General features: G+C 36.9%; 6 protein-coding genes across 15 annotated transcripts in view; 4 read left to right on the top strand and 2 right to left on the bottom strand.

Annotated features, from left to right (window-relative positions):
- The window catches only part of spata4 (spermatogenesis associated 4), a 4,414-nt gene extending 4,398 nt beyond the window's left edge, over positions 1 to 16 (top strand). For both annotated transcript variants that reach the window (XR_014608845.1, XM_084134037.1), the window contains one exon: positions 1 to 16. This exon is cut by the window's left edge and continues 223 nt beyond it. The gene's annotated coding sequence lies outside the window, so the exon portion shown is untranslated.
- Positions 17 to 6,686: 6,670 nt separating this feature from the next.
- Positions 6,687 to 26,462, top strand: gpm6aa (glycoprotein M6Aa). The gene is made up of 7 exons (XM_084132690.1): positions 6,687 to 6,872; positions 17,064 to 17,256; positions 20,461 to 20,617; positions 21,039 to 21,192; positions 21,392 to 21,468; positions 21,598 to 21,663; positions 25,879 to 26,462. The coding sequence occupies exons 1-7, from the start codon at positions 6,836 to 6,838 to the stop codon at positions 26,029 to 26,031; spliced, it is 837 nt and encodes a 278-aa protein (XP_083988816.1). The 5' UTR covers positions 6,687 to 6,835; the 3' UTR covers positions 26,032 to 26,462.
- Positions 26,463 to 31,568: 5,106 nt separating this feature from the next.
- On the top strand, positions 31,569 to 39,654 carry lrit3a (info leucine-rich repeat, immunoglobulin-like and transmembrane domains 3a). The gene is made up of 4 exons (XM_084132788.1): positions 31,569 to 31,859; positions 32,771 to 33,237; positions 36,827 to 37,132; positions 38,292 to 39,654. The coding sequence occupies exons 1-4, from the start codon at positions 31,744 to 31,746 to the stop codon at positions 39,332 to 39,334; spliced, it is 1,932 nt and encodes a 643-aa protein (XP_083988914.1). The 5' UTR covers positions 31,569 to 31,743; the 3' UTR covers positions 39,335 to 39,654.
- Positions 39,655 to 41,583: 1,929 nt separating this feature from the next.
- On the top strand, positions 41,584 to 70,344 carry egf (epidermal growth factor; the record flags this gene model as incomplete). The annotated part of the gene is made up of 24 exons (XM_084133149.1): positions 41,584 to 41,725; positions 45,685 to 45,884; positions 46,037 to 46,218; positions 47,634 to 47,867; positions 47,988 to 48,193; positions 49,239 to 49,352; positions 49,465 to 49,587; positions 53,132 to 53,254; positions 53,343 to 53,468; positions 53,652 to 53,788; positions 54,415 to 54,563; positions 54,644 to 54,748; positions 54,986 to 55,209; positions 55,382 to 55,552; positions 56,327 to 56,476; positions 56,604 to 56,696; positions 56,817 to 56,933; positions 57,160 to 57,285; positions 63,303 to 63,425; positions 63,632 to 63,806; positions 64,121 to 64,285; positions 67,438 to 67,537; positions 67,638 to 67,740; positions 68,240 to 70,344. The coding sequence occupies 24 exons, from the start codon at positions 41,584 to 41,586 to the stop codon at positions 68,401 to 68,403; spliced, it is 3,552 nt and encodes a 1,183-aa protein (XP_083989275.1). The 3' UTR covers positions 68,404 to 70,344.
- Positions 70,345 to 88,974: 18,630 nt separating this feature from the next.
- Positions 88,975 to 105,611, bottom strand: elovl6 (ELOVL fatty acid elongase 6). Of its 7 annotated transcripts, none has more exons than XM_084133634.1 (5): positions 105,302 to 105,611; positions 94,990 to 95,121; positions 94,422 to 94,498; positions 93,902 to 94,053; positions 88,975 to 90,558 (listed from the first exon to the last, which is right to left on the bottom strand). In XM_084133634.1, the coding sequence occupies exons 2-5, from the start codon at positions 95,014 to 95,016 to the stop codon at positions 90,125 to 90,127; spliced, it is 690 nt and encodes a 229-aa protein (XP_083989760.1). In that variant the 5' UTR covers positions 95,017 to 95,121; positions 105,302 to 105,611; the 3' UTR covers positions 88,975 to 90,124. The 7 variants fall into 7 exon arrangements, with proteins under 7 accessions (XP_083989760.1, XP_083989756.1, XP_083989757.1 ...); XM_084133630.1 differs by lacking the exon at positions 94,422 to 94,498 and adding an exon at positions 100,166 to 100,212 and having other exon boundaries at positions 105,302 to 105,590; XM_084133631.1 differs by having other exon boundaries at positions 94,422 to 94,501; positions 105,302 to 105,569.
- Positions 105,612 to 116,662: 11,051 nt separating this feature from the next.
- pitx2 (paired-like homeodomain 2) lies at positions 116,663 to 127,597 on the bottom strand. Of its 3 annotated transcripts, XM_084133639.1 has the most exons (5): positions 127,371 to 127,597; positions 125,348 to 125,545; positions 123,178 to 123,244; positions 118,785 to 118,984; positions 116,663 to 117,899 (listed from the first exon to the last, which is right to left on the bottom strand). In XM_084133639.1, exons 3-5 carry the CDS (start codon positions 123,221 to 123,223, stop codon positions 117,336 to 117,338), a joined length of 810 nt encoding a protein of 269 aa, XP_083989765.1. In that variant the 5' UTR covers positions 123,224 to 123,244; positions 125,348 to 125,545; positions 127,371 to 127,597; the 3' UTR covers positions 116,663 to 117,335. The 3 variants fall into 3 exon arrangements, with proteins under 3 accessions (XP_083989765.1, XP_083989764.1, XP_083989763.1); XM_084133638.1 differs by lacking the exon at positions 127,371 to 127,597 and having other exon boundaries at positions 125,348 to 125,729; XM_084133637.1 differs by lacking the exons at positions 123,178 to 123,244; positions 125,348 to 125,545; positions 127,371 to 127,597 and adding an exon at positions 119,695 to 120,243.
- Positions 127,598 to 144,179: the final 16,582 nt, after the last annotated feature.

Below are 144,179 nucleotides of genomic sequence, written 5' to 3' on the forward strand. Positions count from 1 at the left end.
TTGTTTATCAGGTTCTAAAGGCTTGTTCAGTTTGGCATTGGATTAGAATTTTCTACATTGGAATAGCTTCACCATACGGGTCAACAAATCCATTGTGATTTACTTAAATATTCAGTGCTTCCAATTTTTCAGAAGAACTGATGTTCATTAATTTGTTAAAGGAATAGTTCAACCAAAACTTTTTTATTTTATTTAATTGATTCATAAGTATATATATTTTTTCTTCTGTAGAAGGCAAGAGTATGTAAAAAAAAAAAAAAAAATTATATATATATATATATATATATATATATATATATATATATATATAGTGTATGTGTATGTATATATGTATGTATATATATATGTATGTATGTGTATATATATTACATAATATATAATATTAGTATATAAGATTATCTGAGATTGGTAACCCCATCTGCTCCAGAAAGGGCCATCAAAGTCTGCACACATTTTTCATATGGTCTTATAAAGAGTGGAATTGAAATTATTCACTCAGTCTGTTTTCATCCATAGATCTTATTCATGCTTTTGCTAATTCAGACCCAATATATCATGATGTTTGAACCAACAAAGTTTATGAACAATTATTTTCCTCTTTCTCCTTATGTGATGTTTCTATGTTTATTCTCCATGAGTAATAACAGTGAGCAACAGGAAACAATAATACAGCACATAAGTGGTATGAAGTTTTTGTTCTTCCTTTTTGTCCATTTATGGTTTTTGTCTTTGGAGCTTTGAAGAGTTGGGTATTCTCTTGCTCTATGAAAAAGAGCACTCTTCTTTGGTGTTCCATAGAAGAAAAATAAATCGTATAGGTTTATAACATATTTTGAGCACACTGTCTGGAGCTAGTATCATAAAATGGCAATTAAACAAGCATGAGGTTTGATTGTCTCTTTGGAAAAACATAAATTCAGCATTTATTGTTTAACCCCAGCAGCTCTCAGGCCTGTTGTTGCATCTCTGTTAACTCTGTATTGAGAAGGCTCTGCTTTCTTTGAAAGCCGCAGCATGTTCTCTTCCCCGCTTCACCCAAGGCCCACTGCAAATTAGACCTTCATTTAGCAAACCCACCGTGAGACAGGCAGGTTTTAGGCAAGTTGCCCGGGTGCCTGTTTACCCCCTCTGCTTCTCTCCCCCTTGTACACACACAAACACATAGTGTCACACAGTCTCTTTCACTCTCACACGGTCGCTACCGCTGTCAAACATAAAGAGTGTATCTGTCGTGTTACCATGCATCTTTCAGACTCAATTCATAGCATAAGGTTGCCATGGATATCTGAGGCGAGCATACTGCTTTTCATGAATGTGCCCAGAAATTAACTTTTTAGACCGCCTCGTCTCTCTCACGCTCGCTCTGTTTTTCTCACCCTCCTCCCCAAGTTGTTTTATGTCTGGTATGGGCATTTAAAAACCAAATAATAGGCGTTGTGCGGAATAAAATGTCATGAGATGTGAATGGTATGACCCTGAATGCAGTCATTTAATGTTATTAAAATCAGTCTCCGCTCTCATTGATGGTCAACAATAACAGGAAATGAAAGTAGGAAAAAAAACCATTCATCTATTAAATTATGATTTGTTTTAGTGACCTAACATTTCTGTTGTAATTTCCGCACTCTGATGTCATTCTAAACCTGTATGACTTTCTTTCTTCTATGAAACATGTTTCACTGTGTTTTAATCCAATGTTACAATATCTTTTATGTTCCACAGAAGAAATAAAGTCAGTGCTGGAACAACATGAGGGTGAATAAATGACGACAAAATGTTTAAATCTGGTTGAATTATTCCTTTAGGAAAATAACCCAGCGCCATTTGCATATATGCATTACGTCTATACTATGTTAAACAGCTCTTTTGAATGCTTCATTCTAATTAGTATGTTGCAGAATTCAATCTTTTTGTTTAACAAACTGACTGTTTTCCAAGGCTACTTTCATTGTGCCGGTGCTACTTTTATATCTCACATATCACTGCTGTCTCTCTTGTCATTTGTGCCATCATGCGACTCAACAGAGTGGAGAACTACACCTCATTCGCATGATTTCAACGTCACCATCACTAAGCTTCCGACAGCTCTTTCAGTCTTTGTTAAAAAACAATTTTCCTTAAAGTTTGAGTTATAATAGTTTGCAAGAGCGCAATTATAAGCACAACGAGGCTGTGAAAGCGGACTTGTGTGTAGATGAGTTTGCCTGGTCGGCTGAAGACGTTTAATGTTCCCGACAACCTCTGTAGTCCCATTTAGACACTGAAAAAACAAGACATTTACAAGACATTGAAAAAAACATGGAAATATCTTGTTCTTGGATAAATATCTTGGAAAGAGCTTGTTCACCATAGACCTTATTTCAAGCATTTAACTAAAAACCCATTCAAAAACACATTGACTTCAGGTCAGTGGAACCGGAAGTGCTAAAATACGAATTCATTTCTGGGTTTTGGCCAACAAATACATTGTCCCCGCACCACTCTATGTGGCTACGTATTGTTTTAAAAATGACCTCTGAGAACATAGCTAAAGGATGGCTAGAAGCCTAGGATTCTCCAGTTAAACTTAAAATAGATGTTTTAGAAAGAAGTCTCTTATGCTCACCAAAGCTGCATTTCATGGAAAAGACAGTAATATCGTAAAATACGATTAACATATAAAATAACTGTTTTTTATCATAGAAATATTTAAAAAATGTAATTCATTCCTGTGAATTTTCAGCACTTCAGTGTCACATGATCCTTCAGAAATCATTCTATTATGCTGATTTGCTGCTCAAGAAACATTTCTTATTATTAATTATTCTTAATATTCTTATTATTAATTACTAACAGTTGTGTTGCTTAATATTTTTGTGGAAACCTTGATTCATTTTTTCAGGAGTTCAAAAGAACAGCATTTATTTGGATTTTTTTTTTTGTAACAATGTAAGTCTTTACTGTCACTTTTGATCAATTTAATGCATCCTTGCCAAATAAAAGTATTATTTCTTTAAATTTTATTTAATTAAAAATAAAATCTTAATGACCCCAAACTTTTGAATGGTACTATATCTTGGATTGGATTATTAATACTGTTGCAGTTTTTGGAGCTAAATCCTTATGATAATCTGCAAGTAAGATCATGTAATAATTTGAACTATATGTCTTTATTTATTTATTTAGCTGTGTATATTAATTCAGGCGTCATCATACAATAAACCCCTTCAGGGTGATACTAGACCCTGACGGGAAGCAAAGGAGAGCCCTGTCAAGGTTTATTTTGCATTAACTTACACATTAAGCATGATGTTCTGTGCTCTCTGCTCATTGTGTGCTCTGTGCGTACATGTATGTGTGTATGCGCTGCCTCTTGAACAGGCATATCTAAAGTAGGTTTCTATGGTAACAAGTCAGCTAGAGCTACAATCGTGCGGGAGATGGTGGCGCTCACTGCAAGCATTTCAGAATAAACGCACACTGGAACACATTTTGTGTGATGCTTTCCAGTGCCAACTAACTGCATGTAGACGGCTAGATGCCCTTGTAGAGGCCATCTTAGCCATCTGTTGTGTGTTTTTTTCATCTGGGCCTGCAGTGCAAAATAAGGAGGATGCATGTATTTGAGAGTTAGAAGAGGGGGGTTCGGATTCATTTGTTTAATCCAGGCATGAACATGATTAGCCAGAAGGGGATTGGGTGTTAAAGTATCGCTCATTAACTTTTGGTTTTCCCCTCTAAAACACACACCATTCTCATTGCCTGTGCATCACACATTAACACATGCACATACGAACAACACACACACTTGGCGGCGAGAGCCAACGTCTCTCTCCCACCACCTTCCCAGAAAAGCAGCATCATCAGGGACCAGGGTGGGGCTGTATTTGTGTCGGCATAGACTCCATGACATGTGGCAATCACATTGGAGGTCTTCTGTTAATTCCTGATAAAGTTATATCAATACATTTAATTTGGTATAATTAAATTCTAGAATTTATTAAATAACATAAATGATGTATACAATTTATATATAATTTAATAATATTCAATATTTTAATACGAGCAGTTTTTTTACACAACTGTTTACATTGATAATAATAATAATAAATGTATCAGTATCAGAATGATTTCTGAAGGATCATGTGATACTGAAGACTGGAGTAATGATGCTGAAAATTCAGCGTTGACATCACAGGAATAAATTACATTTACAAATATAAAACATTTTACATTGTAAAAATATTTCACAATATTACTATTTTTGCTGTATCAAATAAATGCAGCATAGGTGAGCATAAGAGATTTATTTAAAAAATATTTTAAAAAGTCTTACCGATTTAAAACGTTTGAACGGTAGCCTATATGAAGAGTTCAGATGCAAAAGCCTCTAAGTGCCATCTGAAATTTTCTTCTAGAATGATCATTTTTATCAAGCTTTATTTTATTTAAGTTCAATAATTTCACTTAAATGACAATGCAAATTACCTATTAATTGTCATTTAAGTGAAATTACTTAACTTAAATATATAAGCTTTATAAAAATGATCATTCTAGAAGAAAATTTCAGATGGCACTTTTGCATCTGAACTCTTCATATATAATAGATATAAAATGTCTAATATATAGTGTCACTGTATATTAGATATTTTATTTGCTACCATTAAATTAGATATTATTATTAAATATATCATCATCATATATCACCATCAAATATTTTATATGCAGTGTATATATATATATATATATATATGTATGTATATATATATATATATATATATATATATATATATATGTATATGTGTGTGTGTGTGTGTGTGTGTGTGTATAATATTTGATTATATCATTACATATTAATTAAATCGTCTGAAAATATACTATTATTCATTTACAAGTAGATTTTGTAATTGACAAAAGAAGATTTTTAACATCTTTTTTTAACAATTAATGCCTAAAGGCAACATTTTGGATGTCTCCCTTATCTGATCCATCCATGTGATGTATTGGAGTCTCCGCCATTGAGCTGATGAGTTGAATCAGATGTGTTTGATTAGAAAGAGTTTGAAAACGTGTACTGTTAATGTGCCTCCTGAAAAAACAGTCTTAAATGCCTTGTGTGATTATAGAGCACAGAAAGCCTTGTATCCTATTATATTTAGCGTCAAATATTATAGTCTACATTTGGTGTTTTGTGCCTGTGCAGTGATGCTATTCTTGAAATAGATCACTATATATGTGGGCACTCAAGGCAAGAATGTTAAACATGGCGTAGCATTATCAACACATCAGACAAATTGTTATTGTCAGAAGACATGCATGATGGGGGGTAGGGTTAGGGGCTGTTCACACAGAATGTGTCCTGTGTGAGCGGCCCCTAAGACACTTTCAGTAGCAACTGCACCCCAGTGGCATACTAAATGCTATTCTTGGATTCTAACTAAGAAAGTTGACCTTCACAATTTTAGAACTTAAAACTGCCTGTAGAAAGTAAATCTGTCAGCATTTTGGCCAGGACATGTTGATGTATCTTTCAAAGTGTCAGCAGATCATAAGCCAGTATTTAAAGTAATGGGGCCAGTAAAAACTCAAGTACTCATTGCAACGCAAATAGAGTCATTTCTAGACTGCAGATAAACATCCATAACGATTGCCTGGCATTTTTGTGTTAGAAATGATTTAAAAGAGCTGTTTAAATACATTTTCTAGATTAATATTTTATAAATTAGTGATTACATGAGATGAGCATTATAACCATGCACTGGTTGTCTTATATCACTTTTTGTCACATAAACAGCTGATTAATTGCAAATTAATCCACAATTTGCTGGTTGTACAGAGAAGGAAATATATTTTAATTTAATTTTAATGACACGTCTATGCTAAATTGCATGTTATAACAAATATTGCTGATTAAGTGCGTAAAATTTTACAAAACACAAATTCTTGCCTTTTTATGCCTTGTGTTTTTGTCACCGAATGACACACTGTGAATATGTTTCATCACACACACACACACACATATAAAGAATCATGTGAGCGTGCATGCCATATGATGTTATATTCATCACAAGCAGTTATATTTCATCCATGTTGCGCACAGAAGCAGCGAAGCAGGAAAAAAAAACACTCAAGATGTCATCATTATCAGATTTACTATATATATGTGTGTATGTGTGTGCGCACGCGTGTGTATGTATCTATTGTACATTTATATAGTCAGACAGAATATGAATGGAATATTTATTGTTTTTATCTTGAGTTTAATGCAGCAGAGATATAACCAGCATTGACCATTCTTTTAGAGGAGGGGTGTAAACTGGAGGCTTTTACTGGCTTGCAGCTTGACTCCCCCAAAAACCCACCTTTCTCTGTCCGCCTATAGTGTGCTGATCCATTTTTTTGGGTGGCTGTCGATTTGTTGTTTTTTGTATCCCACACTTGAGCTTGTGTTACCTCGTATATAAACACATAAATAGAATATATAGAGGTCTGAATGTCTTAACACTCACTGGTTTGCACAAGCCTCCGCTGAGATGCCACACTGAACCTCCTCACACAAGAGAAGTCAACTGAAAAAAATCGGTGTTGACAGCAGCTCTCCTCGGTGAGGAACAGGGTAGTAGCAGGAGCGAGAGAGTGAGGAGAGGGAGGGAGGGAGAGAGAGAGAGAGAGGGGGAGAGAGAGAGAGAGAGAGAGAGAGAGAGAGAGAGAGAGAGAGAGAGACTTGTGCACTGAGAGCCTCAGCCTCTATTGTGGTAAGCAGGCAAGGGAAGGCGTTTAAGGAGCGGACTTTAAACCCACAGGCGCAACACTGGTCACTGCTGTAGAAACCCCCGAAATCAAAGGACAAGGCAACATGGAGGAGGACCTGGATGAGGGACAGACCCAGAAGGGTAAAGGAATGCCTTTTATCTCCTTTGTTTCCCCGTCCATCTTTCCGATTTTGTTGTTTACCTTTGTGCCTAATCCGTCACTGATTTTCATTGTCTTTGATCTTTGTGGATTATAAAATGAGGTTATGAAAATGATCTGAATAGGTTATTTTGTGTGTGCTGGGAGAAGTGTTTTCTGCCATATTTTTAATGAGAATTTTTTTTTTTATTAATTCACCGATGATGTATTTCATGCACTGTGATGCATTGCATGAATTTTTATTCTTTGAAATTATGAAAATAACGTGGCGGAGCAAATATGATTCTTTAAAAAAAAAAAAATCTATCTGTATTGATAGATTTTAGATAGGACAGTGATTGTGTCGAGGGGTGTGTGCAGGGGCTGGATCCTGTTTGTGTTTGTGTGTGTGTGGACCATCTGATGGGTCTGTCTTTGTTTGCCGTGCATTTCCGTCAGTCTGTCTGAAGGAGGCAGGAGACAGATCCGTCTTCTGGATGCAGTGGACATTTATATAATTGTCTAAATTCTGCCATTGTTTCCCCGTCTTTCATTTCATATTCATTTGCTTGCTCCTTCTTTTGTGTGCAGGAGCATTTGTTTGCTTTGTGAGAGAGGGAGCTTGCTATTTATAATACCACCATTTGCAGGGGCTGAATTTCAAGCTCGGGAGGAAATCATTGTCTTTTTTTCTTCTTTTGTGGTCTATAGAGAAAATATTTGGCGAGAAGCTAAAGGAATGGGAATAAAAATAATCAAAATACCAGCCTTCTGAACTATTTCCACCTCCTCTCGCTCCATCTATGACGGCTCTTTATATTGCAAGGTTTTTTTCTTCCCCTCCTCCCTTCTAAAGCAGTGTGATGATAGCAGCCATGTCAGGTCTGCTGTGCTTAGACTGTCAGTGAGCTTGTGTATGAAATATTGGAGGAACACTGATTTATGCTCAACCTGCCGGGGTGATTTGGTGTTTTATTTTCGTATTTATTGTTTGTTTGATTTCTTGAACCAATAGATGCCATGATTGGCTGGATCTAGTCATTTAACCTGAGAATCACAAATACATAAAGCCTGTTAACACTGATCTATTTCGTTTCTCTTTTCTGTATTTTTAATATGTTTTGCATTTAATAGCTAGATGTTTGTTTGTTTTGTTCATATAGAAAATGCGTATTGTCCATAAAGTGCACCAGATGAACTTCATGATAAAAATGCAAGTCTAGGATATGACGTATGTCTCATTTGACCTGGTTTTCTTTTAATATGTTTTCATGTGAGAATTCCAAATCGATCTGTTGGAATCTGGGAATCCCAAAAAGCGAGACTACATGAGAACTTCACAAGAGCTTTGACTGATGCACAATTTAGTTCCATAAATATTCTTACTGGTATTATTATTATTATTATTAAAACATTTGAGGTGTTCAACATTGTGTCATTTACGTTTATAGATTTTGTGACTAACTTTGCATGTAATGTATACTTTTTTTCCTTTTCTTTTTTAAATCAATTCATGTATTCCATTAGAATCAAACCCATTTGAGCTACAGTAATGCCTTAATATTTAGTAATAAAAGGAAACGTATGCATATTTAACGCACATTTCCCTAATTCAGCGACATTTTACCTAATACATAAAACTTACTAATGCTACAGTAACTGCAAAATACTAGTTTCTTAACTCCATAAAAGAAAAGCTGAAGTCCGATAATCAGCTGTAGTTTATTCACAGACGTGCATTGACCGGTGCGCTGACCCTATCGCTGCACAATAGATGAAGTGGGGAACTAAGCGGCCTCATGGGAGAATAGACATTTCATTACCTCTCATGATTATTGGATTAGAGGACATTAGGCCGTTAACACACACAGATACCATCCCACTCCTCGTCTTTTATTTATAGCTTTTACCTCCAAATTTCTGTCATCGCCACTTGACCGAGTACAGTTTGTTAGATGGGCTCTTAGCAGTCCCTACTGACAGTTTGACATGATAAAATTCTGATAGGTGTTCATAAAAGTGAGTGTTATAGAATCTCACAAAATGATACAGTGTGAGGTCATTTACACACACATGTAGCCATGTAAATGCTTCTTATTCTATCAAAAAAAGATAAATGGTTTAACACACAGATTTTTGCTCATAACCTCACAGGTGTTTTGTCTGCCAAGTCAGTACCCCATGTCTTCTGCGCGTGTGTTTACGTTCTGACGGCAGAAACTGACAAAAACTGGGCAATTTCAAAATCTCATGGTAACGTTTGCTTGCATAGTCAGATGTAATGAGCTGATTTTTAATAGTCACCTGTATTTTGTTAACTTACACTCACTTATATAAGATATTTTTGAGCACATCATTGCATGTTGTGATGCCTCTTGTGCTATCTTTAGTAGCTCAGCATGAAACAAACTCCTGATTCATTATTAATGCCCAAATCGAGTTATGATTGTCAGATGCATTGCGCATCTTTGAGTGCATTTATATTTCATCCATGCATCGAATCTTTGAATTATGCCATCAATATTAATCCTGTGGTGTGAACATACTTGCATACATAGTTGTGATGGATCTGCAAAGCACCACATTGTTTTAAACTGCGATGTTGAAATGGAATGGATATTGTGATTGAATTCTATACCTCTGCGGGATGCACGTTATCTGGCGATCTCGTTTCCTTCCTGTTTTTTTTTTGTTTTGTTTTTCTTTCCAAATACACAACCTTGTGTGATCCAGAGGCAACTCTCTAATCTGGACACTCCTATTGTTCCCACACTCTGGTCAAACCTCTCAGGGACACTGAAGTTTCACTAATTGTCCTCAAAATTGAATCATATAGCTAATAATAGAAAGTGAATTCAGTGCACTATTGTTCTCCCTATTGTTTCCAACAGGTCAAATGACCATGAGAACAGAGAGTGAAACATGTAGAATATTTTGCAAGAATTCTGTTTTCTACACATTTGGTGCATTTCAAATCCAGATACAAATGAGCTACATACAAATGGGTTCTAAATGTGTTCTTTTCTGCTGAGGGAAGGTGTCTTGGAAGATGTTGGAAGTACAAGAACCTTCTAGCTGTCCCGTCAGGGATAAAGTCGTGTAGTCTTCGCCGTTCCTGCTGCGTTCGGCGCTGGACTGTCCCCCCCCCCCCCTGTAATCCTTGTGAATGTATCTCCCATTCAGCCCGTTTGCCGCTGTAAGTGGGTCATGGTGCTTGCAAAGGCCCGGCCCATTCTCGGGCCCGCACCTCCATCGCCATGGCAACCCTGCTGGTTGATTAAACATGCGCAGAGAAGTCGCGTAGACGTGCGGTGATGAAAACCCGCTCGCTTTCAGGGAGGGGCCAGTGATCGAGACACACAGCGCCCCTCATGTAGCCACTTGATGTGATTGAATTTAACTGAATTTGAATTCTTTTTATCTGAACAGAAAAACGGCATTATGGGTAATGAAATGCTAATCACTTTAAATTGACAAATTATTCAAATCCTTTTGAATACTGTTAAAACAAAGGCCGAAGAGGGTCCAATTGAGCTGGTTATGAATGGAGAGTATTTGACTGTGGGTGTAAAAAGGTCACATTAAACGGCAAAACAAAGCTTTGTTCGCTGCATGATAACCAACACTTGCGTCTGTTTTCCTCTCCATCTGCCTGTTTCTCTTCCACTGTCTTTTTCTTTCATCTGTCACAATCTCTTATCCGTTCACTCTCCCTTTCTCTCTCCCCTCTGTGCTGCGGATTAGCGTTAGCAGCCTTTTGTTGTGTACGGTCTTTGAGTGTCCTGTGAGAATGTTTCCCCTCTGAACATGTGTGGATATCAGGGTGAGCACTGGTTCGCAGTGAGCCCACAGTTCCAGGGATTAATTGGAGGTTGGGGGTGGGGCGAGGCGGGAGTGGCACTGAGGCTGTCAGACTGACAGATGGGCGTTGGGGTCGGGTGGGTTGATCGAGGGACATGGGGGAGGTTTGGGGGAAGTGGGGTGGGAGCGGCCATTGCTTTATTATTAGAGGACCCTCTGGGATAGTGCTTTTGTTTATGTTGTTTGGGTTAGGCCTGTCTTTTGTGTGCATCATTTTTGGTTTAATATCTGAAAACAATATCCAAATGCCAGTGTTATTTTAGTATTATTTATATATTATTATAGTATTTATTATAATATTTATTAATATTAATATTTCATTTTAATTTGAGTTTAACTTTTAGTATTTTTGTGTGCTTTTTGTCATTTTAATTTTTTTCACAAATATTTCTATTTAGCTTTTTCTATTTACTTTTATTTATTTCAGTTTTAGATTTAGTAATGTGACAGTAATTCGGCCCATTTGATTTCAGTTAGTTACAAATGCAACATTTCAAGTTTTTTTTTTTTTTTTTTTTTTTAGTTTTCATCTAATATTTGTTTGTATTTTCATTTCTGATTTATACTATGGGGCTGTTGAATGTTTGAATCTTATTGGTTGATGAACGTTCAAAAAGGTGTGCAATTAATTTCAGGAAAATGCACGGCTAAAGTAGTTCCAGACAGGAATCATTTGGCAAAGTGATATGATATGTAATACATGTCACTTCGCCACATGATTTCAGTCAGATATTTCAAAGATTCAGATCAGTTATTTCAAAGACAGCCTACAGCAAAATAACCAAAACCCACAATGACACTGACCACCAAGCAAATAAATATAGCCTATAGTTAAACAATAGGATAAAAATGGCAAATTATTTTCATGTTTTTGCCACAAAATTATGTTTTATGTACGGCAATCACACTCTAACTCTCACTCCCATTAAAGCTATATAGTACTGTAACACACTCGCACAGAAACGTGTTGTTGGTGCTGCTCTGATGACTTTTTTTTATTTTAATAAAATAGTTTAGCAACTTAAAAGCTGCATGACATTTCTCACTAGCGAGGTAATTACGGCGCTGTTCTTAAAGCAGATAAACTTAGTTTCGCTATTTGTATAGACGCTGCTGCCAAACACTGTTGAGAAAAGCACAGACTTGGGTAACTTTCTCTCTCTCTAATAACTGCATTAATCTGCTATCAATGACTCGAGTCTCCGTTACTAGCGCCAAAATGACATAAGCAACGGAGGCTTGGGATGAGATGCAGAAGAAATTAGTTCTACACATAAGAGCATTTTAATGACTAAAACCTGACAAATGTCTTCAAAATACATCATCTGAACAATGTCTTGAGGTGCGGTAGCCGTGGTTTAAGCGGAATAATTGGAAAATAATGCGGACAAGGTGTAACTTATTACAATTATTTAAATTAGCGATTTTTTTGTGTGTAGTTTTATTCAACGCCGATGAACGCATTAAAGTCAAGTTCATCTGGAAAAGTTTGCTTAGTTTTATTGTGTAGTAGATTAAGTATATCTATGTATATTTAATTAATTAATGAAATTTCAGACTGGCTCCTCAAACTGCAAATATTAAACTGTGTATATGTGATAATTACATTAAGCATCAGTGAATCTTAAGCTCAAAATTCCAATTATAAAAGAAGCTATAAAGAAGTTTGTATGCAATGATAAAAAATAACATAAAAAAAAAAAGTACACTATAGCCTACACTGCTGAAACGACCCAATGTAGACGTTCTGACCCGGAAAAGGAAGTAAAACAGCACGATATGCAATGGATGCAGATGCAGACAAAATGATTATCCAGTGGTTTGCTTTCCGCACTATTTTCAAAGGTCAGCAAAACATTGCTTTCGTAAGGCGGAGAAAAAAGAGGAGAGCCCTTGTTGCAGCCTGGGGATTTAGCGATGATCGCTGTTACGTCGGTTCAGAGGGACATTTGGATGCGGCAAAGGACTCAAGAGTTGTTGGTACCTGGGGTCAGCGACTTTTGTATGAGACGAGAAACTTTTGAGATGTTGTCAAAACACAGCTAAAACACCGATTTATTTTGGTAACAACCCTGTATTTTTGCCTGCACTGTCTCTTCGCCCCAGAGGCTCAAAAGACATACAACCTCCGCATTACTCCACTGTGTTAACCCTTCGTCCTCCATCGCACCATTAATAAGTCATGTGATCGCAGTTGGTGTCCACCTGAGTTGACGTCCCTTTTTTAATGACGTACGACTCGCATTTACCGGGGAATATCCAATGTGTCGGCTTACATGGCAGACCCAAATTCACATATCCGATTTATTTCCACATGAGTGAGGCCTGAAACCGATCTGAGAATATCGGAATCCATGTTATTTTTTCCTGCTTACACGTTCGCCAGTCATATCCAATCTGTGCCACATGAGAGGAAAAAATCGGAATTGGGTCACTTGAACCATGAAGTATAAATGGGGCCGAGACTCTCAACCTGTCACACATGTTTTTAGTTATGTTTGTTCATAAAAAGGAGTAATGTCTAGAAACTCACTGTATCTTATGTACAAGTAGTTGGCAGGTGAACATAATTCATTAATGTTCAAGCATGTTTGCACTGATTTTATGGTTCAGTTTAGTATCTTGGGCTGCATTTTGATTGCTTTTGACTGTCGCCTTTGTTGCCTTTTTTCACCTTTGAATGAACTAAATTAATAACTTTTTCACAACAAAAATGAAACATCACTGAACTTACTTAAAAGCTGCTGTGATGCTATTTTCTTCTGGAAACAAACTTTGTTGCATTATTTTCCTGTTATCTCTATAAAGCTGCTTTGAAACAATCTGTATTGTAAAAAGCGCTATATAAATAAAGGTGACTTGACTTGAATTGACTTTCATAATGGAGAGTTGCATCGGTCTGGTAAACCATTTCTGTCTTTGGCTGCACTATAAGAACATGAGATTGCAACAGTTTGTCTGCACGTGATCTGTTGTGAATCTTGCCAGTGAGGCTATCCTGTGAGAATTTGTATTGTAAATCAGATCCTGTATTAACAAAGTGTGCAATCTGCATGCATTTTTAATGCTGTTTCATCTAATACTCTTGAGTGATGAATGTAAGGCTGAGTGATGAATGTAAGGCTGCACTGTAATGTAAAGCAGTTTGTGTTGGCTTTAGAACATGTGATTATTCTCAGCCAGTCAGGAGACATGCAGTGGTTGTTCAACAGTTCAAAGAATCTCATAACAGGATCAAAATTTCTAGTAGTATTGTGTAAATGCTAATACGGTTATGTAGTTGAGTAAAACTATAGGCATATGAAGATGTGTTATTTTAAGTAATAAGAACATTCTGTATGTAACATTTAAAGGTCCCGTTCTTCGTGATCCCATGTTTCAAACTTTAGTTAGTGTGTAATGTTGTTGTTAGAGTATAAATAATATCTGTAAAATTATAAAGCTCAAAGTTCAATGCCAAGCGAGATATTTTATTTAACAGAAGTCGCCTACATCGAACGGCCCGTTTGGACTACATCCCTCTACTTCCTTCTTTAATGACGTCAGTAGAACAGTTTTTTGACTAACCTCCGCCCACAGGAATGCTCCCTCAACTCTACCGAAATTCGTTTATGTATTTGCGCACTTCTTATAGCTTACTGTGTTTACTCAGCTCTTAAGGTGATTTTCTGAAGTAAAACTGACGCTTCATCTTTTGTGTGACGTACAATAAACTTTATTAAACTCATCAGTATATGTTTGATCATCATTCGGACCTGGTCCGATACAGCAGACTTATATATTATTAATAATGGCTATTAAAGGCTATATTAATAAATAATGGATACATACAAGCAGATGACAAATATGTTATAATAACCGTAATTAAACTACTAAACTATACCTGTTCCATCTCTATACAGCACTCTGACTCTGTAGGCATTATTGTCCGACTCGAAATGAACACCGTTACTGAGAGTTTCTGATATTATCATCATTCCGTGAGATGAAATTGTCCTGAGAGACTGAGCGCGAGCTCATGAAGCTCCGCCCCCTGTGCCGTCCAGCAGCAGCTTATTTGCATTTAAAGGGCACACACTAAAACAGCGCGTTTTTCTGAGCCCCAAAAAATTACAATTTAAACATGCTGTAAAAAATGATCTGTTGGGTATTTTGAGCTGAAACTTCACATACACACTCTGGGGACATCAGAGACTTATTTTACATCTTGTGAAAAGGGGCATAATACGGGACCTTTAAAATAATGTATTACTATGCAGGGAGTGTGTTGGTCTGTTAACCCTTGTGCATCAATTAAAAAAAGTTACACATAGGTCCATAGTGGACAAAAATGTCTGCGTCAAAAAACTGTCATAAGAATTTGAAGCTTAGAAGCACAGACTTAAGTTTGGTCTCATTTTAAAGAAGACCCATGGCAGATTATTGCTAAAGTATGATTTATGAACATTATTTTATATAAAATTTATATTTTATGAAACATATTGAACTCTAAAACGGCTAGAAAATGAAAGCCATAAATCTAAACAAGTTGTGTTCCAAATTTGAGGTTGATATCTCAAAAAATTAGCTTTCAGTAAGATTTTGTTTGGACGCAACAACACATTTTCCCCATTGGATGCCAGCAAAACTCCACTGGTCACACAGAGGTTTGATTTGTTATTTGCAGTAGAGTTTTTCTCTCTCAAATATTACAAATGCACATATACACACTTTTTTTTTTTTATCACACACATACAAACCACACTCAGACATCCATACCAACACACCCAAACAATTATCGCTGCATAATTTATCCAATTGGCTCTATAATATGCCGAAGCAGAAAACAGGAATAAAGCGAGTATTTTCTTTATAGGCCAAACCTGAGAAAATGGCACCATCTGGTAAAAAATAGTAAAAATTTTAATTTTGAAGTCTTGCCAACAGAATGAAAGCCTCTTAACAAAGATTGCATAATTTTATAGTTAAATGGCCCTGGGATTAAAAATTGCAGTTTTAATGGATTTCAATGGGGACATTTTTGTCCAAAAGGCGCTGAGAGGAAGTATTTTGTGTACCTAGAGCAAAAAATATTTTTTAAAAGAAATGGGGATGAAATAGTAAAATTCCAATAAAAATACACACCTGTTTATGCAGTTAGCATAAACACAGGCAAAGTTATTAAAAAACAAAACTGAAAAATACAATAATGTCCATAAGGATGCACAAGGGTTAATGGTCAAATATAAAATATATATTTTTTTTTTAAAGTTTTTAAAATACTTAAATGCTTGCAACGTTTAAGACAACAAAATCATTTTTAATGATTTTTAAAATCATTTTAATAATAAAATTTGTAGATCTATTAAACACTACAAAGAATCAGATACTGTCTATATTTTCACATTTCTTGATCCACAGAAGTTGCTATGGCAACAGGTTGATCCCTTGCCAAATCCACTGTAAAGCCAGGTTCTGAGGTTCATTACAGCATCATTATTACTATATTTGACAGTATTCAATAATTCACATCCAAAGGCCTGAAATGGGAGCAATAGCCTCAACCAAACCATGGTAGTAACATGGTTCCTGCACTCATTTTATAAGGACTGGCATATAAGGAGTTGGGAACACATTTTCAAACAGTGCATTATTTTAACAGATAAGTGTATTAAAAAAATACATAATGAAATTTCATAAACTAAAAATGAAGTGCAAGTTTGTTTTGTTCAAAACGTAACACTTGTCTGTGTGAAAGCTAAACTCAAAATAATGAAACTTTGAAATGAAACACATGAAGGCAATCGTTTGGAAAAACTCAATCAAAATGACCTACTGTCAAAGTCCATCCTCTAATTCTACCATCCATTTTGTTATTCATGAATCATACTGTTATGATTCACTCTGATATATGATGCCAAGGGGAGAATTTTAAATAGTCTGCTGCAGGGACAATTTTGCACATCATTGGAGAGTAACAAATACACACACACACACACACACACACATACACACACACACACACACAGAGAGAATGAACTGGACCTCACTGGACTGTCAGAATGAATGGACTGAGGATTTACTTCCAACCGTCTGGGTACTTGTTAGTCTTGTCAGGCAGAGGCTAGACACTAAGAAGAGCACAGAAGACGATTGACACTAGCTTTGCTTTCTACTGCTTTCTTAAATGACATACTGTAGAAACAGCTGAAACGAAACTGTTGATGAAAAAATGGAATCAAACACAGACACATAAAACATCTTCGAAGATCTTGATGATTAAAAAGCACCTTGTTCTCACCAACTGTGCCTTTCAGATGAAAATCATGACCTATTTTTCTTTGTTCTCTCAGGATGTATGGAGTGTTGTCTGAAATGTCTAGGAGGCATCCCTTATCCATCCCTGATTGCCACTATCCTGCTGTATGCTGGAGTGGCGCTCTTCTGTGGATGTGGACATGAAGCTCTTTCTGGAACGGTCACCATCCTCCAGAACTACTTTGAGGTGATCAGGGGACCTGGAGATGGTCTGGATGTGTTTACAATGTAAGTGAGAGCAGCACACTGAACCGGCCATTTCTCGCTGTAGATTTCCACTTATATCAATTTTACATACGCAAGTGCCATACTGCCAAAAAAATAAAAAATAAAAATAATTTTTTATATATATATATATATATATATATATATATAAAATAAATAAAAATAATAAATAAATAAAAATAATAAATATATATATATATATATATATATATATATATATATATATATATATATATATATCAAACTAATAATTAAAATAATGTTAGTCAGTTAATGATAAACTATATTATTATTATTATTATTATTATTATTAAAAATAAAAAAATTCAATATGTTTAATTGCTTTACAGATAAATTATTTTTTAAAAGCAGCAAAAATATTGAAAATATCTTATTTGAAAATCATTTAGAATAAAATATGAATTTTTCTTTTTTACAAATATCTGTCAAAAGTTTGGAAGCATTATAAATTTTTTTATGTTTTTTAAAAGAAGTCCCTTATACCCACCAAGGCTGCATTTATTTGATCAATAATACTGTAAAAACAGTAATATTGTGAAATATTATTAAATTTTAAAATAATTGTTTTCTATTTTAATAAATGTAAAAATGTAAGTTATTTCTGTGATGGCAAAGCTGTATTTTCAGCATCATTACTCCAGTCTTCAAATGATCCTGATTTGATGCTCAAGAAACACTGGCATAACAGAATAGAAAAAAAAATATATTCCTCCTGTTGGTTAGTCATATACTGTCATGTGAAAAAGAAAGGACACCCTATTCAATTCTATGGTTTTATATATCAGGACATAATAAAAAATCATCTGGTTCTTGGCAGATCTTAAAATGACATATTTTACACATGACATATTACATTTAGCCATTATTTATTCAACAAAAATAAAGCCAAAATGGAAAAGCCATCGGTGACAACTAAGTACACCATTACTGCTTCCATAGGATTTAAGACAGTACGTAGCAGTCAGGCGCTACTAATCAAAAGTAGTAGTTTTGGCAGTTTGCTGGTCTAGAGCATTCAGGTGTGTGTTTACACAATGCCAAAAGAAGAAAAGACATCAGCAGTGATCTTAGAGAAGCAATTGTTGCTGACCTTTAGAGAGCTGTGCATTATCAGATGCCCACATTTATTTGTTAATTTATTAATATTTCTTTGCTTTTTCAAATATATATATATATGGCAGATCTATATCTTGGATTTTAGTCAGCCTTTTGTTCTGAAGACGTAAGCAAGTTTCAAATAACTGCTGGAACAAGTTGTTTTTCTGTTGTTGTTAAAGTACATGATACATTTGAGTGCCACGTCTATCACCATTTTCACAGAAAAATGTTAAGCAGCTCAACTGTTTTCAACATTAATAATAATAATAATAATAATAAATGTTTCTTGAGCGTCGAATCAGCATATTAGAATGATCTCTGAAGGATCATGTGACAGTGAAGACTGGAGTAATAATGCTGAAAATTCAGCTTTGTGATCACAGCAATAAATTATATTAAAATAGAAAACAGTTATTTTAATTTGTTGTAATATTTTGCAATATTACTGTTTTTTTCTGTATTTTTGATTAAATAAATGCAGCCTTGGTGAGCATTAGAGACTTCTTTCAAAAACATTAAAAAATTATATTAATGTTTCCAAACTTTTGACAGCTACTGTTTGTGGAATTATGTTTTCTTTAATTATTATTATTATGTTTTTCTTAATTTAAGCATAGGGGAGAACAGGGTAACATAAGCCACTTTTTACATTTGATGATTTGCTGAAAAATACAAGTGTATTTGTTTCAAATAGTTCAGGTTGTTGTGTATGCAAAAACAAGTCATGTAATTATTATGGTTTTAGAACATCAAAAAAGTTAGTCCTATGGCACAACTTGCTCAAATGCACAGGTAAAAGGAGCATGGGAATTTGGGTAAATAATGCCACTGTTAAATACTGACACAAAATCAATTTTGAGATAATTTTGAACTTGATTAATGCCATCCATTTAACAAAGGCAAAAACTCATACTTTTAAGTGTTTATCCAGTAAAGATTAAATTTAACTACAGAAAGGATGTGAGTAAATGAGCTTTTGTGTATATGTACAGCTTGTTTGTGAGTGGCTTAAACTTAACAGCAAACATGAACTTGTACGCAATGGTGTCACACAAAAAGAGAGAGTGTGTGTGTGTGTATGTGCGCGTGTGTGTTTGGGCACGAGTGCATATGCGTGTAAATGTTTATGTGTAGTGGACAATCTCTCTATTTGTCTTTTTTTGTACTGCCTTGTCATATTGATCTTATCTGTAGAATATCAAAAAATATCATTTAAAAACACAGTTACACACATACACAGCCTGTTTACATTTTGGGGGGGCAAATTAAGCTTTTGACTCAACATGACTAACTCACAAACCTCGTATTTCACACATTGGCTTAGATCCACAGTCATGCTAAGTTTATGATCATGTATTGTAGTTTACACTGATTTAAAGGTGCAGCAAGAGATTTCTGAGAATCATTGTTGAACACTTTTGATGTTTGAAATCAACCCAAACAAACACACCCCTCCCTTCATTGCTGCACGCAATGCAAGAGTGTATGTCTCTTTATCATAGCTGAAGTGAAACAAAATAATGCTTTGTGAAACCAATGTTACTCCCGTATGGAGCAGAAACAACACAACCTCTGCATCCGTTTTCAGGTATTCCAGCTAGGTTTCTCCAGTGCTGGAAAGATTTTCTAATATTAACGCGGTTCCTAAATTCTTGCCTGATCATATCCCTTATTTTTCCAATGATGTTCCTCTTACCTTTTCTCTTTTGTAATGTCTTTCAGCCATCTCTCTTTCTACAGTATTTCTTCAAATCTCCCTCTTGCTCACACTCTCTCCTCCCCCATCATGAGTGGACACGCCCCCTACTGCTGATTGGCTACATATGTCGCTCGGTCCGATCCGCTTTCAACATCGTTTCTCAGAAATTGCTTACTGAAGTAACATTCACTTGGCAAGACAAAAATAATTTTTTGTGTTCTGGTTTGTTTACAGCTCTCTCCGTGTGATTGAGTCCAATATAGATTGAGTAATGTGAACAATACTGCCTTAATTTGTGGTCACATGATTACTTTTGTTAATGGTTTTTAGAGTCTTTTTTTTACCCACGCATACATAATCATTGACTTTATTTCCTCCATTTCCCACAGCATTGACATTATCAAGTATGTGATCTATGGCATTGCCTCAGCGTTCTTTGTGTATGGCATTCTTCTGATGGTCGAAGGCTTCTTCACCAGTGGGGCCATCAAGGACCTGTATGGAGACTTCAAAATCACCACCTGTGGACGCTGCGTCAGTGCATGGGTGAGAAATCTCTGGGAGAACTTCATGCAATGGAATGTACAAAAGGGCAACGATAAAGCCACTAAGAGTAACTGCCGCACATAAACATTGCATCTTTTTATAGGCTATAAAAGCAGTGAACTCTGCGAGTTATTCTCCTCTCATTTATGCAGTGTGAAATGTTATGGTGTGGTTGCTGTTATTGTAATTCATTTATAACACTGATAGCTAAACTCTGCACACTGTTCCAGATTTCGTTTAATTTTCCTTTAATAGAGACATTCCTTTCTATGTAAGATTACCTTACATGTTGAGTTTTCTGAGATTATGTGAAATTCTTGATGCTTATAATTGTGCCTTTTCTCTTGTATTCTAAATTATTTTCTAATTTAGAGTTCGATCGGGTATTTGGGCATTAGTCTTAATCCTTCTTTTCCTTCAGTTCATCATGCTGACGTACATCTTCATGTTGGCTTGGCTGGGTGTGACAGCGTTCACCTCTTTGCCTGTCTTCATGTATTTCAACATCTGGACCATTTGCCAAAACATGACCGTTCTGGAGGGAGCAAGTTTATGTCTTGACCCGCGCCAGTTTGGTATGTTTCATAATCTGTGGGTTTCACTGCCAGATGTTTAGGTGTGGTTACAAAGAAGTTTCAGTGATCATTTGTTTTGTTGCTGTAATTTTATTCTTACTGGTTGGTTATCCAAATTAAAAATGTGTATTATCCATTGCTATAATACACCTAAACACACAGATTGCTGTTGAGAAATGAAAAAAACTATTTATTTAAGGTGTTGTGCCCTTTGGAGAGGAGAAGACTGTATGTGCAGGATCAGAGAAGTTCTTCAAAATGTGTGAATCGAATGAGGTCAGTATGAAGTATAGACAAGTTCACTAGATTCACAAGTCTAATGTTTTCAAATAGTTGTATAAATCATTTCCACGATGAAAAGCAATCCAAGACTCGTTTCTCTCTCTCAATATTTCTTTCTGAAAGCTGGATATGACTTTCCATCTGTTTGTGTGTGCGCTGGCTGGGGCTGGAGCTGCAGTCATTGCCATGGTGAGTTTTGACCAATACCTACAATTATACACAGCATCTGGAATACACTACACCACTCTTGAAATCAGATTGCAAGCTGAAAGCTCACACATTACGATATGTGTTCAAAATATCAAATATGTTTTGATATCCCCTGACTGGATGAAATTATAGTCTGAAGCTACAAAATCTGATTCTGTGCCCATAATACTCAGCCATTTTCTGTGAAATTTGTCAACTCCGACTGAGTATAAGCAAAGGTCATGTATTCTAGCCTTTAGAGAAGAGGTTTTTCATATGGATTCAGTACTGAAACTAATGTCTTAAACTCATTTTTATGAGTTAAATTAACTACTAAAGTTCAGCTGAATGTTTTAGTGTTCCTCACACATTAAAATGAACTACCTAAATGTAACATTTAAAGAATATCACTCTGTGCATCAATAATTTTAATGGATTTTTAAAGTATGGATCATGACAAAATAAAACAACAACAACTTAGTTTTATGTAATATGTAACTTGCTCCATTTCTTTTTGGAATTAATTTATATTTTTTAAATGCGTTACAAACACTATTCAATTGCTTGCTTATTCATAGCAAGTATTTTTTTTCAGGCATTTTTAAATGAATTCAATGCAAAACATTTTTCCCTTTTAACATAATATTTGATATCATGGTGACTGAAAGTGAGAAATATGTTAAGGGGGAGAGAATGTTAATTTCGTCCTTTTACAACAACAGCGTGTTTATTTGTGTGATGATGCGAGCTGAATTAATGACATCACCTTCTTCTAAACTGAAATGGGATAAAACTAAAGTCATGAAATATTTGAGCATTGGGGTGTTGTCAGCTCTCTCATATTGCCTTCTCTTTGTTATTATTTAACATCTTTGTGCCTGTCCCCACCCCACCCACCCCCTCCGTCTCTCTCTCTGTCTCTCTCTCTCACACACACACACGGAGAGACGCTGGGCACGTTCTGTTGTCATGGAAACTAGGGGAAGAAAGGCCCTAGAGCTTGTAGAAAGCAGCACTCAGTAATTTGCGAGGAACCATTTTCTGAAAAAGAGAATGTGGTTGTTAGTCTGGGATGATGTAGCAAATTATAGAAAGAGCTTTTCCTCTCCTGCTGTGGAAAGAGCAAATTTAACTGATTGTTAAACAATGCGTCCTTACACTCTCTAGGGTAATAATAACCAAGCTTTTCCTTTGTCAAGAAGAGGAATTCAGGGTGTGGTCCTATTCTAATGAGCATGCATAATGTAAATCTGATTTGCATAATGGTGCACTGAAGTAAACAAAATATAGTGTATGCTCTCATGCAGGACAGCATGAGATATATATAAAAAGGACAGCATTTTATATATATAAAATGTTTAAAATCAACACTGCTATAACCCCACACACTTACTTTGATTTCATATAGTGTTAGACCCCATGATTTCATATAGTGTTGGGATAACAACACTATGACAACACTTTAACACCACTATACCCCCCCCCCACCCCCCAAATTTACACACATGTAACACCTTTACTATATTTCATATAAGAACAATGCCAGGGCCTTCATCAAGGTATTTTTGTGCATAGGTTTTCCAGCGCACATATGAGAGGAGTCTGGCTGCTTTACAATGCTGCCTCCTGCTGGTGTCACTGCTAATTTTAGAGTGGCAAACATGCGTCATCACAGTCTGCTAAGATCTTATTCCAAATACACAATTGAGCATATTAGCATTTTTTCAATCAAATAAATACACCCTTGGTAACCATAAGAGACTTCTTTCAAAAACATAACAAAAAAAATCGTAATAATTAGTGTATATAAAAAACACCCTAATCAATTCGCATTTATTTGTATAGCGCTTTTCACAATACATATCGTTTCAAAGCAGCTTTACAGGTTTTTATTTACAATTTAGAGTGGTCTGTTATCAGAGGTGACTGTGTCAAAATAATGTCCATTTGTCAAAAATGTACAGTTCTAAGATAATACAAATCATGCAGATAGCTAATATCATGTATTCATTTGCAGAAACAATAGAGTGCAACAGTGCCCGCCCCCCTTTTCAGTGCCGCTGGTTATGGAAGTACTTTTTCCATTCATTTCTCCCATAGAGATTTCAAAGTCTTTGTTAAAGCGTTATAAGGCATGAGCCAAGCCAATCAGCTACGAGGTGAATCACGACACTACAAACTTTGATTTGAAGCAAAACTGTTTTTGAAAAATCGGAGGTACAAGAATTAAAAAATACAAAGGTAGGCTGTGAACTTAACGGCTTTGGTGAGGGAAAGAACTACAATCCAATGAAGCAGCATTTAATTAAAAACGATGGGGAAGACACTGCGGCCTTGCTCTTCAATAGCTATTTTTGTGACACTATAACGATTACCTTAACTGCAACCCAGAGGGACATCATTGCTTATACTTCTTTATTGGCCTGCAGAAGAATTTTGTTAAGTTGGAAATCCCCTACCCCTCCCTCTGCAACAGTTTGGCTAGAAGATGTGATGTTCTTTTTAAAAGTAGAAAAGATCAAATTTACATTTAAGGGGATCTGTGGACAGATTTTATTTGAAATGGGAACCTTATTTTGTCATATTTTATGTATACAGAATTATCTGAAATAATTACAACTTATTTTCCACGTATCTCTCTCTTTACACCTTTTTGTGACGCTGTATTTGCTGTTTTGACCTCAGTGTAGTCTGTCTCACAGAATGGCAAAATAGTTTTTTCTTTTTTTTCCTCTCTCTTTTATGTATGCATTTATACTGTAATAATGATACTTTTATCATCAGTACTTATGTTTTGGTATGCATTGGGTACATGCCTTGAAAAGGTGTAATGACATAATTGTTATATTTTGCCTTTGTAACCAGACGCTATGTTATTCTGTTGTATTTAAGCTGCCCAGGGAAGGGATGTTTCAGGGGTGAGGGGGGTTATTATAGTAAAGATAGAAGGAAGGAAAATGTAACTTTCATGGTTCAACTCTGATTGGTGTAATTTTCTGTATAGCATCATGGGTAATGTTTTCCACTAAAACAGGAATTCCACTGTTAAACATGATTATTTTAAAAATAAGCTGAAATAATGGGGCTTCAGCAGAAGCAAATACCACAGTAGGTCTGTCTAAGGTTTATAAGTTATCGTTAAAATTTCCCTATGGAGAAAATGAATGGCGTTTTTACTTCCAGAACCCGACTGTTGCACTCTATGAGCTCATTACAGCAATTATTACAAGTTGTGTTCGTAATGATTACAATATATATAGGATCTGGGAGCGGTGCATGTTGATTCAGAGTTGCCGTCATCTGAAGTCCTCGCAGGAGTTGGTCATCTCTTTAAAGGTGTTGGGTCATCTGAAGTCTTCATAAGAGGCTGAATCCAAACCGAAGCTTTTGTACTCCTAGTTGAGGAAAAAAAGCATAGCTACTGTTCATAACATCTCAAGTAGTACATAGTCATATGCTTTTGATCTAATATAACTCGAGTGCAAGATTATGAGATGCATTATGTGAATGGTTGGAGAAACTGAGAGTGTGTCTGAGCCGCAAACTTTATCAGGAAGGCTATTCTAGAGTTTAGGAGCAAAATGTGAAAAAGCTCTGCCTCGTTTAGTGGACTTGGGTATCGGTACAACCCAAAAGTCCAGAGTTTTGTGATATATATATATATATATATATATTAGGGCTGTCAAAAGATTGAGAGTGTACTGTGTATAATTAAATTTGTATCTAGAAATACACACACATGCATGTATATATTTAAGAAAAATGTGTTATTTATATATATAAAAAAATTCTATTTATATATAATATATATATAAATATATACAGTATGCATATATTTCTTAAATATATACATGCATGTGTGTGTATTTATATATACAAAATAATTATACACAGCACACTCACATATATTATTTAAACACAAACTTTTATTTTGGATGCGATTAATCGCGATTAATCTTTTGACAGCCCTAATATATATATGTTATGAACAAATAAAAATTAAATTAATAAGTAAATAAGTGTCAGAATAATACAATTGTAAATGTTTAGTTGACTTTGTTGATGTTATTTCAATAATAAATAGATTTTTGAATAATAATAATCCTTTTATGAGATTTATAAGTGTAAGTATGTTTCATAAGAACCATTTTATTAGAGTAATATAAATGCAAAGGTTTAGTTGACTGTGTTTAATATTATATGGTGTTGTTTCAGATCCACTACCTGATGGTGCTGTCTGCCAACTGGGCCTATGTGAAGGATGCATGTAAAATGCAGAAATATGAGGACTGCAAGTCCAAGGAGGAGCAGGAGCTGCATGACATCCACTCTACGCGCTCCAAGGAACGGCTCAATGCCTACACATAAGACAGGAAGCAGCAGCGGGGTGGGAGGACCCTCAGTGCTTTCACTTCCTGTTGAAGGGAGTTTTGGCACTGGTGCAGTCCAGGTGGTGTGTCGTATGACCAACCCCATGGCCAACCCATTACCTCTCGCACAAACATTATTATTATTATTATTATTATTATTATTATTAGTGCTAGCAGTAGTGTTGTAGTTTTTTCACATTAATGTATTTAATTTTTAAGAGATTGTGCTGGTTCTTTTTTCCACCACATATTACAATTTTTAAATATATTTCTTTTTTTAAACATTTTAGCATCAATACATGAATCATTCTTATGTAGAGGTTCGGTTTTTGGGGGAAAAGCACATTTTTCATGTGTGTCTGTCTCTTAAGGTCTCATTATCAAAGACTTAAATCATGAAAAGAAATTAGGTAAAAAAAAAAAAAACAATTCTCTCTCTCTTTCTCTCTCTCTCTCTCTTTCTATTTCTCTTTCTCTCCTTTTTTAATCATCAGAAGGTATGAAGCCCGATACCAGCAGATGGCTTGCTCATTCTGCATTATTTTGGTTAAAAAAAACAAAATTAAAAACTGAGACAGAAAAGACAAAAAACAAAATTAAGATATAACAGATGTACCATAAAGTGTTTATTTATTATTTTTCTACAGATGTCATTGCATAGCTTATCAAGATGATTACAAAAGAACAAAATGGTTATTATTTGCTTGCCGTGCCAGTCAAGTTTTCAGACCGCATCGTGCCAGTAGGTGGCGTTGTAACTTCTCTGAGAGGGAGAGGATCTTTCTGACATTTAAATCTTACTGTAGTGTCAGCGACCCCCTCTTCGGCAGCAATGCAACTCTCCCTTTACTGGAAGCAAGTGACACATGCACAAGCCTACAGCGTTATGACCCCCACTTTTTTATTTTCCTACACCAATAGATATAGACACAGTAAAGCCTTCAGGGTTTTAATTTGACGCTTTTTGTTTTCAGCTTTTGTACAAAGTCAATGTGTAAATGTATGTACTGTAAGTTAGCACTTAAACTTCAGGTGAATTCGTATTAGACTGACAACACATTCCACGACAGGATAGGGTGGGCAGAGGGAGGGTGTTCTTCTGAAAAAACAGAGGTGAAGCAAAATCCAGGTGAGGCACAGGAACGTTTTGTGACAGATCACTTTCTTTCGGTGGGTTTTTTCTTTAAAGAGGGGAATACGACTATGAAAACAAATATTTAAAGAGCTTATACTATTATCTCAATGACAGTTACTCGTTGTCTTGCTAAAAAGTCATTATTATATTGGATGATGGAGATGTCTTCTCATTCTTTTAATGCCTGGCAAGTCATGTTCCGTCAGTGTTTCTAAGAGCTAGTTTCGTGCACTTATTTGGCCATTTTGTGAGCTCTTTCTTGGTGTAAGTGCATTGGGGTACCGGCTTCCAAGTCAGACCCCTGTAATGTTAGGTAAAGACTGTGAACCTAAGTGTTATTTGTGGCATGGTCATGCATTCAATGGTAATCGTTTTTACTGGATCAGAAAAAAATAATAATGATGATAATAATAATAATGAAAAAATCAAAGAAAAAAAAAACAAGAAAAACAGTTTTCATTCCATCTTTTTATGAGTTTGTTATATGCGACTGTCTTGCTGGGTCATCCCCTTTCTCATAATGTGAAGTAATTTGAATCCTATGCTGAATACATTGCGCTGAAACTCCTACTCTTCGATGGTTTAGTGTTTGATTTGTGCCTGTTTACTTTGTGGTGATCTCTCTAACTCCCTCCGAGTCCTCCTCTCACCTTTCTATTACTATTGCTTGTTGAGCCCCTAACTTAATGCTTTCTCTAACCCTCACCCCTCTCTCTCTCTCTCTCTCTGGCTCACTCCCTCTGTCCTCGTATACTAGTCTTTTTGTACTCTCACTAAAGAATGCTTAGTAGAAAGCTGTACCATTCATTTGTTTTGTACATAAATGTGCCAACCGCTTGACAGTGGCTTTTCTGATCTGTAGGGACAAACTGCTTGCATAAATAAACTACACTGGTGTACTTGTTAATAAATACTCTACGGTTGTTGTTGTTCTTGACAATCTGTGTATCATGTTGGAATTCACATACACTCTAAATATTTCATCAGTTTACTTTGTGGTCAAATTGAAATGAATTGGTTTTACTAAGCAAAATAGTCTAACTAAAATGGGTTACACAAATGAAAGTAATTTGTAAAGATCAAATGAAAAATAAATAAAGCACTTTGAGAGAACAATTGCACCTTTTTAAAGTATTTGCATGTGGTATAGCCTATGTTTCACATTACTATACTGCATGTGATATAACAACTTACTCTGTGACAAATGTCTTCAAAGTTTTAGATGTGTTTTCATAAACTTACAACAAAAATAACAGGAAAAAAGGGGTAATTCACCCCAAAAATTAAAATTCTGTCATTTACTCACCCTCAGGTTGCTGAACACAAAAGATACTTTGAAGAATGTTAGTTGATGGACCCCGTTGGAAAGGGTCCATCAACTGTTTGGTTGCCCATATTCTTCAAAATATCTTCCTTCGTGTTCAGCAGAAGAAAGAAATTCATACAGGTTTGGAACAACTTGAGGGTGAGTAAATGATGACACAATTTACATTTATACACTTACATGTTATTTACATTTATTTTACATTTAATATTTAGAACTCACAGGTTCAAAAGTTTGGGGTCGGTTTTTACATGTTTTTGAAAAAAGTATCTTATGCTTACCAAGGATACATTTATTTGGCCAAAAATACAGTAAAACAGAAATATTGTGGAATTTTCCAAAACTTAAAACTATATCCCAAACTTTTGAATGGTAATGTTTCTACAGGTCTGCTATTTTCATTGAAACCACATGGAGGCAGGCTACAAAAGGACATATCTTGGATCACAGTCGCAAACTTGATAAAGGCTTTTTAATTATCCATATGCTTCTACAGGAGGTGCTTCTATGTCACACATTATGTTTTATATATATATATATATATATATTATTTTTATCTTTTTTTTTTACAGCAAATCTATGTTCATTTAACATAAAAACATACATGTAAACATATTTACAAACCTCAACCCAAACCTACTAAAATTGAAAAATAAAGTTTTACTAAAACTAAAAAGAAGAAAAGCTTTTAAACAGAATTTGCTGATGAAAAAATCAAAAGGAAGACATCTTTTTTTTAGAAGAAATGAATGAGATTATGGTAAATGCAGATGTTGCTACAACATAAGGATGGACACATGTTTTTAATTGTGCATATTTTCCATTCATTCTCAAGGGGTGTACATTTATTGGCATGTATAAACATACCCTTGGGAATAATTCTGTTTTGACAAATTGGTACTACAGGGAAATCTGTTTATTCCCTATACCTTAAGCAGTTGAGAAATGTACTTTTTATTCACACATTGTTAGTCAGTAGGCCATAGGTTATTCACTTCTCAATATTTCCTGAGGTCCTTATCAGGGCTGTCACACAACTGACTCTGTTCTCACTCTCTCACGCCACACAATCAGAGCACAGATCGGAACAATGTACTGACACATAAGAAAGAGCAGGCTATTTGATATAATTTGTGATATATTGATATAGTTATTTTGATATAAAACAGTCTCACTTAAAAAATGTGTAAGTTTTATTACAGAAGCGCTCTTAATGTGGCAGGTCATATATGGCCTCAGTTCAAGCGAAGTGGGAGTGCAATCTTCCTCTTTACTATTACACTGTAAAAAAAAAATGTCATGATTTATCGCAACTTTTTTCTTTTGTCAAATCAACTTAGATAATTTTATTATTATAGTTTTTCAGGTTAGAGTATTTCAGATAACATAATATTTGGAGTTTCTATTGATTAAACCAATCTCCTTTGTATTAACTCAAATTTTTAATTTCAATTAACTAAAAATTAAGGCAACCAGGTTACTTACTTTTTAAGTTAAACCAACAATTATTATTTTTTACAGTGAAAGTAGGCTACCAAATAAACATAAATGAACATTTGAGGGTTGAAAGAACCAGTAGGCCTACAACATACTGAAATGTATGGTTTATAGCTGAATCAGTGTTTCAATATTCGTGGATAAAACAGCTTGTAAACAGTGTCACATAACGTTACATTTACCTCAGAAAAGCCATTCAAGCACTATATTATTATATTTTTACTCTAATACTAGGCCTACCATTAAAAGTTATCATTATAGGCTAACATTATTATTATAAAAACGGCCTTATGCATTTTTACAAATAATTTGTAAATTAAATAGTAAATTATCCATTAATAACAACGTATCACGCTGACAGATTGTAGGCAGTGGCAGGAGACTGGTGCTGACACCTAGAGTGCCCCCCTAGAGACGTCGGATGTTAACGTCAACCCAACTTTCGGCACTGACACCTTGCAATAACATCACTATAGCTACATTGGCTTTGTGAGGTTTTGAATTGAAAACAACATTTTAAAAACTCACTCGTTAACACCCTGCCTCTTTCTGAAACTTTTTTTTTGCAAAATTCAACGTGAAAGTGCAAAGCTGATGCTCGTGGATTCACACATGAGCGTCGCGAGGCAGTTTCATTTCGACCGAAAGGACGCAAAACACGCGAAACCGCACAGCACACTCCCAGAATCTGTATGGTGCGTTTCCACTAGCGCGGAGCAGAGCGAGCGTTTTCAGTTCATATAGAAATTAATTTAAAATACTCGCTCTGATCGTGCCAAAAGACACGTAATAGGCTACAATTAGCCTATAGTGTAATAGTGTTGAAATGAAATGCGCGCGTCAAAAATAATATTAAATACAATTATGAAAATAATAAACTTTCAACAAAACATCCACGTTCTGATGAAATGGTAGCCTATATATATAGGGCTATAGGCTAGATATATACGTTTGAGAATGAATCGCTTGTTTTAAAAGAGAAAAATATATATATTTGCGTACACTTGCCCAATTTGGTTAATCCGATTGTAGGTCTAGGTCAATAGTTCACAACATTAGTTGAGAGTTTTTTTCCATGGACTATAGGCTATATCCCCCAATTCTCACTTCAAGCTGAACTCAAAAGTTGGCATCCCTGTCATCTCTCAACTTAGACAGAACAGTTTGGCCTGTCTGCCACCTGGACTATACTCTTAGTAAATCATGACCTGAACGTCAGCTTACACACAGGTGTCATCTACCCACAATGCACGCAACATTTAACAGCGTGACGTGAGGCGAGGGAGATGACGGAAGCCAAAATCAGCCTCAGACAGGAGGTGCAGGATGGAAAAGTGTCTAGGAGCGAGCGGTCACGTGATGATGCTGAGAGAACCTTGCCGTTAGCCGATTATAGCGTGTGGGTTTATCCTTCTCGAACACACAGTTTCTAACCCCCTCTCTCTCTCTCTCTCTCTCTCTCTCTCTCACACACACACATATACACACACACTTCCCATCCCACACTGTTCAACTTTAGTGACCTACTCAGCCTTGAGAAATCCTTTCTAATCTCGGCGCGCGCACCTCCCAATCCTCCAGTTCTTCTCAGCTTCCTGCTCACCTGTTAGCATGCTAAACAGGATGCATGCGGCAATGAACTTTTCTTGCTTTTATTCAGTCTCCTCGAGGACTGCTAAAGGGATTTTTGTTCACTGATGATCGATTGGGATCTGATGTGTGTGAGTGTGAGTGTGTGTGTCCGTGACTGAAGGATGTATCGTCTGCTGGTGGCCCAGGTTCTCCTGGGCTGCTGGAGTGTGGCACAACCCTTCTGTCCGTCGCAGTGCACCTGCGTGTACCACGGACGCAACGATGGCACTGGCAGCAGGTAAGGACACTATTTCACTATAATAATAATAATAATAATAATAATAATACAAGTTTAAAAAGTAGAATAAATATAGGCTATAATAAAGTTTAATAAAATTTAAACTTTTTGTGTAAGATATAGCCTATTTAGTATAACCTCGCAAAAGGCATAATTTAGGTCCATTGCATAAATTCTTGAATAAGTAGACAGACATACAGTATAAGAAATAGGTTGAGAAATATCAATAGGCCCTATAAGTTTTAATAATAGTAGCCCTAACTTTTTATGAAGTACTTTAAATTATGTATACTCCTTTATACTCAAGATAGGCTATATAAACTTAAGCCAATAGGCCTATATAAACATTGTTGGCAATAAATCTTGTTTTGATAGATTGGCACTGAAGGGAAATCTGTTTATTTCCTAATGTAGGCTATCTGAAACGTTTGTTGAATTAAATGTTTTATTCGTACATTGTTTGGATTGGATTTTTAGTCTTTTAAAGCATTTTAATTTGTCATTACATGACAGTCTAATATGTAAATGTATAGATTTATATTATTATAATTATTCACATATATTTAAATAAATATATTAGATTTCAAACATCCTAACAAGTCATAAATAAATAAAAAACAAAAATAGATGTTTAACTATCACGTGGGGTATTATCTTGTGTTTATCTTAAGAGCTTAGCCTGAGAGTGTAAACACTCATGATACAGGAAACCATTTTGAATCATCAAAATGTTTTGTAAAAGGTATAACAGAATCAGACCAGTGTGAACATGAATTATACATGTAAAATAATTCCTTGAATTTTACTATATTCCTCATATATACTAATAAAACTCAGAATGAATGAACATCACCACACATAGGCTCATATTGGTTGAAGTGATTAATCTCTGCTCTGAAAATCTGCCACAGGTCTGTTTTATGCAATGACCCTGACATGTCAGATATTCCAGTCAACGTCCCCTTGGACACGGTGAAGCTGCGGGTGGAGAAGACAGCTGTGCGTCGAGTGCCCACTGAGGCCTTCTACTACCTGTCAGAGTTACGCTACCTGTGGATAACGTACAATTCAATCACCTCTGTGGATCCTGGCAGTTTCTACAATCTGAAAGTTCTTCATGAGCTACGACTGGATGGGAACATGATCGCTATCTTTCCCTGGGAGTCTCTGAAAGAGATGCCCAGTCTGAGGACCTTGGACCTGCACAACAACCGTTTGACTAATGTTCCTGTGGAGGCAGCACCTTACCTGGTTAACATCACCTACCTAGATATTTCTAGTAACAAGCTAACTACCCTCCCCTCTGACTTGGTGGACATCTGGCCTCCATTTTCAGGCATCCTGCCTAGTGCCAATGCCTCACAGAAGATTGTTCTAGGTGGGTAAAAATTATGATGACACGCCTTAAATATGCGAAATGATGTTGAACAGGCACTATTCAAATTGCACTGACAAGTTTTTAAAATATATATATTTTTTCATTCTAAATTACCTTAGCTTACTTTGTTGACATAAACTAAGCCAGCAAAAGAAACTCTGTAGTTAAAGGGATAGTTCAAATTCTGTCATCATTTACTCACCCTCAGGTTGTTCCAAGCCTGTATAAATGTATTTGTTCTGTTGAAGACAAAAGAAGATATTTTGAAGAATGTGGGAAACTGAACAATTCTGGGGCACCATTGACTTACATAGTATTTTTTTTTTCCTACTATGGAAGTCAGTGGTGCCCCAAAGCGGCCTGGTTACAAACTTTCTTCAAAATATCTTCCTTTGTGTTCAGCAGAACAAATAAATGAATACAGATTTGTATGTAAATGATGACAGAATTTTTTTCAATTAAATTTTTTGGGTGAACTATCCCTTTAAAGAGTCAAATTACTGGTATGAGCTTTCCCTTGTGAAATAGAAGTGTGCTTAATTGTATTGAATGTACACTTGTAGTGTACTTCATATCTTAAAAGTATATTTTTAATATATAATATTATTAATTAAATAAAAAGGCCACTTAAGTGTAAAGTTTTCATGACTTTCTTTACTATGTTTCTTGTTCCTATGTTTAAAAAGTGTATTGATTTATAAAGTTACATTTAAAGTTAATATATTTGAAATGTACTAAATTTCAACTTTACTGTAGTCAACTAACTGGATTTAATACACATTCAGGCAATAATACATTTTAATTGAATTGTAAAATACATGCAATGAAGTGTCCGAAAATTAAGTTTTCATTTAATCATATTTTTATATTATTTCTTTAATAATTACATTTTTAAAAGTATGCTGATGTGTACTTCTTTTTTAACAAGGGTGGGCTCTTCCTAAAATGCTAAAATGCAAAGAATATGGGTGGATACTGTATACAGTATGTAAAATTGAAAGCAAGAATCAACAATATCCCTCTACCATGTCTTTGTAATTCCAAGTGTGATCTTTAAATATCTAAATCTAGCCTATGTCTCATTGGGCTCTCCCAAGTTAAGTACAAGCTAATCTTCTAATGGCGCTTCCAACTGTGTCTTGAGAATCTGAGATTTAAGTTTCTTTGAAGAGCTCATCTGAGAAGAGGATGATTCATGTGTTCGCTTAGTGACATTTAAAGAACAGATTGCCGGAGAGAAAGTTAATAATTTGATAGATTCATGTGTGCTCGACCTACTGGATGAAAGAAAAAGTGAAAGTACTCTTGTATGGCACTTGTTGTAGTTCGTACTTGATGATATGATATGATGGTGAAAGTTTTTTCAAAGTTTTCATTTAGTGATTTAGGCATGATATGCGTAAGGGATAATGCAGAGCGAGGCGGTTGTTATAGCGAATACAACCCCGACAGGCTGTATTCGCTATAACAACCGCCTTGCTCTACATTATCCCGCTTATTACATGGCTACCTACCAAATAAATCAATAATTTGACACAAAATATTGATTTAAAAAGGAGTTTATTGATTTAAAAACGATTGTATTGCTTCCGCTAAATAATCCGAAAATAATCCGTTCCGTCTCTACGGTTAGAATCCTGCGTCCATAGCAACGCTCTGTTTTTCATGGCAACGGTGTGTTATACTTCGCAGCGGTCTGTTATCAAGAAATAACAGACCGCATTCTACATTAGAATTCAACCAAGCCATGTAATAAGTTAGGGTTAATGCCCGACGAGGTGTCCATTGTCACAAGGCGTGAACCGTCCGACGCGCAGTGGACCGAAGTCCATTAATACCTGACAATGGACACCTCGAAGGGCATTAACCCGCTTATACCATGGTCACTTGCCAAATAACACATTTTTAAAACATTAGTTTATATTTTAATTAGTTTTACAATCGAAATCTAAAGTTTTTACAAACAATAACTTGGTTTCGGAGATATTTATAGTCCGCTCAGCTCATAGAACCCTTCAGTTTTGTTTTGATACAATAAATTGTAAACGGATACTTTGACTGCCTGTTGCTATGGTTACTCACAGCTGATGTAGCCAGCGCATTTATTTATTAATTTCGAACGGTAAACAGTCAGTTTCACCAGAACTCCTTTACTAGGTGTCCTCTATCACTTTTTAATGGACACCCTGCAGCCAGTCAGAATCGAGTATTCACCCAGACCATGGTATAATATGATATATGATATGATATGATGGTGAAAGTTTTTTCAAAGTTTTTATTTAGCGATTTACAGTAGGCTCCAACAAAACACAGATCAATCTAAAATTTTCAGCCATCTTTTTTCCCTGTAGTTTACATTACATTAGAAAAATACTTAACAGTGCATTAGAAAACAGGTTACGCCAAAATGTGGCGATCAGACACTTTATGAGAGTGTTTATTCAACCGAGCCATCAATCATTTATTCAACCAATTCGTTCAAAAACGCTGCAACATTCAGGGAGTGACTATCCTTATAAGTGAGTTAATAAATCAATTATTGCAATATTGAAACCAGTGAATTCGGAACAGCACACCAGCATAGCCTACAACTCTTAGTATTTCTACAATATCTTTATATGACGGAAACTGTAATAGAAACTGTAATATGCTGTTCCGAATTCAGAATCCCTCATTAATGAGTGAGTCATTGAATCATCCAATCAACTTGTTTGTTCAAGAATGCCGCTATAGTGTTTTGCTTGGAGATATAATTTTATTTGGTGATATAATTGGCAGCACTGTGTTTAAATTGTAAGTTACTTAATATATATTTTTTTATTTATTGAACTGTTTAAAAGCAAAATCACAGTTGCAATCATGTCAGTGTGTCTGAATATCAGAGTGACTGTGTTTTTTTCCTTAGGCACGACAATACAGAGCATTTGTGCTCGTGTGAAACTGCAACTGCATATTCTTTACTTTCACTAGGTGCCATTCAAGTGTAGAGATAAGCACAAATGCACAATGTGACCGGCATTACCCTGTATCATCAGGATATTAACAGTTGCCACCATCCAGCTGTTGAGTTGCATCAGTGGACCGTCTAATTCCTTGTTTACAGTCAACTGATCTTCATCCTGCCATAGACAGAATTATGGGTGGACTGTGGTTTTAATGTCCAACACCTGATGTATGCGTGCGAGCCAGACAAGACATCCTGGCTTTAGAATTTACAGCAAGATTTACACCTTTCTTATTTGATGGCAGTAAACTGCCGTGTTAGTAGTTGAATAAGTAAACCTGTGGTCTTTATTTCAGTATGTTGAGATCTTCAATAATTAAAGTTGTCCTTAACCATTGCATTTACGTTTAAGCATTATGATTTTATCTAAAATGACTGACATTGCATTGAAGGTATACTTTTTATCAGTTCATGCATTCACATGGGAATCAGACATGACGATAGATAGATAGTTGGATGGATGGACGGACGGACAGATAGATCATATTTAATACATTGCTTTTCCTGTCCCCTAAACTGAAAGGAGATTTACATTCCTGTTTTTAACATATTGCATATTCTAAGCAGATTTTTCAATATTTGCAGGTCTGCAGGACAATCCCTGGTACTGTGACTGTCGAATTTCCAAGCTCATTGAGTTGTCTAAGATGAGCAGCATACCTGTGGCGTTGATGGATCAGTTTCTAACATGCAGTGGACCAGAGAACTTAGCTGGTGTTCTGTTCCAGCGGGCTGAACTGGATCAGTGCCTCAAGCCATCAGTTATGATTTCAGCCACTAAGATCACGTCATCACTAGGCAGCAATGTGATTCTGCGGTGTGACGCCACTGGTTTCCCTACCCCCACCCTTCTCTGGACTAGAGCTGATGGATCTGCATTCAACAACACAGGTATGAAGTCTCGCAGGTCTCTGTCTGTCCAAGTAAAAATTACATCAAACATAACTGAAATATTTGAGGGATTATTAAATACACGTTCACGTCTGTCTTTGAGTGTGTGCCAATTGTAGACCAATTAACATGTACACATGCTGGACAAAGTCAGACTAGTAAAATTACAATCGGACTAATGTGAATTTTTAAAAAGACAAATTATTGTGTTTGTCTGAAATGTAACTTTTAAAGAGCATGTAAACTAGGGCTGCATGATATTAGAGATTTTGTTTAAATTGTTTTATTGATATTGCATATTAAATTGTTCATGCTCATTTTCTCTTTTTTTATTACCTTTGCCGTCATCTAACGCCCACTTAAAGTTTATTCAAATTCAAATTCAAATTCAAATTTATTTGTATAGCGCTTTTCACAATACATATTGTTTCAAAGCAGCTTTACAGAAAGTGCATTTCAGAAATGTACATAGAGAAATAAAGTTTATCTAACTAATGATTTAATAACACTGTTAAATGTAATCTTTAGCAAATCTCAAAACGAACATACAGTTTTCATACGGTACATTATAATTTTGTGATGCCTATATATCATTTAAAATGATTGATTTGAGTCTTTAGTGGGGTTTTTTTTATACAGATTTAGACAAAATAATATAAAATTTTAATATCAGCCAATTTGAATGACTGGCCAACATCAAAATAATTACTGGCATATCGGCCACAATTGTATATATCGGTGTATCCCTATTATAAATATTGGATATTATACTGTATGTAATATAAATATTATATAAATATTTATTTACATTTTAATATATACATCAGTTCATTCTGCATCAGTATTTATCAGTTGTAGGCCATAACATAAAAACAATTTCTGGCAGAATCGGTTCATCCCTCATAATGCAAATAAATGCAGCCTTGATGAGCATAAGATATTTCTTTCAAAAGCATTAAAAAATCTTACTGACACAACAGTAGTGTATGTATTTCATCAGATCTACATCTCTGTATTTGACGTAACTTAGGCAGAATATTAATATCGGTTCATCGCAAATGTAAACCTACTTTGTTATAGCAAAATATAAAGCATCATTTCACCTTTTTCTTATGAACCTATTGTTCAGGTTGTTACTCACTATTTCATGTCTTTGTAGTTGTGCAGCAATCTCCAGGTGAGGGGGTTCATTGGTCCATCCTCAGTTTGCACAGTATCATGTTTAAGGATGCAGGCGATTACCTCTGCAAGGCAAAGAATGTCGCAGGGAAGGCCGAGGCATCCATCACCCTGTCTGTGGATGGGATGCAGGCCACAACGCAGTCCCCGCCGATAACCATAACCAAGCAGCCCGATAGTCAACCCGTGACTTCTTTTGCAGAGACTAGGATGCCATTGAAAACTTCCTTAAGCCCCATACTTACAACCAGAGCTGCCATGACCACAATGCCACCGCTGCCAACCAGGAAGAGTCTGGGACCAGGCGAAGGAGTTCAGAGGTCCCCACCTGCTGGAGACAAACCAGCTAAGGTCCAGCAAAGCAAAGGCGACAAAGGTTTAATGATGAGTGACAAGTTCAAAAAGAAAGCTGACATCAAAGACATTGAGGTGGTGGAGGAGACAAGTGACACGGCGGTCTTATTATGGACCGCTGAAGGTTTGCCAAGCGATGCGCCCCTAACAGTGGTCTACTTTCCATATGATGCGAAAGAGAATAAGGAGTCGGTCGAGACGGAAGTTGGTCAAGGGAAGCTGCTCTTGGAGTATCTGATGCCTAACCTGCTCTACACGGTGTGTTTGGTTACTAAGGGTTCGGCGTCTGGGAAAGAGCAATGTGTGGATTTCAGTACTCTGGATAACGGTGATGACGATGGGCAGAACAAAGTTCTGATGATCGCCAGTGGGATCGCATGCGCAGTTGCGGTGCCTCTCATTGTGGTGTTGCTCTACAAGATCTTGTGTCTGTACTGTAAAGGAAACAGTAGCAGGAACAGTGGACCAGATGAAGATCTTTCAAAAGAGACGTACGTAAAGTTCGAGACGCTCACCATGAAGCAAAGGACTCTGAACGGGCAGACGAATGATTTGTGGGCACGAAGGCAGACTCAGGATTCAGAGAGGATGCTCCTGTGCTCACGTTCAAGCATTGACTCTCAGATGACGTACAAGAGTGACAGCTCTAGATCCGAGTACCTGTGCTAATGAATGGCATATCGGCTTTGTGTGTTATCCTTTCCACACACAAGCTGTGGAAACATTGGTTTTAAAAGATATGCTCTTGATATGCTGTCAAACTCAATGCCTTACAAGAGTTATTTTGACTCCACGTTGCGTTTTCTGTCTCATTTCCCATTTTTAAAAGCCATATTCTTCACCCAATCACACACAATTATGTATTTCTTTTTATGAAATGCAGTGTACATAAATGTAAATCATGTGTATTATTGTATATGCCAACATATGATGAAATAGTGTTATATAGATTCATGATAAATGTTATTAAACATTTCTACTGCCTAAAATATGGGGTTTTTTTGTTTTTTGTTTTTCTTTGTTACAAGGATCGTATATGTGTGTTTAAATGATTAGGCTATAGTATGCATTCCTCTAAATGCAAGAGGTGCGTTTAATGTTTATGTCCTCTTTTAATTTTTTGTTTCTTTCTATGTTTCTTCCTCTCTATCTTTACAGGTTTTTTAATAGGATATTTATGTGCACTTTTTGTGTGCACAGCAAATGTTTTTGTGTGTTGTATGCCAGGCATGTCATTGAATATCCACTTTGTTCCATTAGCATGAAATTAGTGTCAGGGGCCATTCACAAATGATACAGCACAGCATGAGACCTGAACACTGCATAGTCCTGAGACCTGCTATGAACTGTTTTTAATGTGACGCTGTGTCTCGTTTTCAAGATGGTCACACTGAATACTGTAAATTTGTGAGGCAAGAAGCTGAAAAACCAGAAAGACGATACAATGATACAAACAGAAAAATTATCAAAGATCATCTAGTGCATGTATACATACAGTATAACATCAATTATTAATGGCCCCCTCATAGTGCTTTATGTGTGATTTTATTTTGAATTGGAGGTCTATTCCCATATTGACGAATTTCTGTGTAAATAATTTATTTATCCATTTGTTTGTAATTTCTTTCGTTAGAATGATTGTATGCAGAATTTAGTATATGCCACTCATGTCGTGCACTACCATTAAAAAAATGTATCCTAATACCAGTACAAATAATATTAATAATAATTCCTTTTTTTCGCAAGGATGCATTAAATTGATCAAAAATTACATTAAATGCATTTACATTGATACAAAAAAAAGTATTTCAAATTCTATTCATCAAAAAATCCTGAAAAGGTATCACGGTTAAGCAGTTTTCAACAGTGATGATAATAAGACATGTTCCTTGAGCAGCATATCAGCATGATTTCTGAAGAATCATGTGACACTGAAGACTGGAGTAATGATGCTGAAAATTCAGCTTTGCCATCACAGGAATATATTACATTTTATATTCAAATAGGAAACAGTGATTGTCTTTTTTCAGTACTAGTCTATCTATCAAATTTAAATGTCAGTTCAATTAGTTCGTGAATTCTGCCCGGCTTGACGTCCTGTGAGTGTGTGTATCAGAGAGGACATTGTGCTGCATTTCCTGTCCTGCTTAAGTAGAACAACAGAGCAGCTGTTGTCCCTGCCCACCTGACGCATTTTTCCCAGAGCAGTGCATCTAATTCATAAGACAATATGACAGTTATTCGTATAATAAGATTGCGTGTAGCGGCATTTACAAGCCCCGCCCCCATCGCAACCCCTTGTGATTCTTCACTCTGGGGTCCTGACAGACTATATGCAGACACAACGACACATTATGGGTTGTGTGTGTGTGTGTGTGTGTGTGTGTGTGTGTGTGTGAGGGAGCATCCCATTACTCATGAGCAGCACAAAAGGTGTGTCCACTCTTACTAAATCACATGCTTGGACTGAGAAAGGCCAGGAGGTGAACTCAGGGTGACTTTTAAGTTGTAGAAGTGCAGTTTTTGTGTTGCTTGAGTTTAGTCTTACATCAGGGAAAACTCTTCTGAGCCCTTGCTGGTCTCACCATGTGTCAAATTTACCATGGGACTGTCAGGAATTTCATACTTTGCTTCCAAAACAGCTAGAGAACAGGAGGACTGGAGAGATTGAGGCTCTGTGTGTGTGCCTGACACATACCTGGCCGTCCTACAGGACTCTCACTTTCAACCAGCTCTGTAAAAAAGACACCTCTGGGATATTATAGATGCACTTTCTGGAGTCTTTTCACCCAGGTTGTCATTTAGTTGAAGCTGGTTGGCTGTGTGTGTAAGATGTGTGGGGGTTACGGCTGCATGGTATGGCTCAGTGATCGAGGAAATACCTAAGAGGAGAGCCCTGTGGAAACTGAGATAGGATTATGTACTGGAGGACGATAGCGGCCGCGTTTCTCTTGTGGTTCTGGACGGTGAGTATGGGCCCTGCCAGAGCTTCAGGCCCTGCTGAGGAAACACTATGCTGGGGTGGACGAGCCTGGGCTGCTGGAAACTTCAGCTGTGTGGGTAAGTGCATGTGTTCATTGAAGTTTTGAACGTGAGATGTTTAATACAATGTTAAGGGTTGTATTATGTCAGGTTATGCATTATAGGGACCATTCTTAAAGAGACAATAGCATACTTTTAAAATGAGTATGTATTATGAAAATAATTACTTTAAAAAGAATATACTTAAGTGCGAACTGAATAGGCCTATAGTGTTTTCAGACACTTAAATGCATGTTATTTAGGCTACCATAAAATTAAAATGTATTATAGTTTATATTTATATTAGTTGAACTCAGTTATGGTTAAAATGTACTGCCAAATACATTGACAAGAATTTATGATAAACTACAGTTAACACTATGGTTAAAATTAGCCTAAGTAATCGTATGTGCTTCAGTATGCGAGTCAACAACACATCAAAATATGGGTAAGTTACCTCTTTAAAGCATGACAAACATTATAATACAATCATTTTTTTTTTTTATTTAATTACAAATTATTACAAAGTGCACTTTTTAAAAGTGTATGAAGTGTATTAAGAAACAGCCATAAAAGTGTACTTTTCATAGGAGTATACATTCATATGAGTAGGCTATACTGCGAGTATACATTTTTTTTATTTGTGCAACTTGTCTTCAGAGAGCATGTTTAAATGTGCACACACTCAAATGAGATTTGAGAGCTACCGCAGAGGGGGATATTTACAGCAAATGAAAAAATGAAATAAAAAATTCATACAAAAATATCAAATGGTCTCAGAAGACTTGAAATAAAGCTAATGACTTTTTATGGCACTTTAAATTGTGGTTACCACCCATTTTCATTGTATGAAATAAAGCTCCATAAACACTCACTGTTCCACAAAAGAAAGAAAGTCATACAGGATTGAATTGCATAGGGATTAGTAATGACCATTGAACTATTACTTTAATATTTAAAAGTGTGGCCATTACATGTCTATAAAGAGAGAACTTTTTTTTTTAAACAAATAATTTTAGGAAACACTAAATCCTGAGTGCTTTTGGACTCAATGCCCAGATTTTTGCTGCTGTGAGAAAATAACTTTACCCTCCCTTCATGAATCATAATATTTACTGTGATTACTGTAAGTCTGTTAAATCCTATCTATTAAATCAGAGTGCATCCTCAATATAAAGAAAAACTCCCTTTAAGGTTTTGATATTGTAAGTTATTTCTTGATGTGCTTAGCTAGAACATCATAATTGAATTGCTTTAATATAGGCTACTCATCTAAATGTTGTTGTAAATTAGTGGCTATTGACTGTAACCAAAACCATGTTGAACCTTTTTCCTTATTTGTCTCTACATATCCTAGCAACATGTCTGTACATATCCTAGCAACATGGCTGTGCGTTTGTGTAATCCACTCAAACAACTTCGAAGGCCTCCACTATGGTTTGTGTTGCTAGGATACAGTTGCTTGATTTCTGCAGGCATCTGTGAGATAGATGTGTGAACCTCTCCCCATTAGAGCATGAAAAGACCTGTCACACAGCAACAATAATTCACATTCTGAATGACATTAGGTGCTGATATGGAATAAAGAGAAAATAATTAGCAATTTTATGACCAAGAAAGAATGTATTTGTAAGCCGACAGGCCTCATTTACCAAGCTTCATTTTAGGGTCACAACACCATAAGGTTTCAGGGAGGTTTCATGTTAAAGCTATTTAATTTCATTTAGCGAATGCAGCCACTACTAACATAAAATTGACAGTCTTCTTCCTCACAACTCTGAGCTTATATCTTGCACCTACTTAATCAATATCTTTTAATATATATATATTTTTTTATTATTTAATCTTTACAGGCTGACAGACCACAGTTTTAAATCAGATTATGAACTTGTGAGACAATATTATATATTTAATCCTTCAGAGTGGTACTTTGATAAGAATTACATTTCTGCTGAAATGTGTCTATATTATTTACATGGACACACTAGCTTATATTATTTAAACAATTAAACTGTTCATGACTCTACCTTTTTATTGCAGAACATTGTAGGCTAAGATTAAAATATAAGTCCTTACAGACTGTTACAATTATTAATACATATTCACTACAACAGAGAAACAAAAATGTAAGCAAAATTTAAAACAATTATATATCTAACCGTAATTACGAGATGGCAACCCGTGACGTTCTACCTGGAGTTGTTCACATCCTCAGACTCGTATTTATGCGTTATCAACTCTGAAATGAATCTGCAGCAGTCACGTGGTACATCAAGAGCTCTGTAAGTTGTTTACGTCCATTATTATGTAAGGGTTAATGCCCGACGAGGTGTCCATTATCAGGTATTAATGGACGACGGTGAGGCGTGAACTGTCCGACGCGCAGCGGTCCATTAATACCTGACAATGGACACCTCGAAGGGCATTAACCCGCTTATACCATGGTCACTTACGAAAGAAAGAAATATTTAATCAATTAATAATACTTTAATGTGTTTTAGAGTAAAAATCGTGAGGGTTTTTATTTATTAAGTCGAGCGCACTATTTAATATCTCCCGTATACAGGCGTTGCCAAGCAACGTGGCCACAGCGACCCGACCGCAGCAGTTGATCAGTGAGTTTGAGGCAGCGCAATCATTTAGAAATGTCATCAGGCAAATTGACGGGACGCCTTTCCTAGGTGTACATTATCACTTTTTAATGGACACCCTGCAGCCAATCAGAATCAAGTATTCACCCAGACCATGGTATAATGTAATGTTATGTGCTTTGAGACATGAGGTAATTTAACACTGTCTCTACTATCTCATGGCGCTTTCCAGGCGCTGCTGTGTGTGTTCATGTGTTTTGAAGGAGACATGGCTTTGGAGACGCTCTAAAGGGAGGGTGGGATCTCATGCTTTCAAAGCTGGCTTGCTATTGCTAGCCTGTCAGAAATTGCCTACCCTTCAATGACAGACAGCAGCAGGTTTATTAGGCTGCTGTCACTTTAATGCTGCCTTCAAATGTTATTGGAAATGTCTTACTTCCCACTTCTGAATGAGCTTGTCGCATTCAAGTGCATTGTTGTCAGAAAGAACAGGAACTATCATTAGGAGACCAGGTTAATTCTTGCCTATTGGGAAAATCTTATTAAAGGTATAGTTCATCCAAAAATTAAAAATATTTCATTAATTACTCACCCTCATGTCGTTCCAAACCTGTAAGTCTTTTGTTCATCTTTGGAACACAAATGAAGATCTTTTTGATGAAATTTTGATCTTTCTGTCCCTCCATATTCAAAATGTTCATAAAAGAGACTGTAAAACTAATCCATATGAGTTGAGCAGTTTAGTCCAAATTTTCTGAAGAGACTTGCTCGCTTCATAGAATAGAATAGAAAAGCCAAAATGATTTAGGGTCCCATTCATTGAAAACCATAAACATTCACCATGCTATCTATAATCAGCTTGCTGATGATTCTGGCATTTCGGTCAAATGCAGGCTATTTACAATGTGTATAATACATATTCATATATGTAAATATGCACTACTTTAATGACAAGTTCTACTCCGCTATGTTTGAAGTTTGTGGCATGTCCATCTCGGGAATCTGTGTTTAACTAGGAAACTCGTATGTATAGCACGTGGACCTGACACATCCTATTTTCTCACAACTCTTAACATTAATTTAAAATAATAAATGTTCCCCAAACATCAGATGGCTGTGATTGGCTGGGTGATAGAAATGGTGTTCCAGGAAAAACAAACATCTAAGCATGTTCCGCTTTTGTAAATCATGTTTTATTTGATATTGTCAATTATTTGTGGCTGTGCAGTTTCATTTAAGATTGGCTTTAAAATCAGTTTGATTTGAACAGGAAAATGAGATGTGTACTGAAACTTGTTAAAATGGTTGTTAACTTCAAATAACGATCAAATGATGTCTGTGTTCACTGCATTCAGTTGGTATCATTTTGATTAGGTTTGTCAGAGCTTGTATTTTGTGTTTTCAAAGATCCTGAGCCTTATCTGTTACTTGGCCTTGGAAATGGCATCCAGAGAATAAACCTTGATGGTGGGGACCGGAGAAGGATCATATCTAGGGTGGGAAGGTCTATCTTGTTGGACTTCCATTTAAGTGAGGGGACAATGTTTTGGGCTGACACACATGCAGGACAAATCAACAAGGCAGGACTGGATGGAACAGGCAGACAGGTACTATTGAAGACCTATCAATGTTAGTTTTATTTATTTATTCGATTTTTTTTTACATATACAGTAGAAATATTGTAAATACAGTATTTTAATATTTAATGTCATCAGTGATTGTTTGGAGCCTGTTCCAAGCCTTTGGTTTATTCTTTCAGAAACTTATCTCATCAGTGAAAAAAATCACTGGTCTCGCTGTGAACTGGATTGAAAACTCAATCCTCTGGAGCAATGCAGATAAAGGAACGATACACAGAATGGACACAGATGGGAGGAATGAAAACACTGTCTTGAGAGACCTATCTCAGCCCAAAAGTGTTGTTGTTGATCCAAATGAGAGGTAAACATAATTATAATACAAAACTATACAGTCGTTCATGGAAAGGAAAAATGCAAGAATTGGAATAATGTACTCATTTTAGGTTGATCTCTCCTGAAAATTAAAATGCACAATTATAGTGATATAAGCATTAAATGCATTTTGTATTTTTAAACAAATATAAAAAATATTTTATGTCATATAAAAAAAAATAATAAAAATAAAAACTACATAAAAAAGCAGAAACTTAAATGGCAATACAGTTGTTATCATAAGACATGAGACATAGCTTGTGGAGCAATAGGTCAGACCTTTTTACCCACAACAACATGTTTTACATTTTTTCCTCTGTTCTCTCAGTAGTGTGCATATTGACTATTGGGGAGAACGAGGATGACTAAAGACTTTGTCATTTTCACAGTTCTTCTCAGGACTGTGTTGCTCAAATCCTAGTTTGCCTGCTAGCTATAAATGCTGGAGCTTTCAGACGTTCACATTCTTTCAAACATGACTGGCACATAGGTGCAGTTTTAACAGGGTCTCTCCAACAGCATTCTACAGCACACTGGCCTCACTTTTAAGTCGAAGGAGTAGTCTGAGGAAATAAACAAGTGTTAAATAAGCAATCATTTTGTTTTTCAATACAAATAAATCAACCAACACTATTACATATTCATTTTGGAAACTGGAAAGGTTTTTTTTTCAAGCAAAATCAGTATTTGTATTGATGGAGATTGGATCATTTAATTTATATATTTTAACTTAAAAACACTCTTTTTATTATATTTATTTGATATATAATATGCAATATTTATATTAGGGATGCACTGATATAAATGTCTGGTTGATATGCTGATAATTAAAAATACAAAATATATCATGGCCAGTAACTGAAAATGGCTTGTATTAAATTCTGTACTATTTTGACTAAATAAATACAACTTTTTGCTTTTTCAGTGATTTTGAGTGTGCATCGCAACATTATAATGTACAGTATGAAAAAGGATATTAATTTTGATATTTGTTAAAGATTATATTTAATAGTATTAAGTAATTTGTTTTCTTAAAGATTAACTTTATGTGAGCGCGAAGGCAATCTATATCTAAGTGTAATAATAGAGGTGTGAATAGAAGTGTAATAATAATAACCAATATCCATTGATACAATACATTAAAAATGTATTCAGCCAATAAGTGATATGGTAGCATTATATTGTGCTTTCCTAGTATATATTTATATATTAAAAACTGAAATTAAAATTTTCACTTTACATTTATTTTGATGCCATTTTTTTCATAGTGACATTTAATCTGAATTAATCTAAATGTATCATTTACAGTTTTGCAGAATAAATTGAAGGTTACAGAGATGTGAGATGATCTATGCGAATGATTTTTAACGATGTTACACTTATATGTACAACTTTTTTTTCCAGATATATTTTCTGGTTGTCAGATGAGGTGACTCCCAGTATCCAGCGTTCAGACATGACAGGTGGGAAGAAGGCAACAGTGCTGAAAGTTGCAGACAGACGGTCACTGAAGGTTCTGGCTATAGACCACCGGGACAGGAGACTGTTCTGGGTTCAGCAAAGTCAAGAAGGGCACACTGCAATGGGCTCCTGCAACTATGATGGCAACATTATCAACGTATTTAATCAGCCCTTCAGGTAAAATTGAGATCTATCCTTTATGTAAAGGATAATAATTTTTTTTTCCACATATTACGCTATTATAGTAAAGAAAGAAGTATTTTTACAGTAAAGATCTCCTCCCTGCTCTGCCTCTAGACCACAGGCTCTGAGGATGACGATTTTCCTGGATTATGTGTACCTAATAGACTTTAAGTCAAAAAGAATAACACGAGTAAACAAGTACACAGGGGGCCGAGGGGAGAATGTCAATTCCAAAAGGATGCCGCACCCCCTTACTGATCTCAAAGTGGTACATCCCATCAATCAGCCGGTGGTGGAAATTCCAACTCCATTCACTCCAGGTTGGTAATGAAAAGATTAAATGAAATATGATAATAAAGAATGCTGGAGTATGTGCATTCAAAATAGCTAAACAAAACAATTATTGTAATTATTTGTAACAATTATTTTATTATTCCAGTTTTTCCACCCTTCTTTTGTTTTGTTTTTAAACGCTGGCGTAGCCTAGAAATCTAGACGCACCCTAGCGGCAGCAAAATGTATTTTGCAGACAGGGCAGTCTAGCAACTCTCCATTGACTTTCGAGCTGCAAAAACCTAAATTGGGTCAGGCCAATCACGTCGTGTATAGAGTAGGCGGGGGCAGGCTTAACATAATGACGACAGAGTTGCGACGGTTACCTGCCACTTGAAAACAAAGAATGGCGGCTGCTGCAGGCGAACAGTCTTTCGAATCGGCTTTGGACGCGACTCTGGAGGACTTGGAGTTAGGTTTTTCTTTGAGAAAAGAGCAAAGAACGGCACTTAAGTCATTCTTAAAAAAAGGAAGATGTGTTCGTAGTTTTTCCGGCCAGATATGGCAAAAGTTGAATCTAATGCCGCGTTCCAGGCAACCTGAAACCTGTGTTTTTCCAACTCGTAACTGGGAGTACATCGATCTAGTACGAGTTCACGGGTGGGAGGTCACGGGTTTGACTGCCGTTCCAGTGCACTTTCACGGGTATAAGGTTGGAAAAACACGGGTTACAGGTTGCCTGGAACGATGTGCTCCCAGTTACGAGTTGGAAAAACACGGGTTACAGGTTGCCTGGAACGCGGCATATCAACTAGCTCCGCTGTTGGGAAAACGCTCTGGTTGGTTGAAGCACTGTCCTATTGCGTGCAGAGGGAATTTGAAAGACAGCCGTTTATCCCGCCCCTCGGATTGAGCCGTTTCTATGGTGAGTTGCCAGACCCAACATCTTGATGTAGGTCTGGCTTGCCAGGCTAACGCTGACGGGGAAAGAGTTAAAACTTCTTATAATTATCTTAAACATCACATAAAGAGCAACTTTATAACATATTGGTGGTCTGTGCATGGAAGGAAATGCTGTTTGTTCTTGTGCAGGCTGCAATCGACACACAGGAGAGTGTGTGAAAGTGTGTGAAAGTCACAGTGACACTGGTCTGTGCCGCTGCAGGGATGGTTTTTCCCTCAGTAAACAAGGCAACTACTGTGAAGGTACAGCCTCCGTTTCCTAAGATACATGATAGCATTAGTGTAGAAATTCACAGCTTTCTTATTCTTTTGTTCATAATGTATTCGTCTGAATAAAACTCTCCTTCTCGTTTAGATATCAATGAATGCGCCCTGTGGAATCACGGCTGCTCACTGGGATGTGAGAACGTTCCGGGCTCTTACTTCTGCACCTGCCCTAAGGGTTACCTGTTACTGCCCGATTTGAAGACCTGCCAAGGTAGGACTGGAGAATAGGGAAGGATTATGAAACACTAGCACTAGTAGCATACATATCATATCAATGAGCTGGAAGTAGGGGTGTACGATATCACGATGTTTGATCATGGATGATTAAAATGTCTCCACGATCTGCTTTTGAAGAAATATTGTAGTGTTGTGCTATAGTATATTCTATCAAGTGCAGTTCTGGCATCTCTGTCCCAACGAACTGTACAATGCGATGTACATTCACATCACATGTTAACGCAGAGGTCGAGTTACACTCACGGGATACTCCCATTCACAAAAGTTCATTATTTGCATATGCTTTAAAGCCTTTCCGGTTAAACATTTCATTCTCATTTTCTCACAACTCTTTACGTTCATTTAGGACTTTATTTAACTCATTTAAGACTGCTCTTATGAGTATACTCGACAAAACAGACATTTTTGTCAGACTCCGTGCCAGAGTGTCCGTGCCAGACTGTAGGTGCCAGAGTGTCCGTGCCATTGTATTTTGCCTATTTTGTTATTGTAACTGCTGTTGGTGCCGGTGTCCGTGCCGGAGTATCCGTTTCGGTCCCGGTGTCCGTGCCGGAGTGTCCGTGCCGGTGTCAGTGCCGGTTCCCGTGCCGGAGTATCCGTTTCGGTCTCGGTGTCCGTGCCGGAGTGTCCGTGCCGGTGTCAGTGCCGGTTCCCGTGCCGGAGTATCCGTTTCGGTCCCGGTGTCCGTGCCGGAGTGTCCGTGCCGGTGTCAGTGCCGGTTCCCGTGCCGGAGTATCCGTTTCGGTCCCGGTGTCCGTGCCAGAGTGTCCGTGCCGGTGTGTGTGCCAGTGCCGTTGCCCGTGCCAGAGTATCCGTTTCGGTCCCGGTGTCCGTGCCAGAGTGTCCGTGCCGGTGTCAGTGCCGGTGCCCGTGCCGGAGTATCCGTTTCGGTCCTGGTGTCCGTGCCAGAGTCTCCGTGCCGGTGTCAGTGCCGGTTCCCGTGCCGGAGTATCCGTTTCGGTCCCGGTGTCCGTGCCAGAGTGTCCGTGTCCGTGCCGGTGTCAGTGCCGGTTCCCGTGCCGGAGTATCCGTTTCGGTCCCGGTGTCCGTGCCAGAGTGTCCGTGTCCGTGCCGGTGTCCGTGTGTCTTGTCTAGTTTTGTTTGTGTCCATACTGGTGTGTCCTTGCCGGTGAATTCTTGAATGCTTCTTTTAAATACACCTACTGTAACTTAAAAAATAAAGCACTGTTTATTTCATCTGCATGTTATATGTTGTGTACATGTAATGTGTATCTTTGTTCTTATCTTTTAATAACAAAGAAAATAATGACACAGATTTTTATCTTCGCCACTTTGGCCTAAATGTCTGCCATTCTTTTTAATTTTATAATTTGTTACCTTGTAAGGCTTTGTTTTTAAAATAGGGACATTAATTTGACTGTAATGCTCAGTCACTTAGTAAAAATAGTAAAACCAACATGAAAAAGAATCGTGATAAAATCATGAATCGTGATTTTCCTGAAAAAAATCGTGATATGATATTTTTGCCATATCGCCCAACCCTAGCTGGAAGTCGTGTGTCAGGGAGAGAGAGATTTATAAAAGAAAAAGTGCTAGAAAGAGACAGAGAGCATCTCTAGACTTCATTGCTTATGCTCTAATTGTGCATTGAAGCAGAGCCGGACAGCGCAGTGCCATAAGATAATGAGGTGACATCAGTAATAAGGAACATATTTAGTCAGCAGCTTTGCCTGGCTAAGCAGGTCAGGAGCAAAGCAACAGCGAGATTAACCCTCCATACAGTTCTCACTCCTGCGGACACTCATACACACATGCAATCAAGTTTGTTGTCATGTTTTCTGGCTGTCAGAATATTCACAATGATTAGTGATGAGGAAATGACAATAAAAGAATATAGATGTTATAGAATTCTAAAATAAATAATGGAATATATTTGTACTTATTGTGAATAATTCATTTAGGATAATAAATACATTTAAGTTTTGAATGCAGATGTAAATTTATGCAAACTTGATTTTGACATATATCGAGTGAAACAGCTGCTTGGGACATGATTTTGTCCATCAGGAATTTACTGGATCATTGAATAGTTGTGGTTTGCTATTGCTGGGATGTCATGTGAGTCACAGGACGTCCCGCCCTCACGCAAGTAAACACATCATCAGAGAAGAGATGAGATGTCACTGCAGGAGGGGGAGTTATTTTGATTAAAGATTATGAGGGCATGTGAATTTATGTGCACAGATAAATCATTTATAATAAATACAGCAATATTGCATAAAAAATTCAAATCAGTTTTGATTTCATGATTTTAAGCTTAGTTTGGGAGTGAAATTGTCACATAGCCTAATCTTCTTGTTAACTGCCTCAGAGCATCACATGCTTTCACTCACTCTAAGCAATGGTCCCCTTTCGCACTATGACCTTTGTGGGTGGGATTATGGTCCTGACATCATTACAGGATTGGAGAGTGTCCAGATAAGAAGCTTGTTTCCCACCATATGGCTTCTTTAGACTCTATCATCAGCACTGGTGCACACAGTACCATTCCAGATACAAATATCTCCTTATTCTGTAGCTCTCTGGAGTTAAATCTGTATTTATATCTGTTTGAACTGCTGTCATTATGTAATGCAACTGAACAGGAGGCACTGTTTTTATATGTATCCATTGTTAACCTGAATAAAGCAAAATTTTCTAGACACGCTTAATTGATATCAGGACTGGTGTTTTGTAAATATAGGATGATTGGATTTGGGATTATTAGGTGTCAGAATAAGGACTGCCTGATAGGCACAGTGCCACAAGATCTGTTGGTTCAGAGAGGTGTTCGTGGAAACATTGAGGTGAGAATTGATCATCTAGGGACAGGGATTTTGTAAATTAAAGATTGAGGCCATTTGCATTATCTTGTCATCCAACAGGTCATTCCATTTCCTGAAATGACCCACGCCATCATATTACCGCTCGGCTGCACTAGAATATGTGAATTGACAATTAAATTGAAATGGCAGGGTTATAACAGTTGATATGGACCGTATTGTTACGTTTGTAATTTTGTTATTTTGAAATTAACTTTTTATTTTATTATATCTATGTTATTTATTACATTTCTCTTAACTTATCAAAACCAAGTTGAAAGATAAACAGTATCATTTCAAGTAATGCTGTTTTTGTTTGTTTGCAATTTCACTCCTAATTTGCACTGTAGAATAACAAAATATGTGCATGTGAGAATTCCCTGCATGTATATTATTCAAATGTAAAATATAATATGATATTAAACCTTCAAATTCCAAAATGTACTTTAAGGGGCAATAAAATACATCACCTGTTTTAAAAAACCTGTTTTTTTTTTGTATTTTAAAATATATTTTAGAAAATATGATTGTATTTATAACATATGTAAAATGGCCTAAAATATATGTGGAAAAAATACACACATACAAATTTGGTTAATTTGGTCATTTTTGTATATATATTGTATTCTTTTTTTGTAATATATTGTTGTAAATACAGAAAATGGCCTGCTTACCTTTCTCCCTGTGCATCTGCAGAGACTAAACCATGTGTGGAGAATGTTACAGCTTGTGATCATGCATGTGTACACACAACAGAAGGAGATGTGTGTGTGTGTCCAGAGGGATCTGTGCTAAATCCTGATGGCCATTCATGCACAGGTGTGTTTTTCAAATCAAATTATGTTAAAAGCCTTATTTAATGAATGCAAATATGACTGTTTTCTTCATCATTGTCTGTGTGTTTCAGGCTGTTTGTCTGCAGATCGGGGGGGCTGCAGTCAGTTGTGTGTGACTTTATTTCCAGGCAGGTTGGTGTGTGAGTGCCAGCCTGGATACCAGCTACAGTCTGATGGTAAACACTGCGCTGCCACAGGCAAGTCCAACAAACTTTCTTTATATTCTACATTCTGCCAGGGTGCCTGTCTGTCTCCCACATTTTGTCTGCTAGAATTATTGGGTTAAGCATGTAGTTAATCAGTGTTTAAGTGTATTTTCTTCCAGTGACCTAGAACGTCTGGAATCTTCCGGAATCTATTTCCTTATTTTTTTCAAGCAGGACCTCCAACGTACCTGTTGTTTGCCAATGTAGTGGATATAAGAAAGATTACCACAAATGGCAAAAGGAGCAGAAAACTAATAGAGGAACCGAGAGGCTCCATCATTGCTGTGGATTATGATCCCGTGCAGAAAAGGGTAAAATATCACACAAACACAGCCACACACATGGCTGAAGAAAGTGTGCCGTGAGAGTTTTACGATTGCCACTGCAGTGATTATGTGTTTACAACTGCCCTCTAGTGGACATAAGATGTAAATGTCATGTGATGTAAGGAAACAGGAATAAAGTTCATGGGCTCCTGTTGATACTGTTTAAAATACTGTATTTTACTGTCATCTAGTGGCCACAGAGTATAAGTGCAAGAGGATACACTTTTTCCCTTTCATAGATTCAGGGCCTTTTTCAGGCCCATTCAAAATGTCAAAATTTTGAATAAAAAAATATAAAATGAATCCACAAATAATTAAATAAATCCACAAAAAAAGAATCCCACATATTCAATGGAGGGAGAATCCTGAAAAAAAAAAAGAAGCTGTTTTTTTTTGTTTTTTTCTATATGTGCTAAATGTACTGTTGAAAATAGTGGTTGTCAATAGAATAAAGTTATTGGGATTAATCTTATTATTATCATCTAAAATTAGAACATATTTATTTATTTACTTGTTTATTTAAGATAATTTGTCTTTCAATATGTCCTTGAAATCCTTGACATTGCAACCAAATAATGATAATGTCTCATATGGAGGGTTTGTTTGTTTAGATGTATTTTGCAGATAAAGGCCTGAAGCGTATTGAGAGGGCTTCACTGGATGGAGGCTTCAGAGAGATGCTTTTCTCCACTGGACTCGACTCACCCGAGGGTCTGGCTGTGGACTGGGTCCATCGCAAGCTGTACTGGACTGATAGAGGGTGGGCTACAGATCAATACAGACACACTTCCTTAACAACTTACTTATTTGCTCAACTGACTTTAACATTCTGCATTTCAGATTATCCTCTATTTCCCGCAGCAGTTTAAATGGCCTTGACAGGGAGATTTTTATAGAGAAAGACATCCAAAAACCCAGAGGCATTGCCCTACATCCTCAGGCGCAGTAAGACTTTTGAAACCGCATGTTTCTTCTATGCGATTTGCCTATATCATATAAACTTAAAATTGTACAGTGGCCACAGTCATTTTATTCTGAATAACTTTTTTCTTGGAAGAGTTCAACAATAAAAAAAAAAAACATTATTTAATCACTCTTGTGTTATTCCAAGCAGCACTTTTCTTAAACATTCAAATGGATCTTGACTCATAGTCATACATGAACTTGTCTTTGTGTCTGGAGGAAGGTATATTGGACAGACATGGGTAGTCGTCCTGCAGTGGAGCGGTCAGGTTTGAACAGAGACATGCGTGAAGTTGTGGTCAACACCGGTCTGGTGTCTCCTAGTGGTCTAGCTGTGGATCACGGCTCCCAGCGTCTGTACTGGTGTGACCTGAGCAGAGGTGTGATTGAGTCGGCCAAGCTGGACGGGTCTAATCGCCATATACTAAGTGAAAACCAAGTAGGTGAGGCTTCTCTGCCAAAAGCACGCACACACTTTCAGTACACAAGCAAATACTGAATGTATACATGATGGAAGTTATTTTATGCTGGTTTATGACAAAAAACCCTATAGACAACGTTTTTTTTTTTCTGTGTGTAATATGTTTTCTGTTGATTATTTTTGCTTTGGCTCAGGTCGCCCATTTGACGTTGCAGTATTTGAGAATGTGCTCTGGGTCAGTGACTGGGAGGGTCACTTACTTTACCGGCTGGACATGAGAAGAACTGGACGAAACCTTGAACATGTCCATGATGACTCTATCCAACCAGCTTCTCTGGTTATTGTCCACCCTCTTGCCAAACCGGGTACAGATGCTGTGTCCTATTATTAGCATATTTTTAACCATTGTTTTTAGTAACGTGCATAAGGGAAATGGAGGTTGTTACTCTTTAGTGTGTAACTAAAGCGGAAAACAGATTGGACTGGATCATTCCTTTTATACATTAACTCCATAATGTTTAAAAAATAAATATGCCTTTGTATTAGTCTATGAAAGTACACACTCTTTCAAAAATCTGGGATCGTTAAGATGTTACTTTTTTTTTTGAAAGAAGTCTCTTGTACTCACCAAGACTGCATTTATTTGATACTGTAAAACCGTAATATTGAAATATTTTAAAATATAACTTATTACTGTGATTTTCAGCATGAATAGAAAGCATTTCTTTGAAATACAAATGTAAATGTCTTTACTGTCTCTTTTGATCAATTTAATGCATCTTTGCTGTATTTAATTTCTTATTACTGACCCCAAACTTTTGAACGGTAGTGTATTTTTGGAAAAGTGTACACCAAATATGTGAAAATATGAAATTTGCTCTGGTCAAGCTCAGGCACGTAAACTTCATTAATAATAACGTGATTATTTACACAATAATAAAATATTTCTCTTAACTCTTTTAACATGATAAATTGACAGTTTGACAGACAAAAATGGCAACATCCGCTCAAACCAATGTAGTGATATTATTTAAAATTCCACTGAATTTGCACTTATTGTGATAAAGTGAACTACTATCATTTCCATCTTATACATCTTTAACTCAACAGATTGTGCACTGCATGTTTCTTTCTCCTAGGAGCAGATGTTTGTCTTCATGAAAACGGAGGATGTGCCCAAGTGTGTGAGAGCAGACTGGGATTGGCTCATTGCTCATGTCACTCAAAGCACATTCTTTCAGCTGATGGAAAAGGCTGTCTGGCGATTAATACATCATTCACTGGTCAGTGTGATGAGAATTGAGTTAAAATACAAATAATAAAAAAGATTCCTAAAAAATCACATTAAACCATCAAAGCAATTTGAAAAGTAACTGTTTGAATAAAAAAGAGCTGTGTTTTTCCACATAGAATCAGATGATGGTGAATCAAGCGATCGTCTGAGAAATAAAACACTGAATGATGAGAGCACACCACTGGCCTTGGTTTACACAGAGAAGATGATTTCGGGTAGAACAATATTCACAACTTCATTCATCATAGACGAGATATTTATTACTAATTTTGCTGAATACTGTGATTGACTCATTTCTAATAAATGAACTTGAGAATGATGTTCATTTCATTTAGACCAGGATGACTGCTACTCTCTCAGATGTGATGTGAACGCTCAGTGTGTGCTGCAGGAGGGCCGAGCCGTGTGTCAGTGTGTGAGAGGTTTCACTGGAGATGGGGAACTGTGTGTGGGTAAGTGAGTGTGTGTAAGTCTGTGTGTGTTTGCACTACATGTCAGATGAAGCAGCAGGTTTGTGATGTATGTGTGAAACTGAATTTGAGTGTAGGGATATTGATGTTTATGTGGGTGCCGTATGCACCTGTTATTGGATGTATTGATCAGTCTTTATGTAAATATAGGTTTGTTTAGATGAGCACATACAGTATTGACAATATGTGTTTGTGTGTGTTTGTATAGACATTGATGAATGCAAAGCAGGCCTGGCAGATTGTAGTATTTCTGAGGCTGAGTGTATGAACACAGCAGGTGGATATTTCTGCCAATGCAAGACTGGATTCAGTGGAGATGGTCAGCACTGTATGGGTACGACAACACACACACACACACACACACACACACATATGTATATGTGTATATATATTTATATATATATATATATATATATATATATATATATATATATTAGGGGTGTGACGAGACGCTTACTCCACGAGACGAGACGAGACACGAGATTGGGTTCACGAGAACGAGACAAGACGAGATTTTTACACAATTTTTAAGAAATCCTCAATGATGAAATATATGAATGGAAAATAGTCTTTTATTCAACTGAAAATCACAAAATGCAAAACAATTTAGGTTCATTTTGAAATCAACTTGTAATGAATGTTATTTTACTTCTATTTTAATGAATTCTATGCAGTAAATGACATGCAAACACTGCAAAATGTTTTGCTATAAACTCTACTTCTCCCCTGTACGATTTCACATGAGAAATCTAACTCTTTTCCACAAATCGAACATAAAGAAAAATAAAACAGTATAAATAAAATAAATATAAATAACTGAAATAACACTTTAAATGCAAACAGTAAGTGTGTATCCATAATCAAAGTACTGCTCTCTCAAAACTACAAGTTCAAACAGAAACATTTTTTTTTCTTCAAGCATGAAAAAGAGATAAAATTAACTACACAGAACAGACTAAGATTATGGTCATGTTCTTTTTCAAGAATATAAGCATGTCGACGATTTCTGGCAGCAGTTGAGACCTTTGGGCAGTAACTGGGGCTGCACGATATGAGGAAAAGCTGCGATGTGCAATAACATTGTTTAATATTGCGATGTCGATATGACTTGTGATATGTGAATGTTAGCTATACTGTTCCCATGTCTTAGTGCTTTAATAGGTTCTTTGCGCGATAGGTCAAATGTTTATTACCTGCCTGGTTCAGATTTCAGTATTTTAGCGTGATTTTGGCACGATCCGTTTCGTGGAGATTCGTAAAGGACAACGGGCGTCGGGACGCAAGATTCGATCGTTTCATTTCGAATAGTGTGTCATAGTGGGCGACAACCTACGCGTCTGCGATGCTTCAGGACATCACGACAGAAAGACTAGCATGTTTAATTTTGGGTTGAGTGTGAGCGAGAGTGAGTGTGCGCGAGTGAGTGAGAGAGTGCGAGCAACAGTGTGAGCGTGTGTGTGTGTGTGTGTTCGCACGCGAGTGAGCGAGGGACAGTGAGTGTGTGTGTGTGCGCGGAGTGTGTGTGTGTTTGGCCCGGCACACAAATTATTTAAAAGTGGCAGGGGCATCTTCAATACTAATTTCACCCTCATGCTCCATCACACTGACATCACAACAACTCACGAGACAAATGCTGAGTCCCAATTCGCATACTATCCGTCCTAAATAGTATGCGAAACTAGAATTAGTACGTCCCAAATCGTAGTATGTTGAAATGAGTATTCCCAAGATACCCGGATGGTCTACTATTTCCGGTTAGAATTCGAAGTGCAGATCAATGCACACTCTAACTGTGCGTTCACACCGGACGCGAATAGCGCGTCAAATTCGCGCCTGCCGCGTCTATTTATGCGCTTGACTACTTTGTGTGCATTCGCGCGTCAAGAGCGAAATTGACGCGCGTAAAATCAAAAGTTTGAAGCGAAATTTACGCGCGTCACGCGCGTCAGAGGCGAAAGTTTCGAAACCTGTTGGCGGCCATCTTTTTTTTGTTTATCGAGCATTAGCATTAATCGAGAGAATCACCGCTCGTATATGCTCTGGAGAGCAGAAACAGCTGCGTAGGGGACATCGTCGCTGTACTCGGGTCCACCAAACCCTCCGGAGGGTTTCAGGAGTTTCACAATTTGCTCCAGGAGGTAGGTTTGGTGGACCTAACGGTGAGGACGCTGACGAGGACAGCGTAGGCCGTATAAGCCTCGGCCTCGAGTGGTCGCTGCCTGACGAGCCCGCGCTGTACAGCCCGGCGCGAGGTTCACCCTCGCCCGCACCTTATCTGTGATTTATTTTTGTTTTGATAATAAATGGAGCCAGCCTTCAAAAGTGAAACCTGTCCTGTGATTTTTGTTTGTTTTTATACACTAAATTGTGTTTGTTGTCTTTACATTAGATTAATAATGTTTCATATAATCTAGAATAGATATGGAATAAATAGCATTCAATACAAAATGAGTATCTCTCATATATTGAGAGTTTTATGTTTTGATTTGCTTTATTGTGCATTTTAGTCATATTACAAAATAATTTATTGAGGCCAAACATAAAATAACATTATAAACTGTCACTTCACCACGTGACAGCAGCATGCAAGCAGGCTCCTGATTGGTTAACGCGGCGCGAATTGACGCAGAAGTTCAGATTTTTCAACTCGGGCGGCAGACGCGAATTCGCGTCAAACGCGTGAATGCACAAATAGCACAATAAAATCATTCGCGCGTAACGCGCTTAACGCGCCAGACGCTCAATTCGCGTCATTCGCGCGAACTTGACGCGCGAATGAGGCGAATTCGCGTCTACCGCGCCGCGCTAAACGCCTCATTCGCGCCGCAGGAATTTTTTACGCGCGTAACGCGTCTTTGCATTGACTTAACATTGAAATCACTCGCGCCTGACGCGCTATTCGCGTCCGGTGTGAACGCACCATAACGGCTAATATTGCCCACAACCCATTGCGTGCGGGAGGGAGGAGCTTTGTGGTGATGGTGGTGATGATGTAAACATGACAGTCAGATGCAGCAGCGGAGATGCGCCCTCAGTTTTTAAGTGTAAGAATTCAAATGTTTAACCCTAATTAAAGCTATATTTAACCACACTGACTTATTTGTTGTAATACTGTGGCTGTATAAATGTTAACTTTATCAGTAACCAACACATGGTTACTACACTTTTACTATAGTAAAAGCATGGTTCATTTTCATCGGGGTATTTTTGAGTATTATACATAATGATGAAATTAAGTTTAAAATATGTTAAACAATAGTTATACTATAAACTTTAAATATTTTAACTCAGAAAATAAGTAGCTTTCGTTACACACATTGCACACGATTGCACATGAACGTCAGAACCAGCCGCCTCACACACGACCTGCGTTTGGTTAATCTACGACGACGCCCTGCTTCACTCCTCAATTTGGTAGAACACACTGTAAATGTATTGTGGAAAAAAAGATAAAAAGATGGGAATAGTAAATAAAATTATATTGGATATGAATGAATGAAATGTAAAATGTTTTGTTAACAGTCGCGGTGTGCGTAACTAGGCAACCACGTTCAAGTTAACGTTGCATGACGTCATTGAAGTATGTCCCAGAACGTGCATACTCTTTTGCTACACACTCAAAAGTATGTACTTTTTCCTCACAAAAAAAGTGCATACTTTTAGGTCGTAGTATAAGTAGGCGAATTGGGACTCAGCAAAAGTTTCACCTCGACGAGAAATCTCGTCGCGTTTTAATCTCGTCACACCCCTAATATATATATATATTTGAACTAACCAATTACAGTTAGTTTCGGTCGTCAAATCTGGTCTTGCAGCGTTCCAAATGTACTGATATAACGGTTTAACAGCACTGGGACTTTTTACTATTTTTATCACTTCGCTTGTCTGTGTTGGCGCATTCCAAACAGTTTTGTGTACTTGTGGCTTGTTACTGTCTTTTGAATCATTCACTCAACTGATTAATTTCAGAAACATTGATTCATACAGTAACATCACTACGGAGACTCATTCTGAGTTTCTTGAAATATTATAATTATTAATATTTAGTTAATTCGGCATTGGATTTGTTTGCAACGATATTCATTGATGGTGATAAACTGCATGCAAAGCAAAGTAGTGGCAATATTGTGAAATTATTCAATTTCAACTTGTTTACTGAACTGCTGTATAAAGGCGCATTGGTCTGAATATCAGTTATGATAACTACCGTTCAAAAGTTTAGAGTCAAAGATTTCGATTTCAAATAAATGTTGTTCTTTTGAAATTTCTTTTCATCAAAGAATCATGAAAAATGAATAATAGTAAGAAATGTTTCTTTAGCACCAAATCAGCATATTAGAATGATTTCTGAAGGATCATGTGACACTGATGCCTGGAGTAATGATGCTGAAAATTCATATTAGCAATTACAGAAATAAAAAAAAAACTGATTATTAAAATAGAAAAAATGTTTTTTAAACTGTAATAATATTTTTCTGTATTTTTGATCAAATAAATGCAGCTTTGGTGAGCATAAGAGATTCTTTTTTAAAATACGTACTATATATATATATATATATATATATATATATATATATATATACAGTGAGGAAAATAAGTATTTGAACACCCTGCTATTTTGCAAGTTCTCCCACTTAGAAATCATGGAGGGGTCTGAAATTGTCATCGTAGGTGCATGTCCACTGTGAGAGACATAATCTAAAAAAAAAAAATCCAGAAATCACAATGTATGATTTTTTAACTATTTATTTGTATGATACAGCTGCAAATAAGTATTTGAACACCTGAGAAAATCAATGTTAATATTTGGTACAGTAGCCTTTGTTTGCAATTACAGAGGTCAAACGTTTCCTGTAGTTTTTCACCAGGTTTGCACACACTGCAGGAGGGATTTTGGCCCACTCCTCCACACAGATCTTCTCTAGATCAGTCAGGTTTCTGGGCTGTCGCTGAGAAACACGGAGTTTGAGCTCCCTCCAAAGATTCTCTATTGGGTTTAGGTCTGGAGACTGGCTAGGCCACGCCAGAACCTTGATATGCTTCTTACAGAGCCACTCCTTGGTTATCCTGGCTGTGTGCTTCGGGTCATTGTCATGTTGGAAGACCCAGCCTCGACCCATCTTCAATGCTCTAACTGAGGGAAGGAGGTTGTTCCCCAAAATCTCGCAATACATGGCCCCGGTCATCCTCTCCTTAATACAGTGCAGTCGCCCTGTCCCATGTGCAGAAAAACCTCCCCAAAGCATGATGCTACCACCCCCATGCTTCACAGTAGGGATGGTGCTCTTGGGATGGTACTCATCATTCTTCTTCCTCCAAACACGTTTAGTGGAATTATGACCAAAAAGTTCTATTTTGGTCTCATCTGACCACATGACTTTCTCCCATGACTCCTCTGGATCATCCAAATGGTCATTGGCAAACTTAAGACGGGCCTTGACATGTACTGGTTTAAGCAGGGGAACCTTCCGTGCCATGCATGATTTCAAACCATGACGTCTTAGTGTATTACCAACAGTAACCTTGGAAACGGTGGTCCCAGCTCTTTTCAAGTCATTGACCAGCTCCTCCCGTGTAGTTCTGGGCTGATTTCTCACCTTTCTTAGGATCATTGAGACCCCATGAGGTGAGATCTTGCATGGAGCCCCAGTCCGAGGGAGATTGACAGTCATGTTTAGCTTCTTCCATTTTCTAATGATTGCTCCAACAGTGGACCTTTTTTCACCAAGCTGCTTGGCAATTTCCCCATAGCCCTTTCCAGCCTTGTGGAGGTGTACAATTTTGTCTCTAGTGTCTTTGGACAGCTCTTTGGTCTTGGCCATGTTAGTAGTTGGATTCTTACTGATTGTATGGGGTGGACAGGTGTCTTTATGCAGCTAACAACCTCAAACAGGTGCATCTAATTTAGGATAATAAATGGAGTGGAGGTGGACATTTTAAAGGCAGACTAACAGGTCTTTGAGGGTCAGAATTCTAGCTGATAGACAGGTGTTCAAATACTTATTTGCAGCTGTATCATACAAATAAATAGTTAAAAAATCATACATTGTAATTTCTGGATTTTTTTTTTTAAGATTATGTCTCTCACAGTGGACATGCACCTACGATGACAATTTCAGACCCCTCCATGATTTCCAAGTGGGAGAACTTGCAAAATAGCAGGGTGTTCAAATACTTATTTTCCTCACTGTATATACATACACATATATATATATATATATATATATACGTATATATATATATATATATGTGTGTGTACATACAAATACATACACATACATACATACATACATACATACAAATACATTACATATTTTCCTAAATACAGAGATCTTTATGTGTATTTTACAGATATAGATGAGTGCAGATTAGACATGCACGACTGCGGTGTAAACGCAGAGTGTTTGAATGCAGTAGGAACATATCAGTGTAGATGCCGATCTGGGTTCACAGGCACTGGATTCAGCTGTCAGGATAAGATTCATCTTCTGAATGTTTAAACTGAAACAGTATCTTCTCAGCTTCATGTATTAAGTGCCATTATGGCTTGATACCATGAGCAGTTATTTGATAGGACCTGCTAAGCTGAGTTTGTGCAAAAGAGTAATGTACTGACATTTAGTAGAAATGTATGATGAAACATAATAGTGACCTCATTTTCATGCTCTGTTTCGTTGCAGAGGAGTTTAAGGGCGCCTCCTCTTGGCCGAGTACGGGCAGTCCACTTGATGTCACATCGCCATGGCAACACAATAATGTTATGCAGAGCTGTCCTTCCACTCACGACTCGTACTGTCTGTATGACGGAGTGTGCTTCTATTTCCCTGAGATGGAGACTTATGCCTGCAAGCAAGTGTTTGCTTATATACTAGCTTTTGTCATACAGAAACTTTAACCTGATTTTTTTATATTCTCATTATCAGTTTTTGCATATTCCACAATTTCCTTTAAGCTAAGCTGAATTTTAAAGTGTGGTTAACAAGCAGTAGATGGCAGTCTTGTACTAAAAATCATTTGGCTTTTTATTGAACATTTGCCCTTGACAAAAAGGATATACATTAAGCATATCCCATAGACCATTTTATTCCTATATTCTGTTCTGTATGTCCACTGACTGAAATAATGAATATTGCATTTAATGATGATCTGTATGCGTGTGTGTGCTGCAGCTGTGTGTTAGGTTACATGGGGGAGCGCTGTCAGTTCAGTGATCTTGAATGGTGGGAGTTGCAGCAGGCTGAAGAAGAGAAGAGGAGGAATATGACTATAGCAATGTGTATTGTGCTCTTCATCACCCTTCTGTCCATCGCTGCCTGCATCTCTTACTGCTACGGGTGAGAGGCACGGCTATCAAGGGGTCAGAGACACATGTTAATAGCACACATATTAATTTCTCTTATTCTTAAGTAATGGAGGCAATGGATTTTCAAAGAATAAATAATCTAAATGATTAATGTTTTTGGGGGAAATAATAATATCTTAAATAATATCTTAATATCTAATAATATCTTCACTACATGACCACAACACAGGTATGTTCCAGGTATTAAATTCCTGAACTTGATTAGAGGTTACAGAATTGCAATTTGAATTATAATAAGCAAATTTAATTAAATATAAATGTAATTAATACAACTTTTGAAGTATAATTTTATTTATTTTTACTAGAAAAGCAAAGTTGGTCAAGACTCAAGAAATAATATCATTGTCGGATTTAAGGTTGCTACCTTAAATTTTTAAGTACAATGAACTTGGATGTTTAAGTGATTTAAACTTAAATTACATTAAACGGACTTAAAAAAAAAAAATTGTAAAACTTATAAAAAAAAGTTGAATATTGCAATGTAATCACATAAGTTGTCATAACTTAATGATCATATAATTTTTTTTACAGTGTAGATAGATATAATAATTTAAGATGAACAAGAAAAACATCATCTGTGTTACATTTCTTTGAATAGGCTATGTGCACAAGCGTCGCGACGAACTTCCGCTATTGTCAGTTGTCGGCATATCAGTTTCCGGTTTACGGCCGCTTCATCGGCATCCGCTGTAAACAAACAAGATGAGTGCTGCTGTTGTACGAAATAAAGAGATACTACTATGTGCGTGACACATCTAAGTTTCTAAGAACTGTAGGTGGATCTTACGGCCGTTTCCCACATACTCCGTGTGCAGTGTGTGTGTGTGTGCGGTGCAGGAGCAGCACGCGCTATAGTGCTTCATATATGATGCGTTTGCAGTGAATAACTGATTCACGGCTGTACCACAAACACTTACTATTTTTATTTAAAATCCAGAAGTTACGCTGCAACTTTTATTTAATAAAATGTTTTTTCAGCATTGCGATTCTCTTTGTACACATATAACCTACACTCTTTAATGGACGCATGCACGTTTAAACACAATTTAAACAACGTAGGGCTATTATTCCATGCATTACTTAAGTTGCTCAAGCAAGTGGTCAAATATTTAACTGTAAATTGACAAAAACAGCCGACTCTCATGCCTTTTCTTTTCTTTTCCATTTAAATTTTAATAAAATAAATCTTGCATGTCACAAAGAACTTGTTTTTCCACCTCCACGAATGAGACTACAATTTATTTAATTAAATGCATTTATGGTGAAATTACTACATTTTCATGTCAATCTTTGTTAATTTTGACCACGAAACATGCGCTGTCAATTTAAATATTTGACCACTTGCTTGAGCAACTTAAGTAATGCATGGAATAATAGCCCTACGTTGTTTAAATTGTGTTTAAACGTGCATGCGTCCATTAAAGAGTGTAGGTTATATGTGTACAAAGAGAATCGCAATGCTGAAAAAAACATTTTATTAAATAAAAGTTGCAGCGTAACTTCTGGATTTTAAATAAAAATAGTAAGTGTTTGTGGTACAGCCGTGAATCAGTTATTCACTGCAAACGCATCATATATGAAGCACTATAGCGCGTGCTGCTCCTGCACCGCACACACACACTGCACACGGAGTATGTGGGAAACGGCCGTAAGATCCACCTACAGTTCTTAGAAACTTAGATGTGTCACGCACATAGTAGTATCTCTTTATTTCGTACAACAGCAGCACTCATCTTGTTTGTTTACAGCGGATGCCGATGAAGCGGCCGTAAACCGGAAACTGATATGCCGACAACTGACAATAGCGGAAGTTCGTCGCGACGCTTGTGCACATAGCCTATTGCAATTCAGTAAATTCCTCATCCTGTCATATGCATTCAAATTTCATGTTCTCATCATTTCAAATTAAAGGGACTAGTTCTTCAATTCTGATTGTGCACAACCCTGCCATATAATGTATTATGGTCAAGAAAAAGCGAAAAATATAAAATTGAAAAATGTACAAAACCAAAGCATCCTCCACATTTTCAATCTTAATGCCTTCGATTTGTAGTGGATTCAAGGGACAAGATGAAAATAGAGACTGTGATAAAAATGGCTTGATAAACAGCCTTTTTCCATTTCATCAAAAACCTGTAATGGTTCGATTGCTGCTGGTCTGGGTTCATTTCCCTGCTTTATCGGGTGAACAGCGTGTAAAAGTGGCATTAAATTGTTTATTAGGAAGGAGGCTGGAGCTAAAGCCAATGAAACATTTAAAGATGTTTTCATCCCCTTGAGCATGTGTCAGAAGACTTTAAACACACACACACATCAAAACAGCTGGGTGATATTTTCCTCGCCCTGGCTAAGTATCTAATTCTCAATGCCTGTGTTTAGGGGGTTTAGTGACATTGAGCCGTGGTGTGGTGTTTTCTAAAGCAGCATACTTATGTCGGGTTCCTCTGGCCCCTGCACTTCAATGCAGCAGTTGCACGCTTTCAATTACATGCTTGGTTTAGCTTGTACTACAGCAATTACACATCAAAATAGGTCATTCCTATGACCCAAAATGGACCCAGTGATCTATAACCTTATTTAATAGCTACATGGGTGGCAATTTTTCTGTCTAAAATTGCGTTTTTCACTTGGTTACTCGTGTTTCCATTTTATTTTTCTTCCATTTTTCTATCTATATCAACTTTCCACACACTTTAACTCTCTCACATACATGCACACAAACACGACACTGGTTTGGTTTATCCCGAAGCCCATTATTGCCCCAGGTGCAGGGGTGAGACACACATATCAAATACACATGCTTGTAATAATGCTACTTATTATACCTTCACGTCTCACTGCAAGTATTTCATTCTCACTCAACAGGATCCAGAGATTGGTTTTGCCCTCGGTGTCAGTTAGCAGGGTGCCAATCCATGAACGGAAAAAATCAAAACACCTCAGATTACTATTTACATAGATATGAGGGTTATGTGGCTATAATACATTTCAAAGGAGCCAGTTCAATGAATTTGACATTTAGCCTTTCAGAAACAAGCAAACAAAAGAAATGTATTCAGAGGTAATTGAATCTACAGACTTCATAACTAAAGCAGACAATGTCAATGTTTTGCTGTTTATCAGGTCTAAAATACATTTTGGAACATGTCCCTCAGAGGATGATGTGGGTGACATAAGCATAAGTGAGGACAGTTTCACTGAGACGACAACAGCCACTCCACAGGTAAGATGCTTGTACCTAATGTCAGTTTTTGATTTTTCAGTGAGCGACTTCTTTGCTTTTATTGGACAGTATTGTAGATTTACACATTGTGTGTATGTAGGTCTATGTGGTTTTGGACACCTCTACCTGCGGTGATGAAAAGGTACTTCATGTTGTAGGATGTCCCAGAACAACAATATGTCCCGCTTGCTCTTCAGATGCTGGTAAGAATAATCCCCTTTCCTATCTTCTCCCATAAATTACAGCCATTTCTTTCAGTTGTTCTAAAAGTAAAATAATAATATATATATATATATATATATATATATATAATATTATATATTATATTATAAATATATATATATATATATATATATATATATATATATATATATATATATATATATATATAACCACATGACTAATTTAGTGTGTCCTGATATCATAACGGAGAAAAGAAAAATTAAGAATTTTTTCTTCATTATGACATCAGGACAGTTGTTGATTTTTTATTTTTTTTTACTTTATGCCCCCAAAATGATCAAACAAAAATGTTGTTTTAATTCAGAAATTATAGAGGTCTATGTAAGTCATTGTATGTATGAATTGCATTTTGAATGTAATTTTGAATAAATGAATAGATTCAGACAAGAAAAGTTGTCATGTCACTGACCCACCTGCTTCCTCTGAGTTCTTATATATTGTTTTTTTTTTTTTAACTAGGAGACAGTTTTGCTTCAGAAGAGACTGAGAAGCTACAGAGGGACGACTGTGGTCTGGATATTGCCAACTGCTCTGTATCCTGCGATGTGCACAAATTGCTGGTTACAGAGAAGACCACCGATTATCTCATCTCCTTAGAAGACCCTCAGGGTTCACCCCAGTGATTCATCACAAAAATTCTTCATTGGAGGCTGACCCATTAACTGCTGATGTCAATATGTTCAATGTTCAAGTCACTATCATTCAGTGTTACAGTACAGTGTGTGCGTTCAAAATGAGGTCGTTGAACAAGTTTCCACATTTCAGATTTCATAAGTGAAACGTTACTCCTGGTCAGATATAAAAACACCAGTCATGCTGACTCTCAGCTGATCCACGTCTACCTATAGGAATACGACGCCTATCACTGCATATAAGGTCAATTTAGTATTATCAGCAGCTTTATCCTGTTGCCTGATCCCCCATCCTCCACAGTCCTGATATTCCTCTTCAAATCAGATAGTTATATTGTGTTGTCACATTCAATTATTGTCATTAAGAACATTAATGATATCTGCAATACATGTTGATTATGTTCTGTTTACTCTTAAGAGTGTTATTGCTGCACTTCATGCTCTTATCCATGCTAGGTTGCATGGAGTTCTTGCCCAGTACAGAACAATACCACCAATCCAAACTGTATGTTTATTGTTAATCATCTTTGACAATAGTGACCCTGACAGAAAGGTGTCACTATCTGATCATTTTGAAGTAAGGAGATGAGCCATGCATCTGTAAAAACAGCGCATATCCCTCAAATTGTTTTATGCAAAATATAAGAGCTATTGGATGTGTTGAGGTCATCTAAATGTCCTGTTCGTGTGATTTTGAAAGTTGCTGGTTGTCATCACGTTTGAGACACGGAATCCAAAACCCTTTCACAAAAAGTGACAAGTTGTATTGCATTCTAGCTCTAAATAGGAAAGATGCCTTTTTTTGTGATATGTTATACTGAACTTTGTATTATAGTTATGAAATCTTTTTTCATTGTTTTAATAATGGAGCACAGTTGGTTTGAGCTGGTGAAGAGGGAAACAAGAGACACATCCTGCTTTGTGAGCAGAAAATAACATGTACTTAGCCTATTTTGCTTCAGGTGTCATCGAATAATATTTCAGTGGCATATCCGGACCAGCTAACATCAGCATTGGTTTCACAAAGAGATTACTATATAAAACACAGCTACGATGAACCCACAATAATAATAAAAAATCTCAGGTATCAAAACATTATTAAACAGATAAGACAATGTTTGGTATCAAAAAGATATAAACAGATTTCAAAACATGATATTTAAGTGAATAAATTATGGAAGAGCAGGAATGTTTAGTAGGATAGAATTCTTTCTGCCTCAGTCAGATGTCTCACAAGTCATGGGAAAATAAAAACAATATTCTGTCACCAAATTATATGTATATCCATATAACTATCAGACAATGTATATGCTGGGATTATAAGGTTTTAACCCACATGCTGTTTTGAGTCAAAACAAAGACATTGAAGGACAATGTAATAAATTAGACCAGAAAGTACAACATCCAACCTAATGCCTTTTGTTCTCACTCCGTTTTTATCATCTTAATTTTTTTTTTATTGTTATTGATGTTATGTTGGATATACATATTTATAACCAAACTGTAAGATATAGACATGTAAACATCCTAAAAATAAAACAAAAGAATGAGAAGCTGGCCCAAGCCTCATTTGTACTAAACTGCAAAACAATACAGCATTTGAAGAGAGAAAAAGCATTCTGAAACATGCAGGCAATGAATGACAGTAAAATAATTTGAATTAAAAAATCTACAAGAACATAAAAAAAATAATTTAAAAAATCAGCTTTATATGTAAATATGTTATATGTAAAAATAATTTGTTGGTACTTCATTTGATCTGTTTATTATGTGCTACACAAGATTCAGTTGAAATGTTAAAGGGATAGTTCACCCAAAAATGAAAATTAGCCCATGATTTACTCACCCTGAAGCCATCCTAGGTGTATATGACATTCTTCTTTCAGACAAATACAATCGGAGTTATATTAAAAAATGTCCTGGCTCTTCCAAGCCTTATAATGGGAGTCAATGGGTATATTTTTTTGGAAGTCCATCAAAGTGCATCCATCCATGATAAAAGTGCTCAACACGGCTCTGCGGGGGTTAATAAAGGCCTTCTGAAGTGAATGGATGTGTTCGTGTAAAAAAAAAATCCATATTTAAAACTAAAATAACTAGCTTCCGGCAGACGGCCTACGCAAGTCGACTTAACGCCAAAAGAACAACCCTTGAACTTGACGCACATCGTAATGACGAACGTCATTGCCCAGCCGTTTGTTTGAACTGCGAGAGTACGCTACTCTCACGTCATACATCGTCAAGGGTTACTCTTTTGGCGTAGGTCGACTTGCATATGGCCGTCTGCTGGAAGCTATTTAGTCGATAAAGTTTTAAATACGGATATTTTTCTTACACAAACGTATCGCTTCACTTCAGAAGGCCTTTATTAACCCCCGCAGAGCCATTTCGAGCACTTTTATCATGGATGGATGCGCTTTGATGTACTTCCAAAAAAAATATACCCATTGACTCCCATTATAAGGCTTGGAAGAGCCAGGACATTTTTTAATATAACTCTAATTGTATTTGTCTGAAAGAAGAATGTCATATATAGCTAGGATGGCTTCAGGGTGAGTAAATCAAGGGCTAATTTTCATTTTTAGGTGAACTATCCCTTTAACATCTATTGTCGGCCTACTTGTGATGATTTCTTCTATTGGCTGTAGCTGCTGTATTGGTGTAATTGATCAGTGCATGTCTTTTTTCAGGGAATAAAGATCTATGAAGGAAACAAATGGAGATGAGTTTGAACACATTAGCATTTCATTGAAAGTTACACTGTTAAAAAAATCTGTAGAAATGACAGTATTATTGGCAGCTACTTGCCAGTAACTTACTGTAGATTTAAATTGATGTTATTTACTGGCAACAGTTTGTTCAAAGTTAAATGAACATTAAACATTAACAAGTCTTTATCTTTACAGAATAAAACTAAAATAACAGCCTCATGCAAAGCATTCTGGAAACCAAAATCTGAAGGAAAAAAACAGAAAAAGGTTGATGAAGATTTCTGGTTCCCAGAATGCTTTGCATTAGGTTGTTATTTTATAGTTTTATTCTGTAAAGACAAAGACTTGTTAATGTTTAATGTTCATTTAACTTTGAGCAAACTGTTGCCAGTAAATAACATCGATTTAAATCTACAGTAAGTTACTGGCAAACAGCTGCATTACTACAGCAAATTTTTAACAGTGTATTTTCTTGTTCTATTTCCATAGAAATATTATAAATACACTGGTACAGACTATTACTTCAGGAACCACAAACTCACAGTGAAGAATTTCTTTTTAATGCAAAGCGTATATGGTAGCCTTATCTTTTAAATTTACAATTCCATTTATTTATTTAGTAGACACTTGTATTCAATGCTGCATACAAATGAAAATAAGCTGAAGCAATTAAAGGAAGAACACAATACAAGTAGCACTACCATACTAATGTTCTACAGCATCTGTCTGTTAGCTAGCCTTTTGTTTGGAGGGAAGAACAACCCACACACTTAGCACACTCTCTCTCTTTTAATCTCTTTTTCTTGCTGTCACTTTCCCACATATCTATTGATTTTCATAGAGGGTCCACTTATCTATATACTGCTCTCTGATATGATGAACACTAGAGCCCTGTTGCACTCCAAACTGGGGGGAATGGAGCTTTTAATAGAGATGAAATTGAACCTACGTCAATTTCTTTGATTATACGTCTGCCAAGAGACTCCAAAATGAGTGGACTTGTTTTCTTTAACCTCTCAGCATTTCACCATCTAAATTTTTTCAATGGTCTCAACCCACCAACGATATTATATATTATGCTGGTCACCTGCTGTTGTAATAAACTAGTTGCAGGGGGTTATTCGGTTTGTGCTAAAGTTGACAGAACTTTGCAGATATAAGATTTTTTTCTAAAATTAAAGAAAATTCTATTTAAACTCAAAGAAGTATTTAGATTTTAGAAATACATTTTATATAAGTTGACTTTTTTCATTTTTTTGAACAGAAGAATCACTCACCATTTCAAAAGCAGACACTGCAAATAAATAAATAAATAAATAAATACATTTTAAGCAAACTTAATTATAGGGTGCACACAATCTTTGTGTGAGATTGTATGCTTTCCCTTAATGGATAAAATATGATTTCTGCAAAGAAAGTTTTTAGAGTATAATTATCATCAATGGAAATGAAATGTATTATAGAATAACTGATATCACAGCAATGCATTTATTTTATTTTCCCTCCTAATAATTATCCCCCCTAACAATTTCAGTATGCCCTTGAACGAGCCAAGTTTTCCCACTTTTTCCAACTGACAAAATGTGAATCAAGATCTGAAACAATCTGGCCACACTCCCTCTCTCAGCTGTAGGGAATTAAAATGGGGGGATCAAAGGATGAGAGAGTTAATCTACCTCAGAGTGAAAGAGAAAGACGATAAGAGAGAGAGAGGGAAAGAGGAAAAGTGTTTGAACAAAGGTGTTTGCGGCTGGCCTGCGAAAACAGATCAGTGTCTTGCTTACAGCATTCCCCCCCCCCCCATCCTTTCCCCTCCCATCAGACAGGAAGCAGTTGGTCTGTGCAAAAGGTGCACAGATGAGGAGACTAAATAAGGCATTAGATGCCCACTCAAAGGCTTTGTTGTTGATCCTCCAGGTCAGCGCAGAGCCCTTGTGGCCTGTGACCTGCCCAGAGCTGTGCTGCTTTGCTAGGCTTTGAGTAGATTTAGCACAAGGGATAATGCATGAATTTGGGCAGCCACATGTGCTGAAGGCTCAATTCTATCGACGAGGATGTTTGTCAGCAGTGCTGGGTAGATTACTTACAAATTGTAATCCATTACTGATTTCAAATTACATGATGAAAACTGCAGTTAGTAACGCAATCCTTTACATTACACATTTAAAGTAACATAATCTAACTAAGACTTTGTATAGCCTAACAACACATGAGTTCTGGATTCATTTGCTACTTTGGATCTTTTCTTAGACGTTTTTGGAGCTCAACAGAATACATAAACGGATGCATTGAATTTAATGAGACGAGTGTAGATAAGAATGGATTCATGAATGTTATTGCGCATTTTTTCCCCCTGCTTGTGTTTCATGCAATGAAAGTGAATAGTGACTGGGGTTGCATTATGCCTGAGATCTGCTTTTTATACGTACAAATATATTTGGAACGTCACAAGGCTGAGGAAATTATTTTCCCAATTATCACTTTCATAACAGTAAAATGTGTACTTTGCAGGGATCTTGACATAGTATGCTGAAAAACTAGTTTGAACAGGAATGAAAACCTCTTCCAGACCTGAAAATCAAGTGCCTGGACCATCTTACCGGAAGCGAGGAAAAAAGAACCCTGGCAGAAAACGAAGCTGTTGGAACTTTTTACTACCTCAAATGTCCTTTGTGAATATTTTATTTATATTGATTGCATTTTATGTTGAAACGAAGTATTGACCAACAGAAAGTGACTTCTGTCTGAGCTTCATACATTACGTCGTTAGAATTGACCTTTTTGCCCATGTAATTTCACTGAAATTTCGCAAATGTGTCTGCACCTTTACTCTCTTCCGTTGCAACATAAAATGCAATCAATATAAATAAAATATTCACAAGGGACATTTGAGGTAAGTAATGAGCAACATTAGCCTTTACCCTAACAGTAGACCTAAGGTCACGTTTTCGTTCCAAATTTGGCACAGTTGAACAACGTGTACCGAATTGTTCACAAACGACCCATCTCTAAATTGTTATGCGATCTCAAAACTTATAGGCTGCTAATTTAAAACTGTTTCTCAGAACATGTTTTTATTTAAAAAAATGTAATTGGGCGTTTCTTCAACTAGGGGCACTTTTAGGCTTGTGAAGTTGAATAAAAAAAACTTGTTCAAAAGTCACGTAGCACAGTCTCATAAGTTTAAATAATTTGTCTAGTTTTAAGGTCTGTAAGAGGACAAACTTAAATTACAAGAGAAATTGTTAATATTTTACATTTTTTCCGACCTGCAATGAACAAATGTAATTTCCACCACATCTCTATATACAGCTGTTATTTAAAAACAGAATAACTTATGCCACTCAAGAATTGTCTAAGATCATTTTTGTAACTAGTTTTATCAGTTTTTCCACAATGTACAATAATTATACATTTGTCAATGAGATAAATTAACTGCCCTAAGGACCAAATGGTGAACTGTACACCTGTCACACTCTGAAATTTAATATTGGTTAGGGCAAGAGCTTATTAGAAAATAAATAACTTGAATTTTTATATTAAGTAGAGCATGATCTTGTAAATTGTGGATACATTTTTAATGTGTGATGAGAACTTTTTAAATGTTTTTAAAAAATGTGTGTGGTGATGGAAATGACAGGGTGGTGGTGGAAATGACAATGAATTAACGTGAATGTAGAGAAACAGTAATATTTAGAGAAATATTTATTTGAAAAACTCTTAAACTCATCACACTCAGTAAACTCAATTCACAAAGTCAATCTACTCTTGCAATCCATATCAATTGTACTTTGTAATCATAAATGTCATTTCCACCACATGCTGTCATTTCCACCACAGAGGGCAGTGTGGTGGAAATGACATTTCTGTAGTTTTTTGTGAAAAAAGGGAAGATAGCTTCACTGATCAGCTTTGAATTAATACTCAGCATTTCATGCATGCAAAATACTCTTATTTAACTTTTTTTTTTTTACTTTTTAAAAACACCCTTGAAGGTACAGCATGTTTCCACCACATGCTGTCATTTCCACCACAGAGGGCAGTGTGGTGGAAATGACTGTGGTGGAAATGACATTTCTGTAGTTTTTTGTGAAAAAATGGAAGATAGCTTCACTGATTAGCTTTGAATTAATACTTAGCATTTCATGTATGTAAAATACTCTTATTTAACTTAAAATTTTTAACTTTTTAAAAACACCCTTGAAGGTACAGCATGTTTGGAAATGACGTAGAATAAATATATTAACTGATCAAGCAATATTTACCTTGATTTTTCTTATTTTGTTCTTGATGAAAATTTTAAATTGCCTCCATGTCCAACATGTGCTCTGATGTCTCTGAACATTTCCATAGAAACCACCTAAACAATCTTTCACACAAACTTTTTAAAGGGACATTACAGTGTTGTGGTGGAAATGACACCAATACTGTGCGACAGCTATATTTTGTATAAAAAGTAATATTGATGGTGGTCTCACATTAAATACTATAATGTATTTTAATTATTTTACTAGTGCTTAATTTAGGTATATTAATAGTTACCAGATAAGTCATACTTTTAAACTGTATTTTCATTGTTGAAGTTAAAAAGTCTGGTGTGCGACAAGGATAAAACAGTGATTTTGACACCTATAAGGAGGTTGAAAAGTATGAAAAAATCATAATAGAAAGGTAGTAAAAAGTTTTTAAGGAGGTTTTATTGTTAGTTTGAAAAAGAAAGAGGATTTTGTCCAAAATTGTATGTATTTTTAAAAATATGACCAAAGTACATAAAAGTGCCCATAGTCTAAGAATCACCCAATTGCGTTTCTAATGAGGGGAATTGAGTCCACCTTTAACGCACTATCACTGTGTTACCGAAGCATAACTGAGGGCTCCGAAATGGAAATAAATATACAGCCTATAGTGTACAATGGAAATATATGAACAAATTAATTAAGCATCAAGCTTAATACAACTTTAAAATTAGAAAATAAACGTCCAACAGGATTATGTGAGCTCTGTGGAATAGAGGAGTAGGGCTATGCTGCATGTTATTTGTGTCTGTCAAAAGTATGAACGAGAAATACTGAAGAGAAAACTTAGAAAGGTGGGAGTGGAAAAACTAAAGCTTAAAAATATATTACTTATGGAGCAGAGAGTGTATTTCATTATTTGAAGAAAACAGAGCTAATTAAGAGAATTTAGATTTAAGTAGTTTTTTTTTATTTTTATGAAATGAGTAAATTGGTCCACACTTAAACACAATAGATGAAGATAATTCACCCTAACGTTGATGCCACCCGCCATAAAACCGAAGAAGGACTCTCCATTAGAGAGAGAAGGTATACGTTAGTGTCACCTGTCCAGTAGAGGGCGATGTGAAACAGCATTAAGATGGGGCGTGAGTAATTTTCATGTGTAACAGCCCTTGTAGAGTATCGAGGAACATGTGGAAGTTGGAACAGGTAGGATATGAAATGTGTATGTTTGTTTGTTGCTCTTATTATTTCCTCCCCAGGGGCCTGTACCATGATGGTAGTTGAACAAACTCAGTGTTACAGGATTAGTTACGAGTTGACAAAACCAAACCGATCCAACCAGGCTTTGTTGGTAGGCCTACCTTGATGCTGGGGCACGTTCAAGTTCAAAACGGTGCGCAACGTTTTGTCGGGGCTGAACGCAGCCCTGATCATCAACTTTCTCTGTCAACTCAGGCTTTGATCCTGAGTTTAGGAGTTTAGGTGTGACATCAGAACAGCCAATATGGAAGTAAAATAATGTCAAATGTTTTTGAAACAAAAGGCCTGTTGAATTGCACTACTTGAAAAAAAATAGGCATTGCATTAACCATGCTTGCATTTTAATGCATTGTATTTTTAGGGCTTGCATTTTTATGGGCTGAAATTCAACATGGTTGAATATTTAAGCTGTGAATATTTCAATTAAAAACATTTCAAACACATTTTCATTATTAAAAATTCAATAATCCATATTCACCTTTCATATTTCACTTCCAAAATATTCAAACTGTTTAAAAATACAACCTATAATATTCAACAGGCAATTTTCGGTCCATTTTATTTCGCTTTGCAAATTCGCTTCCACAAATTCAGTGGTTCAAATTCGACAGTAAATTCAACGGAACTGCAGGAAAAGCAGTAGATTACCGAGATACTCTCCATCTGCTGTTAGTCAACCTCACCAGCAGGTGGTGCAAAAGCGCTTGTTGTTGACGAAGACCAGCAACAGTTAGAGCAAGCCATTCATTCATAAAATGAAAATGATTATCTGTGTCAGTATATGCGGAAAAGATGATAAAGACACAGAAGCTGTGTTTATGTTTCATTCAATAACTTCATTGTTACTTTCCCTGTGTAGCCTACATGTCATCAGCTTTCTCTACATGAACAGGATTATAATCGGTTTCCCTCAATACCTCACACTCGAGGATTCCCCTTCTGTCGGGACAAAACGCTTAACGTAGTTTATGGACTAATACAGTGATATAAAAGACCAAACTCGCACCTTATTGGGGATGTAGGCTGTAGGCTACTATATAGGCTAGATGGACTAAGAATATGAACGTAACGCGCAAAGTTTCATGCTATGAAAATATATATATATATACTATATATATATATATATATATATATATATATATATATATATATATATATATATAGTATAGTAGGCTATGTATTGCATTAGCTTAAACTGGGAAGAGTCATAGCACTTGCATATTGTTGTCCTCCTATTGTTAGTTTAACTGTAAATCGCTTTGGATAAAAGCGTCTGCTAAATAAATGACTAAATGTAGCCTAATAAATGTAAAATTGGCTTGACATAGGACATTCGCACATTTAGGGACCGTCTCAAAAGTTGCATAAAACATTGGCATACACGTTTCTAACTTCAATAGCAAACTTTAATTTATTTGAATAAATATCAAAAATCCAAAGGGTGCGCATTATGCCTGACACTACATGAACACTTTACAGTTGGTTTTATGACTGTAAGTCGTTCTATTCAAATGCTATTGAAGTTAGAAACGTGTATACCAAAGTCGTGTACACTTTAGAGACGGTCCCTAAATGTGCGAATGTCCAACGTCAAGCCAACTTTATCACTGGGAAACGCTCAGCATTAAACTTTGCGCGTTATTCTGAGTCAATCTGCTTGCCTGCGAGTTTGGTCTTTTATATCACTGTAATTAGTCCATTAAGCTATACGTTAAGCGTTTTATATGTCCAGCTGGGGAATCCTTAAGTATTGAGGGAAACCCTAATAGCTTGCATGCAGCACATCGCCACAATATAAAGTTAAGGCAACTAAACAACCAAGAGAAATATATGTCAACCTCAAAAATGTAACATTGGATCTGTATATCCGCATCGGGGAATAACATTATAATCTTGTTCACGGTAGAGAAAGATGCTTGTAGGCTACACAGGAAAAGTAACCGTGAAGACACTGAATTTAACATAAAACCGCCGTCATAATAATCACAAATACACTTGCATTGCTGTTAAATGAGTTTTATGAATGAATGGCTTGCTCTAACTGTTGCTGGTCTTCGTCAACAACAAGCGCTTTTGCACCTCCTGCTGGTGAGGTTGACTAACAGCAGATGGAGAGTATCTCGGTAATCTACTGCTTTTCCTGCAGTTCCGTTGAATTTACTGTCGAATTTGAACCACTGAATTTGTGGAAGCGAATTTGCAAAGCGAAATAAAATGGACTGAAAATTGCCTGTTGAATATTATAGGTTGTATTTTTAAACAGTTTGAATATTTTGGAAGTGAAATATGAAAGGTGAATATGGATTATTGAATTTTTAATAATGAAAATGTGTTTGAAATGTTTTTAATTGAAATATTCACAGCTTAAATATTCAACCATGTTGAATTTCAGCCCATAAAAATGCAAGCCCTAAAAATACAATGCATTAAAATGCAAGCATGGTTAATGCAATGCCTATTTTTTTTTCAAGTAGTGCAATTCAACAGGCTTTTTGTTTCAAAAACATTTGACATTATTTTACTTCCATAAGCCAATCACATGCTGAGAAAGAGTGAAACTGCAAATTTACACAGCAAGAAGAAAATATCTGTCTATGATAGAGGACAAAAAAAAGTATTGCTATATCAGTGCAAGTAAAAGTTGTGAAGTTAGTTAATACAGTTGATAAAGGTATAGAGAGAATTGAACATTTAAGCTCACGTCATGTTAGCCTATAGCTTTATCTATTGATTCTAATGCGTAGCCTATTTATATTACCTTTATATATTTATTCGTTAAAACTGCGCGTATTAATAATTGATACACTAAAATTGTGCATGTGTGATCGATTAAGGGTAGCCTAATTATAAATAATATCAAGACAAACAAATTTTTTTGTCTAAATAAGCATTACTAAAAGACGATTTTGTCTTTAAATATCATTTGCTATGTAGTGACCTTTAATTTGGAGTAGAAACAGGTTGAGTGACTTTATCGCATCAGACATGTGTCACTTTGCTCACAGCTGATTGGACCAAGTTCGGTTTGCGATCTTACCTGGAACTAGAGGTGGGCGATACTCCAAATTTTGGTATCGATCCGATACCAAGTAAATACAGGGCCAGTATCGCCGATATCGATACCGATACCAATACTTTTTAATTTTAAAAGCATGCACTTGAACTTGTATGCACTTTCCTGTGCTAGAGCAGTGTGTCATGATTTATGAGGTGAATGCATCATTAATATGCTAAATCTGAAAACGTTTTCATGACTACTAAATATTTTGTGATTTGTGCTCTCAACTCGCCTGTAATTATTAGTCAGTGACTTTTAAAAAACTACCCTAATTATAGTAAAAGTTAGGGGTGTAACGATACACCAATGCCACGGTTCGGTTCATATCACGGTTTTGGAGCCACGGTTCGGTTCGGTTCGGTTCTGTTTGCTGTGGGGGCAGGGTTCATGGCAGGGCACCAGCAATAATAACACTAGATTCACTTTTAACTTAATAAAAACAACAACAACAACAATAATCTAACTTATTAACTTTAACTTTATTAACTTAACTTTATACAGTGGCTTCACGTTTTCTTTAGAGCAGTTAGCACACCTGAGTTAACTAAAATGAAATGAATGTCTCCACTGACTAGTCAGAAATAAACTGCACACCTGAGTAGGGTTGCCAACTTCAGAAAAGGAAAATGCGGGACAATCGTGGTTCTTTATAGGAAAACGAGGGACACTCAAAATATGTGTACTGTATCGCACAATGTACATCATTTCAGTGTCTGCAAACTGTAGTTAAGTATATGTTTAAAAGGTTATCAGACAAACACATTTGTATTGCTTAACCTATTTATGTACAATTTAATTCTAAAAATAATTTTAATGTCATACAAACAAAATGTCACATTACAAACAAACCACCATTCAAAATAACAGCATTTATCTGAAATAGAAAGCTTTTTTAACATTATACATAGGCCTACAGTTCAAAAGTTTGAGGTTAGTAAGAGAATTTTTTTTGGGAAAGAAATTAAAGAAAGTAATTGCCTACTTTTATTCAGCAAGGATGCATTAGGCTAATCAAAAGTGACAGTAAATTATAGTGTTACACAAGCTTTCTATTTCAAATAAATCTATTATGATCTTTACATTCTTCAAAGAATCCTGGGGGAAAAAACAAAACAGTTTTAAACATTAATAATAATCAGAAATATTTTGCGAGCATATTATTCCCTCAGGTAGATTTCATGTTTTCTTGCGTGGCTGGATGTTGGACTCATGAACAATAATCACGTTGTTTGCATTCGCCAAAATTGATTTGCCGAAATCAAAACGTGGACAGTGAGAATTACCGTTAGCGCGAGACGAGTCCGGCTTGAAGCGGAAGCGACCAGACGGCAGAGGATTATGTTCGCAAATCAAACAATGATTTGTCTCAAAACGATGATTAAAAAAAGCTGTGATATGTCATCATATTGGATGATGACAGTGTCGGTGATCATTCTCAAGTGTCGTGATCAGCACTGCTGCTGTTGTATCAGTCAGTGGTTGTGACCGGAGGGTCTTCAATCTCAATATGCCGCGGAGTTGCCATCCTGAAGTGCGTATGTAAACTCCCGAGCGTGATCGATCACCCAAATCACGTGACATGCATTTTATTTAGTAAATAATATTTAGTAAAACTACAGCTCTTATTAGTTGTTAAAAGTGTACTCATTAATAACTATTTAATCAAATGTCAAGGAAGAAAAAAATAGTTTTGTGACAAAGTGTTGTGAGAGTTGGGCCGGGGCAGCAGGGGGCGGGGCGCGTTCGGTTCGACATGAGAGTATCGCGGTTCGAACCGTGGCTGTTGTATCGCGGTTTTTCGGTTCGGTTCGAATATCGTTACACCCCTAGTAAAAGTACTATTGTACACTAGCCTACTGTTCAAAAGTTTGGGGTCTGTAAGATTTTTAATTCTCTTCTGCATTTATTTGATCAAAAATACAGTAAAAACTGTAATATTACAATTTAACATAGGCTATCTGTTTTCTATGTCATACTAAACTGTAATTTATTCAATTGATCAAAGCGTAATTTTCGGCATCATTACTCCAGTTATGATGATACTTAATTTTAATATGCTGATTTACAGCTCAGAAAACATTTCTTATTATTATCAATGTTGAAAATAGTTTCATATTTTTTTGTGGAAACCATGATGCAGAATTATTTGATGAACACAGTTGAAAGAACAGCATTTATATGAAGTAGATTTTTTTAACAGTGAAAAACCCTTGACTGTCACTTTTGATCAATTTAATGCATCGATCCTTGTTGAATAAAAATATTAATTTCATTAAAAAAAATCTTACTGTCCTCAACATTTTGAACCGTTATATACACTTTTGCTTTGTTTATTGCAAAATAACTCCCGATTGTTTCTCTGTCATCTAAGCAAGGCTTCGTTTCCCAAACGTGCCTGTGAGCTCAGTGAAGCACCAGCATCGAACGCTCTCTGTGATTGATTGGTTTCGTCTTGTATCCAGATGACTAGGAGAAAAAGTTCTATCCTACACAATTATCCGCTAACATTCGCTTATTTTTCCACTTAGAAGCTTATTTTACGCACTGAATTGCGTGCTAAATTAATAAAAATTACTGGTAAAAAAAACACACATTTGGATCGATATTTTTATGTGAGGATCGATCCTTTTCGATACCACGTCAGTATCGAAGTATCGATATTTTAGGATCGATCCGCCCACCTCTACCTGGAACATAACTTGCCCCGGACCAGGTTAGCCGTGGAACGTAAGTTACTATGGCGATAAACACTGCTAAAAGCCAAACCACTTTCATGGTGCCTAAAACCTAGGGTTGGCGCAAACTAAACTGAAACATACCTGGCTAGCCACCTAAACCGGCTTCATGGTATCGCCCAGCAAACACAGAACGTTGGCACAACGTACCCAACCTTCTAACAACGTTTTAACAACATGGCCAAAAGGTTGCTATAACTACGTTGTGTGGTGTGAAGGTTATTACAGCGTTGTCACAGTGTTGACATTGAACCACCGTCCAGCCATTGCTTAAGGTTGTGCCTTGGGTGTCTGGCAACCACTGGACGATACGCACTCGTCACTCCCCAGAGAGTCTTCGTTTAGCAGTCACACTCAGTGCCTTCCCGGTCAGAAGTGACCGGACACCTAAAAATGAAACTTCCTCCATCCCAGTAAAAACCAATGCAATTTATTTTTGTTCTATAATATTTATTCTTTTTAATTTAGTATTTTGAAACAATTTGATTGAACTTATTAATATTTATGCAATATTTATAGTCCATTTTTTGCCATTGAAAATATATATTTTTTTTTAATTATTATTATTTTTTATTTATTTTTTTCTATGCTGTATTTTCGGTTAAAATAGAGACTAGGCTTTCAGAAAAAAATAAATAAATAAAAAAATAAATCAATTTATTAAACATAAAATTAAATAAATCATGTTATTGCATGGGTTTACCACTAGATGCCTGTAATAGCTCTAAATGGAGATGCTTGTGAATTCTAGTTGTTTTTGGACCAAATTACTTACTTTTAAGATGTGGATTGATTGTATTTTTTTAGAAATTCTCAAATAATACTTTTTGCCAAGGTTTATAACATTTTATTAATTATTATTTTAATAATTTTTATAATTATTATATTAATTATATATTTATATATTAATTATAATTATTAATTATGTTATGTTTTTCACTCTTGATGTTTTAGAGTTTCACCCCTTCATTGCTGAGCACTTTTTTTCTGCATCGTGGCCGATTTGTAGCGAATTTTTGTGTTTTTGTCAATTTCCCATTCATTTCCTATGGGGACATTTTTGACCGAAGACCATGAGTGTGACTATTTTTTTTACGACCACTTAGCATGCTCGGATCATGACCTCAATTTTTTTCTGTGTTCACATACCTAATGCCAGAAAAGTCACCAAGTTTTGTAACATTCCAATGAAGCTGTGATTTTTAAAAATTCAAAACAGATTTTTTGTAATCTGAATTTATTGGTGTGTATGTGTATAAAAGTGTGTTTCTATGTGTGTGTGTGGGGGTGGGGGTGAATTTTTTGCACTCTTGATGTTGTAGAGTGTCACCCCTTTACTGCGGTGTACTTTTTTTTAGAATCGTGGCCGATTTGTAGATTGTACAGACAAAAATTCAGAGAATTTTTGTGTTTTTGTAAATTTCCCATTCATTTCCTATGGGTCGGTCATTTTTGACCGAAGGCACTGAGTGTGACTATTTTTTTTACGACCACTTAGCATGCTCGGATCATGACCTCAATTTTTTTTTGCATACATATACCTAATGCCATAAAAGTCACCAAGTATCATAACCTTCCGATGAAGCTGTGATTTTTTAAAATTCAAAACAGAAAATTTTTCGGTCAGAAGTGACCGAAGACTCTCTGAGGGTTAAGCGCGAAAATCAGCCTTTTAAATTTCAACTGACCGTTGTGCCGTCTCATTCTTCATCAAGCAAGGATACGTGAGAATTGCGTTTAATTTACCTCAGCTAAATAAGATACGTAATTATTCAAACACAACCTACAACTTCATTGTCTAATGTGACATTTATTTGAACATATTCTGGTAAGGTATGGCAACGGAAGGAAGGCTTTTAATGATTTTACTTCATGAAAGTTGCACTAATTATTATTATTATTATTATTTTTATTTTTTTACTTTAATATTTGTATTGTGTGGTAACCGATTTATAAAAGCAATAAGGTACTCGAGGCTAGTGCTGTATCATGAATAAGGCATGGCTGAAGGAGTTGAGGTTTGCGTCTTGCCTAACAACGCCCTTCACCCCGGCCGTGACTTCACGATACAGCACAGCCTCTCGTACCTTATTGCTTAGAGGTACAATATGTAAGAATTTTGTATCAAAATATCCAAAAACCACTTGCACAGTGTTATATCTTTAAATTGTGTACTTCCATTATCCTAAATGTTTCCAAGAATTTGTAAATTCAGAGAAATTCACAATTTTAAAAAGTGTGCGTCCCTGTTCACTTGTCGCCTGTCAATGACGTAATATCCGCATTATCCCTGTCCCTGGTTTCCGCTTGTACTGCCATAGTAACCCATGATAGTAACCATGGTGACAGACGTGGACAACTGCGTAGTGCGTGACGTCTAGCTGTTGTTGTTTCGTTCAAACATTATGGACCATGGCAAACAGACTTTAGGACAAAAGGAGAACTAAAACGAGGATCAATATCAGCGTGGCGTTTTCAAGATGCCGAGAGCTCCACGTCCGCGACTAACTTGGAATTGACAGAGCTTCATGAGTCAGACTTGACAGGGACACCCCTCTTGCATACTTTATTAGACAGCTGAGCAAATGTACATAAAACAAATCAAAGTTATACAGCTCAACATGATGAAATGTTAGAATATGATCAGTATGCGCGGGACTCGCGTGTGGCGCTGATATTTGTCTCTTATTAGCAATCGCGACCTGCTTCATACCACAGTCATGTTAAAAAGCATGAATGTTTTCACTCATCCATAAACATTATTAGATCCATCAGCATGACAGCAAGTCCCATCATTCCGCTTATCACTGCGTCATCAATCTACTCCTTTGTTATTTTAATTGGTTAGCGACCCCTGGCGGCAAAAAACCCCTACAAATTGTAACTTTAACTATGCTACATTTGCCAAAATAAGCACTGTGCTACACTGCAGTGTACCATACTCCATAATGTAGTGTGCTTAACACAACATACCATTTTCTGTGTGATTTAACCAGACAAAATATCAACTGGGATTATTTTTCTTTACTCATTATTTGATCAGACTGCAAATGTTAAGACATTTTTAAACCAAATTTGATTAGAAATTGAAAAACATCTATTGGAAATTGTAATTGAATTTCATTCACTAAATTGAGCATGATGGCCATGTGGCAATGTAGCATGCTTACTTTAAAAAACTTATTTTGGGGTGCTTTTCATTTCTTATTTGTGCATCCTCATTTCCTTTCCTCACTTCAGTTCCTCACGTCTCTGCTCCACCCCCGTTAGGAGGCGAGGGAAGGATGCAAGGATAGAAAATGAGATGGAGGAATCAAATAAAATATTTTTCGTATATTTGTATACTTATTTGTATTAGCAGTATAAAGTGCACACTATTCAGTAGCTAACTATATTCTTAAATTCTGAACATAACCAGTGTATATTAAGTATATTTATTCTGACTTATATGAGCAGTGTTGGGGTAACACATTACAAGTAATGCGAGTTATGTGATCAGATTACTTTTTTTCTAGTAACTAGTAAAGTAATGCATTACTTTTAAATTTACAACAAAATATCTGAGTTACTTTTTCAAATAGTAACGCAAGTTACTTTGTTTTCCATTTATAGATTGATACCCCTTCAGTCCTTGAGGGAATTCAGGGGTAAGAGGAAGAGGCGTTGTGTGAAGTAAGAGTGGTGAACTTTCTTCTCCTGCACCCTATTTTTCTGCAATCCAGAATGGCAGTACAACTGAAAGGTTTGTTTAAGCTGCACTCTCAACTGTACAGATGTGAATTTGCATGTCCTTCAGCCTGCAGGCTTATTCGTTTGGTTTTTGGTGTTGAAAGGGCTTTTACATTTGCCAAAAATAAGACGAGAAAAAGTTGCATCCATAAAAAGTAGCTAGTAAAACAATTAGTTATTATTTAGGGAGTAACTCAATATTGTAACACATTACTTTTATTACTTTAAATTTACATTCCCAAACCCTGTATATGAGACTTGCTAGTCATTCATTTATATTTATGCAAATATTTACTTTATTTGTATTTTTCATTCATTACAGTCGCTTATAAATAATTATGCAAAAATGTCTGGAAGCAGTTCAATTTTAAATCTGTCCCAGTCCTGACTGACATGCTGCAGTTTGTGGAGTCTTTGACCTTTCAAAATGATAACTGATATTTTGTGAGCTAGACAGAGCATGGCACATCTGACCTAAGGCTTTTTGTGCAGTGAGTGAGTCAAATCAAGTTCATTGCCTTACACGTGACTGTAATGCAAAGACATGAATGAAATACTTTGGTGTCACAAGGGAAGATAACTCAGTTGACAGTGACACTAGATTTCAGAGAACATATTATTGTCCGAGGAAGTATATAATGTATGTCTATGTCTAGATGAGACGGGTTTACTTCTTCCCCAACCCTCCCCCACCCTGGTGCTGAATACTTCAAATCGTGCAGTGTAGTAACAAGTCATTTTTCCTGTAGCAAGCTGAAAGGGTGTTAACAGTCCTGAAGGGCTGAACTTTCAACATGTCAGACACATTTTGTTTTTAATTTTCACCAGTTTTTTTTGTTTGAGAAGCAATAAGCATGCAGGGATGAAAAAAAGAAAATGAAAACGGTAAAGAACCTGCTGATGACTCAAGGTAGAACATACTGGAACAACATACAAAATGTGTACAAAGAACCATTTCTGAAATCTATTTAATTCAGTTGATTTGTACAACCCAAATTGAAGTTAATTCTAAGTTAATTGCACACTGTTTTATGCACACACCAGAATACCCTCATTGGCCCTCATTTATCAAAAGTGCGTACACCAAATTTCCAGCGTACACCTGGCGTACACCCAAAACCACGGTGACTTTGAGATTTATCAATATGGACGTTGGCGTACGGCACGCTCAAATCCTACGCCAGCTCAGGAGGTGGTGTACGCACGTTTTGAGTGCGGGAATGCGCAGAAAAAACAATTCCTAACACCACAAAACGCACTGACAAACTAAAAGATATGATATATTATGACCCACTGTAAAAAAACAACAACATAGTAATTATAAACTTCAGTGTTTATTTTTGTGCAACATGGAATTCAATGTTTAATTTGTGTGATTTTACCAAAGCATTTGATTTGTAGGCATATGTATTCCTTCAGTTGCGAGCCTGTGTGCTTTACCTGACGTTTCAAGCCTTGTTTATACTTTCGCCTGGCTCCGCAGCGCGAGTCTCCGCAGACTGCGCGCGCACCTCCACAAACGGACGAGGCGTTTATACTCGACGCGCTCGCCGTTGTACTATTCTTTGAAACGATGGTTAGGCCAGGGTTTGCACGGACTGGGTTCAGTAATGAAAGGCTTTCAATGACCAAAAAAATAATTCAGACTGACAAAATAATAAAAATGACATTCTTCTTCTTTTAAATAATAATAATAATAATAATACAAATAATAATAATAACGACATTCTTCTTCTAAATAACAATAAGCGTCATTAATAATAAAAATCTAGAAATCAATTTTGTTTCTTTCCACTTCCCTGGTTTCGCTTTCTCTTTCTCAAAGAAGTTTCTCTTCTTTGCCGTCTTCCGTGTGTCCATGGCGTAAAATGAGGGCGTGGGGGAAGCGGAGACTTGAATATATAGGGGCGTGTTATTCTAATGACGCTCGTTTTCAGCCGCGGCATTTATCAAGCGCAGGTATTGCGTACACCTGGATTTCAAAGGTACGCACAGCTTCATAAATCAGGCGATGAGAGGAGTGTAAGCATAATCTTACGCCAATATATACGCCCGTTTCTACGCAAGAATGATAAATGAGGGCCATTGTGTCTACATTACTGGAATGGTTAATTAGCATTTAAATGTTTTCTTGAAGTGACATACTGTAACTGTTACTTAAAGGTGGATGGTTTTGATTTATTACACAGGCCTATAATTGTGATGTTCATTTAAAATGCCAAAATCTCAAACTTTTTGACTCCAGAGGCTTTATCTGAGACAATCTTTGAAGAACTGATATCTACCTCTGGTACTTTTGGTGTCATCAATTGTTTTTGTCTTTGTTTTATATAACATTTTTAGTATTTTAAGTAAGATTGTGGTAATATTGTGATTGTTTTAATATCTAAATTTTAACTCTTATTGGACAGCATTTTATTGCACTTTATCTCCTGTCCAAAGATTTCTAGTCAAATATGGCATTATGTGATGTAAATTTGTCAGCTCTGTACCATTTCATAGTACTTTTAACACTATTTCCATAAGGTTTAAATGTCTTTTGTAGTCACTCTTTCTCACATATTTACTGCCCAACCCGTCAGCAGACCCAACATGCTGCTTAGTATGGCTTTAGAAAGCAGGACAGTCTGAACTTATGTGTAATGTCTTATGTCATTGTTGCTGAGGCAATAGTGCTCCCATCTGGCATGTTGCTGAGCCTGTTCACCACAAGAGTGACAGTTCATATGTCTTTCCTGCAGAGATGATAGCAAAATATGTACCACAAAGAATATCTCACAGTCCTACCAAGGTAAACAAGGAGAAATGGAATTAAAAAACACAGACACTTATTTCAGCACTCAAGGCTCTTTGTTAAAATCGTCTATATGCTTTACATGTATACAGTGCAAATGCACAAGAGCACAATAGACACCATTCAGTTATTCAGGTTTGTTACAGTGAATATAGACATTTTGTGTAAGTATGCTTGACTTCATGGTCCTTTAGACAGGGCTTGTTTGGACTGCCGTTGGTCTTTGGAATAGATGATAATTATGAGCTTAAGCCATGGGAAGAAGGCCAGGCATTTCAGAGGTCAGAACAACCACAGATTCAGAGAGGTCCGATGATTCATACTCCACAAGGGCCTCAGGTATTCTGATGATCATTTGGCTGAAATGTCCTCTCAAAACGGCCTTCACTGGTCTTTGTCTTCTATCTTCTCTCTCTCTTTTTTTTTTTTTAAATACTTGTGTGGTTGCTTGTGTATGTGTGATCCAATGGCATAAACATTTCAGGCCTATTTGACTACCTTAACTATTTTGCCCTTTTTTATGTAATTTCTTTTTTGTTCTAAAATGATATGAACATCAAATGGAAAACTCTTAAGTCCTGAGAGGATTTTGGTGCTGCGATGCTGAACACACTGTGGCATTTTTAGCTCAACATTGACCAGTCATCCATTGACATGGCTTTCATACAAAACTATCATACACACTCTAGTATCTAATCAATACAAAATAAAAATGCAACGGTAACACTTAATGTTTAGACATAACCACACAAATATTGATTCTATCCATATCATTTTCTCTGAATTTTTTTTCAAATGTCCCAGTCCATTTAAACTTCTCCTTAATTCTGTTTGAATTTATTTTGCATCCCTTTTAAATCTATAAAAAAAAAATTTAAATGCAGAGAATTGAATTGGGCACATAAACATCACATAAAGACACATTTTTTTGTTCTTTTTTGTTCAACTGATATAATCATAATGATTTCTCAGTGCAACTCAATAGAGCACCCCTAGTGGCAGGGAGATTTATCTCTATACGTTAGTAGTACAGTATGCACAAGCTTTGATCGTAGCCTCTCATGGTCTTCTCTTCTTTCTTCTGCAAGTCCATAAGCCCTAACTGTAAAGACCCATCCATTCACTAACCATTCATTGGTCCACTTTGCTCTCCTTGATTCACTTTTCAAAATCATTTTCTTGATTTATTGGCTTTTCCTGGCTGCATTGGATTTGGTCTTTGTGATGTAGGCTTCGAAGAAGAACTGACAGAAGAGCACAAAGTAGCTGAGGTACATGAGGGACGACCACACAATGTTCTGCACATGGGACGGGCACTCTTGGCCTTGCTGCATCCATGAATACACCAGGTAGTTGACCACGCAGCCCATCACCATTTGGGTGATCTGCGTCAGGGTGATGAACATGGCAAACTTGCGAGAGATTTTGAAGCCGGCGGCCCGAAGAGCGTAGTAAGAATACATGACGGCATGCACCAGATAGTTCATGGTCATGAACCAGCCCCCGCCGGCCACCATGTCCTTGTAGGAGTACCATGAGTAGAGCAACACTGTGATGTGATGATACCAGTGCAGGAAGATCAGCTTTTGCTTGCGTAAAACAATGAATAGTGTGTCTCCTGAAAGTATAAGAGTAAGAGACTGATTGTGAGAGAGAAACAAAAATGCTGGTAACTGTGAAACTATTGGCTGTCTCAGATATGGTATCTTGTTATTTTTGTGTTATTGATAATAGTAAGTAGAGATTAAGGTATTAAATTAAACTTGCATGTTCTAGATCTTGAATATCTAATCAGGGCAAAGTGTTCCAATGCATTCACAAGACAAAACAAGTTTTATTTGGCCAATGTAGCAGTTCAAACTATGAAAACACCACTGTGCTAAAGAATGGTCAAAATGAAGCATTAAAACATTTTAAGTTGCACATTAGGTTGGTTTTTCTGCTGTTGTAGAGAAACATATTTGAAAACCCCCCACCTGCATGCACCAACATAAAGACGCTCACAGACATGACCTTACTTGGAAAATCCTATAGGATTTATTTGAAACATTGTAATCGATACAGTACTACTAATCAACTGCAACGGGCTTCTTTTGTGTTGGTTATATGAAGTCTCTAAGTACCATCTTAACTTGTTTGGCTTCACACTGTCAGAAATTCATATTTTGAGACCCACAACACACTGGTCTTTTTTCATTACCACCGTTGTACTGGTGAATCCGAGGCCGAGATAGGCCTAGTCATATTTTCTTGTCTTCACCAGACATGATGGTTGTCGTGCCACACTTGATAAGCTGTCTACACTGGAAGTGTAAAAAAAAAAGACAAAAAAGGTTCTATTTGCTTTTGTCGTTTCCCGCCACTCAAGTCTGGTGTAGACACTTTGTTTGGGTAGTTGTGACGTTTGAAGTAGATTCATCGTCTGCTTTACGTTTACATGGCACTGGCAGTTCTTTCAGAAATGTGTCCATGCTTAGTGCAGAACTATTCATTGATATTTTTACACGTCTCACTGTAACACTCAATTCTGACTCTTCAATCGTGCCGTCTAGTGGTATGTTATTTCATGAGAACTGCTACAAGTAATGAAAGACTGCTCAAGCGGGTACTGCGAGTCATCTTGAGGTAAAAAAAAAAAAAAAAAAGTCACATTAATAATATTTACATATGTAGCAAGTAGCTGCATAATAAGCAGCATCGTTTCACAGTGGGGTCTTGTATCACCCTGAAGAGGTTTCTTTTGCTTAACTATCTGGTGACTGTACATTATCCCTTAGCCTTCCCATGCCCCCCCTTTTTATAACTCCAATCACATTCCAAACCATCTAAAACATTGTTTTATTCAGTCTGAAATGTCTGAGTCAAAGTCTGTCACCAAGATGATTTTACTAAACAGGGAAAATTAGTTTGAGAGTGCAATTCCAAAAAAGTGCCAATGGGAGTGGAAAGTTCTGTGCTTGATCTACTTACAACGCGCAAATTAGCGTCTGGTTTAAGACATGCTTTTTTGGGGTGGTAAATAATGGCGCAAATACCAGTAAATTAACTAGCGCAAACCTTAGTAAATCACCTTGCGTTTAAATATTCTCCTCCCATAAATTTTGCATCTGAAAGGGAAACTACTACAAATGCATATGCAATAAGATCATGCCTTTTCAGCGCTAATTTTTCACTGCGTGTCTTTAGTAAATCCTGACAGTAGTTTTCTAACGCTAAAAAGAGGGTTTGCACTGGCGCAAGCTGTTAGTAAATTTGGGCCTTGGTTTCTAAACATTAGGTATTTGCCTCCAAACACAAGATCACATGACATCTTTTTAAAATTGTATTTCATCTACTCGCTCTGAGGCCCAAGTAATTTATTATGTATGAAAAGTGTGTCACAGGCTTCCCTGGTTCCAGCAACTTCTTAGTATTTTATTATTGATACTTTATGCCAGTTTCCCAGGAAGTGAAGATTTTTTTCTTCTTGAACACAATGGAATGGAAACGGATGGTATATACTTATATCAGAGAAGGCAAGCGCATGTTTTCAGTTGGTCAAAAGTCTACATATGTTGGTGTGTCTCCTGCTGTACATAACTGACTCATCACGGTTGGCCTGGCCCTAATTAGGGATGTTAAGGTCCTCAAGTTGTCTTAGTGCTGTCTGTTTGTCTCTACAATGGGCCTGGTAGCCCACTAACCGCCAGGACATGGCAAACACAATAGGCCCAGGCAGGCGGAAAATATAACCACTATCCCAGATTTCTAGACTTGGGGTTATGCTGCAAGGTCCACGCTAACAAATTCTGTTACGCTTTCACAACCAATTATTTTCATGCAGATGAACACTAGGCTTCTCAGTAGTGCTTTGTCACTTGAGCAGGCTACATAGAAGAGGCAGAATGTATTTAACTAGAACCATTATACTTTATTTCTCTGTTAAATTACTACAGTTGTTTTAAATAGAGTTAAGGATTTGGTAATGTGGCTACAACTGTTGCATTAACTATTTTAGTATCAAATACAACAGGGTGAGAATGAAGTCTAACTTTACAAAAGAAAAATGATGTAGCCTATTTACTATTGAATGATTTTTTTAGTCTATAGTTTTGCTTTTTAGTTTTAGTTTAGTTTTAGAGCTGCTTTACAGCAGAATTGAATCATTGAATTTTGCATCATTGAATCATTTTTCTGTTTATCACTGTAAAGCTGCTTTGAAACAGTCTGTATTGTATAAAGCGATTGTATAAATAAAGGTGACTTGACTTGTTTATATTTGAAATTGAAACACACACACACACACACACACACACACACACACACACACACACACACACACACACACACACACACACACACACACACACACACACCCCTCCCTTCATTGCTCTGCCCTCCAAAATAACGAACATGCTATGCAACGACACAGGCAACGATAACAGTATGGATGAATCAGCTGTGATTCAACAACAACAACAGCATATCTTGGTTCTGTGAAACATGGCAAAACCAATGTTACTTATCGAGCAGAAACAAAGCAAACTCAGTGTCCGTTTTCAGGCCTTCTCACACTCTAACATCTCTCCAGCGCTGGAAAGCTTTTTTAATATTAAAGCGCGTCCTTTTGCCTGATCGTAACACTCTGTGGTAATATCTCAGCCATTTCTCTTTCTACAAATGTCCCGCTTTCTCACACTCTTTCCTTCCCCATCATGAGCGTATATACCACTATTGCTGAATGTTGTGGTGACTGGTCTGATCCACTTTTTTCCCTCCTATTTACACAGCCAGGACTAAGTGCAAACACAATTTTTTTTCTTCCGCACACACACACAGAACAGACATCTAGCAAATATTCACAAAATGGTTTGTTCGGGTGTTGATTTCAATTTTCAACTGCTTTTCTCAGAAATCGCTTGCTGCACCTTTTAATCTTAACCCATAAAACTGAAATGGGTCTTATTCATGTATAATCTCACCTAGTTCAGGTGCCTTGCTGAGGACAAAAGCATAGGCCCAGAACTTGCTGACTGGTCCGTTGTAGAAACTCTGATCGCACACTGACTGCTTTAGGCCTTTGGTCATCAAGATGTTCATCATGTAGCCTCCGGTTCTGATGGCACCAAATATACTGAAGAAGGAGGTGCAACAAAACAAAAGAGACATTTAAAATCAAATACAATCGACTTTTTAAATAGTGTTTATTACTTTATTTGACTGTTAGGACTCAGGGCATAGCATTACTAATAACAATGCTTTATTCAATGCTTTATGGCTGAGCAGTTACTTGGCACTCAGGTTCCAGTTTTAGGTTTCTTATAAAGCTGCCAATGGCTGGATCATGTGAAAAACCTGGAAGTGCGAGGTAGCCTGTGTCACCCCATTTCTACAGTAACTATGGTGCTGATCTTCACACATAGAAGAGTGTGTGATATTTGTGCCCTTTACTATATAATTTAGATATCAATACAAAATCATATATGCAGGCCTCTTATGTACCATATATGCAGGTCTTTATGAAGTAACTTGGAACGAGGAAGTGGCTTGTTTTTCTGCCTATAATGAACACCATTAATCTGCTAAAACATGAAACAATTTATGAATACACAGTATTCACTGCAGTGTTGTATTGTAACGTGCAAAGCGACATCATTTATCACATAAATGTGAATTGTCTTTCCATGTTGATTGGTTTAAGTCTTTTTAAACTATAATTTGTTAGCAAAATTGAGAAAATGACAAGGGAAGGTCGTCTCAAACTTTGCTTTCATCTTGTACTGCCATTGCAGTATGACGTTTGGTTTAATGTGCAGTGAAATCTTCGTAGTGCCTGTGGTGTAAAAATATCACTCAACTGTCTGTGATAGTAATGACCTACATATTTCTAATTTACATTTACTACATTTAATATTTCCATCATAATAACAGCAATGTGTTAAAGAAAGCAAATATGTTTTAGCGTTAACTGGTGCTGTAGGCAAATGCATGTAATGTGTGTATGTCAAATAGACACACTCAAACATTTGCATGTAAGACATATGACCCATTTACCAATAGACATATTTACCTGAAGGCTGCAAGTGTTAAAGACCATAGTACTAAAGGTTTCCTCAACTCAAACTTCTCCCTTTGTTTCATTAAATGCCGCCCACCAAGTATGCAGGCAGCGTAAAGCGCAGAGAAGAGGAAGGACTTCTTCCTGTAAGGAGGGAGATGATAATAAAATTAGTATAGTCCAAGAAAACTCAAGTATCCATCCACAACAACCTTCAGTGTGTCCATCTGCTCAATCAACTAGCATTTCAAAAACTTTTCAAAGTCAGACTATATCAGTATCTTTATTATTTTGTTGATTTATTTTTAGAACACCAGAACCAACAATAAATCCTATATGGCATATGCAAGTGCTCATTTAACAGATGCTTTTTCCAAACTAAATATTCATATGTATGTACACTTACCGTTCAAAGTTTTTATGGAAACTGTTACATTATTTTCAGGTTACTTTGATAAATATACATTTTAAATGGTAGTCATTTATAATGACACTTTTGATCAATTTAACGCATCCTTGCTGAATAAAAGTATTAATTTCTTTAAAAAATCACCCCAAACTTTTGAACGGTAGTGTATGCTTAATGGCTCATATTTTAACTGAGAAAAACATTTCATTCACAAGCACTACATTTTCTTTCAATTTGCATTTTGACACGTTGTGTAACACACAAGCCTCATATTACATTGTCAAATTTGTACACTTTGCATATGGTGAAAAGGCCTCCTGCAAACTGGTCCTGTGACTTTTCTGACTATATTATAATGCAGTTATGTAGCTGTTAAAAAAAACAAGAGAGTAGCCAGAGCTTTGGAACTCACAATTCCAGTCTCAAAACATTTGCATACTAGTCTATATTGTGTACAGGTTTTGATGTTATGCTTTTTTCTTTTTTTTTCTTTTTTTTTAAATATCACATTAAATCCTGATGTAATGCATTTGGCTCAGCAACTTTGGCCAAATGCATCAAACATTACATAAATATGTCATTGTTTCTTAAATCCTATATTCATCACTTATCTTGCCAAAATGAAATAAACTGTTGTTGGAGCTTTTTATCACAAACAGCTTATTGGGCTTATTTTGACAGCTTGTGTTGCTTTTAGGAGCTCATATTATCTGGCAGTGTTGTACTGCATTATCTGGAAGCTGGAAATATCCACAGTGCCGTCTAATTCATTTTTGAGGGCATTTTGATCCCCCTAAATCTGATTTACAATAAATTTGCTTCCATAATGCCCCATCAATGCCTTTTGAATGCTGAGGAAATTGTAATTGAAAGAAAATAATGTTCTGGTGACACAGTTGGGAAATGTCTATATATAAAGTAACTCCATTAAAACATAAATAACGATAAGGGTACTAACATCACAGTATCAAACTTTCAATACCAACATGAGAGCAATTTCATGGTTCTGTGCTATTTTTGATACCATGCACACAAATTAAATTGAAACAATGGCATAGTAATAACTCAATTGTTCTATTGCTTGTAATTTCTTTTTGTTAAAGTACTTTGTTTTTAACACTAGTATCAAGTAAATATTATCAAATGAATCAACTTAAATTGTTGGTTAAATAGTCTGATATGTGTATTAATACTCATTTGATGCTGTCAGAGCAAAAACTGACCTTTAATTAAAATGAACTGCGTTTCTTTTCACATCCCTATTGAAACATAAGCTTTAATTAATAATGACAGTGTTTATTTTCGGTTAATGGCAGAAGTCAGCCAGATGGGGGCTTTGCCAGTCCAGCATCCAGCCGGCATTATGGGCCAAAACTAGGGCACGTCTCTCCCTCCCACTATCATCTCCTGTGTGACTCTGTTCTCTTTCCAAGAACTACAGTCGAATAGGTAAACGAGGAACCATAGAGGTTCTTCTGGGTTTTAATCACCCATTGGATAAAGCCTCAGACAATTCATCTATACATACAAATTCAAATGATACATTGAATTAAGTCAAAATATAATGGAATATATAGTTCTAAGTGTCTTTGTACTGTAGTAATCTCTTTTTGTTACACATGACCTCTGTAGGCTTGGGTGTAGGTTGTGAAAGCACACTGGGCATCATTTTATTTTTCTGCCTAGTGGATGTGAGAAACACTGACCTCACTCTGCTTATAACAGTGAGTCCATTCAATGTATACAGCCCCCTCCAACCTTGACTTGTCATTGCTTTGTTCTTTGTGTACAAAGGGAGACTGCAGCAGTATGCACATATATTATAGGACCGATTTATCAGTGTTATTGGAAGATTGAACTCTTGTTACTGGCTGCTATTTAGTTAAATGCACTGGTTATTGACAAATTTTCTTCACTGTGCCAGCTAGCAAGAAGCTTGTACTTGAGAAAACTGCTTCTGCTAATCCATTACAAGCTTCTGTTTGCATGCCATTATGCATTCATTACATTAGACGCAGCTAGGGCTGGGTGACAGAAAAAAGAAGAAAAAAAAAAAGAAGATATTCAATATTTAAAAGGTTTAAAAGGGACAATCATTTTGACTTTGACCAAACAACCATTGTAGCCAATTAGATAGCTGTTTATTGCAAGAAAATCTAGTTAAAAGCTTCTTGACATAATGAATTAAGGAAGAATATTTAATAATTTTCATTTATATTTTTTATGTGCATACATATAACAATAAACTGCAATATTTACCTACACTACCCTTTTAAACATTTGTGGATTTAAAAAAATAATAATTAAAAGACGTCTCTTAGACTGACCAAGGCTGTGTTTGTTTGATCAAAAATACAGAAACTGTTATAATAACTATAACAGTTTTATTTTATTAGAATTTTCTTTGTATATTTTAATTTATTGCTGTGCTATCATTATCAATGTTGAAAACACTTGTGCTGCTTAATACTTTTGTGGGAACCGTCATAGATTTTTTTTCAGGATTCTTTGATAAATAGAACGTTTAGTTCTAATATTTTACAGTTAGAAATTTACAGTTCAGTTTAAAAACATTTTTGGAACATTATAAATGTTCGTTTTAAAATTACTGTCACTTTTGATCAATTTAATGTGTCCTTGCTGAAATATATATATATATATATATATATATATATATATATATATATATAATATATACACAGTGGGGAGAACAAGTATTTGATACACTGCCGATTTTGCAGGTTTTCCTACTTACAAAGCATGTAGAGGTCTGTAATTTTTATCATAGGTACACTTCAACTGTGAGAGTTAGTTTTTCTTTAAGAACCTGTTAGTTTTTCTTTAAGAAGCCCTCCTGTTCTCCACTCATTACCTGTATTAACTGCACCTGTTTGAACTCGTTACCTGTATAAAAGACACCTGTCCACACACTCAATCAAACAGACTCCAATCTCTCCACAATGGCCAAGACCAGAGAGCTGTGTAAGGACATTAGGGATAAAATTGTAGACCTGCACAAGGCTGGGATGGGCTACAGGACAATAGGCAAGCAGCTTGGTGAGAAGGCAACAACTGTTGGCGCAATTATTAGAAAATGGAAGAAGCTCAAGATGACAGTCAATCTCTCTCGGTCTGGGGCACCATGCAAGATCTCACCTCGTGGCGCATCAATGATCATGAGGAAGGTGAGGGATCAGCCCAGAACTACACAGCAGGACCTGGTCAATGACCTGAAGAGATCTAGGACCACAGTCTCAAAGAAAACCATTAGTAACACATGGATTAAAATCCTGCAGCGCACGCAAGGTCCCCCTGCTCAAGCCAGCGCATGTCCAGGCCCATCTGAAGTTTGCCAATGACCATCTGGATGATCCAGAGGAGGAATGGGAGAAGGTCATGTGGTCAGATGAGACAAAAATAGAGCTTTTTGGTCTAAACGCCACTCGCCGTGTTTGGAGGAAGATGAAGGATGAGTACAACCCCAAGAACACCATCCCTACTGTGAAGCATGGAGGTGGAAACATCATTCTTTGGGGATGCTTTTCTGCAAAGGGGACAGGACGACTGCACCGTATTGAGGGGAGGATGGATGGGGCCATGTATCGCGAGATCTTGGCCAACAACCTCCTTCCCTCAGTAAGAGCACTGAAGATGGGTCGTGGCTGGGTCTTCCAGCATGACAACGACCCGAAACACACAGCCAGGGCAACTAAGGAGTGGCTCCGTAAGAAGCATCTCAAGGTCCTGGAGTAGCCTAGCCAGTCTCCAGACCTGAACCCAACAGAAAATCTTTGAAGGGAGCTGAAAGTCCGTATTGCCCAGCGACAGCCCCGAAACCTGAAGGATCTGGAGAAGGTTTGTATGGAGGAGTGGGCCAAAATCCCTGCTGCAGTGTGTGCAAACCTGGTCAAGAACTACAGGAAACGTATGATCTCTGTAATTGCAAACAAAGGTTTCTGTACCAAATATTAAGTTCTGCTTTTCTGATGCATCAAATACTTATGTCATGCAATAAAATGCAAATTAATTACTTAAAAATCATACAATGTGATTTTCTGGATTATTGTTTTAGATTCCGTCACTCACAGTTGAAGAGTACCTATGATAAAAATTACATACATGCTTTGTAAGTGGGAAAATCTGCAAAATCGGCAGTGTATCAAATACTTGTTCTCCCCACTGTGTGTATGTATATATATATATATATATATATATATATATATATATATATATATATATATATATATATATAATTATTTTTTTTAATGTAGTGTACATATGGGGACTTCTGAATGATGATCCACTGAATCAGAGTTTTGAACTGATTCACTAAAATTAATCAAACTTATGGGAAACAACCTGTTTTTACTGAAGTTTACAGTATAAACATCTATGAGTTTGATGAGAGCTGTTAAACTTGTCTAATGACGTAATATTAAGGAAACTTATTTGTCAAATAAAAGGTGCATCACACCATTGTAATCACAGTGTAGCTTAATTCTATATCTCCAGCAAAATAATCTCAAATATATTTCCAGTATGCAATATATTGTCCAGCCATAGATGCAGCAAAGAAATGAATAAAGGTTATTCATTTAAGACTGGATGTTAAGATGGGTTACTGAGCTGTGCTGCAGTGAATGACAAAAACAACATCACTCCCTTTTTTATTAGCACCATATCAGGAGTTTTGGGGAGAACTTCAAATACCCTGCTGGAGGAGTGAGCGAGTGAGTTATATGCCATACGGCTGCAGTAAAACCCTGCCTTGGTACTGACCATCCAATGGAGATGCGATTGACTATTCCCATCAGGCCTTGTTGTTACTGTCCAAAAAAAAAGAGAAGAAAAAGCAAAGCTCTAGCAGCTTCCATATAATGCACCGAAAATGATACAGAAAAAGGTTGTAGAAGAGGAACCACAAATATTTTATTTCAGCAAAACAGATTCAGGTCTTGCGTCATCAACGCACACACTAAGTAGGTCTATTTATTGCAAGACCATCAATTATTTGAAAAACTTCATCTGTGTTTTTGTCTATGCTCTCATTTTTCCAGCTGAGAGCATCAGACCTGCAGTGGACAAAGACTGATGGTGAAGCTACTTGCAAGGGATCACATCTGGCCCAAGCTGTTTGCGCTAGAAGTGCTTCCCAAGTAATTTAGAGCCGCTAAATAAACGGAATCTGCAGCCCTAATAGCAGTTTTAGACTAATGACGATAGCAGAATCTGTTCTGCTAGATGCAGTGATTTTTAATCGAACGCAGCACAACGCTGGGCAAGTGCAGGGTGGTATAGAATTCAAGCACAGAAAATATTTTCTGTCAGAGCAAAACCTTGACGTTATGAGGACATGCAAATGCATTCTTAAAAAAAAAATGTATTCCATGTTAAGCTGCAAAATATAGATGCATAGTGAAATACTACTTTGTTTTCTTGCTAAACAGTTCTCTGTCTAACGCTCTGGGTGCGATAACATGCTTAAGACTAAACAAACCAACGGCTGATGTTATAATTTCTGACATGGTGTAAAGGGCTTTAGCCAGAGGTATTTGATTTTCTCCACTACCCTTTCTAAAACATCAAATGCAATCCCTTCTTCGGGGTTACTTGTGGTGAAAATAGAAACAAGGTGACTGCTCTTTCAGAGGTCAAATTTTGAAATGCATTTTTTTTGTGTGTGTGTGTGTGCTCTGAGATGAGCTTTTTTAGACTTTGAAGGATGCAGGAAAAGCAAATCTACTTTATAAAGATAATCTATCAAGGCCAGTGGCGGTATTTTTCGGAGATTGCATCTCACAATGTGGTGTAGTAAAGTGGCGGTCTGCTTTCATAAGATTGTATTAAGTAGCATTTATTGCAGGGGACATCGGTTTGATTGTGCCAGGAAACTCTTTATTATCTGTCACTATTATGTAAGCCTGGCAGTCCGTGTGGAATTCAGTCCACTTCTATTTACAGTGTTTCTGTGCCTCCTGTCTGCTTGTCTTTTGAGAGACTGACTCTTACAGTGAGATCTCATTAAAGAAACCTTTGGGCAGTGCAGTGTAGTGAGGATAGAGGATAAAAATACTCCCAGATTAGAGATGACCTGTGGCAATCTTCACAACCTGAGGCTAATTCTCTCTGGTCAACTCAGACCAACACAAAATATGGCTCAATGCACAAGCTATGGCAGCTCTGTCTTATTGATCTTTGCTGAGAATTGTTTTGCCAATTAAATAAAAAAATAATAATATATATATAATATACTTTTTAATAATTATACAAGAACAGATGCCAATGTGTCTGTCTAGTATGACACAGCAGCACCTATAAAACACATGCACAAACTTTTACTGCTACATACAATTAATTTTTTAGCACTGACGTGGCCGTTGAAATGCAGTAGTACTTGTTGGAATAAGAGAATTTGAAATATACTTCCAATAAATGGGCCTCTTGAAAATATCTAGCATCTTTTTTTTTTCGTGTTTTTTTTTAAAAGGTTTTCTGTATCCTGTACTGTTGTTCATGAGGCACTCAATAAAAAAAATCTCTCTAGTTTTAACAGCCTTTGTTACTTTGTTAAAATAACAGGATGCATTGAACATTGAGGTGACAATTATATCCAAATCTGCATTTATACTTAAAGATCTTTTCTTCACAGAACTTCAGGAAAGTCTGTGCTGAAGCAACTGTGCTTGCCTAACATAAATAAATAATGCAAGAATTGTTTATCAGAGCTGACATTTCTGTTTCCCTGATCATCAGGAAGATGTACGAATGGATCCTGTGGTGTTGCAGTCATTCATCACAGAGCGGAACGTGGGATTGTTAAAGGAGAGACGTGCCTAGCAGCTTCTTTTCAAATCCAAACGGGAGGGGTTCTGAAAAATGTGTTTCAAGCAAATGTGTACTCTCTTTATCTATGCATTTCCCTCGAATGCAAAAGAAGCAATTACACAATGTGAATTACCAAGATGATCTATAGTCTTAAAAATGCTGAATTACAATACAGCTAATTAGTATTTAACCCCTTTGTTCATCCCCTCACTCGGCTGAATGACCTTTGTGCAAACAACCAAAGTATTTGCCAAAGTATACAAGTATATAAGGGCTTTGGGACTAAATGCTATTTAAAGGGATAGTTCACCCAAAAATGACAATTTTGTCCTCACTTACCCTCAAGTTGTTCCAAACCAGTATGAGTTTATTTCTTCTGTTGAACACAAGAGTAGATATTAGGTAAAGAATGTTGGTAATCAAAAAAAAAATTGACTTCTATAGTATTTTTTTTTTCCAATGGCTACCGCCAAGTGTCTGGTTACCAACATTTTTTTAAATATCTTCTTTTGTGTTTAACAGAAGAAAGAAACTCATACCGGATTGGAACAAAATGAGGACGAGTACGTGATGACAAAATCTTCATTTTCGGGTGATCTATCCATTTAACTCAGTTCCTACATCCCTGCATCTGCCCAGATCTGGCTCATTTTGGACATAAGACTTCATTCACCTGTGTTGCAATGCAAACATCATCTGCCTTCCCTTATCTAGTGCAGTGAAAGATTCTAGTCCAGTTCTAGTCTAGTCTGATCATGGGTGCCCCGGTAACATTTTCCTGATAAATGTTTGTTTGATGAGGTAGGCAAGCCGAAAAATCGCATTGCCTGCCCAGGCATAGACCTGGCACCAATTGTGAGCTGCACTTGTACATTAATGTAGAAATATAGCATGTGAAATTACATTACAAAGGGATGAATGTATTTTATAATAGTCTAAAGCCAATGATCTGGTAATTTATTACCCTGATAAATTGATAGGAAGCACAAATAAAAATGAGAGCATTAAACTAATTTTTAAAAACAGTAGTGGCCACGGGATGAATACAACTCAAAGTTGGAACAGTAAAAAAAACTAGATAGGCCTAATAACGGCAAGGGCCATTATAATTATCTTACTCATAAAGTTAATGTGACTACAAGTAAGTATTGTGACATCATGGAAATTGTGACTGTTGTAAGTTAACTAAATACCAGGAAAGAAGCATGATTTTAAAGCCTGTGTTGAACTGATATTAATGACTTATGCTGCATGATTGAATGGCTTGTCAGATGCCTGTCTATGTATGTATAGGTGTCTCTATTGTTTTTTTGTTTTGGCTTTTGGTTTTTTTGAGCGATAGTTTACCCCAAAATTACTGAGAATAAATAATGAATTTTTTTAATTTTTGGGTGAACTATCCCTTTAAATCTGCATTTCAGGGTTGTATACAGGCGTTAAACACCATTTCCTTCGCATTCCGTTTTTAAGTAAAGACAGGAAACCGACAGGCTGAAGTGATCAACAAAACAAAATTATTATTAAGCACATTACACCTAAAAACGTACTTTAAAGACAATCGGTGTTGCTCTCCACACAGGAGGGATACAAGATGATAGATGTGATGCAAGCAACCCCGAGAAGTCGGCACAGTGACGCGGAAACATGATTGGTCAGAATTGTGTCAGCAGACATCAACAACCACATCTCATTGGTTGCTATGAATTCTTAACCAGCCTCACTTCTCCGTCTCTAAACGCGCTACAGAATTACAAAATTGTGACATTGATCCAAAGCAAGTAATCGTTTCGACGTTACCATGTGTCAGACACTATTAACAAGCAGCACAGTTTCCCACAAGAGAAACGTGCCAAATGTGCAATAAACAGCGATGATTTCGGCCATTAACTACAGAATCAAGCTTACGTACGGAGCAGGCAATCTAATAACGCTTCACTTGCATGTCTGTTATTCATACCCAGCTAACACAGCGGACCACCGGTGGTCACCAGGTCATTGTTAGCTGGGTATGATTACCTGTATTGTGGCGTTTACATTTTGCAACAGAGATTGTGGGCTATGCTAGGCTTTGAGTTTGAGCTAGTGATGGGAAGTCAGACTCGTTTTCGCGAATCGGTTCTTTTGAACCGTTCGTTTAAGAGAACCGGTTCAAATCTATTATTTACGTCATAGCGTGATTGTCACCTCATGGTCTGACATTGCATAATTATTATAACGTTAGCCTACAAGAAAGACCTATTCATGTATATGTTTATTACGTTTCTTAATTATGTTTTAGGCCTATGGTGTTCATTGTAATGCTGAAGTTTATTAAAACCAATTCTATTTCGTGCGTGTTTAACTGTCACTGGTCAAAAAATTCACTCAAATCAGTTCTTGGCAATTACAAATCGGACATATTGGAAGGAAGCGACTCACGGATTAATGAATCGTTTAGTTGTTAACCTCTCGGATGAATCCCTTCCGATTCGTGAGCATTTCCCTGACCGTTTTTGTCAACCGCTTCAACCGATTTATTGGAAAGATCCGAATCTAAAGAACGATTCTTTCACGAATCGGACATCGCTACTTCAAGCAAGATATAAAGGGGTACGAATGATTTTAATCATACATTCAGTTTTGTTTACGAATAATAATAATAATAATTCGAATAAACGTTTGCGTGGAATCTGAACACGCGAGGCATCCTAGGATGAAAGTTCCATTTGTCACGAAAGGGCATTAGCAGAACATCACCTTGAAACGGCTTTGCATCTGATTAGAGCAGCGATGCTTCAAATATAGCATCGCTCATTACACGAAGCACATTTGAGATGTTGAATAGAACACGATGCTGAAACAATATTGATGAGTCTCGAGGGGGAATATCACACTGACTGTGCATATACCGTGGTCTGGATGGTAGCCCACCTGCCAGTGACTTTCAAGAGCCCCCCGTTTTTGAGCATTCGGATTAATGCATGGTTGCAATATTTAATATGCTAGTCAGTCAGTGCAAAACACGTTTACGAGCTATCTGATGGTACAACAGGGTTTGTAGGCGTGATTGTTATGGTCCAGAATATGTATCATGCAGCAGAGCTACTGTACCAGTTCTCTTGCATCCATCGAATGGCTTCATCTTCATTGAATTGCCTCTCGAATTCGTATTCTTGCAAAGCCAGCACCGACATGGTCTCTCGTCCTTTAAATGCTTACTGAAGAACGTTAGCCTCTTTGGGGACTAAATGAGTTGAGTTTCACGGATTTCCTATCTGTCTCGCAGGCTCAGCTCCAGCCTTGCCCTCGCATCGCTCTTGCCACCCCCAGCACATTCGTTGAGTTGTTCTCGAATGTCAGCCTATTTAACTCTCAGCCCGTGCCGGCATACGCCCTCCTCTCTTTTGAGGAAGAGGAGCGCAAGGTCCTAATGCCGCAGAACTGATGCATCCTCCGGAGCTGTCGTCATCTCAGACTGCGATGACCTTTGGCATATATTCATAAACGAGGCATTTTCATCATTTTCAGTCGATGCTCAGACTGTAGGCTACACTTCTTATTTGTGAACATAGATCAACTGTCACTCCTATCAGTCTAACATGTATTTATCATGTAAACTAAACCAACCCATTATTTACACAGGGTCTTAAACCCAGTGACCTGGATTTTCTCCGATTTTTTTTTTTCCTTTTTTTTTTTTTACATTCTATAGTGATAGACAGGTCACTACTGTACCTGTAAACTTTACTGTACCTTAAACCTGTAAAAAAGAATAATAAAAATGTAGCTACTTATTTAAAAAAAAATATAGGCCTATATAAAGAAAATTATATTTTATGCATGGATACTCATTGGCCCAAGGGGTTGACTTGTAGACTTGTATATTCATCTCACTTTAGTTCTTTACAGTTTAAGATACATTTATCCTAGATTGCCTAAGTAATTAAATGTAAAAAATAAAATAAAAAAAATAAAAATAAAAAACTATAAAAACTATATACACTACCAGTCAGAGGTTTGGGCTCTGTAAAATATATATTTGTCATGATCTTAAGCATTTAGATCAAATAGTTTTTAAGAATTAGGTTTGCTGACATTTTGCCTTCGTAATAAAATCCATTATTGAATATTTAAGCAGTTTTTCTTGAATATGTTGGTTGGACCAGATAGTGTTCAGCATGCATGGAAACTCCTAAAGACATATTGGGCACCTGATGAGATTTGTACTTTGTATATTTTAATAATCTAAAATATAAGAGTTTGATTTGTTTAGCATTTGTGCTCACTTCATAATTTCCATAATTCCATTTGTGCTGTTTGATGACTTCACTAATTCTAAAATGTTGAAAATGGTAATAATAGGCTAAAGAATAAGGTGTGTGTCACGGTCACCAGCTAGTCACCACCTCCTCACTGCATTTCCCACCATCCTCCCTGGCCCTCACCTGCATGCACTTCCCAATCACAGAGAATACTAATCACCTGCACATGCTGTTTATGAACCATGGACATGAACAAACACCTCAGTCACACACATTGTCTGTTCTCCAAAGCGGATACTAGACTCACACTCGAAACGCTACTTACCTGTTGACAACGTCTATATGAAAGGTTCCTATACCTTCTCCAGCGTTCCACGATCTCCACTGTCACCATCTCCGTAGTCGTTCTCCTTCATTTCCGTGCATTTCCCTGTCACCGTGGTTTCCTCCTGGTCATCGACAACTGAGGTGTGTGCTTCTCAACCATCATTCTCCCACTCTGTTATATTGAGGAAAAGACTATTACTTTCAGTTGACATCTCATCATCTCTCATCACGCTGTTTCTGCCTGCTATCTGCCATTCTCTTTGCAATTTCAATAAACTGATGTTAACTGTTTTCATTATTTGTTTTCCTAATTTATTAATGCATTCAGAAATATGTAAAGCATAAACCAACGAGATATGTTATACAACATATCTCATTTTTCCATTGCAAGAATGGTTTCAGAAGCGTAGGGAACTACGCGGTTGTGCCAGACAAAGTTTTTATTCAACCCATGCATGGGTTATCAGACTATTATGTACACTCCTTATATTATGCTGACCAAGGCTGTATTTATGTGATGAGAAATACAGTAAAAACTGTAATATTGTGATTTACTCTTACAATTTAAAATAACTTTTCCATTTTAGTATATATTTTTAAATGTAATTTATTACTGTGATGGCAGAGCAGAATATTCATCAGTCATTACTCCAGTCTTCAGTGTCACATGATCCGTCTTTCTAATAAGTATTTTTTGTAACATAAGTGTCTTTACTATCACATTTGATCAGTTTAATGCATCCTTGCTGAATTAAGGTATTACTTTCTTTCAAAATTTGTACTGACCCCAAACTTTTGAACGGTAATGTATCATTGGTGGCATGAGGAATGGCGCTTTCTGCTGTCACGTCCTGCCTGCTAAAGTTTGATTTCCAAATCCATAAGTATTGAGTATCGTTCCTGATCACAAAACAATATTTGGTGTTGACTGATGCTCATTCTTTGACATTTTTATTTTTTTTTGGCAAAAAGTTGAATTATTCTTCAGTTATTGGTGCCGGAATCTGATAAGCAGGGGCAGGAGTACTCTAAAGGTAAAACATCAGAGCCAACGCCCATGCGTGGAGAAGAAATTATTTATTTGTCTGTTGTGGCGTGGAATAAATCCACAGAAATTAACTAACTGGTTTCTTGGATATGCCTATGGGCTTGGCCTGTAACATCCACAGGTGTGTCCCCTACAAACATAGTAAGATTACATTACACATTAAGGGATAGTTGACAAAAAATGATTTACTCCCCATTAAGTTGTTCCAAACCTGTATGAATTTCTTTCTTCTGCTGATGAATGTCAGTAACCAAGCAGTTGATGGGTCCCATTGACTTCCATAGATCCCCCCCCATACTATGGAAGTCAATGGGGCCCATCAACTGTTTGGTTACCCACATTCTTCAAAATATCTTCTTTTTTGTTCAGCAGAAGAAAGAAATTCATAATTTTTTTTTTTTTTTTTTTTTTTTTTTTTTTTTTGGGTGAACTATCCCTTGAAGCTTATATATATATATATATATATATATATATATATATATATATATATATATATATATATATATATATATATATATATATATATATATATATATATATATATAAAAAAAAAGATCATCATAGTTTACTTCTTTTTGAAGTGACTGAATAAGCCACTTGCTTAAAGTAATAACAAGGGCGAATCTCTGCTACAGAAAAATACACAAATAGCCTAACTACTGTACACACAGGCTCTGTTTATCTCTGATGTCATTACTGGTTTCATAAATGACATGGATTCAAATGCACAAGTGTCTGTGTCAATGGCTCTTACAAGCCCCTCATGCTTCATCAAGGCCCCTCTAAGGAGCTCCAGCAGCTATGAGCTTATTTCAACTCATGGAGTTGTATTGATTCTAGGGAGTTGTATTGATTCTAGGGACCACAATTGATTCAACTATAGGAACAGTTCACTTTAGGAACATCATGTGCTCTGTACAGGTGAAGAAGTTCAGCAAGTTCAGCTAACAGACTTGGAGGGAGACTGCAAGTGAATTAAAGTCAGAGCGTGTGGCTACGAGAGAGGATGTGAGTCAATGACAGATATCAGATGTATTATCAGATGTCAGATTTTTATTGTGATTTAAATGTATCTGTCAAAATGTGTGGTTACACTATTTTAACGTGATGTAGTTACATTGTACTTACTCTAATATGTTCTGAGTAATAATTAGCTACATGTACTTATAGAGTTAGGGTTTTGGTTAGTTGCTTGTAATTATGCATATTATACTGTTATTACTATGTAGTAACATGTAACTCCATCACCTTAAAATAAAGTGTTACCATATACTTACTTTTGACATTTATGTTTTTGATCTCAAGGAGGATGAAGATATAGGCCAAACGATGGATGTCTAAATATGAAAGCATTACTGAAAGTCCAAATTGATACATCTCACTGCTCTGGTGAAAGTATGCAGATCAAGTGCATTTGATCTTTTGAAATATCAACAATGTAAACAGAAAGTGGTTTCTATTATATAAGCTGAACGCTCTGTTTAATATAAATTTGCCCAGTTCATTTTCTTGTACCGTCCAATGGAGCCAAATCATATAGCATAATGACTGTGGAACTTTTTTTTTTCTATTTTCGTTTTCTTTAAAACTGGTTTCATAGATGCGTCCAATCCTCATTTGTCATCCTCAGATCAAACATGACAGATCCTGTAGGTAAAATAAGTAAAATAAGAACTTGTTTGATATTGAGCCAAAGCTGTTACGGTGTTGTGTGTGTAAATCAAGTTGTCCTTTAAACACAAATTACTTGTCATTTAACAGATGAATTTACTACAGTAAAAGCTGATATATGAAATTATAGTACAATCAAGAGATGCATTATGCAATCTGGAGATTAATGTAAAGCATTGTGATGAGATGATTTTACATGGTTACCTAGTCATCTGGATTTGAACCTGAAACCTTTAAATTGGCAATGTAGGACCTGTAACATAAAATTAAAGATATATATTCACAGCATTGCACAGTTTGCATAAATAAATGAATGAGTTTACTTGTCTACATTTATTTATTTGAAATGTTAGTCATGTTGTATCATAGCAGCGAATTTGAAACTTAAATCTTAGTTAGCAAAAAAATCTTATTTTGTTATTGTTGCTCAATTCATTTGTACAGCACACTTTTTGTCTTCTACCTCCTACTTAATACTGCACCATCTAGTGGTGACACACTGAAACAACTGTTCTATGGTGAATTATCAGCTATGTCTGCTTTATATTTTTTTATTTAATCAATTTATTCTGAAACGCATTTTAAAAAAAACAACTAATAAATAGCTAAGGTTAATATTATGGTTGCACTTTATTTTACAGTACGTGCACACAGTGTACTTACCAAGAACGTAAGTACACTAAGTAGGTTTAGAGGCAGGTTTAGAACTAGTACCTGTAGTTATTACCCAGTTATAACTACTACAATAAGTGTATAGTATGTACATGCGAAACAGGACGTAAAATAAAGTGCTACCAATAATATTTATTATACTATTCATCTGCATTACCCTGTAAAAAAGTTGCTGCCTTAAATTAAGTACAATCAACTTGGATGTTTAAGTCATTTCAACTTAAATCACATTAAACTGACTTTAAAAAATCATTTGAAAAATTGCTTAACTTATTTTGATGAGTTAAAGCAATGTAAAACATATTTTGTCATAATATATTGATCATATCATTTGTAATGTTGATACTTCAATTCATGTACAAATAGTAGCCATATTACCAATGATTACCATTTAATTTAGCAGTGATCTTCCTTTGATCTATTGCTCTTAAAACAACTCTTGTTTGCTAATCATCAAGTTGTGACAGCTTGAACAAATTGTGAAGGTACACATTCTGAGGAACAGGGATCAGTTAGGATGCAGAAGAGTATTATAATGTTAAAGAGAATAAGCTCTGTTAGAAATGTCCTTGTGTAACAAATAAATATAGATGTGTGGGACTATAAATGGTGGAATACTCTGAAGTATGGGTCTCTGCTCTTAATGTGATTAGTTGTACTGCCCCCTGTTGGACGTGAAGGTGCACAACACTTTTACAAAAGTTTGAAATTGTGCTTCAGGCATTTAGGTTTTGGTTAGGTGTGTTTGGTGGAGTTTTGAATACTGCAAGGCATTAGATGATTTTTTATTTTTTTTAGTCAGTACAATACATTTTATAAACAAATTGCAGCAATTATTTTCCCATCTGATAAAAAATATTGACAAATAGTATTTTTAGAAGAGGCAACCATAATATGTATCATAGGTTTAGTTACACCATTACATTAAAATTATTTTTTTAACATCAGAGTGGAATTGAAAGCTATATTATTTCTTATCTATGTAGATTTCATAATGGAATCACAACGGTCTGCTGCATGTCATCTCAGAGAGGAAATCCGCACCGCTGCAGTAAGACATAGGAAAGGCATTGACAAGCTCTGTACTGGAGCTAATGAAGCAAAAAACACAATGAGGCAAAGTTCCTCACTCCTAAACTCTGCCCTGTGTGTGTCTTGCACTTCCACATCTACAAATCCATTAATGTCGATCAGCTCACGTCATCTTCCCACTGAGATTAGCAGGATTTTGGTGGCACGTAATGAGGAGGATGTTTGAAAAAGAATCGCAGCCGATTGCTTTGACTGGTTTATGAAAAATTAAAACTAGTCTGCGGTTATGCATTAACATACAACTTTGCAGAACATCCTGCACCCTGAACTCGCTGCTTTAAGTTCTGCAGAACATGATTTGTTTATAATAACTGACATTTTGAACATTTTCTCATGGAGGCAACATATAGCCTTGTATTTTTTAGCACCTAGTGAGTAGTAACAGTCTATATGGTTGCCTTGCTTGAGGCTTAATGCTCTTGTCCTTTTCACATTTGATGTGTTAAGGCTTAAGCGATTGTTGATGTCATATTTGTGAAAGGTGATGAGGTTGAGAGAGCTGGAGTTTCTTGTTATTGCGAACACTTAGCTTCACAATGCTGTCATTCATTCTCTTCTTACCTTTCCCTTAATTCTTTAGGCACTGCAGACTCACAATTCAACACCAGTTGCAACTCTTATACATTACTTGTCAACTTTTGTGTGTGTGCAGCTGCTTTTCAAATGTTTGCACGCATGGCAAATGCAAAACTGTCAGCACAATAGAGAAGAGTGTATATTTTGGGCTGAACTATATTGTAGAACTCAACTCAACAACTGTTTTAAGGTGTGCTCTTCCTAACTTCCTCAATAGGTATTTGGTTATTAAACAATATATATATATTTTTTTTCATTCTTATATTTCCATATCTTTGTGTTCCATATTTTTTACTAGAGTTATTACTCTCGTTAGTATTAATATGCTACACATTTGTTGGTACTTGTGCATTCTCAACATGCATTACGTCCTCACAATATTATTAGAACAGAATCACGGCTGTTATTTTGTGAAAATGTTCTGTATCTCTCCTCATCCAAAATTAAAGCTTCTTGCAGTCTGGACAGCTTATAGGCTTTATTTAAGTGTTGCATTACATCATCAGTCCTCCGTCACCGTCTTCCCAATCCAAAACAATAGAGAAAAGCTGCAGTATACACCCTCTTTACTGATACTATCTTTGTTAATTCCACACACATCCGTGCATCTGTGATTTCATGGTACTCACTGTGTGGAATTCCTCATTTTAAAGTCAAAACATTTGTGATGTTTCTTTTTAATATAAGTTGAGAAAGCAGGAAGTGTCTGAGTCATGGAAGTTTACTCCATGTCTGATCGTTCACATGCTCCCACACTAGCACTGCAAGCCTCCGGCCAGAGAAGCCATCCCGGCGTCACACTCAGCTCATCAAAGGCAGGGCTGTCAGACACACACACACCCGAATACACAAAAACCAACACTCAAGCATGTCAAGGGATAGGATATATACACGGATAAACACAAGCTCTGGCACATCCTTAGAAAGGTAGACACACACTTTGACCAACGAAACACAAGCACATCAGATGAAAGGGTAGACATGTTAGCAATATGCCAGCAGGTTTTCCAAACACACAAAGAACAGATACGCACACAAAGAACTGGAACGTAAGAGAGAAGAGGCACATCTACAGATGCAGGTACAGACACATAGTTGCCTTATAGAAAGCATGTACTCATGACTTTTTTTCATAGAATAGATCTTAAAGGGATAGTTCATTTAAAAATGAAAATTCTGTCATTTATTTACCCTCATTGTTGTTCCAAACCTTTAGGAGATTATTTATTCTGTGGAAAACTAAATATTTTCTTTCTACCTCTCTCTTTTCTCCCCATACAGTGAAAGTCAGTAGGGTTCTTTAGGACCCCTTTCATTGTACAGACCAAAAAAAAAAAAACACAGAAGAAAGAATGTCATACAGTTTGGATCAAGAGTAAATGATGACAAAAATGATTCACACATTTTTGGGTGAACTAGCCCTTTAACTAAAGGCAATGACACGTGAGGTTTTCCATACACACTTCCACACCCATAATCCTCACATACATTTTCTTTAACAATTCAAGCTCACCCTATCCAATGTTTGCTCACTCTTTAGAAAACCTTCAACTCAGTCAGTGGGTCTACACATATAGTGACGGGAGGATCTACAGAGTCATTTTAGGTCAGCACCACCTGGCCTGTGCTCATTTTCCTCAAGTGCATTAGCATTACTTAATAGAAAAAAGAGACATGCATTTCAGATATTGAACAAGGAATCCTGCAACCCTGCAAATGAGATGCACATGTCTGAAAGTGAATTAATTCTTATGTTGCACTGTACTGACTTATAAAAGTAAATGGAAAGTTCATCATCAATGACAAGACTGTCAGTGGATTTTGGATCTGGTACATAACCTTTATGTTAATTAGCCATGTGGACACCTGTTTTTGGATGGTGCCAATAATCATCTGAAAATAGCCAAATGTCAGCTGATTGATTGGCCTATATCCAATATCGTTATTCTACAGAAATACTGACAATTTGTAATGATTGTAAGGCTGATTTGTAATGGGACGATACCAAAAGTGGTATTGTGAAAAAGTAACTTGGAATTATGAAAATTGTCGCATTCCTTTCTATTTTAAATGTGCTGCAGGTCAGTCAGTGTTGTTTTTCAATGGAGAACTAGGTACGGGCGAGAATGTGCGAGGTCATCCCACCCCGACCTTGCGCTTAAATCGCTGCCATCTGATTGGGCAATCTGTGATTTTTGCCGCGATGGGGTGGTTACAACAACGCCGTTCAGTTTATCAATATAGGGCCTATACTCATGCAGCGACGATGACAACAAACCGAATAAAACTGGCTTTTGACCAATAATCTTTGCCCAAGAACAAAGTATTTGGAAAATGTGCAACAACACATTTGGCCTATCCTCTTCTACAACATACCACTGATTATCATATTTGTAATTTTTCTAAACAGTTTTTACGTATTACTTAATATTTTAACGCTATATCCAATTTTATCATCAATATTAATTGTTACTACTATTAGGTAAACCTTTCAGTTGATCAATCTATTCACGTGTATTATAGACATTAACGTAAATATATTTTCTCAGCTGTTAATCAGGTTGTTAGTATTTGACTAGTCCAGAATTATTACACCTGGGATTTCAGATAGTATGAGGGATTTAACGAAATTTGTGAAGGCATATAAAATTTGTTTTAGTGTTATTTGGTGCATATGTGAGTCATTTAGCCTATCAAAATGAAAAGGCATGTTTCCCCTTATTACTGCAAACTATGAAATATGCGTTTAGAATACAACTGAATTATAGGTTGCATTTCGACAAATAGCTAAGTTTTTTTAAACGTTTTTTTTAAAGTTTTTTTTAAAAGCTGTAACAAAAAACCGAATAAGATACCATAGCACTGTGTAAATACCAACATTTCCCACTATTAAATCAGAAGTGATACCATTGTAGTACAGTAGTCACACAATAGCCTATAAGACTATCGGGTAGTAGCCTACATTTGCAGCCGCTGAGGAAGGCTATATTTAGACTAGTTCTGCTATGTAAATATTTTTAAATACTTTAGAAAAGATAGACACATTATTAAGGGTTACAGTAATTTTGTAAATAGAAAATAGGAATTAATACTAAATCACTTTACATTCAAACGTAGCGTAGACCTACTTGTCAGCTGCGTTCATAACAAATGAACATAACTGGACTTTTCGGATAGCAAAAAAATAAATTCAAGCCGTAAAAGAAATGTTCCGCGTCAGTGAATATTTGATTAAACATTTTCACAACATTGTCCCAAAAGAAACTACTTTTTTTCTGTCGGCAAATAACCAACAACACGGCAAGACAACACTGCAGGAAAGCCTGAGAAAACTCGAGTTACTTATGAATGCAGACTTTTGGCGCTTCTCTTCTTCATGCAAGGACATGTTTTTAGTTTTCTGCTGATAATGCGCATTAAAAGGCCTTACCTTTATGCAGTCTTCTAGAGAATAAAGGGAACAGCTTTCCTGTCTGTGCTTAGGCCAACTGAAGGGTTCCTCTCTGGATCTGCTCTGTATTGCTCCCGTGGGCCCCCCGCTCACAGTGTTTATTGAGATGTGTATTGGGACCCCAGACCGTCATGTTGCTAGGAATGAATAATTTAGGCCTGTTAGCTCTTCACTTGAGAGAATCAGGAATGTGTACACCTGAAAATGACTGATTTATGTTCTGTGGATTTTAGACAAAAGTTGGTTGTTTTAATGTAGACGCTTTAAATCAGCCTGGGCGTTTAGTTTTCATTCAACAGCAATACTTATTTTGAATAGGCTTACTGTAATAGTAGTATTCAATTTTACAATTTCCTCCACCCTTGTTCTGTCTGCCTCATTAATCATCATTAGCTTATATGAGAGCATTCATGTTAAACAGCACGCTTGTGTTGTTCCAACCACATAAGTAGAATAAATGTTCACTGATACGCGCTGTGACATGACTTTCATAGACAGAAACACACTCACACACACGCCTGTCTCTGTAGCATACCTCTCTTTGTTTTGATTGCTCTTCTATCAATGAGATTGACTGCGCAATAGAGATATTTTAGTTTTACATGCTTCGGTGCAGCTATTGATGGACAACAGTGCCTAACAATAGAGACAATGTAAATATTTCCCGAGAAACAGAATAAGTAGCCTACTCATTCAATTAGATTTTAATAACCTTTACAATAGCAGTAGGCTAATATTGTATTATGAGCACGAGACATTTCCCTTAATCCTCTTTCCACTCTTTATTTATTGTAGCCTATTGTGTTTTTATACAGTAATTTGAGGCAGCGAGCTTTCTTTGTTTACAAACAGTCAGTCAATTGACACTCGATGTCGCTATTAGTTTTAATTATGCGCCTGCTGTGAGTCTGATAAAAAAGCACAGTTTTGTTTGCACTGTATGGCACTTTCTCTATTATAATAGGTCATTCATAATTCATATGAGATACGAGCCTTGTTTTCAACTTACACACGATCTGATGTGGACCGTCATAGGCGATCACTACATATTTTATTTTATTTTATTTTATTCTAAAGGAGTTTAGCCGGCAGATGGTTCAGTGATGTGTGGTCCAGTCTGTTTCGATCTTATTGCAATGTTATTTCAAGCGTCGGTGATCACTGGAGGCCCAGCCTCTAGTCAGTCTTGTATATTCGACTCCTAATCTGCTCGGGACATCTCGCCCTCTTCACCGGACTTCTCATGTCACGCTGATGTGTATTAGATACTCCCCCCATCTCTCTCTATTTAAACCTTAGAAATACCACAAAGCAACAAAGTGTGCTGCATACAACCAGGCGAATGCAATAATTGTGAAGAAAACGTTTTGAAATGGTTTAGAACAATATATTTACTTCCATTAAATAAAACACAATAGTTTATTTTTGGGATGTTGAAAAACGAAACAAAAATTCCGTACCAAATATTATACACAGAGCAAAAACCAAGTTCATTTCGCAGAAACATTTGCGTATTATTACCCAGGGTTGCTATTCTAGATCTATATTCACACAGATATTTAATAATAAATTTATGATATCACACACGACTGGTGCGTTTAGTATGTACATTCCCTTGATCGCAAGCAAGACATGATTCCTGTACGTTTTCCACATGCTGTGTTAAACTGAATTCTCGAAAATGCTTAAGAGTTACAGCTTTCGCCTCTACAAATTGGAGATGATATTAAGATATATGTATACAGCCTATATACAACCTTTCAGTCAATTACTGTCCAAAAATTGAAACGTCAAAATAAATGAGATTTTTCTTCTTCTTTTTTTTTTTTAAACATTCTGATATCCTAAACTCTTCACTGGCTAGTGTGCACTTGCTAGTGTAGAGAACAAATCTTATTAGAAAAGGCGCGTTTGCCTTCCGTTCCCGCTTGACATTCCATCACAGGATTGGACGCGTTTCAGTGGTTTATTCTTCTAGTGCCCTTGAAACAAAAAGTGTAGTCTCTCGTTCCTGGGATTCGGGATTGTAAATTCTACAATCGTCCCTTACACCGGTCTATCCACTGCGTACTGGCAGGCGCTGAGATTGGAGGCCGGGTTCTGCACGCTCGCGTATCCAAAACTCGAGTGCTGCTTGGCTTTCAGTCTCAGACTGGCAAGACTGGAGTTACAAGTGTCCCGGTAAACATAAGGAGGTGTCGGTGGGGCGTAAGGGCACGCCGACGTGGGAACCCCCGAATTTAGAGAAGGGTTGCTGAGGTTATTCAAGTTATTGAGGCTGTTTAAGCTTGATCCGGGTACACCGGTGACAGCAGACGGAACCATACCGGAGGACATGCTCATTGAGGAGATGGAGTTAGGTGGGGAGAACATGGTCTGAGACGACAGCGGATTGACGTTCATGGAATTGAAAAAGGGGAAGCTTTTGGTAGAAAGAGAGGCCGACGTGAGCCCCTTTGCAGCCCAGTTGTTGTACGTATAGCTGGGATACATGTCATCGTAGGGCTGCATAAGTCCGTTGAACTGAGGGCCGAAACCGTTTTTACACAGCTCTGCCTGTTGGTTTCTCTCCCTTTTTCTCCATTTTGCCCGTCGATTCTTGAACCACACCTGCAACAAATGTAGTAAATCATTTATATTTATAATTAGCCTAGATAGTTAATTCTTATCTAAAACTATTAAAGTGAAGATCAGCCGATATGCTTTACGTTTTCAGAACTGCTGTCACCGTAGGCATTAGAACAACATGAATTAACCACTGCTACACGGTTTGTTTTTGGTAGATAAATTATATGGGTGGCGGTGGTGTCAAACTCAGTTTGGAACCCTAATTAAGTCGCGTTTTTATCAGTCACCCGGAATCTTGTCTGATCCCGGGAATTCCAATACACATCCATTCTTATAGCGGTCAATGGGCCGCCCGACGCTTCAAATGTGTATTCTCCCTAAGCAGGCGGAGACAAACTAACCTTAAGTATACTACACGAGAATGACAATCACAAAATACAAGCTTTACACCTCTTAAAAAGCGACTGTGTGACTCCATTAAGGTCGTCGTTAGGGTGTCACTTGTGTTGATTGCAAACAATTCGATTCGCCCATAATTAGCCTCTGCACCAAACAGTGACAGGTTTATTTAAATGATTACATAAAGTCGTAATTAGCATGTAACTTATATTAACGTCACGAAATTTTAGCAACGCGTAGCGCCTGTTAAATAGCCTAGCCTATAAAATAGGTCTAGACTTTGTGAACAAATTAGTTTATATAGGCCTATAGGATATAAACGATTCTAATAAGGTATTTTAAGTGGACCTATTGCTTGAACTAAAATTACTTTATTATGCATACTTTTTATTCAGTAGGCTAGGCTAGGCTATTTAAAATATTGAATTTGAACCGTGAATTGTGGATTTGTTTAGAAAAATCAAGTCTTCATTTTTAGGGCTATATAATAACATGTTATTTCAATGCCATTTCACTTATCAAACTTACCCTGACTCTGGCCTCTGTCAAATTAGTCCAAACGGCGATCTCCTCTCTAGTGGACATGTCCGGGTAGCGATTCCGCTGAAAAGTGGCTTCCAGTTCCTGGAGCTGTTGGCTAGTAAAATGCGTTCGTTGCCGCCTCTGTCTCTTCTTTTTCGATGGGTCATCAGTCGTATCTTCGTTTTTACTCTGTCCCTTCTCTTTATCTGCAATGCAAAATAATACAGTATTTTTAAATAATTATTTAATTTAAGAGGAACTTAAATTAACAGCTTCATGCTTTTTGACACATTGGAGAAGTCTGTGTGAGGGAGACAAATCTCTAATTCCGTTTTATTGAATTGAAAATATTTCACATCATGGTAACGTATCAAAGTAAGTTCCCTGGTAACAACATTTCGGGCAAAATAATCAATGATGTTCCGTAACTAATTTTCTTATGAATCGCTGATGTTTAACATCATATTCTGGAAACAGTTACGATAAAAGAGGCTCAAATGAAAATGCTTTTAAATCAAGATTTAGAAAATATTTTAACGAAAATGAACGCAATATGTATTTTTCACCATACGAAAAAAGAAATAGCCTATCAGAGTTGGGGAATGTCTGCAGTATTCTATACAAAATTGCCACAGTGCAAACATTTGTGAAAAGCCCACATTTTCCACACACAATTTAAGTAAATAAAGTCATGTCAAAGGGCATGACTTATGTAGCCTACCTCAATAGCCCTAGGAATCAACTATAACTGCCAGTTCCATGTCTTGATATTTGCATGCCTCACACTATAACCGACTCTGTTTAAACGCTCAAAGTAGTTTTAAACAGTTTCTTTCCAAAGGCAGCACCTCATGATAACTGACACCAAAACCGAAAACGCTCCAGTTAAACATCTCTTCAGAGGACCAGGGCTTACCTACGGACTCTGGACTGGAGGTGTCTGAAACCGTGTGCACCTCCAGCCTATGTTTCGAGTCCACAGACCGCTGAAGCGGTTGCAGACTAGAGGCCATCGCAAGCGGCGCGTGTTTGCTCCCGGTAATGTGATGATGGTGGTCCAAACTCAACGGATCCTTCATAGAGGTCATGGACAATTCGCGTTTTACGGAGGGTTCGCAAGCAGCTATTACTTCCTCAGCGACGATCACAAATAGTACATGCAAAATAAATAAATAAAAACATTGAATGTGTCCAGTAGTGAAGTATCGGCAAGCGTTGTCAGTGCTCCTTTCCCAAGTAAACCACTCAAAGCGACACTCCACAAGCGGCTTTAAATCGCTAAAATAAACCCACTGCTAAAGAAAGTTAAAGTTTTTTTTTCTTTCGACTGGGTAAAAAGATAGTTTCAGCCGAGAGCTACAAGGAGAGCCGGAGTGACAGGGACAGGTATGTGATATTATATCCACTTGCATACACACACTCTCTTGCACATCACAGCGCTCGCTCTTCATTCAGCTGTCCCTCTAGCCGTCCAACCGAGCTGCTCTATGCGTCGTGACGTCACCACAACTCCGCCCACAATCTGACGGAACATTAGACCCTATACATGAGAGCTTTTATGGCCAACCGACTAAGAAACGGCCCGATTAGAAATGAGAAAATGCAGCCTGTGCTGTTCGAGATGCTTTCGACCCTCCAAAAGCATGTAAATAAAGAGACACTGCATTCAGTGTCTTCAGAGAAGGCAAAATGTGTCAAAGAACAGAGTCCCTAAAATTGTTCATTGCACACCTGGCGCTCAAAACGCGATGTTTCAACCTTTACTCAGCAGGTAAGCCTATTATCAGAAAACATCGTCTTATTCGCGTTTTAACTCAAGTCCGTCAAATTTAAAATAATCTCATTAGCAAATGATGTAAAACAAGAAAACGTAGGCCTAGTTATAATGACGCTCTAGTAGATGCTCATCATGAAAGTTCCGCTTTTGACATGTTAATTGGACGATTCTGCGCCACATTGAGTTGACAGGCTATCAAAGACCTCGTTAAATTCATTGGTAACAAACAGTAGGCCTATCCCAGTCCTGCTAAATTATGGCTATAAATGATAATTATATGCTTATAAAATAATTAGAAATATCAGATAGGCTAATTTGATTTAGGGACTAAAAGCACTTTGGCGAGATATATTTGTGCGCCTCGGGTCCGTGATTACTTCGCGGGAGAGAGATGTTCACTTTGCCTTTAGTATAACATTTATTCTGATAAGACGCCTATTTACCTAAGAATTTTAATTGGGCGTTTTTAACGACTTCAAGCTTCTTCACCTTGTTGTCTTAAGTTCCTTCAAAACTTTATTACAACGAATTGCATTATTTTAATAAAAAGAAAACTAATTCATGTTAAATTATTCTCCATTTTGTCGAATAAAATTAAAAAATTAAAATTAACATTATAAAATTATATTAGCCTATCACAGGGGAGAAGTTTTTTTTTTTTTTTTTGATGAGAGAAAAAATGGTTGGATTTCTTGTGAGAATTCTGATGATATTGTATGTGTCATTCAAATGAAAATATCAAATGGGTAATATAAAAAATAGAAACTAACAGGAGAAGCAGCCAAACCGATCTCATTAAAGCAGTTGATTACAGCTTTCATAATTATTAAATAAAAAATAAGGCAATTAGTAAACCAATGATATCTACATTTTTGCTTCCCTGCTTGTCCTGTAAAATCACGCGAAACGTCGAGCATCAACCATAGGGTTAAAAAAAAACGGAGAAAAAAAAAGAAAAGGTGCTTATGAAAATGACTCGACTCGACCAAATCCATCAATTACTGATTCAGCTCACGCTCTTTGTACTGGATATTAATTTATGCCATAATATATGAACCTGGACCCGACAAATCTTGTATTTACAGGTCTTTTTGCATGATGATGTGACCTCGTTGTTCAACGCATTTGCGCCCAGACACTGCGTATTATTAAAAACCGTGTTTCGGTCTGTTGTCTCACATGCCATTCAGTTTTATTTTCTTTATTTATTGAAGCTGCTTCCATTTTGGGGAAAAATGTGTAGGCCTATATGCAGATGATTTTTTATCAATTATAAGTAAGGAAAATGATTTCCATTACAAAAATACCATGATAATTCTGGACCTCAAATAGACTAAAATATAATATGAATGATAGGTTTTACGCACAGAAATTTTAATTGTGCGCATTGAAATTCCATAGGAACATAAAAGTTGCAGAGTTCGATTCTTGTTAAACGCACTGATAGCTGTACTGGATTGTTGCTCTATTTATTCTGGACCCTCAAAATTCTTCAGAGCGCTCTCACTGCCTGCTGTGGATTATTGGCCATGGCGCACCGCAGAGCCATTAATTACCAATTCAGTCAATATGAGGGAGACGACAAAGCCTTTTCCATAGGATTAAGAGGACATTAGATTCTTCCATTAGTATATTCCTCCTCACGAGGAGGCTTTCATTACACATTTACTTTCCCCCCGAGTCTATCTAACAAGCGCTGCATATATTACTGCACAGGAGACGAGAGTGTCGGTAATCAAGTCGCTCGAATGTCTTTTCCCTCTTACCCACTTTCTCCTTTTATCTCTTCTCTGCTTAAACTGCATCGGTTCATATCATACCGTAGCCAATGGGAAATGGCAAACTAATGCGACTAAATAAGTTTTGTGGTTTGTTCTCAGTTTGCTTTAATTAGCTTAATGAAGATGCCAGATAATATAGAGACCCGCCATGCACGCATTAAGCATCAGCCTGTAGGCCTAGAGTTTTTTCCCCAACAGCTTTAATTTTATTTGTCTAAGTTTCTTTTAGAATTGTCCTTGTGCGGGAAATTATACAGTACTGGAGAAAATGGCTAATTGGATATATATATTTTTTGCGTTTAATCTACCTGCGTCTATCAGACTGAATGGCATTTATATTACATCACATTTTTATTTAGAATCTTACGGCAATCTTATGGCAATATACGTTTACATAATTTCATTGAGAACGCACTTGATAACCGAACTACACTACCAAGCATTTCGAAGAATTAGATCAGTATTTTTTTTATTTTTTTATTCAAGATATTTTAGAAACCATAAATCTCTAAAATGAGACAGAATTTGGCTGTAAAATGATCAATTCCCAGTCAGGAGCTGCTACGGGTTATCTTATCCGTGTATACGGTCCTACCACCAGATGTCCATCTTTGACTATAAACGTCTAATGGCACTGAGTTCCCTATAACCAGTCTTACGTCAAACACCAGCAAAGGTGTTTTACTCACACTTTTACATAGAGCCATTTTTATACCTGCGATATTTTAAAGGTCAGACAATGTTGAGGTGTTTTTGTTAAACAAATTAAATGTATTAATGAATCCAGACTTTCTCTGGAGACCTAACAAGGAGGGTGGCTCGTCGTTCAAGATCATCTTACCTAATTGAGCACAGGTTGATGCAAGTTTGCGGCAGTGGGAGTCCATTTGACAGATTACTTTGAGCACCTGTGAAAAAAAGAGAAACGTTAATTTATAATTTTATAATATATATATATATATATATATATATAATGTTTATATTATATCTGGAATAATAATGTGTGTCGGCCAAATTCTGTTTCAGTGTGTTTAGCTTTTACACGTCCATCACTTAATCCAGCTATCTGACCTGACGGGTCACTGATATACTTCAAATCTATTGTAATATATTGGATGGTTCCTGTCTGTAATGGGATGTGCACATTCCTCATAATTTGTTTTGAAATCCCTTAGCGCTTGCTCGAGTCCCTCCTAATTAAGACTCGTGTCTCCAAACGCACACATGAAAACAACGCACAAAGAGAGAGACAGTGCACCGTGTGTCGGTGAGAGAAAGAGAGCAGTTTGAGCGCACGAAGTTGAGTGATTCCGCGGTAAAATCAGAGGATTAGTCTCTGATTGAGATGTCTGTCGGTTGGATATTACAAAATTCATTATCGTAGCTCTATACTAACCCGATATGAAGTAACACAGATGGGCCTTTATTAGCCCAGGCTTCAGCTGTTTGCTTATGATAATTTCAGTCGGAAATTTGCATGCAATCCTGCTGTTAACCGTTTTCCCTCTCCATTTTTCTCTCTCCGAATGCAACGCTTTACTTTAGCCTTCCCCTTATATCACCTGCATGCCTCGCAGTCGCATCTGTGCCTTTAGTCAAAGGCTTGAGACTCTGGAAATTAAATTTGTGTGCGTTTCTTTGTATAAGTGTGCTGAGTAGGCCTAATATGCTAATATCCTAATGTGATGGTGAAAGTCATCTAGCTAAATACTATTTTGAGATTATTAAACAAAGTAAGTGTTTTTAAATAAGTGTCTAAATTATTTTACCATTCTAAGTAGTCTAAGTGTGAAATGACCAAGCAAAGTTGTTTCTTTCGTTCGTCTGAGTGGGTAGGCCTACAAGGCATCCGTTCCGTTTTACGTATTTCGGCTATTTTTTATATTTGTAGTTTTGGTTTTGTTCCATAAACCTGCATTTTATACAAATGTCATGTTAAATAGGCTATGTACTCTGGCAAGTTCATTTTCAAACTGGAAAAGGTAAGATAGACACACACGTGACAGTGAATAAGATTAGGCTATAATTTGGGATACATCAATGCAAAATTAGTTGCTATTGAAGCGCATCAACAGAGGAAAATATGTATAGAAAACTTGTAGATTTTTGTAATGCATTTCTTTCTTTTTTTATTTCAGTCTATTTAAAACAGTTTACACTAACAAAAACAGAGCAAACTACTATAACTAATGTTGACATTATTATTATTATTATTATTATTATTATTTGTTTCAATGATTAATTGGGGAAAAAACTTATTTTTTATTTTTATTTTAATTGGTGATATTTTTTCCAGTTGATATTAGGGAGAATACCATAATAAACGTAGTCTTACGCTTAAAAAATATTAATAAGGTGATTTACTTTAGTGTTGCTTGTGTGTGATTTTTTTTAAAGCGAAACTTGATTTACATAATTAAACAAAATGAAAATACTGTATTAGTTTACATACATTTTTAACTAAGACAAGAGCTTCTGATCTTCAAAAAAATAACTGGTTTGTATCTGCATAAATGTACATTTTATTATCGAATATTATGAATAATAATAATTACATTTTCATCTTTTAATTTAAATGCTTCATTTAGTTACACAATTCATCGCAAATGTTAATACAAAAATGATTCATTTTAGTAATGTTGCTACGAGTAGGCTATTTATAAAGCAATTAAAAACCGTAAGCTATATAAAGTTTGTTTGCTAGTTTTGAAAGCAAATTTCGTTAGCATGATTTATTTCTGCTGATAAAAACCCATAATAGCCTACATGTCTTAATGTAAATTACACGCTTTAACTATAAAGCTGTCCTTGTCCCGTTTACCTCACAGTGTTAACGATATATTATTATCAACTGCAAAGTCAAGGTGAGACCTGCCAGAGCATCACTTATCATGCCTCTCCATCTAACTACACTAAAGCTGAAGTTCACCCATGGCTTGCAACCCTGAGGTGGAACGAATTCCTTCACTTGCATTGTCTCACATTCAAGATAGGGTGTCATGTGCTCTTACCAGTGGTTGTTGAAAAGCGGCTCTTTGCAGCCGTGCCAGCCTTGATTTTCTTTTTTAAAAAAAAGATAAATTCCACACCTCCGAACAAGTTTATCTTTGTCCTTGATGATGTCCGGGTACATAAACTGTTGCTACAAGGTCCAAAAGCAACGTAACCTCTTCTTCCCCAATGAGAACGTTTAGGGATATTTCTGGGTTCTTTCAAAGAACACGAAAACAGACATATGTTACCTTAAACCCAGAGTGTCTTAAGCTACAAACTATTAAGTTGCTTTAGCAACTCATATTTTCTGCAGAGCCTCCACGACCGCAACTTTTTTCCGCACAAAGACGTAGAGAGTGGTGCATTTCCCCCCCTCTCACGAGCTTTGACTGTCAGCGCGTGGGCGTGAGTGAGAGTTTGTGTGTATAAGCGCGTGCGTGTGCATGCGTGCCACAGTGGGTGTGTTTGTATGCACAACCAACGCGTAGAGTGTGTGTAGGGGTGAACTTTGTGATGCGAAACGGTAGGCTAAATTAGATAACAAATCAGCCATTAAAACACGGTAATAGGCTACGTTAATTCAACGAACAATATCAACCCGATGAACGCTAAAACTGTCATGGCTAAATATGAATCAAATCAAGATATTTTATTTATTTTAAATAGCTGACAATAAATGGGTAAATACATGTTATGGAGCAGCAGAAATACAAATACAGACTGACATTTTAGAAATCCAAAAATGTTTAAATGAACATGCCTATAAACTAGTTCAAAGCTTTTTTTTTCTACTATTATGTTATAGCCTATATATATATATATATATATATATATATATATATATATATATATATATATATATATACCAACAAATGCTATTGTTGGGCTATTTTTAATTATTGTATTTGGTCTACTACAGATCAGGTAATCTTGACAGTCTGTAGACTTAGTTTTTACAAAAGTGAGAAGGCCTATTTGCAGATATCAGCTGACAATAAATTGCGTAGGTTTGATTTATTTATTTATTTTTAAATATATAACAATGCTATAATTTAAATAGCCTACTAACTTCTGTTGAAAAGTGTGTGTGCTTAAACAGTTTCGGACAGGTTTAAAAATGAAGTGAACAGCTGGCTTGAATGCAAACGATCTTTAAAGATCCGCGTGCACCGGACTGGTTTCCATCTGCATCTCACGCGAGCAAAGCAGACCGGACGAAGGTTTCACGCGCATAATCCGTTTTTTACATTGTGGGTCATACACCCATTACGCGAGTAATTAATGCGCTCGGCCATGGGGGAATTCCCAAGACTGTGTTGGAATACTCTCTCTTTCACAGCGTTAACAGGCCTGGGAGCCTAAAAATGACATGCATGTTTATCTATAATTCTACTGCAATTATCTACTGCAATTATCCCGTAGGTGTTACAAATAGGCTATCACACAAAAACTGTCAATGAGCATATTTTTGTTTGTTGCAAATAAAATCAAGTAGATTAAGCACCCCTCAACCTCCGTAAATATGCAAAGTGTAGGCTATTTAAATTGTTGCTTCAAAATCCTAAAATACCATAGGCCTACATTTGATAATTTTCCAATAATTTGTTAAAGCTGTTTTTGTAATCGTTTAATACGGCTCAATAACGAAAATGGGTTAGTAACCACGAAAATTGGTTAGTAACCACAGTCCTCATTTCCGTAATTCTGCCTTTTTAAAAAAACAAGTTTACAATTATAATCAAAATGGTTCCACAAAAAGACCTTTTCGTTAGAAAAACCATTTGTTGTCATTTTAAAGACCACTGAAATCTGGTGATCCATGATAATAGCCTATACTAATAACTTTTTTTTTAAAATCGTGTAGGCTATACCTTATACAGCTAAGAAAATTTATTAGAGGGTTCTTATCTAAACCTAAGGTGCATTAAAGAACCGTTGAAGAACCCTCATATTTTGTGATCGAGTGAATGTCGATCACATCCCTCTCATCCGAACAGCGGTTCCGTGGGAGCGATGCGTCCTTACATCGTTCGTTCTTACCTTCATCTGGCAGCAGCTGGAGCCTTCTGCTTTCTCACGCTGAAAAAGCCTTGCAAAGGAATGCCAAAGTTCAGAAAAAGGGGTCGCTCGAAGATCTTCATGCCTCGGGGGCAGACCGGCGGCTTCTTTTAATTTCTGCCTCGTTATCGATTCGCTGTTGTCATCTGCGGCGTCGTAGAAGGACACTTGAAAGAATATCGCAGAGGACTCTAATGTGTGGGCTGAAATGACCCGAGCAAAACTCCGTTCAAAGACTTCACAAGCACACACACCTCTCCATGATAATACACTGATGTGGTGCATCATTTTTAATTGATAATATAAGGAGATGCATAGCCTAAGTCGAGGTCAATTTACAGGTGAACTTTTGAGTGATGTTTGCATGCTTTACTTGTCCAATAGATGGTGCATGCACCAGCCAATAGTTAAAATGGCATTCAGAATCATATTAGCCAGAATCAGTAGCCTATATTAACTTCTGAAACTGGATCAGTAAAGGTGATACAGTGCATGGAACTATTTTCAGCTTTTGGTTCTGGACTAGTTTGCATGGATGATTTGTGTCTTTTGAGATGTCACAGTATCTTGTTTATCTTAGTAACAATATAAAATAACTGACAGAATATTTCTCATGCCCTCATAAAACGGTTATTTTACTAAAATGAAATTGTCTTTGTTTTCAACATATTTCTTGGTACAGTGCAATGATTTGACTAATACTGGCAAAAGACAGAAGGTGTGAAAGATCTATTTCTATCACAGTTTAGACCCCCTGACATGCTGGGTAATTGCTTCAGCATAACAAATTATTTTTTGCTTTTGTTCAGTTTGGATCATTAAGGGTGAACTGAGTTTCACACAAGGAATCAATTAAATATGACTTAGTATGTCAGGCTGTGGGCACAAGAAATAATTGTATGTTTCATTATGATACTATTCAATACACAAGAAGCTCTGTTTGCTCAACCAGAAAACTGCTGTAGTTTGACAGATTATTGATGTAACCCAGATTATAATCACAGTGCTGCTTCATAGATTATATTCAAACAATTACCGTAAACAGGGGTTGTCACACACTACTGTCTTCACACAGTTTTTATGATATTTCCAGTGTTGTTTGTCAAAGTAGTGCAGACAAAACCACAAACTGTTAAACAAATAAGTTTATACTGCTAATATTTTAGACCAGCAGTATTACAATAAAAGGAGACTTTATTATAGGTGTACATTTTTTATATACTATTTATCAATGAGGAAGATAGACCTGGAGGGGAGCAATGGAAAAGTGCCTGATGAGGGAAATTAAGAAAAGGGGAGAGCATCTCAAGACATTGTGAATTTCCATTTTTGATTTGTAAGATTATCTGATATGCTCAAGAGCCCTTCATTAGCATGATGGCTGTTTTAACGACAGTTCTTGAATGGCTAAAAAGGATTTCAAAACTAGCGTCCAGAGCGTGAGAATATTCTGGAATGCATACAATGCCATTGCATACATATGCACTGTGGTTAACATTTATAGACCAGGCCTATGAAGGACAAATATGGCATGCAGTAGGAGTCAGTACCTACACACACACACACACACACACACACACACACACACACACACACACACACACACACACACACACACACCACATTGAACCCAACAATGCTGTAGTATATATTTAAAAAACACTCAACTGTTTGTCTTGGGCCGATATGGTATTAACATCTCATTTACCATAGCAAAAACTTTCACTGATGTAATGTGGTTTTGAATGTTAAATGATTTAATATCTTGTAGTTTATTGCAATGGATAAGGCAGCATTCATTCAGGTTAAACCAGTCTTCCTTGTATGTTTTTTTTTAATTATAAACCATATATATATATATATATATATATATATATGTATTAAATATAATATATTAACTTTTTTTTTTTGTAGAAAATATGTATGTAAGCACACAGTGGTAATTACGGATGCAGGGGGACCAATAAACAGCTGGAGTGAGCGAGTGAGAGTGGTTAGTTGTGGTGATGCCCCTGGGTTGCCGGAGGGAAAATTGTCCGAGAATGAAATTGAGGTAATGAGACAAACATGATGGACGCCAGCACTCGGTCATCAGCAAAAGAGATCAGATGGTTACTGAACCATTGACAACAACTGCTCAGGTGCACCTCAATCCTCCACTAGAGTCAGCTTAGTGTTTAATTAGTCCACTGTGGCTGAGAGAGACAGACAGATAGAGGGAGACATACAGTGAAAAGGAAAGGTCATATTATCAATATTGACAATGCAAGCATCGTTTGTGATTTTATCTTGATGCTGAGAATATTATGTTATGTTACGTTCATTCTGGCACCTCCAGAGGTACTTTGACACACAAATCAGCTCAGATTTACTTTTTGGTTGTGCGTTAATCCTCGGGTGAGACACTGTGTGAGTGTTTGTGTATGAAGGGTAGAGAGACAGTCTCTTTGTGGGGGGTTGCTTAATCCAGTCCCTATGTGAAACTGTTGACATTTGTGCCTTTTTTTCTTCATTATGTGCCTGTGCCTGTTTTCTGCTGGATTATCCCCAAATCTCCTATGCAACACATCCAGCATGCCACAACTTTAATTTCATCAATAATGGATGAAGAGATTGTAATCTGAAATCATCAAAGAAAGTGTGAGAGGGGGACAGTTGCTCTCCAATGGTGCAGTTTTTATTTCAAGTCTACCTCTAAATTGACGATAGCGGCTACAATCATTTCTTTTGGCTGGGTAGTTTTTGCCGATCGATACTTGCAATATATGGCAGTGGAAGTGGCTGTGGACGCTGCTGTGGATGGCAGGAGGGAGAGTGGGGTGTGTGTTCATATGTGTGTTCATGTTTGTCAGAGTGTGTATTTTCCCTGTGTGTGCTGTACTGTTTCACATTGATTGTGTTTACTCAAGCTTCTCATTGCTGCCTATTACTGGAGACAGGAAGACACGCCCTGCCCTGATGCGAGGATAAAGGAGATTAACACACACACACACACACACACACACACACACACACACACACACACACACACACACACACACACACACACACACACACACACACACACACAGAGAGAGAGAGAGAGAGACAGAACAGAGATATGGATCAATCTTTCCTTTAATATAATGACACATCCGTGATTTATGTTTTGTCAAATGTTCACGACTGTCACAGAATTAAACAGTTCAAGTTTTAATAAATGCCCCAAAAGCTGAATAAAGAGGCTGGTCTGATGTTCATATGTATCGTTTGTGGTTTGACTGCATGAGTTGAATATTTTATAGTTTTACTTTTTGACTTTAGAAAATACACAGTGATATACTGTCATGAGACAAATGTTTTAATACCCTGTGTTGACGTGTATATGTCATCATGTGATAATCAGAGCACCAACATCCTCCATTCTTGATAAGTGCAGCAAATGCTATTTATAATAACTACATTTTACCTCTGTTTCACCTAAAGCACTAAAAGGAAGTAAAAATGGAGACAGAGAGAGAACTTAAAATGTTCATTCTCCTTATTGAATCTTCAGTTTTGAGGAAACTCTAGTTTCCAAAGACCTTTGGATAAACTCCTTAAGATGAATTTCGGGTAGTGTGGGACATAAGTTGAAATAATTTGGGGAATTTAAGAAAACGATAATATTACATCTGGAGTGCAGCAAGTAAAATATAGTAATACATTAAATATCTTAGTATTAAAATATGGTTACTTAGAATGGCATATGCACTTTCCTATCCTTTAATGAAATAAATAGGAAATTTGTACACCACTACTGTTCAAATGTTTGGGGTCAGCACGATTTTGTCTTTTTATTAGCAAGGATGCATTAAATTGAGCAAAAGTGACAGTAAAGGTATTTATAAAGTAACAAAAGAGTTCTATTTCAAATAAATGCAGTTTTTGGGACCTTTAACCCATTTATTAAGAATCTTGAAAAAATTTATCACATTTTCCACAAAAATATTAGGTAGCACAATTGTTTTAAACGTTGATATTTGAATCAAATATAAATTAAGTCTTGGTGAACATAATAGACTTCTTTAAAAAAACATTACAAAATCTTACCAACCTTAAACATTTGAACGGTAGTGTATGATCTGAAGTTATTTCAGCTTATCTCATTTCTAGTGGAAATAGGAGAATGATTTTATGTTGTTTATGATGATAAAATAGAATGAAAAAGTCTGCCGATGTTCCCATCTAGTCACACACATACAATAATACACAAATCACATAAACAGCACACAGAAATATGCACAGTAGCACAGGAATCACATCTACTTTTAATAATATAAATATCACTAATTTACCAAACCCAAATCTGACCAAGCCTGTGTTATTTTCTTTGGACAAGGACCCATATGTATAAAGTATCTCAGAGTAAGACATTATAACTCTCAGATGCTTAGTACAAATAAGCATCGGTCGCTAAGATTAGATGAGGTTGTGATGATTCCACAAGGCTCCTGTACCTCAGCCATCAAAGCCACTTTAGTGTGGATCAAAGCCTTTGTGCTGGTGCATGGGTGCGTGTGGTGTGTGTGTGAGAGAGAGCTAAAGTCCCGTTCATTTCAGCAGAGGCCAGGGTTAAGCATCATTCAGACTTTAATCTTGCATGGCCTGCTCCTCTGAGCCTGTTCATTGTTGGTATGATGTTTCACTCACAAGCATCACTGCAATGTGTTTGAAGTATCTGACCCACTTATGTGCTTGTAGTTGAATTGTTTTTGACTTTGCTTAATGGTGGAAGGATGTTTCAATAACATTGGATATATGTATGCATATTTGGATCAGAGCTATTTTCCAGGTGTATTTACCAATATACTAGGTCCAACAGATGAGCAAAACATCAAAATCACTGCAAGTTTACCTTATGATCTTTTCATCTCTATTGGCCCTTAGATAACTGCATCACAACCAGCTTGAAAACTCTCAAAGCCACTATAAATGTCTGAACCAAAGAAGTTCACTTTCGAGGGAACTTGCGCTGCATAGTATGACTAAACTTTGGGGAACACCTTCAGCGTGACAGTGCCTGAAGCACGTGTGCAACTAGTCCAATTCTGATTGATGCTGCGTCACCCCGTGACGTGACGGTGTAACGCGGAAGCTACAAAGGGAGCCGGTAACACTACAGATCTTCAGCTGTATCTTCAGCAAGCGCTCTATGTGTGTGAGTCCAATTTGGTATTTGTTTGTCCTGTAGGCCATACAAATATTATTAGAAATGTCGAGAAATGCCCACGTTATGTCCCGGGCAGGGATACACACAAGTTTGTGTGAGTTGCTTGGGCTGACTGTGCGCACTGTGAAGTTTGAGATGGTTTCGGCCCTTTCTCAGCTCTTAATCGTTATCTCCAGTGCTCATACTCGGGATGTGGAAGCCAGTTCTGGTTCCACTCTGAGTGAGAAATTTATGTTAGGTTTGTCCAGCTCAGAGGAGTTGGATGTTCTCAGCATCCATGCGGGTGATTTAGGTGACTGACCAGCCCAATCCCCGTTGAATTGAGGGGCTTGTGGAAGTTGTAACTCGTGCCGTGGTAAAACTAAACATCGATTGGCTGGCACTTGCCATTGTTTCCGGATCTCCACACCCACGGATTTCCAGTCCCATGGTGCATAATTACGCTTCAATCGTGGGGCTCAAAGAGAACGGCTATGGGATGATGCCCAGGGTGGAAGAGACATTAGCAGCTTATCTCTCCCCTAACGCTGTGTCATCTCTCAATGCCCCGTCATTGCCCACCAAGTCATGCCGTACAACATCTTCGCAGATGGGCAAGGCGTATGTGGTGGCAGGTAGGTGTACGCTTGCTTGCATACAATGGCCATCTTGCAAGCATACCTGGACGAGGGTGAAGGCGTGGGGCTCGACGCTATTAAAGAACTGCGTCGGTCCACTGATTTATCTCTCCGTGCCACCAAGGAGACGACCCTCTCTCAAGAGACTGATCCCTCCAGTAAACTACCTGTAAGTCTGGCAAGCGCTATCCAATATATCTCAATGGGTCGTACGTACAGTTCACAAGGAGTACAGACTCCAGTTTGGGTCTCGTCCACCAAAGTTCAACGGAGTTTTACCTACATTGGTAGGCCCCTACCAGGCATAGGTTATGAAACTGGAGGTTCAATCTCCACTGGAGAAGGAGGCCATAGAACTCATTCCTCCCCCAGATAGAAATACCGGGTTCTACAGCCGGTACTTCATAGTTCAAAAGAAGGATGACGGTTTGCCTCCTATTATAGATCTTCGTCAGCTGAACTGCTCTCTGAGGAGATTCAAGTTCAAGATGCTGACGGTTCCTTTTATCGTGAGCCAAATCAAGTCCGAGGACTGGTTTGTCACGGTCAATCTAAAAGATGCTTACTTTAATATCTCCTTCCTTCCACAACACTGGAAGCCCCTTAGGTTCACTTTTGGGGGCAAAGCATACCAATATCGGGATCCCTGCGCACTTTTACGAGATGTATGGATGCAGCTCTGGCCCCTCTCAGACTCCAGGGCATTCTCAACTACATAGGCGATTGGCTGATACTAGCCCATTCTCAGGAAATGCCGGCAAGGCACAGAGATGTCGTGCTCGACCACATGAAGCGCTTATGGTTAAGACTTAATGCAAAGAAAGTATGCTTACTCAGTCCAAAGGACAACCTTTCTGAGAGTCGTTTGTGACTCGGTTACGATGCGGGCACAGCAGTCTCCTGCACATATCAAGTTGATTCTGGGCTCATGGCAGCTGGGTCCACCGTGATACCTTTTGGCCTGCTGTACATGAGACCTTTGCAGTGGTAGCTCAGGACCAGGGGGTTTTCCCTGAGTGCAAACCATTGTGCACGTTCAAGGTTACAAGCAGATGCTTTTGTTCCTTGATCGTGTGGAAGAAGCCTTGGTCCCTGTCCCAAGACCCAGTCTTGGGAGCATCCCGTCATTGCAAGATTGTGTCGACAGATGCATCCCGCATAGGATGGGGTGCAGTCATGGAAGGCAGCTTGATTCAAGGTCTGTGGAGGGAAAATCATATATCTTGGTATATAAATTGTCTGGAGATGTTAGCTGTATTGCCAGTGCTAAGGCTTTTTCTCCCAGAACTCAGAGGCCACCATGTACTAGTTTGAACAGACAATACATCAGTGGTCTCATACATAAACCACCAGGGGGGTCTAAGTTGCAAACTGGCGCATCAGATCCTCCTGTGGTCCCAGGTAAAACTGCTCTCCCTGAGAGCACTCTACATCCCTGGGCACCTTAATTTAGGAGCAGACTTCCTGTTGAGGCAGGGGCTGAGGCCAGTGGAATGGAGACTGCACCCCGAGTTTGGCCAGGCGGACGTAGACCTGTTTGCGTCTCAAGAGACTTCTCACTATCCCCTCTGGTTCTTTCTCACACATCCAGCTCCGTTGGGGCTGGATGCCATGGTACAGCCATGGGTGAGGCTTAGTCTTTACGCATTTCCCTCGATCACTCTGCTCCCGGGAGTTCTAGAAAGAGTTGTAGCCCCTTTCTAGACAGCCAGAGTATGGTTTTCGGACCTTGTAGCCTTCTAAGACGGTCTCCTGTGGGAGATTCTGGCAAGGTGGGACTCTGTGGTGCAGAAGGCATCTGTTGGACCCAGTTAACTGCTCAGTGGCTTCAGTGCTGGAGTTCCTTCAAGACATTTTTCTGCCAGTCTTTCCCATTCCACAATTAAGGTGTACGTGGAGGCCATAGCTGCCTTCCCTGGGGAAACACCCCCTTGTAACTATTTTCCTTCGTGGGATGGGATCTAGCCATGTGTCTGAGAAGCTTCACATTAGGACAGGCATTTGTTAGCATGGATTAGTGGATATTTCATTCCCCAAAGTGTCATCATAAGATGTAGTGCGAGTTCCCTCGAAAGGGAACGTCTCAGGTTATGAATGTAACCATGGTTCCCTGAGACGCTGCGTCCCTTTGCTATACTTCCTGCATGCCTAGGAGTGGGTTGCTTCAGTCTATCAGAAGCTGATGCTGTTGTGTTGCTGGCTACCTTTGCAGCTTCCGCGTTACACCATTTCACGTCATGGGGTTACACAGCATCAGTCAGAATTGGACTAGTTGCACACGTGCTTGTCATGCTGAAAGTGTTCCCCAAAGTGTTGTCATACGTGGTCTTATTCCCTTCTCAGGGAACCATGGTTACATGCGTAACCTGAGACGTTTTTCTTGGCATACAAGCAGGGCGCTGCTCGCTAAAGACACAAGCTTGTTGGCAGAATGTATTTACGTTTAGTAGAATGCTCCTGTCTAAGTTTAAACATACTCTCAATTATTCATGTCAGTGTATTGCACCGCCACAGAAGGGAAACACCGAATACTCCTCTACTTCTCAACATTGCTTGAGTTTTTGTTTAAATATCTGTTATGATGGCTACAAACAAAATAGCTAATATTATTGTACTGAATCTCATCTACATAATTATTCACTGAATGTGGGTAGTTGACATGAAATACTTTTGGGGAGTTAACAGTGGTGTGACATGCTGTACTAAAACTATTTTAAACAGCATTTTACTCATTTTCATCACAGCAAATTGTGTTTAAAACTCTTATTTTTACTGCATTACATATAGGTTTCCCCATTTAATCTTCATCACAGTAGAGGGCAATCATCAAAGATCTAAAAAAAGTTAAAGTAATTTAATGAACGGCATATGCATTGAAAGTTTATTACTGTAATGCATGGAGGGCGACAGACATCATAAATTCCATTTTGACTGTCTGTGATTTGTTGAGTGCTACATAGTTCTGAATAAATGCCTAATGGGCCGAGCTTAAGCGTTATCATAATTTACTTTGATGGCAGGTGCTGACCTCGTAAATTTTGCTTAAAATAAAATGTTTCCAAGAGGTCTTGATGGCACCTTGCTCTCCCGCATGGTAAGTAACCCCTGGTATGTACCAAATGCAGCCAAACATCAGGGGGCTTTCCGAAGTTGGAACACAAACTCTCCCCATGAATTCATTCGCAAGAGTAAGTTTTCAGTTGTTTTTAACTCCAGAGGTCTAAAACAGCAACAGCATGTGTTATATTTAAAGGCCTACTTGTACTAAACCGGTTGCAGGCATTTGTACCGGCTTCCTGCAGTTACATCACCATTATCGTTTTAACAGAGAGCCTCATTTGATTTTTATATATATATATATATATATATATATATATATATATATATATATATATATATATATATATATATATATATATATATATATATATAAAATATATATATATGTATATATATATGTATATGTGTATACAGGGCTTGACATTGACGTTTTTGCTCACCATTATCGTTTTAACAGAGAGCCTCATTTGATTTTTATATATATATAAAAAAATGTGAAAATATGTGTATACAGGGCTTGACATTGACGTTTTTGCTCAACAGCCACTCTGGCTAGTGGTTTTCCAAAGTTACTAGCCACTCAGCATTTTCACTGGCCACAATTTTGACATCAATACCATGGTGAAAACCTACCATTTTTAATATTATTTCTTAATTTGGCAGCGGGTACACTAGGCTGCTGTCACTTTAAGACCTGACTCACAGATCCATTATACTGTTACACATGAGTTTTCTTTCTCATCTGTTTACGTTCACTTCAAACATAACTGACTGTGTTTACGTGAATACTCGCCCAGACCAGCATTTTGTCATTATTTTGTGGCAATAATTAATTTTTATTTTAATGGCAATAAGCAGCGACAAATAACTCAATTTAGTACTGAGAGGCGTCTTTATGAGTGCACACTTTTGGTGTGAGTACAAAATCTGCGGGAATGAGTAAAATTTGGCGCAATTCATGCAATCCCTAGAAAGTCAAGCCCTGTAACACTATAACTATATTCATCCTGAGTGAGGGAAAGCTGATTTGTGTGTCAACTCGCTGTCGGAGAGATGAGAAAGCGAGAAAGCACAGCTAATATCATGTATCTATTCTGCAGAAAACGTTTCTGATATTTCAGTATTGATATGAATCAAATTTTTTTTATATTTTTTATTACACTATATTGCACAGTTTATTATTTCAGATGCCTTTTTAAAAGACTACAATTTAAAAAATGTATATATTATATATATAAAATTCATCCCGCCAAAGTGACTAGTAGGAGTTACTGCGTATATGATATATGATATATAAATGTGGCAGTGACAGTCAAATTATAGAAATTATATAGTTAGTAAAAAAAAAAAAAAATTAAGTTGTATTTTGTCATCCTTGATCTTTCAAAGCAATAACGGGGCATTCTATGAATAAAGAGTACTGTTGCTCAGTTCAAAGGCACATCTGCCTCCCCTAAGTGCTCTGGAGAACTTTGCCAAGCATAGCTTCTCTCTTATTGGTGTATAGCAATACAACGCTCAAGGCTACTTTGAGTGTTCAGTCTGCTCCCTGTGTGTGGCAATACCTCAGTGTGAATTGTCACGCCACTTCTTTGCTAACAGGAAGAGTTCTGCTTCTGTCCAAACGTCCTTCAAAGATTAAAGATGTAATTCAAGGTGTGTGGAACCGCACATACCAAACGTGTCTTTTTGTCTTTGGCGGTAAAGTTACAAGGACAAAAGCCTGTCTGATTGCGTGCCCCTAACATCACACACATGCTTATATATAGTGATTTGCCAAAGGGCATTTAGAATTATCACCTCTCAAAGGCTCTCGAAAGCTTCACATGTGCAGTTGCTTTAGCCAAAATTCAGCTTCATTAAATTAAGCATTAATTCTCTCTGTTTTAGGTCCATCTGTGTAGAAAATGACTTCATTTTGCATGACTGGAAGAGGGTGAGAGGTTTTGGCTCTGACCACAGTCACTCCCAGTGGGACTTTCTCATGTGTCCGTTCTCTTATGTGATGAATAGGTACCCTGACAAAAAAGAAATTTCATTATTGCCATTATTTGTTCTTATTGCCTTGCATTCCTGTGGCGTGACTCTGTACATCAGACAAGCCTTTGAAATCACCTTGTGTATCTTGATAGAGTTATCTGGACTCTGACAATGAGGGGTATTTGAGAGGAGGATGCTCTGTGATATTTCTGGCCTCGTCTTGCTGTGCTTATATTGCAGATGAATAGCTCTCACATGATTTTAAGAGGGGGGAAAAAGTCTAATTTTCTAATGTTTTTTAAAACATATGTGCCAAGGTCTTAGGAATTAATTTTTTTTTGTGTTCATTTTGGTTTCATATAGTTTTGAAAAACATTTATACAATTTTCAAGAAAAGATAAAGTTAATGACACCAAAAATGTGGTGTAACTTTCAGGTAAAAAGTAGTAACTCGTTGTCCTTATACATTTAATAGATGTGAGTGTACACATTTTTAAAAATACGTTATACAAGGTATTTCTTTGTTTAACTAATCATCAATTATTAATTTAGAAATATCATTACATTTTCTTTAGTTTCCACGACATGACATTTGATAACCTGTACTAACCTTGCTTTGTCATAAAAACATCAGTTATCTTATAATTTAGGAAACTTCAGGGTCTTCAGGCCTCAGGGGTCCATCTGTGGTATTATGATATGAATGGCATTTTCATCTATTTTTGAATAAATTGATAAATAAATTTTTTTGTTGAAATTTGGGAACCTCCGGATCTCACATCGAGTCCCGGCACGTCGTAAATACACACAATTCTACAGTTATATTTAGCATTACAACATAACATGACACAAAAGCTTGTGCTTTTTTGCACTGTGATAAATCACATTTCTCCAAAATAACTTGTGACAACACTCATGGAAAGAATGTGTGTTTTAGTTTGGTTGGTAATCATAGGTGGAGGGTAAACACCTTTGATTGGCCATTGTGTTCAAGAAATTGTGATTGGAAAAGTGATTGGCTACATTGCTCATTACCTGCAAAACACGATGTAAATAGAAACTTTTGACACTCTTTATATCACAAACACCGATACGTGAAATCTGTTTCGCCAATATGCTATTATTATTATGGAGTGGGGTGTGGGGTGGAGTGTGGGCACTTGCCGCCAGAAACATAAATCGGTGCCTATATGGACACAGTGATATTACCTCAGGCCTCATGAACCTGGGTTTATGGCATATGCGTGGAAATCCTTCAGGTTGTGGAAGGCTGGGTTGTGATGCTGGACGCTGGATAACCCCTGACCTCTCTCTCTCAGGGGTTGATTACTGAAGGATGGAGGCCAGTTGTGACACCAGCTGGGTCAGTTTGGAGCCCTGAACCAGCTGCCTCTGCACAACCCCATTCAGAGAAGAGGCCAATCGATCCAATGTTCCCTGTCTCTCATTATAACATATAGAGCACTGAAGGAAATCACGGTCTTCCAGCCAAGCAAATGAAGTTTGTTAATGGCTAATACTGTAATTGCAAAAAAATGCAATCTGAGATGGAAAATTGTATTGCATCGATCAGACTAATCAAACCTTAATTTGATGATTGTCTGCTTTAATCCCTTGACATTTTTCTTCTTTCTTCTTTCTTGTTTCTCAGTTTGTATTTCTACTTTGTTTTTTCCAAGCCTCACTTTGTTCTTTCCCTTTGGTCTGGGTTTCCCTTCTAACCCAAAGAACAGGCCTGGCAGTAATGCCGGGATGGCAACACGCTGATGACTTGGGGGGGCTAGATTGGCACCTGTTGGTCCCACTGCCTTCCTCTATTTCCCTTGCTCTCCCCTGCCTCTCATGCAACGCACTCCTCTCAAAGTGCTTTACAAGGTGCAAAGAGCCTGAACCACAACAATTGAAATCTGAGATGAATGGTCAGCTGCAGTCATCAATCATCTTTCAATCAATCATTGTCACCCCTGCTGTTTTGCACGCCCTATTGGCCAGCCTATGGCACCTTGACAGCTAGAAAATGCTATAAGATAATAACTTTTCTTCAATGGCAAGATCTTTCTTGATTGGAACAAATTCAAATTTCAAGATTTTCAACTAGACACAACTGTAGTTGTGAGTATAAAGAGTAGAAATATGATTTCTTGCTTCAAAAGAATGTAAAATGACGCATGGTTATTTTCCTGTAAGCTCTTTTCTTGGACTAATAGTTAGACCGAAGAATTTCACATCTCTAGATTGGAAATGCTTGGTGCTTCATCACATCCGCAACACCAAAATATGTATCTCAAGGAGGAATTAGCAAACAGTCTGTGACCTCAGTCTTTCAAAAGGGTGGGAATCCCTAATGAAAATGAGTCTGAGCATCTGAGCGGGAGTGATCCAGAGAAATTGGCTGTCCTTCCAACACCTTGGAAACTTTCATCTAAAATCATATCTAAAATGTCTGAACCTGAATCGAAAAATGTGTTGACTGCTTGTGTGCTTGGTTTAATTTGTGGTGTGGTTGGTGATTGTAAGATATCTCTGTGCTTGCCGACAAGCAGATACTTTTGAAAAGGACACCGCATGAAATGAACAGTAATCCATAGTGTTGAAAAAACGTCCACACAGCAAATGGGAATTCCATTAGAAATTTCAGGATCATTTATTATTTATTGTGTCTCTGTGATGACTTGAGTATAGGTGATGCGAGGCTGAAATGTTGGAAATGGAAGTATATCACAAGAGATTAGATTCAAATTCTGTCAGGCTCGGTCAAGTAGAAATACAAGGTTTTGAAAATATATATGCTTATGTGCCTTGTGTAATTAAAAAAAACACAAAAAAAACGTTTTGCTTGTGTATTAGGATAGAAAAAGAACACTCTCCATGTTGAAATTTCTTAGCCACGGCATCAGTTGCATTTAAAGGCTTTACCTCACACATTTAGGGTGACTTTTTGCTAGATAGATCTTAAATGAAGAGCTCTCTTAAAAAGATTTCTTGAAAATAACATCCCTTCCATATATCTACCTTTTACCCACTTTTGCAGAGATAATGGTGAAGATGAAATCTTATCCGAGCTTTTTTTTTTTACTTTTCCAATGTTACGTTTAACTTATGTAACTAAGCATAACCGTGCTTTGGGAATTGCCATACATTTAGGAGGCCTGACTTGGGAAATATGGTTTCAAACCTGCTGCCTTTAATGTATTGTTCATGCAAAAGTCTCAAATCTGTCATTATTTACTCTCCCTCATGTCATTCCAAAACTGTATAACTAACTTACTTATGCGGAAAAGAAAGTAAGTTATTTTGAAGAATATTGGTAACCAAAAAGGACTCCACTGACTACCACTATGGAAAAAAACACTGAAACATTTCACAAAATATCATGTAAAAAAAAAAAATCATAAAGATTTGTTGCAACTTGGGGATAAGTAAAATGAAACTATCCCTTAATTATGAACTATGGGTGAACTATCCCTTTAATATTTAGAAACATATTTTCAGAGAGATCCTTCAAGGGGCTTCCTTGATATTTAGGTGTCCCTCTCTTTACCCACATGAAGAGACAATGGTGTAGTCTGTTTTTAGAATTCTAGTTTTGGAAGCATCTATTCCATTTATATCTCATACTGGTTTGGAAACTAACCCTTGTGGGTTTGGGTATTTGCTCGCCTGTGATGCAGTTAGTCCAGATCCATTTAGTGTATGAGTTAATGTCTCATTGTTTTAATTTTGATATATATATATATATATATATATATATATATATATATATATATATATATATATATATATATATATATATATATATATATAATTATTATTATTTTTATTTTTATTTTTTTGCGGTATGACCTTGGTATAATGGTTTTGGTGAAGCGTCATAAGGATTCCTTCTGTCTAATTCCACTGTACAGGCCTATGGTATTCATCACTCTCCGCTTTTCTGGGCCATCTCTGCCAGCCAGTCCAACTCACTCCACAGGAATGTGCTGTCCTCCACTCTTTTTCTCTTGATATCTTCTTTTGCTCTGTGGCAAGAGCACACACTGCTTTTTTTATTGTTTTTTTTAAGTACAGTCATTCATTTTTTTTAATTAAATTAAAATGCGAATGGAAATAACCCCTTCTTATGTCATTTTTGTCATTCTCCAGTTATTCTCCTCTCTGGGCCGTCTACACTAAAAGGTATGGGACATATTTCAACGAAACATATTTGATTACCAGACATTTGCTTCTCTGGAACCTATTAAGAAAGTATATTAACTGTGTTCCCACACAGTGTGATTTGTAGTAGGAACTTTAACCCCTAACTAGTATCAAGGCTTTTGTATGCAGAGCCTTGACAGGAAAGTGATAGCTTGGATTGAGATTGTTCATGTTAATGTTATTGTCTTTGGCATCGCCAAACCGTTTCCTGCCCCCTTACGGTGATAGCCTTATACTCTGTAGCGTTGAGATGTGCAGCTTGTTCTGCGTCTTTTGCCCATCAAAAGAATATCTGTTGATCAATCTACTTTAAATTCATCAACTCAGGGCGTATAGCCAAACATATTACAAGGATCTCCAGTCTCAAAAGCTCCAGTCCTGAAATTGCTTAGGGAAGTCAATGATACCTCAGGTCAGGGTGGGGCCTACAGACCCCCAGAGTTACACCAAGATACACACGGCTTTGCGTCAGAGGGATGTGTGGGTATTGTGACAGACGGCTGCTTTGTGAGCATAAACTGGGCTTGTGGGTAGAAGAGCTTTAGGCCCATGCAGTCAAGTGTTGACACCTCCAGCTGTCTATGGTGTGAAGGAGAGATCTGACACTACAGAGAAGACACCAGCAGGGCAGGGGGCCAGAAGACACGAGAGGGATACCACACCTCCTCTCTTTATCTGTCTACCTCGCTCTGCCTCGTTTCATCCCATCTTCAGACTTTCTGTCATCTCCATTTTCTTTGTTTCTTCCTGCCTCGTTCTGACCCTCTTCTACATGCTTGATGTTGACCTATTATCCGCTGCCGCTGCCAAATCAAACTATGGAGGTCAGAGAGGCACTGGCAGACTCTCCTCTCCTCCCTCTTGTCCCTCTTTTTAAGCAGCAGTAGCTGATGATCATTCTATCTCTTTTTCCTCCTCCACTCTATTCTTGAGTGCTCCTCACTGCGCTTAGCTCGTCTGACAGCTGTAGGGAAGTTATAAAAAGTGTTGATTGTGCGGAAAGGGAAAAGGAGTGATGCTGTGGCTGAACATCTTGGCCAAGGGAATATTTTAGTGTCTGCTCTTTATTATTTTCCATTTCTGAAATCACAACCCCCAGATGCTGCTGCTCAACCTTTACATCCTAAGACCAGCAGTTTGAATAAGAAGCTTGAATGGCTGTTTGATATTTCTGCTGTTGTTTGTTGAACCAGCATTGCATAAAAAAAGAAGAAGATCTGATACCTTTTAAGGGTTCATCAATGGTTACAGTAACTATTCTTTTAGTATTTTAAAGAATATTGAATACAAAAAAAAAAAACTTATTATATAGCCTTAAATATTTGGGAAAAATAAATGCAATTTCCAGTAATAAATCCATTTTAAATCTCTGCATTTACCCAGCTTTTTAATGACTTTTCACAGTCTTTTTTTAGAGGTGGCATAAATGCAATCTAATATTTGACCTTAACTATAGGCTAAATTAAATAACAATAATAAACAAATAAAATACGTAAACATATATTTATCCTAAATATTTAACCTTTACTATACGTTTAACTAGTAAATAATTATACGTCTTAACTATATATAGCTATACACTGTAAAAAGTTGTTTCCTTAAATTAAGTACAATCAACTTGGATGTTTAAGTCATATCAACTTAAATTACATTAAACTGACTTAAAAATAAGTTGAATCTTGTATAACTTATTAAAAAAGTAGAAAATTGCTTAACTTATTGAATTAAAGCAATGTAAAACATATG

The sequence above is a fragment of the Abramis brama genome (assembly GCF_963993115.1).
Source record: "Abramis brama genome assembly, chromosome: 13".
Classification (NCBI taxonomy): Eukaryota; Metazoa; Chordata; class Actinopteri; order Cypriniformes; family Leuciscidae; genus Abramis; species Abramis brama.

Excerpts from the sequence above, each read along its gene's own strand:
- pitx2 (XM_084133637.1), bottom strand. The coding sequence starts at position 119,866 with ATGACCTCTATGAAGGATCCGTTGAGTTTGGACCACCATCATCACATT. Across the intron at positions 118,985-119,694 it reads CTCCAGTCCAGAGTCCGTAG|ATAAAGAGAAGGGACAGAGT; the intron begins GTAAGCCCTGGT and ends TTTGCATTGCAG. Across the intron at positions 117,900-118,784 it reads TGACAGAGGCCAGAGTCAGG|GTGTGGTTCAAGAATCGACG; the intron begins GTAAGTTTGATA and ends CATTTGTTGCAG.
- elovl6 (XM_084133629.1), bottom strand. The coding sequence starts at position 105,384 with ATGTCGGTGCTGGCTTTGCAAGAATACGAATTCGAGAGGCAATTCAAT. Across the intron at positions 95,122-105,301 it reads CGATGGATGCAAGAGAACTG|GAAGAAGTCCTTCCTCTTCT; the intron begins GTACAGTAGCTC and ends CCCTCCTTACAG. Across the intron at positions 90,559-93,901 it reads CAGCAAGGCACCTGAACTAG|GAGACACACTATTCATTGTT; the intron begins GTGAGATTATAC and ends TTATACTTTCAG.
- gpm6aa (XM_084132690.1), top strand. The coding sequence starts at position 6,836 with ATGGAGGAGGACCTGGATGAGGGACAGACCCAGAAGG. Across the intron at positions 6,873-17,063 it reads TGAGGGACAGACCCAGAAGG|GATGTATGGAGTGTTGTCTG; the intron begins GTAAAGGAATGC and ends TTGTTCTCTCAG. Across the intron at positions 21,469-21,597 it reads AAATGTGTGAATCGAATGAG|CTGGATATGACTTTCCATCT; the intron begins GTCAGTATGAAG and ends TCTTTCTGAAAG.
- lrit3a (XM_084132788.1), top strand. The coding sequence starts at position 31,744 with ATGTATCGTCTGCTGGTGGCCCAGGTTCTCCTGGGCTGCTGGAGTGTG. Across the intron at positions 33,238-36,826 it reads CTCACAGAAGATTGTTCTAG|GTCTGCAGGACAATCCCTGG; the intron begins GTGGGTAAAAAT and ends CAATATTTGCAG. Across the intron at positions 37,133-38,291 it reads ATCTGCATTCAACAACACAG|TTGTGCAGCAATCTCCAGGT; the intron begins GTATGAAGTCTC and ends ATGTCTTTGTAG.